Raw genomic sequence first — 144179 nt, forward strand, 5'->3', positions numbered from 1 at the left:
CTATTTGTTGGTGTCCATTCACTGTGTGATCTTCTGTATCTATTTCTGTCTTCTCTTTTTCACTTTTTCTCCTCTAGGATTCACTGGGATTTGGTCCTGGGGACCTCTGATGTGGAGAGAGGTTCCCTGTCAGCTGCGCCACCTCAGTTTCTGGTTTCTACTGCACCTCACCTTGACTCTCCCCTCTTTTGTTTTGTCTCTCTTTTGTTGTCATCATCTTGCTGCATGACTCACTTGCACAGTCACTGGGTCACCACACCGGTACTGGCTCACCATGCAGGCATGCTTTCTCTTCTTCTTTTTCACCAGGAGGCCCCAGGGATTGAAATTGGGTCCTCCCATGTGGTAGGCGGAAGCCCTATCACTTGAGCCACATCCGCTTCCCTCATTCACTCTTTATACCCTCTTCACAAGGTAAGTACAGCTGTCTGTCTTTTACAGGTGAAGAGACTAAATCTCAGAGAAGGAAAGTGATTTACCCAGAGTCACCCAGCTACAAAATGTTAGAGCTGGGATTTGAATACATGAAGTAATGTGCTAGTCCTAGGGTATGTGTTTATATGAATCCTGTAATCAAGATGAATTTCTAAATCAACCATTGCAATCTCATTTCCCTTACCGTTACCTTACTATTTCCCTTAAATCTTGATTTAAGAACAGCATGTGATGCAATTCTGGCCAATGAGATGTGAGGGAAGTCTGTTGGGGGAGAAAGGGGTTATGGAAACATTTTCTTTGTTCTTAAAATACGACATTTTGAAGGGACTTTTCTCTTCTGACCTTTGGGCATTGTTTTAGGAGGATGTGATGCTTGAGCTGGTGCAGTCATCTTGTGACCACGAGGAGACAAGTCTGATGGGGAAATCCAACATACTTAGGAAAGAAAAGCAGAAAGATGGTGGATTAGTCAGCCAAAGGCATGCTGATGTGAAATACCAGAAATTGGTTCATTTTTATAAAGGGTATTTATTTGGGGTAGGTGCTTATAGATACCAGGCCATAAAGCATAAGTTACTTCCCTCACCAAAGTCTATTTTCACATGTTGAGGCAAGATGGCTGCCGACAGCTATGAGCGTTCAGGCTTCCTGGATTCCTCCCTTCCAGGGTCTTGCTTTTCTCTGGGTTCAAGGTTCCTTTTTTCTTGGGGCTTGCCTCTCTTTCCTCTGTGTGCTTACTTCCTGGGGTGCCAACTTAAGACTTCAGCATCAAACTCCAACATTAAGAACCCTCACATTTAAAGCTCCAACTCTGTCCTTTGCCTTGCCTTTTATCTGTGAGTCCCTTGGTAGGTGGGGACTCACTGCTCTAATGACGTGGCTCAATCAAAACCCTAATCATAACTCAATCATGCCCAGTAATAAATCAGATTACAAACATAATCCAATATCTATTTTTGGAATTCATAACTATATCAAACTGCTGCAGATGGAAAGATCCCAGGTCTTGATAATATTGTAGAGTCAATGAATTAATTAACTCTGACCTCCCCCCCCTTAATTCCCTCTTATATGAGATAATAAATCCCCAACTGTTTAGACCAATTTGATTTGGGTGATTTTTGTTTATGCCAAAAGTTTCCTCCTGACTCATAGATCAATCAAAAGCCATTTCCCCTTCTTCCTGTAACCTCCTTACCTCCTCCCCTCTCCCCATTTAAAAAAATAACATTCCCCCCACCGCAACCTCTTCTTGGTCGAGTGTTTTGAGTGAGATTGATCAATCCCTAGCTCCAAGGATGAGCTCTGATTAAGTTAAGCCTTTCCCTTTGGTTGGTGTGATTGGTTCAGAGCCAATGGGATGTGAGAAAATGTGTGCTGGGGCTTTTGGGACAGAGAAATTTTCTCTCTTCTATTGGAACTTACTAGAAAAAATAATCTCTCCTTCCCTGGATGTGAGGCAGAAGGATGTAAGGTCAGGACTGAGGCAGTCATTTACTACTCTGAGGGCATAGTCCAAGTTATCTGAGGGTAAAACCAACATCATAGAAGGCAGAGGGGAGATACAAGAAAAATCAGTAGGGAAGAGGAGGAGAGGGGGAGGGGTTGGGTATATGGGAATCCCCTATATTTTCTATGTGACCTTTCTGTAACCTAATGCTTCTCTGAAGATAAAGCAAAAAAATATATATAAAAAAAAAATAAGACACTGGGGGGACACGTGGAAGAAATTGTCAACATACATAGAAGATAACAGATCTTATGGTGATAAAGAAACACTGAAAAAATTTTTATTTTTAAATATTTACATTTATTTTTTGTATCCTTTTTATTTTTATATTTATTTGCAATTATTATTATTGTTATTATTTGACTTTGGGGAAAGTTTTGGGTCACAGGAGGGTCACAACTGTGATAGGGGAGGATCACTGGTGGTGTGGTGTTGGTGAGGGGGGGATGTGTGGGGAGGGGTGCGCCTGACGCATGCTTCTATGATATATGAATATGTTTAAGTGGTCATGGGGCATTGTCTCAGTGGGTGGAGACCCATACAATAACTAAAGAATGTTTAATTCCCACCCTCAGAAGTCTTCCTACATTCTCTAATAGAGCATCAAGAATCCTCCAAGTACATGAGCAGTGCCTAGCAAAGGAGGAGAGACCATTATGCTAGGCCCTTGATATTGATGGTTGTACTTATGAACCTTTTCTTGAGAAATTGAAACTTAACCTAGTATTATATATTGCCTAAGGGTTACCTCCTGAAAGCCTCCTTGTTGCTCAAATGTTGTTGGAGATTTGGACCCGAAGGGTATCGGGAATGAAGGAAAAAGGGAGAAGGAACGCACAAGAGAGCTGGCATCAGGGAGATTGCGAGTAATAATTCCTCAGACAACTTTATTGTTTACAAGGGGCTCTTTATATACCCCAGTATACGTGCCAAGAAGCAGACATAGGTAGCCTATGTGCCAATAAGCCAAACATAGCGTATGTGACATTAAGGAGCAACACATATTAACTATCAGCATTACCCATAGTCTAAGGATTTAAAAAATCTTATCTCAAGGTACAAAGTCTAAGTGTTCTATTCACTACAAAAGGTATGTGCTCATCTTTTCTTTCAGCCTTTAACAGCTTCATCCCATTTGCCCGGAACTCTTAATTATCGCATTCCTTAGGTTGCAAGCGTAGCCATGGAGACAGCACTAGCAATGGAGACTGCACGCCTCTCCTTGAGAGGCCACTGTGCCTCAGTTTCCAACAAAATGTGGCCTTTTTCTTAGTCTAACTCTGCATATAAATGCACTACCTTCCCCCCTTCCCCCCCAGCATGGGACATGACTCCTGGGGATGAGCCTCCCTGGCCCTGAGGGATTAAAACCAAAAGCCAACTAGTGATGCATTTGGAAATATACCTTGACAAAAAGGGGAAAATATTAAATAGAAATGAATTTTTATGGCTAAGAAATTTCAAAATGAGTTGGGAGGTCACTCCAGAGATTACATTTATGCGGGTCTCAGCGGAATCTCGTTGGCTGTCACAGTAAACAGTGCCTCAAACAGCAGCCCTCCTGAGGGCTCTAGAGACATCTAGACACTGTAGGAAGGGCAGACAATCTCAGGAATTCAGCACCCTGTCAGTGGGCCTTACTTTGGAATATATGCTCCCCCATATAACAGAGTTAGACTCATTTACAATTTCCCTACACATGACTCTTCTGCCCCTTTTATTTGAACCTATAATTAGCACTATACTCATTAAATATATGTCCTGGAGACTTAAATCTTCAGTCTGTTCATATATCAGTTAAGCCCTGAATCTCAGCAAGAGTTGCACCTACTCTCCAGTTCACTGGACTTGCCCAGTACAACTAACAAAAGGGTGATGATGGACAATGTCATCCCAAAAAAACTACAACTGCAAGCAAGACAGTTCTGTCCATCTACCCCATGGGATCTAAGCCCCCTCTCAATCAGAAACAGAATGGGGCATCACCATCCCAAAATCATCAAAATTGATGAATGAACAAACATAAGGGGGAATTGAACTATGGACTTAAGTAGACATACAATTATTCCAGTAATAGAAGAACTTGTATCACTGATACAAAGGCAGTGGCCACCAGAGGTTCTGAAGGGAGGCAGAGGGAAGAATAGGTATAACATGGGGTACTTTGGGAACATTGGAATTGTCCTGCACGACATTGCAATGACAGCTACAGGCCATTATACATTTTGTAAAGACCTATACAATTGTGCAGAGCAAAGTGTAAACTATAATGTAAACTATAGACTACACTTAGTAGCAATGCTTCAACATGTGTTCACCAATTGTAACAAATGTAACACACTAATGAAAGATGTTGGGAAGTGGACTTGGCCCAGTGGATATGGTGTTCATCTACCACATGGGAGGTCCACGGTTCAAACCCCGGGCCTCCTTGACCCGTGTGGAGCTGGCCCATGCGCAATGCTGATGTGCACAAGGAGTGCTGTGCCACACAGGGGTGTCCCCCACGTAGGGGAGCCCCACGCTCAAGGAGTGCGCCCCGTATGGAGAGCCGCCCAGCATGAAAGAAAGTGCAGCCTGCCCAAGAATGGCGCTGCACACATGGAGAGCTGAGCAGCAAGATGATGCAATAACAACAACAAAAAAAGAAACACAGATTCCCATGCCGCTGACAACAACAGAAGCGGACAAAAAAAAAAAAAGAAGAACATGCAGCAAATGGACACAGAGAACGGACAACTGGGGCGGGGGGCTGAAGAGGAGAGAAATATATAAAATAAGTCCTTAAAAAAAAAACAAAAGAAAGATGTTGTTAATGGGGGAAAGTATGGTAGGAGGAGAGAGTGGGGTATATGGGAATCCCTACATTTTCAGGTGACATTTATGTAATCTAAAACTTCTTTAAAAATAAAAAAAAAATTAACTAAAAAAATTCTTTTTAATTAAATATATATTTTTAAAAAGAAAGATCAGAGGACAACCAGCAAGATGGTGGCAGAGTAAGGAGCTCCTAGAGTCAGTTCCTGCTACGGGGCAGTTAGTAAACACCCAGAGCTATCTGGAGCTAGCTGAAGCACCTGTTTGGGGGCTCCAGGAGAACAGAAGAGCATCCTGCAACATGCTTGAAGGAATGGAAGGAGGAGACTGCCCATCTGCCGAGAAGACTTGTAAGTACAGCACTCCATGCCACAGAGGCCGGTGCCCATCCTCCACTGGCGGCACAAGCCACCACCTTGGGAGCTATTCTGTGGCTGGAATTGAAAGCTCCACTTCCCAATAATGGGGGAGGAAGAGAGAGTTGGGCGCAACTTCAGCTACTGATGAGTAAATGCAGCAGGCTAAAGTATAATCCTGAGAACAGCTAAAGTTTGAGCCTGTCCAAGTCAGAAAGGAACTAGTAGCTGCCATCTTAACTCTGTTCCTGACACGAGGGGAAGTGGGGCAGACTGAGAATCATAGTGCTGGTAGGGATCAGTTTCTTTTCATCCAGATCACATGGCAGTTCTAGCCTAGGCTTCAATGCCACATCCGGCAGGGAGGAGGCTGCAGGGATCTGCACCAGGCTTTCTGGGAAATTGCTGGCCAAGCTGCAGAGGTAGGTGATTGTCATACTCTGATGGCACAAGCTGCCCCAGGAGCTGTTCTATGGCTGGAATGGGAAGCTCCATTTCCCAAAAATGGGAGAAGGGGACAGCTGGCTGCCAAATTCAGCTACTGATTGGTAGACTCAGATGGCTAAGGAATAACCCTAGGAACAGCTAGGGTGTGAATCTGTCCAAGTCAGAAAAAGGCCAGTGGCCACCATTTTGACTTCACCCCAGTGTGAGGGGAGGCCAGGCTGACCAAAAATCAGTTATGGTAGGAACCAGTTTCTTTCACCCAGATCAGCCTGCAGCCCTAGCCTAGGCTTCAGCCCCTCCTTTGGCAGGGAGGAGGCTGAAGAGCCCTGCACCAGCCTATCCAGGTAACTTTGGGTACCTTTGGCTGGCACAACCTGAATAATTGGAAGTCTACAGGGCCAAATGAGGTCATCTTGGACCTGCACTGCATAGATTGCTGCCCACACCTACAGTTCCATCCCCACCCCAGGCAAGGGAGAAAGGGGCCTGAAGCTTCATCAGTCTCTCTGGGCAACTACAGTCTAGACCTGTAGCTGTGTGGATTATTCCACACAGCTGTGACTCTGTCCCTAATTCTAGCAAAGAAGAAAGTTGGGAGAAGCTTCATTGGTCCCTGGACAATGAGGGCAGCTTGAGCCTCCACAGCTTACAGCACCAAATACATCTTTGGTTCCTACTATATAACCAGCAAGGGAGAAAGGGCAGGAAGCCCTAAACTAAGGAGAAAACTGCACCCAGAGTAAATACTCTAGTAAGCTGATGCCAAGACACCAACAAAAAATTACAATCCACACCAAGAAACAGGAACCTATGGCTCAGTTAAAGGAACAAGATAAGCCTCCAGATGACATAAAGGAGTTGAAAAACTAATCATAGGTGTTCAAACAAATCTCCTTCATATATCCAATGAGATGGCTAAAGAGATTAAGGATATTAAGAAGACACTGGATGAGCACAGAGAAGAATTTGAAAGCATACATAGAAAAATAGTAGATCTTATGGGAATGAAAGATGCAATAAATGAAATGAAAAATACACTGGAATCATATAACAGATTTGAGGAGGCAGAAGAAAGGATTGATGAGCTTGAAGAAATGGCCTCTGAAAGTGAACATACAAAAGAAGAGATGAAGAAAAGAATGGAAAAAAATTGAACAAGGTCTCAGGGAGCTAAATGACAGCAAAAGGCATGCAAACATACATATCATGGGTGTCCCAGAAGGAGAAGAGAGAGGAAAAGGGGCAGAAGGAATATGTGAAGAAATAATGGTAGAAAATTTCCCAACCCTAGTGAAGGACATTGGTACCCGTGTCCAAGAAGCACAATGTACTCTGATCTGAAAATATCTGAATAGACCAACTCCAAGACACATACTAATCAGAATGTCAAATGCCAAAGACAGAGAGAATTCTGAGAACAGCAAGAGAAAAGCAATACATAACATATAAGGGATATCCAGTAAGATTAAGTGCTGATCTTTCACCAGAAATCATGGAGGCAAGAAGACAGTAGTCTGATATATTTAAGATACTACAAGAGAAAAACTTCCAGCCAAGAATCTTATATCCAGCAAGACTGTCTTTGAAAAATGAGGGCAAGACTAGAATATTCACAGATAAACAGAAACTGAGAGAATTTCTAGCAGGATACCAAAGGGTGTGCTAGATCCTGAAAAGAAAAGACAAGAGAGAGAGGCCTGCAAGAGAGTCTAGAAATGGAGATCATATCAATAAAAGTAACTAAAATTGTCAAAAGTGGTGAAAATAAAATACTACCGATAAAACTCAGATAGTCAGAAATAAACTTAGCGAATGATGTAAAGCACTTGTATTGAGAAAACTGCAACTCAGTGTTAAAAGAAATCAAAAAAGGCCTAAATAACTGGAAGAACATTCCATGCCCATGAATTGGAAGACTAAATATCATTAAGATGTAAATTCTACTCAAATTGATATGTAGTTACAATGCAATCCAGATAAAAATCCCACCAGCATTAAAGAAAAAATTGAAAACCTGATCATCAAATTTATTTGGAAGGGTAAGGGGTCCTGAATAGCCAGAAACATCATAAAAAGGAAAAGCAAACCCTCATCTTTAAATCATATTTAAATCATACTGCCTAGCTATAATTGTAAAAACAGCATGGTGCTGGCATAAAGACAGACACATAGACCAATGGAACCAAACTGATGGTTTAGAAACAGACCCTCACATGTATGGTCAAGCAGTTTTTGACTAGCCTATCAAACCCACACAACTTGGGCAGAACAATCCATTCAGCAAAATGGTGCTGAAAGAACTCAATATCCATAGTCAAAAGAAGGAAAGAGGACCCCTATTTCACAACTTATCCAAAAATTAACTCAAAATGGATCAAAAACCTAAAAATAAAAGCAAGAACCAAAACTTCTAGAAGAAATTTTAGGAAAATATCTTCAATACCTGGTGGATTCTTAAAGGAGATAAGGACTGAGATGGACTACTGATATTTAATGTATGTAGAAGTTTTAATTAGCTTTACTGTAAAAGTTTGGAAATGTATAGAATGGATGGTAACAAATAGTGAATAACAGCTAGTTTATAAATGGAGATGTGGCTGAAAATGGTAGTCTAGGGATGTAAATGCCAGTTAACAGAATACTAGAGAATAATCTAGGAACTGAATAGCACAGTAAACCAAGAGGTGGATGAGAATTGTGGTTGATGGTACAGATACAAGTGTCCTTTGTGAGCTAGACAAATGTACATCACTACTGCAGGGTGTTGGGAATGAATGGGAAACATACAACTGGAGTGTCCTATGGACTGTGGTTAGCAATAAGAATATTCTTGCATCTATGCCAAAGATGTACTATGTTGATAATGGGGCAGTATTGAAAATATGAGCCAAATGTATACTATGGACATGGTAACAATTAGATGATATTATCTTATCTGTAACAAATGTCCCACCAGTGTGGTGCGTTGATAGAGGGGTGTTGTTTGGGAATACTGCACATGTGCATGATTGTTTTATAAGTTTACAACTTCTGTCATAAAAAATATATTTAAAAAATAATAATTGGGTGAGTTGGGGGAAAAGCACACCAAATGTAAGAAAAGGACTATAATTAGTAGTAAGATTTTGACAATATTCTTTTTTTTTTTTAAGATTTATTTTATTTATTTCTCTCCCCTTTTCCCCCAGCCCCCACCCCCAGTTGTCTGTTCTCTGTGTCCATTCGCTGTGTGTTCTTTTTTTGTCCGCTTCTGTTGTTGTCAGTAGCACAGGAATCTGTTTCTTTTTGTTGCATCATCTTGCTGCATCAACTCTCCGTGTGTGCAGCGCCACTCCTGGGCAGGCTGAACTTTCTTTTGCGCTGGGCAACTCTCCTTATGGGATGCACTCCTTGCACGTGGGGCTCCCCTACACGGGGATACCCCTGCGTGGCAGGGCACTCCTTGTGCGCATCAGCACTGCGCGTGGGCCAGCTCCACACGGGTCAAGGAGGCCCGGGGTTTGAACAGCGGACCTCCCACATGGTAGACGGACGCCCTATCCACTGGGCCAAGTCTGCTTCCCGACAATATTCTTTCTTAATTTGTAACAAACGTCTCACGGCAATGGAAGGTGTTGGTGGAGGGTTGATGTTGGGACCCCTGTATGATGTTATGCATGTTTGCTTTGTAAGTTCACAACTTTTACTATATACTTGTTTATGTATGTTCACATATAAATGATATAAAGATAATAATAATAGGGAGACCTGGGGGAAAATACTTTGGTTAGTAGTAATATTTTGACAATGCTCTTTAAATCATTAGTTAAAAATGTTTAACAACAATGTAAGGTGTTGGTGGTAGGTGAGTTATGAGACTCCTATATGATGTTATATATGTTTGTTTTGTAAGTTCAAAACTATTACTATACACTTATTATTTATGTATGTTTCTGTGTGGGTGATACATTTAAATAAATTTATTTTTAAAAAAAGAAATATCAGGAAAGTGTTCTAGTTACAATTTGTGTCAAAAAAAGCTACAATAGTCTGATCAAGCCTTGCTGACTTATATTAAGACCCATCATTTCCATTTTTTAAAAAGTCAGCTTGATCTATATAATGTAAATCAAATGTCTATTGTCCCATTCCCATGCTATGAACTTTAGAAAACTTAAATTATTCTGTCCCTATTGGCCTATTTATGCCCTGCCAATAATGGAAGTAGAGAAACTACACTTCCAGATAGCCAGTTGTTTTGGAAAGAGCACTGGACTGGAGCAGAAGTTGGAAGACTGAGTTGCTTGATCTTGGACAAGTGTGTGGATCTGTTTCCTTATCTGTAAGTCCCTTCCCCCTCTAACTGCAGAGTCTCTATGTCTGTCTGTGAAGGATGTAGAAAGCCCAATGCAGGTCTGCCCACAGGGAATTCACAGTCCAAATATGAGAGACAAGTCTACACACATCACATTCCCCGTCACACAGCAACAAAGAGGCACAACAGGGCAGACGCAATGTGCCTCCCCCCACCCAAAAAAAAAAAAACACTAGAGGGAGGAAAAGGCACCATGGGTCAGAGATGGTCTACTGGAGAAGTGGCTTGAACTGCACTTTGAAGGATTGTGATCATAGACTCACTTTAAGTCCCCTGACCAATTTTTACACTCCTTGGAGGAAATTTTATGTAATTCTACTGTTTTAGTTTGGGTACCTTCAGAAACAGAATTCAAGTGGAAGAAACTTATTTGGGAAGTGACTACAGAAAACACTGGTTGGAAAGTAAGGAAATGAAACAGGGAGGGTAGGAGACAGAAAATGGTGTCTTAAGCAAGTTACCACCGTAGGCCCCTAGAGCTTATTAATCCCACTGGACACTCCAGGAGGCGGCACAGTTATGAGTCTCAGAGTTACCTTGCCTGAGAAGTGAGGGACCTGGGTTACCTATACAGCATTTCCATCAGTCACAGGTTGCAAGCTGCTCCCAGGGCCACTGATGTTTTTGTACTTCTGGCCTGCAGAGTAACAGGCAAAGCCAATTCCAGTGGCCAGAGAGAGTCCTCAGGCAAAAAAGGCAGGTGCTGGCAGTGGCAGAGTGCCCTGAAGTGGGTAAGAGTGAGGGGTTCCTAGTAGGGGACCAAAAGCCTGATTATGCCTTCCCTACCTCTGGGCCTGTCATCCAGAACACATTCCCCACCTCAGCTCACCAAGTTCCCCCATCAATTAAACGGCACCCAGAATTGATTTCCTTAAAGAGGTTTGCTTGCTTCAGTCAAGACTTCTTTCAACCAGATGTGGCTTTTTTGGTACAAAATGTAACTATACTTGTGCCTTCCACACAATGACAAGGCTGCTTTGTGACCTCAGATGGACACCAACTCTCAGTGAAGGGGATGCACAGTGCTTTAGGGGTCCGAGGATGCAGGACGGGTGTCTGTTGAAACATCCCCTCTCCCCCCATGCCCACTCCCACTCCAGGGTTCATTCTCACCTCCCAGCTCCAGCGTCTGTCTCCTTCTAGGGCTGCTCTTTCTCCACTTTCTCAGACAGGAGATAATGGAGCTGATATTCCTTAGCTGCTCTAAGGAATTATCTAATGACAGCAAGCTTCTTAGAAACTTGAACCTCTGATAAGAGTAAATAGCCGATAACACACTATTATCTTACCTAATTAATTTACTGGATAAACTTTCAAGATTTGCATTCTGAAAGAGTTAATTGGAAGCATAAACTTCTCCAAGGAAGGGTCCTGGTTCTTGAGTATCTCCAGTGGTGCCACTGAGAGGCAGTCAGGACATGTTTCCAAGCAGGAGGGCTATACATGCATTTCTAATGAAATTTCTGTCTCTTTGTCTTTTGTTCACCCTATAAAATCACTTATTTTAGAACTATCAGGGTTCTCTTCGATCATCTAGGTGGACCTCTCCTATTTTACAAGGGGGCAACTGCAGCCTGGATGAGCCATGACTGGCCCAAGGTCACACAGGCAGCTAGTGGCAGAGATCAGGCCATAATCAGGGTCTCTCCAGACGTAGTCTGTCTTCCGGTGCCAGGAGATGTGTCTCCAGAAGCTGAAGGAACTTGGGAGACCCAGGACTAGGGTAATACGCAGCAATCAAAATAAATAATATTTTAATGCAATATTTTTTTAAAAATCAGCAAACTTCAGCCTGTGCCCATCACCTGTTTTTATAAATAAAGTTTCATTAGAACCAGGACCAGGATTAGGGTGAGATAGTGAGGCATGGTGTGTAAGTGCAGGACCCAATTTTGTCTTCATTTAAATTTTCATATTTTGGTTATCATGGATTTTGATTTTCAAAAATACTGCTTTAAAATATTATTTACCTTGTACTGGCATAAAGATAGACTGATGGAATCGAATCAATAACTCAGAAATAGACCCTCACATCTATGGTCAAATGATTTTTGACAAGGCTGTCAAAGCCACTCAGCTGAGTCAGAACAGCCTATTCAAGAAATGGTGCTGGGAAAACTGGCTATCCATGCCTAAAAGAAAGAAAGAGGACCCTATCTCACACCTTATACAAAAATTAATCCAAAAATGGATCAAGGTCCTAAGTATAAAAGCTAGAACCATAAAACTTCTAGAAGAAAACATAGGGAAACACCTTCAAGATCTTGTGGTTGGTGGTGGTTTCTTGGACCAAACAGCCAAAGCACGAGCAACAAAAGACAAAATAGATTAATGGGTCTGCCTGAAAACTAAATACTTTTGTTTTTCAAAAGACTTTATCAAGAAAGTAAAAAGGCAGCTTACTCAATGGGAAAAAATCTTCGGAAATCATATATCTGATAAAGGATTGATCTCTATGTTATATAAAGAGATCACACCACTTAATGACAAAATGACAAGCAACCCCATTAAAAAATGGGCAAAAAAAGTGAAAAGACATTCTTCCAAAGTGGAAATACAAGGGAGTGGATGTGGCTCAAGCGGTTGAGCACCTGTTTCCCATGTGGGAGGTCCTGGGTTCAGTTCCCAGTGCCACCTAAAAACAAACAAAAACAAATAACAAACAAATGAAAAAACCAATGCAGGGGAGCTGATGTGGCTCTGTGGTTGAGTGCCAGCTTCCTACGTATGAGGTCCGGGGTTCAAATCCCTGACCCTGGTGCCTAAAAAAAAGCACATGAAAAGATGCTCAGCATCACTAGCTATTAGGGGAATGCAGGTCAAAACTACAATGAGAACATGACAACATGGAGGAACCCTGTGGATATTATGTTGAATGAAATATTGTGTGGTCTCACTGATATGAACTAAATACAAGGCGTAGACTTAGAGTTGGTCTATGAAGTATAGGTTGGTGGAAGATGGAATGTGGGACGAGAAGGGGAAGAAGATGCTGGATGTATGTAGAATGTTTAATAAGATCAAATGTAATTATGTGGTAATGGCTGGACTTGATGGTAACACATTACAATGAATGTAACAAACAGTAGATTTATGGATGTGATTGTGGCTGAGAAGAGTAGTCTAGGAAGAATAATGTTAGTAGGAGGACAGCTGGAGGATAATATCGGGAATGTACAGCAATGATTTTGGAAGTAGATGAAGATTGTGGTTAATAATATAAATATAGGAATGCTGTACTACAGGGTGCTAATAGTAATACATGGGAAAAATATAAATAATGTAATTTATGGACTGCAGTTAACCACAACATTGTAATGTTTTTATAGCAAAAGCAAAGTTGGTATTATATTAATTCTAAAGATAATAAGAAGAATTATGGGGTTTGGTTTTGTGAAGTATGAATATAATTAAGCTTTTTTCCTCTTCATTTTTTTTTCATTAATAAGGAGACCTTGACTATGTCATTTAACTAGTTTCTTTTCACCTGTGTATCCTTCTGAACACTAAAGGAACTGAGTCGGCAGTTGGAATTAGATGAGATAAAAGTGCTTAAAAAACAACTTTTTTTGAGTAATGCTTCCTTAACTTGTTGAGCTGCCTTTTTCTGTTCTTTTATTTTTGCGAATTTGAAATAAAGTTGTTAATAAAGGGAAAAAATATTATTTACCTTGATTATTAACTTTTTCGACGCCCTCCATAAATTTTGAGCCACGGGCCAGTGCCTCACTAGCCTCACCCTAAAATCCACCGTCGCCTCCACCCTCAGACATCCCACGCCTTCTCCAATACTTACCGCCCGGGCTCCTCACAACTGCCTCTAGGCCCTAGGGGGCGCAGTTGCCCGGCCCTCAGCTTGTCACTGCGACCTGCCTTCTCTTTTCCCGAGCGACGCGGTCGGGGGCGGGGCCAACGCGTACGCGCAGCTCCGACCCCGCCCCCTCCCCGGGCCTGACGCCCGCAGCGGGGGGCGGGCTGCGTCTTGTAGTCCGCCCAGGCCCGCGGGCCGCCACGATACGTGGCCAGGGTGCCCTGGCCTGACGTGCTGCGCCGGGACTTAAAATCTCTCGCAGGAGGAGAGCTCAGCCCCAGGCCTCGCCTCTCTCAGCCCACTTGACGTCTCCTTTTCGTGTGCTCATTTTCCCGATTATTTCGTTCCCCGTGGAAAGCCGGGGGAGAGCGGGCGGCGGGGGCAGCTCTGGGAATGTGGGAAGGTAAGAGGGCGGGCCCGGAAATGGAGTTCCTCCGTGGCCGGGGCTGGATAAGGACGCCCGGGCCCTCTGTTCCCGCGGCCCCTTGCAAGGGACTACATTTCCCAGCAGGCTCCGCGGGGGCTGGCGGCTGAGGGGTCTCAGTGGCGTCCCCTCCCTCGGCCTCGGGGCTGTGGCGTCACTCACGTGCCGGCCCGCGGGAGTGGGGACCTCCAAAGCCGCTGATGGCCTTCCCAGACCTGGGGTCTGGCCCCCTCCCGAGAATGGGAGTGACCGGCCCCCACTCAGCTGCACCCTGGGATGTCGTGCAGGAGACGTGCGGGAATGGGCTCTCACTGGGTAAGAACTTGCCAAATGGCAGCAACCCGAGCCTGCTGCCTCCTGCCTGGAGGAGGGGGCGTTTCTGAACACAGCCTCTGCTGAGAACCCCGAACCCCGGGAAGATTTGGTGGAACGCTCCGTGAACACCCGCAAGCAGGTTGGCGTTTTCCGGTGGAAGGAGCGGGACAATATCTCCACCGTCCCTGTCAACTTTCCGCCCCCTCCCCATTCTCTCCTAGAGCTGAGTTATTTCATTAATTAGCTCATCTAGTAACACTTGCTGTGCCGAATTCTGCCCCCTCTCCCCCAGTCCTGGCCTCCTACAACTATTGCCAAGTCCTCATTCGCTTCCACCTGTAACACCCCTACCCGTCCCCCTCACCCTCACGCATAAATGCCCATTTTCCTTCAGGTCCTTCTCAGAACTTTCCATTACACCACTGTGGCTGAAAGTCTGTGTGTCCCCAGTCCATAGGCACTCAATTCGACTTCCACAGGTTGATGAGGCTAAAACGTATCATCACGTAACATGGAGTCCAGGTGCTGAGTGCTGCACACACTTCAGTCCAGGGTCCTGACCTTAGTTTATTAATACTCTGGATCCATTCTTCAGAAGGGAGGCATTGTCATGAGAGAAGGTTTAGCTGTGAATGTTACAGAAGTCCTGAGATAGCCCTTTAATCACAAAGATTCTCAATTGACTGCAGGGCATTACTCCTGGGTGCAGTCTAGGTAATTTTAAAAAGCAGATTTTAAAAATAAAGCTCCTGGGTAATTCTAATGTGTTGCCACTGCTTTAACTTCTGGGGCACGTAGGTGGGCATCTCTAGCTGGAAGCAGCCTTACCATTTACCCAGGAGTGCTGTGCAAATTTTTCTGAACATTTTCCAGGTATGCTATGCTATGAAACCAGCCAGGAAGCACTGCTCCACATCAAGAAGCATGTCTGAGGAAGCGGATGTGGCTCAAGCAGTTGGGCACCTGCAGGAAGTCCCAGGTTTGATTCCTAGTGCCTCCTAAAGAAGACGAGCAAGACAGCAAGCTGATGCAATGAGATGACACAATGAAGAGACACGACAAGGAAACATTGAGAGAGACAACAAGTGGGAGTAGAGGTGGCTCAAGCCATTGGGCACCTCTCTCCAACATAGTAGGTCCCAGGGTGGGTTCCTGGTACCTCCTAAAATAGAAGGTGAATGGGCAGGGAGTGCGCCCCGTAAGGAGAGCCGCCCAGCACGAAAGGAAGTGCAGCCTACCCAGGAATGGCGCCACACACACGGAGAGTTGACGCAGCAAGACTACGCAACAAAAAGAGACACAGGTTCCTGTGCCGCTGACAACAACAGAAGCAGACAAAAAGAACACATAGCAAATGGACACAGAGACCAGACCACTGGAGGGGGGAGGGGAGAGAAATAAAAAAAATAAAAATCTTAAAAAAATAAAATAAAATAGAAGATGAGCACCCAATGAACAGATACAGAGAGCAGACAGCAAACACAAACAATGAGGGGAGGGGGAAATAAAAAACCTTTTTTTTTTAAAGCACATCTGACATCCTTGTGTAAGATCATTGAAAGAGAGGAAACAAACCAAATAAGCCAACTAGGAAGCATACAGCAATCTAGGGATGAGGATAAGGAAAACCTGGACTAGACTAGTAACAAAATGTAGGAGGGGACAGCTCTGATGGCCACAGAAAGGATGATGGATTTTGGTGGCTAACTAGATTGAAGTTTGGGCAGCCTATGGTATTTCTAATTGTTATAAGGGCTAGCTGTGCTGCCAGAACTGAACTGCTGTGGTCTTTGTTGGGCACTCTAGACCAGAAATGGGCCGGGGTCATTGTGACTGGACCAGTTTCAGATGCTATCAAGTTGAACTGCAGCCTGGTCATAGTTATAAGGGCTTCCACTTTATGGAGGCTAAAGGCCCTTTCTCATATGGGGCAGTTAACTGCACACCTGGGAATGATTCCTACACAAGAAATTCAACAGGGAAAAAAAGCTCTATGTATGGCATGAAGTTCTCATTACAACACTGTCTATAATAATGATATATTCCAATAGCAAAGGAAAAGTTGAATGAAATATTTTAACAAAAGAATTACATCTTCACAGTAATTATGTAGGGGATCTATTGATAAAAAGGTGGTCAAGCAGTTCACAGACCAGATTGTTCTTAGAGTTTCCATACAAGTTTTACTTATCATTCATGAGCACCCAGTTATGTTTCTCAAGGTGTGCTATGTAACTATTAAGAAATGAAATGCTGACTAAAAGGGGAAAGACTAGAAGGGTTCTGGGAAAAATGCAAAGCCATATATGATACACTACAGGAAAAAAAATATACTCAATCCATTCCTGTGGGTGTGAATCCATGTTACCATAGGACTTTTTGAGAAGGATATTTTAAGGTGTGATACAACAAAATAAGGTTGGGCCTTAATCTGGATTACTGGAGTCCTTTATAAGCAGAATGAAATTCAGATGTAGAGAGAAAGCCATTGGGAACAGCCTGAAGTTGGAGGTCAATGGAACCCAGAAGAGATAGGAGAAGATGCTACCATAAATATAGCCATGTAATGGAAAAGCCAGGGACCCCAACGATTGCCAGCAGCCAGCCCCCAGAATGCCACAGATTTCAAGGAGAAAGTGTTATCTTGGTGTCATCTCGATTTTAGACTAGGAAGCCTAAAAACCGTGAGCCAATAAATTCCCATTTTTAAGCCATCCCATTTTTGTGGTATTTGTGATTGCAGGTGAGAAACTAAGACAACCATTATGAGAGAACATGCATGAATCAGAAAGTGTTAAGTGAAAATTTTGCTCTTTGAAAAGCAAAATTAGACTTCAGACTTGTTCGTGATTAAACATTTCACTTGGAGTAGCTTCCTCTTGCTCAAAGTACCTAGACTACCATTATATTTACAATATGTGTGTGTGTTGGCAAAGCCTGGTTGCAAACAAGAAAAAAAATTCTTTAAGGAGGTGGGACTGTGAGAGAACATGGATTTCTTTTTCAAAGTTGTTTTAATGAGAGGCAATCTAGAGTAGTAGTTGGGAGGAAGCTCCCTGGAGCTTGACACTTGGGTGCTGGTTCTCCCACCTACCACCTGGATGACCTTTGGCAAATTACTTAACTTCTCTGTGTCTCAGTTTCTTCTTCTGTCGAATGGGCTAATAGTAGGTATCTTAGTGAGCTGTTGTGAAGATTAACCAATACCTGGAAAGCTCTTAGACTAGTACCTGGCACATAGTAAGTACTCTGTAAATGTTAGCTATTTAAATTGTTATATTTTATTTTTCACGTAGAAATGTGGAACATTTTAATTTGCCTAAAGGAAGAATATCCAATAAAACAGAATATACAATAGATGAACAAAAATAATTTTAAAAAACTTAAAAAAGTTAAAAATGATCAGAGAAAATGATAGATATAAAAAACAGGTGGGAAACGGACTTTGGCCCAGTGGTTAGGGCGTCCGTCTACCACATGGGAGGCCCGCGGTTCAAGCCCCGGGCCTCCTTGACCCGTGTGGAGCTGGCCCATGCGCAGTGCTGATGCGCGCAAGGAGTGCCGCGCCACGCAGGGTGTCCCCCGCGTAGGGGAGCCCCACGCGCAAGGAGTGCACCCATAAGGAGAGCCGCCCAGCGCGAAGGAGGGAGCAGCCTGCCCAGGAATGGCGCCGCCCACACTTCCCGTGCCGCTGCCGACAACAGAAGCGGACAAAGAAACAAGAAACAAGACGCAGCAAAAAGACACAGAAAACAGACAACCGGGGGAGGGGAGGGGAAATAAATAAATAAAAATAAATTAAAAAAAAAAAAAAAAAAAAAAAAAAAAAAAAAAAAACAGGGACAGAAGATTCAACATCTGCTTAATTAAATGCCCACCTGCAAGGAAACAAAACTTTCTCTTTTTTTTGAGGTACCAGGGCCAGGGATTGAAACTGGAACCTCAAATGTGAGAAGCTGGCAATCAACCACTGAGCCACATCGGTTCCCTTAAGTTGGTTTTTTCATTTCTTTTGCTTGTTGTTTGTTTTTGTCTGTTTTAGGAGGCACTGGGAACTGAACCTGGGACCTTCCATGTGGGGAGGAGGTGCTCAACTGCCTGAGCCATATCCACTGCCTTAATTTTTTTGCTTATTTGCTAATTTTTTAATTAATTATTTTTTGGTTAAGGAGGCTGTAGGTTTACAGAAACATCATGCATAATATAAAATACAGAGTCCCCACATACCATCCTATTATTAACACCTTGCATTAGTGTGGTACATTTGTTATAATTCATGAAAGAACATTTTTATAATTATACTATTAACTATAGTCCATCATTTATAATAAGGTTTGCTGTGTTGTAAAGTCGTATGGTTTTTCTTTTAATTTTTATTCTAGTAACATATATATGACCAAAAATTACCCCCCTTTAACCACATCCACATATATATAATTCAGTTCTGTTAGTTACAGTCTCAATGCTCTGCTACCATCACCATCATCCATTATCAAAACTTTACAACCAACCCAAATAGAAACTCTGTACCATTTAAGCACTAAATCCCCATTCTCTACCCCCAACCCAGCCCTTGGTAGATTTCTAGATTCTGACTATATGAGTTTGCTTATTTCATATCAGTAAGATCATACAATATCTGTCCTTTAGTATCTGGCTTCTTTCACAAAACAGTGTCTTCAGGTTTCATCCATGTTGTCACTTGAATCAGAACTTCATTTCCTTTAAATTGTTATTATTTATAATTTAATAAAATATTTAAAAAGTAATTGGCTAATCAGTACTAATACCCCTATCTACCTTCTGTATCTCAGGGAAAACTTAGCATTACATGCTCTGAGAACTCTTTTGAGGTATAAGATATATAGAATAGGGAAGCAGATGTGGCTCAACTGATAGAGCATTCACCTGCCATATGGGAGGTCCAGAGTTCAAACCCAAGACCTCCTGACCCGTGTGGTGAACTGGCCCACATGCAGTGCTGCCACACGCAAGGAATACCATACTACGCAGGGGTGTCTGCACATAGGGAAGCCCCACGCACATGGAGTGCATCCCGCAAGAAGAACCACCTCAGGAGAAAAAGCACAGCCTGCCGTACACATGGTGCCATGCACATGGAGAGCTGACACAGCAAGGTGACGCAACAAAAAGAAACACAGATTCCCAGGGCCGCCGAGAATGCAAGTGTACACAGAAGAACACACAGCGAATGGACATAAGAGAGCAGAAAATGGGGGAGAGGGGAGAGAAATAAATCTTTTAAATATATATATATATATATATAAAATAAAATGTACCCATTTTAAGTGTACAATTGACTAATTTTTGATAAACATATCTACTGGTATAACCATTATCAGTCAAGATACAGAACATTTCAATCACCCTCATAGTTCCTTCATGCTCCTTTACAGGCAGCTCCCTCTTCCTCTGCCAAACCTCAAATAACCATTTATAATTATTAACCTGATCATACAGTACATACTCTTTTGTGTTGCTTCTCTGGTTCAACATAATTTTGAGATTCATCTATTTGTTGCATGTACTAATAGTTCTTTTTCACTGCTTGGTAGTATTCCATTATTTGGGTATCCAATATGATGGGTATTGCACAATTTTAAAAAATCTTTTAATTTGCTGAGGGACATTTGGATTGTCTCCAGCTATTGCCTATTGTGAATAAAGCTTTTTATTTTTAAATGAGTTATTTATTTATCCTCCCACCTCATTGTTTTACACTCTTTGTCTGCTTTTTCTGTGTCCATTCACTGTATGTTCTTCTGTGTCTGCTTGTCTTCTCTTTAGGCAGCACTGGGAACTGATCTGGGACTTCTGGAGTAGGAGAGAAGTGCTCAATCCTTTCACCACCTCAGCTCCCTGGTCTGCTGTATCTCTTATTGTCTCTCCTCAGTGTCTCTTTTTGTTGTGTCATCTTGCTGCACCAGCACTCCTGCACAGGCCAGCTCTCCACTAGGGCCAGCTCGCCACACAGGCCAGCTTGCCTACACCAGGAGGCCCCGGGAATCAAAACCTAGATGGGAGCCCAACTGCTTGAGCCACACCTGCTTCCCTGAATAAAGCTTCTGTGCCCATTTGGGGAAAAGTCTGTGTGGATACTTGTTTTCATTTTTCTTGGGTAAATACTTAGGAACAAAATTGCTGATTTGCATGGTACATGTATGTTTAATTTGCTTTTTTTAAAATTTTGCTTTTAATAGACCGTGAAACTTGCCCAAAATGCCTAGAGCATTTTACATTTTACCAGCAATGTATGAGAGTTCCAGTTGCTCCATATCCTTGACAACACGTGGTACTGTCAGTCCACTTAGTTTGAGCTGTTCTACTGAATGTGTAGTGGTACTCATGATTTTAATTTACATTTACCTGGCACATCACTTTTAAATGGTAATTTACTCCTAAGGAAGGAAGGAAAGGGATGAGTCAAAAGGAGCTCCACCATTTCAAGCTTAGATGTCCAAGATATCCAAGAGAGTGAAATCAGGTGCCACCGACAAAACCGAATTGGGAGGGGAGGGAATGTGGCTCAGGCGGTTGGGAGCCCACCTCCCTCATAGGAGGTCCCAGGTTTGGTTACTGGTACCTCCTGAAAAAACAAAGGGAACAAACAACAAGCAGAACAGATGAGAAAGCCAACTCAGGGAAGCCGATGTGGCTTAGTGACTGAGCGCCACCTTCCCACAAGCAAGGTCCCAGGTTCAATCCCCAGCCCCCCGTGCCTCAAAAAAAAAAAAAAAAGAATTGGGGGTTAGCTATTACTTGGCATAGGGACATTAAACTTGAAATGATGACAGGGTTAAGGGGGAACATACCTGGGCAGTAGCATGAATTGTAACACATGCTTGGAACCCAGGTTAGAAAGTCAGGGCCAGGGATAAGGGATGGGGGGTTATCAGTAGAGCTGTGAGTAAATCACAAGTAGGATGAGCCCAGAGAGGAGGGCCAAGGATCAAGTCTTGGGGAGTGATAACAGATAAAATTAGCATACTTCTGTATGAGCCACTGGAATATTCACTAGTCCCATTGGAAACTCTACTCTTGGATAATTGGGTTATTGAGATTTTAAATTACATATTTATCTAGATCCTCTTTTTAAAAGTTAGATTTTCTGATTTTGCATGTAACAAATTTATCTTGGCCTGAATAGCTCCTTTCTAGTAACTATCTTAACCGACAGAGCAGGGGTTCTTAACTTTTTTTGTTCCATGGACCACTTTGCCAGTCAGGTGAAAGCCACGGATCACTTACTCAGCCCACACTGTACTGTGTATTATTTAGTAAATATATCCCACCCATACCAACACGTCCCCACAAGAATTATGGTTTTTTTGAATTTCAATTCAAGCTCACGGACCTCTGGTTAAGAACCTTTGCAATAGAGCAATAATGTCTTTCCTTCTACTGTTGAAGTTGATTCTTTCTTGGTGGTTTGTGTTGTGATTTTCCAGGTTGATGTGAATGATCCGACCTTGATATACTTTCATTCAGGATGAAGATGACAAAGTCCAAGACTATTAAAAAATCTTCTAAGTTCAGATGATATTTTGAAATATATTTTGAAAGAAATCTTATGGTCAAGGGACATTGATTATATGGTTCTAGATGCAAAGTCTCCTTTGCAGTTTTCTAGAAAAACTACATCCTGTAGTTTACTTTCCCCTCTCTGAAGAGAATTATGGTGCAGGACTCTGAAATCTCCATTTTCTTTCACAGGGCCTGAGAATAAGAATGAGGACAAACTTATTCTAGGGAAAGAGCCCAGTGATGGCAAACGTCAAGGGCTATTTCCAAGAGCAGTGCCATCAATTTCTAGACTCAAAGAGCTCCAAGAAACACCTTCAGATGACATTGCCTAGAATCTTAAATTAGAGAAATCCCATGATGACCCTTTTTTTAAAAATTAATTAATTAATTAATTTCTCTCCCCCCACCCCTCCGGTTGTCTGTTCTCTGTGACTATTTGCTGCGTCGTCTTCTTTGTCTGCTTCTGTTATTGTCAGCGGCACGGGAATCTGTGTTTCTTTGTTGCGTCATCTTGTGTCTGCTCTCCATGTGTGCAGTGCCATTCCTGGGCAGGCTGCACTTTCTTTCCCGCTAGGCAGCTCTCCTTACGGGGTGCACTCCTTGCGCGGTAGGGCTCCCTTATGCGGGGGACACCCCTGCGTGGCAGGGCACTCCTTGTGCACATCAGCACTGCGCATGGGCCAGCTCCATATAGGTCAAGGAGGCCCGGGGTTTGAACCGAGGACCTCCCATGTGGTAGGCAGACGCCCTAACCACTGGGCCAAGTCCGCTGCCCCTCATGATGACCCTTTGAGGATTAAGGCCTGGGTACCACTCCCAGACTTCGTGAACTCATTGGCTACAGGAAACCTGCCCCTGGGGAGAGACCCTACAGCTGCACTGGTTGTGGGAAGAGCTTCCAGCACAGTTACTCTCTGACCCGTCATCCTCGACGTCACGTTGGTGAGAAGCCTTACCCTTGTCCTGACTGTGGAAAACGTTTCAGCCAATGTTCCAACCTGCTCCAGCACGAGCAGATTCACCAGGGAGATGAGCCCTACCAGTGCGGAGCTTGGAGGAAGGATTTTGCTCAGAGTGCATCCCTTACCCAGCACCAGCGGGTTCACACTGGCGAGCAGCCCTATTGCTGTCCCCAGTGTGGCAAGACCTTCTGTGGAAGCTCCAACCTCATTAAGCCCCAGCGAATCCACTCTGGGGAGAAGCCGTATACCTGTGGGGAGTGTGGCAAGGGCTTTACAGTCAGCTCTCTGCTCCTGGCTCACCAAAGGGTGCACACAGGGCTGAAGGCCTATGTCTGGCCCCGCTGTGAGAAAGCTTTTAGGGATCAGTCCAAGTTGATATGCCACCGGAAGGTTCACACAGCGGAGCGTCCCTTCTGCTGCTCTAACTGTGATGATAGTTTTAGTCAGAAGACCTCCCTCACCCAGCAGACTACCTGCACACAGGGGAGAAGCCTTATAGGTGTGCCAAGTGTGGGGAGAGCTTCAGCCTCCATACAAGCTCAACCACCATGTTGCTTGGCACAAGCCGCAGACCCAGCCTCAGGGCTCTGGCCACACCAGTCATCCCCTCACTCCTGCTCAGATGAAACCCCAGGTACTTCTTCCTCTTCCATCTCTTCTTGTTCAAACGCCCACTGCAACCTCCTTTCCCTTTTCCTGCCCCTCCAACACGCTGGTTAATTCTGCTTCCTGCCCCACTGTCTCCAACCTTAGATCCTGCCCATCTTTCCCCAGGTTCCTTCCCTCGTCCTGCTGCTCCCCTTGTCCTCTGCATCCATTTTCTCTTGCCCTCAGTATTCATCAGCCCTCCCTCCTTGTTCCTCCATTCACCCCTTCCCCAGTAGTCCCTCTACCTCAAGGATTGCTGCAGAGTCTGAGTTCCAAGTTCCCCTTTGGTGGTGAGCCAGAGGCAGCCAGGACTGCCGCCTTTACCTGCTCCGAGTGTGGGAAGGGTTTTCCAGCCAGTGGCAAGCTCCTCCAGCACCAGCGCACTCACACAGGTGAGTGGCCTTACACCTGCCCCGAGTGTGGGAAGTGTTTTCTCCCTGATCCAGCACAGAAAGATCCACTTGGCTGAAAAGGCATACTGGTGCGTGAAGTGCAGCCGTGACTTCAACCAACGCGTCCATCTGATCAACCACCAGCGGGGCACTGAGGAGGGCAGCAGTTTCGTCTGCCCCGAGTGCCGGGAGGCCTTCCAGGAAGCCTGGAAGCTGGCCAGGCACCGTCAGACCGTCCACCAGACTGCGTGGGCGGCTGGTGGCGACAAGGCCCAGAAGCTCCATACGTGTGGGACCCGTAGGAAGCTGTTGAGGCAGGAGGCTTCTCTGAATCAGCACAGCAGGACTTGTAGCACCTATCGACCCTACCGCTGTGGCTAGTGTGGACACAGCTTTGGAGAAAGCATCAAGCTCCTTCGCCACCACTGAACCCACACTGGAGAGCGGCCCTACCAGTGCCTGCAGTACGGCAAGGCTTTCAGCCAGAGATCCAACCTTGCCAGACGCCAAAGAACCCACGTGGTGCCGACGTAGGTAAGACTGCAGCAGCCTAGCAGGTGCACCTGTGGAACAGAGCTACCCTCCACTGGCACTAGAGGATGAAGGCTTTTCTTCACTAAGAGACTTCCTCGGAAATGCTGGTGGGCTTATTTTTTCCCCTAAATCCTTCTCTTTCCTCCTGTCCCTCAATCCTCAGAGTTTACAGGAAGACTTAGGGAAATCGTCGGCAGATGTTGTGTGTTTTTGAAATACAGGTATATTTTTGGTGTGGACAAGGAACATATTAAGTAATTGTCAATATTAGTAAGTAATATTAAATGATTCCTCTTTTAAAAATATATATTTTAAAAATGATTTGATGGGTCCGAATGTGCTATTAGAGTGAAGAAAAGATGCTGAGATACCCTGAGAATTCAAACTGTAGAGAAATGCTTGAGGGCACCCAGTTTTCAAGCTTGCTGCCCTAGTCCTTCCTGAGTCCCCTTTCTCCCATAATGCTGCACTCCCAGCCCCAAGACCCATCAGGCACTATATCCTAATTGTTCTACTTCAGAAAGATTTCCCAACACATCCTTTCCTCTCTTGCCAGTGCTGCTGCTGTCAGCACAAATCCTTGTCATCATTTGCCTGGATTATTGTAAAAGACCCCTAGGCAGTCTCCCCTGCATCCAGTCTCTGCATTCTGGTTCATCGTCCGTAACACCCGCCAGTTAGATTCCTCCCTCAAACCCCAACATAAATCTGCTGTCTAATCTCCTGCTTGAGAGCATCCTTGCCCGCCCCTCCCTGCCCCCCGATTGCCTACAGGAAGGAGTCAGAGGCTTCAGCCTGGCATATGTGGCTTCTTGGTTTGGCCTTGCTCTACCTCTGCAGTCCTCTTCACCATCCCCGCCCCCAGGAACCCCACGTAATAGCCACACTGAACTTTTCCTGATTCCCTAGAAGGCCATGGCCTTTCATACTTCTGTGCTTTTGCACTTTATTATTTTTTAAAATAGATTTTTAAATTTATTTTTTAAAGATACATAGATCACACAAAATGTACATTAAAAACTATAGGAGGTTCTCATACACCCCACGCCCCATACCCCCTACTTTTCCCACATCAACAACTTCTTTCATTAGTGTGGTACTTTCATTGCATTTGATGAATACATTTTTGAGCACTGCTACACAGCATGGATTATAGTTTACGTTGTAGTTTACTGTACCTTTGCCCTTTAAGAAAAAGTTTCTCCCAACTGCTCAGAATGCCCTTCCTCCCTTTTCTATCTTCCAAATTCGTACTCCTCATCATGTAAGCCCAGGTCCATCGTGAGCTTTCCCAGCCTCTCCTGCAGCACCTGGCATGTATGGTGATGGCGGCAGCGGTACTGTGGACCATTGTGAACGTCTGATCATGTCTGCACCACTCCCCCCATGGCAGACTATGCCCGGGTCACAGTAGGTGCTTAATGAAGGAACCTCCTCCAATCGCTCAAGCTTTTTTATGCTAAGACTCAGGTTTCTTTTATTTTTAATCAATTTTATTGACACATATTCATAAAACATACAATCCATCCAAAGTGAACCATCAGTGGTATTTGGTACAATCACATCGTTGTGCATTCATCACTTCAATCATTATTAGAACATTTTCATTACTCCAGTAATAATAATAAATGAAAACCAAACAACAAAAAAACTCTACCCCTTCATAATCACCTCTTGGTCTCTGTATCTTTCCCCTGCAATACATAGCTGCTATTCTACTTCCATCTAATTTATTTGTATTTATATTTTGTATAGATGGAGTCAAACAATATGTAGTACCTTTTGCCTAGGTTCTTTCACTTAATATTTTTCCTTTTTTAGTCCCTTAATGAGAGATTAATATATTACTATACACTACTGTCCATAATTTGCTTTGTTTGTATTTTCCCCTGATATTAACATCTTGTAACATTAATGTACATTTGTTCAGCTTCAAAGAAAAAGACATATATGCAATATTACCCATTCTCATATTTCACATGAACTCAGGTTTGTTCTTCCTTGTCCTCCGAAGGTACACTTGGACACACTTGGAAAGTTATCCAAGGTGACCACAAACTGGTCATACCCAGTCTGTGTCTTCCTGGTCACTGCCCATCATTTATGCTTCCATGGTTATTTCCACATTGATAATGGAGTAAAGCCTCTAAAAACACTGCTGTTGACTTGGGCCCAGTGTATCTCATCCACACATTTGTAGTGATGAGATTTGCACGGATTGCCAGCATGAGGGTGTCGAATTTTTTGCAGCATCGGTGACGGTACAGAAAGGCTTTCAACTGTATCTTCAATAATCAGCACTTGTGGTGGCAAAATATTGTTTTAGAAAATATGTGAGATTAATAAGTCATCCTTTTATGGCCTCTAAAAGGCCCTAAGTAGCTCATAGCATGTGAAGGTTCAATTCTGTCCTGTAGAGTAACCATAGTGTTGGCTTGAGTTACACCAGTCCCAAGCCCAACTGAGCACAAGTATGCCTGCCTCAGCCAAAACCCTCACAAGGGCATTTCCCCTTAACTGTGGGCCAGTGATGGTCATCTCCCCTGGAGAGAAGGAGGTTGCACTGAAGTCTGTTGTGGCTGTAATATAAAGTTCATTAGTGTAAAGAAAAGCATTATAGATTTGGGAGAAAATACAGTGCAGATCTTTTTATTATTATTATTTGCTTTTGTATTTTAAGTTTTTAAATTTAAAAAATTTCAGACACTAAAATTCACTTCTTTCTAGTGTGCAGTTCTCTGGGTTTTTACACATGCATAGATTGTTGTAATTTCCAACACAGGTACAAAACAATTCCAACATACAAAGAATTCCCTTGGGCTGCCCTTGGTATTCAACTCTTCCCCCAACTCCTGGCAACCACTCACCTGCTTTCTTTTCCTATAGGTTTTGCCTTTTCTAGAATGTCATATAAATGGAATCATACAGTATGTAGCCTTTGGAGACTACTGGGTTCTTTGACTTGGCATTATGCATTTGAGACTCATCTATGTTTGTGGCATGGATCTACATTTTGTTCCTTTTTATTGCTAAGTCCTTGTGTGGATGTACCACAGTTTGTTTATCCATTCATCCATCAGAGGGCATTAGGGTAGTTCCGTTTAGAGGGATTATGAATAAATTACTATAAATATTCGGGTACGGGTTTTGGTGTAAATAAGTTTTCATTTCTCTAGGGGAAATACTTAGAAGTGGTGATCATATGTTAAATGTATCAGATCTCATTTTGTTTTAAATATTTTCTATTAAAGTATATTATACCTATGGATGAATCCTAAGTATACACCGTGATGAATTTTTACACATGTATACACCCATCTAACCATCTAAATCAAGATACAGAACATTTCCTGCACCCCAGAAGGTCCCTCATGCCCCTTCCTACAATACCATACAGTCCCAGGCGGACGCTCTGTCAGTTGAGCCAGATCCGCTTCCCGTATTCTGACTCTACTACCATCAGTTTTCACAGGTCTTTTTAATTTGTGAAGTTAAAAATAGTAGCTATTGAACTGCTTAATAATTGTAAAACTTAAACTTCATCAAAGAAATTATTATAACCACTTTCTGAATATAACCAAACTCAAGTACTTCCAAATTTCTGGATTTCTGCCTCCCCAAGACCCCAACGCACAGCTCCAAAATTCCTAGAAAGTTACAGAGTGTCTTAGTTTCCTGGCTGCTATGACAAATACCACACAGTCAGTTCGGTCAAGCCAACTTATTGTCCCACAGAGTCAGTAGCATTCTGGGCTGGCTTGCTGGCCATCCTTAGGGTTCCTTAGCCTCCCTGTCACATGACAATGTCCTTGGTCTTTTCCCGTGGCCTTTCTCTGACTTTCAGGTTCTTCTCTTTACGAAGGCCTCCAGGAATATGGTTAAGACCCATCCTCATTCAGGTGGCCGCCCATTACTTAAAAATAACATCTTCAGAAGGTCCTATTTACTATGGGCTCACGCCCACAAGAAGGAGATGAAAATTAAGAATTTTCCCCCTGGGGTACATAACTAAATCTACCACATGGGGGCAGTACAGAAGATGAGCATGACAGGGAAGGAGAATATAGAATATATCAGGACTCTGAGTTGAAGTGACAAAGAACCCAACTCAAACTGGCTTTTTTTTTTTTTTTTTGAGATTAGATTCTTTAATTGGTTTTTGTTAAATTTCAACTTGCAATAACAAAATCTCAAAAATTTGATTCCTCAGCCATAAAAACCTGCTGTACACATTATTTCCATGTTGCCAAAATCCACAGCCATACAAAACATCACAAGGATTTAATTGGGAACTATTCAGGTAACATACAACCAAATTTTATTGTAGGTATATATACCATATTTGGCACTGTTCATAAATTTGATAATACTTTCCTTTTAGAGTCAGGCATTCTTAAACCTTAGTCACCATATATAAGAATTTTCAAACTTTCTAACAGTAATCAAATAATTTTAAGAAACTTAAAACAAACAAACCCACAACTAGAATTGGGAATGGAATTCAAGCCCTCCAACTTCCTGTTATGCTCCAAATAGCTGTCGTTGCTGAAGGAGATTTAATTTTGTGCTTTTACCATTGGGGAGTTGTAAAAAAGAAACAATTTAAAGACAATATCATATGATACACATAAAGACTAACAACACTTTTTTATTTTTAATAGCTTTATTGATCTATCAGTTACATACTATAAATTCATTCATTTATAGAGTTCAGTTAAGTGGTATGTAGTTTATTCAGAGAGTTGTGCATATATCATCACAACTTCATTTTAGATTATATTTATCCTTTCCCAAAGAAACACCATACCCAATAGCAGAATTCTCCATCCTGCCACCATTCTTTCAGTCCTAAGCAACACTTTTCTTTAAAACTAATTTTTCTTGAGAGTTGCCAAAAAGACCCTCAAGAATGAGTAACTTGTGATGATTCTGGTAGGAATTATAGAAGGGCAATCATTAATGATCAGTGTCATTGAGGGTGTGGAGACTGCAATTATGATTGAACTAATATACAGAAGATTCTGGAATGTTTATACCTGAATTGAGAACCCTTTAGCAACTTGTTTTAAGGGTCTCTTCCTCAGAATATAACAGATACAAGTCAGAGCTTATGGATTTATTTTTATGTGTAATGGCCCTATTTTGAAACAAAGTGAGAAAATAAAAGTACAAAGACTCTACCATTAAACCTTTAGCAACTTGTACTATATCCCAATGTGTAATTTATTTGAATAATTTCATTTTAACAAATATTAAATCCTTTCACTTCCATAGGGCCCAATATGATTGATTTGTTAGAAGTTAGACATGCTCCAGAATGTTTAGAAAAGACATTTAGATTTAGAAAAGTAATAAAAGCTATAAATCTAGTCTTAACCTAAGGCAAAAGAGCTTTACCAGAACAAAGATCACAGTGCAGGGGAACAGAAATTAGAAATTAGCTTATAAAAATTTAGAGACCTGCTCTAATTTCTAGTGTCACAGAAAACATTTAGCAATAAAATAAGACTTAAAAACCCACTAAAACTGACTCTTACAAATAAGGCTGAAAAGCCTAAGGGTACAGATCTTTGTCAATCTACACCCTGATCCAGGGATTCAAACGATATTAATAAGGACAGATCTCACCCCATCTTTCAGGTCTGCTCTGAAAAATGACTTCACTATTTTTTTTTTTAGATTTATTTTTTACTTATTTCTCTCCCCTTCCCCCCTGCCCCCCCGAGTTGTCTGCTCTCTGTGTCCATTCACTGTGTGTTCTTCTGTGACCACTTCTATCCTTATCAGCAGCACCAGGAATCTGTGTTTCTTTTTGTTGCGTCATCTTGTTGCGTCAGCTCTGTGTGTGTGTGCAGCGCCATTCTTGGGCAGGCTGCATTTTCTTTTGCACTGGTGGCTCTCTTTACGGGGCACACTCCTTGCGCATGGGGCTCCCCTACGCAGGGGACACCCCTGAGTGGCAGAGCACTCCTTGCGCACATCAGTACTGCGCATGGGCCAGCTCCACATGTATCAAGGAGGCCCTGGGTTTGAACTGGGGACCTCCCATGTGGTAGGCAGACGCCCTATCCATTGGGTCAAGTCCACTTCCCAATGACTTTATTATTGACTCCAATCAAAGTCTCCAGCCTAAGGCTCCAGCAGCTCCAAGTTGAAAAACCACTGTGTCTTAGTACTTCAAGAAAGAAGTCCTTAAATTGGGACTTCAGGGCCTGCCGTGCCAAAAAGAACCACCATGGCCTAGAGAATGGAAGGCTCAGATGGGCAAGGCCTGGATCACATGCTTTCTTTTGAAGCCAGAGGAGGGAGTCAGCTCTACCCAAACTATGAACTGAAAATGACAGAGGGATGATTTCATAAAGAAAACCTAGTGTGTTCTCAGAAGAAGGCATGGATATTTGGGCAGATGGCATAACCAAACCAACAACAATGAAAAACCCACTAAATGTTCACTATTAACAAGCTTTTAGCTTCTCTCAAGGGCAGAGGGAGCTAGGAGCCCCTCCTTAGACCCTGGCATCCTATTGCCATTAGACCACTGGTGGCTCCACCCTGACTCTGTCTTATATCCACTTTACCATTCATCCTAGCTAAATCATGTCCTCTTATAGCTGTCCATTATAAATAAACCATATCCATTATAATTGTCTTTCTGGGATAATTCCAATCTCAAATGTCCTCTCCCAGTGCCCCCATAAACAAAATTCATATTTAATAGATCACACATTGTGATTTTTCTTTGCTTTGGAAAACATGGTCATGGTATGCAGCATCCCAAGAGAAAATGACCCTGAGCCATCCTTCTGCATCCTTCACCACCAACAGCTGAAGTGTGTCTAAAAAAGAGCTGGAATGCTGCTCCCTCAGATTTCCTTATCACCTGGTGAAATTTTTTCTTTCCTCTGCCTAAAGCAAAGAAAAAACTAAACCTCTAGAGAATGGAAACGTTGGCAGGAGTCCAATTAATTATGTGTGAGAGAACTTAGAAAAGTAGTGGTGGGCACAAAGACTGCAGGAACTGGCACTGCGCTGCCTCTAGAGTTAAGGCAGAAAACTGTGATCAGCCTGGGAAAGCACGTACTGCCTAAGAAGTCTCTGGGTACTTGGGCAGGCGGGCCACAAGATGGCGACAGCAGCAGAGGATGGTAGCCGCCTTCAGGCACTCATCAGGTCCCAGCTTGAAAAACTCAGAAGGGGATTTCCCATAGGGAATTCTTTGGCAATGACCCAGTAAAACTTTCAGAGGTTATTTAGGGCAGAGAGGGAGCCTTGCACCTCTTTGAAGGGTAAATACCCTTCTCCATTCCTATTTTCTTCAGGAGTCATCGTCATAATTGGGGAGGGTGTTTAAAGGGGCGGTATATGGAGGGAGATGCCAAAACTCTAATGGGGATAAGGTCCCATCTTTTTGGCAACAATTCCAAAGTCCAACTAGAAAAAAGCAACTATAGGAAGAACTTCATTAATAACTCAGTGAGGGCTCAGAAATAATTTAGCAACCCTGCATAATATTTGAATGTTCAACAAGATTATTTAAAAACAAAGTCTAAGAAATAACATAGTAAACCAAGAGGTAGATGAGAATTGTGGTTGATAGTACAGATACAAGTGTCCTTTGTTAGCTAGAGCAAACGTACATCACTATTGCAGGGTGGTGGGAATGTGGAGAAGCATGGGAAAAACACAACTGGAGCGACCTATGGACTGTATTTAGCAGTAATAATATAATATTCTTGCATCTATGCCAAAGATGTACTGTGTTGATAATGGGGCAGTATGGAAAATGTGAGCCAAATGTGCACTATGAGTGTGGTAACAATCAGATGATATTATCTTATCTGTAACAAATGTCCCACCACAGTGTGGTGTGTTGATGGAGGGGTGTTGTTTTGGGAATTCTGCACATGTGCATGGTTGTTTTGTAAGTTTACAACTTCTGTCATAAAAAATATATTTTAAAAATAATAATAGGGTGGGTTGGGGGAAAATACACCAAATGTAAGATAAGGACTATGATTAGCAGTAAGATTTTGACAATATTCTTTCTTAATTTGTAACAAATGTCTCATGACAACGCAAGGTGTTGGTGGAGGGTTGATGTATGAGACCCCAGTGTGATGTTATGCATGTTTGCTTTGTAAGTTCACAAATTTTACTGTACACTTATGTTTATGTATGTTCATATATAAATGACATAAAGATAATAATAAGGTGGGTTGGGGAAAAATACTTTGGTTGGTAGTAATATTTTGACAATGCTCTTAATCATTAATTAAAAATGTTTAACAATGCAAGGTATTGGTGGTAGGGTGAGGTACAAGAGTCCTGTATGATGTTATATATGTTTGTTTTTGTTAAGTTCACAACTATTACCATACACTTATTATGTATGTTTATATATGAGTGATATACTTCAATAACATTTTTTAAAAAGTTAGTGACTTAAAAACAACAACAAAGCCTAAGAAAGTTAACTGGAAGCTAGTGTTCAGTTTAGAACAACAAGAGGAACAGGCCTGGAGCCCCTTCTTGAAAATTTATCTTCTTCATTTTTCTTTTCTAAAATTCAGGTTATATACATATGACCGTATTGGCCCTTGATCAAAGCCGAGGGCATCCTGTTGGACAGCAGTTCTGAAAAGGCATCTTTATAGGGCTAACTAAAGTAATGTGGTTCCAGCATTCATTAAATACATAATTTTGAACACCCACTTCATGTAGGTTCTGTGCTGAGTGCTGAGGATACAAAAGCAAATAAGGCAGACACTGTCCCTGCCCTGTCTCATTGCCTTTTAGTGACCTATTTGGATACAGGGTTCATACGGACCAGCTTAGGCTTGCTTCTTTCTTCTCCAAGTAGCTGGATTTTTCAGACTGAAATGACATCCTTTTCAGTAGACAGTTGTCAGGTTTGGGGCTAGCCAGCATCTTTTGAATAGTCTTCCTATCTTCCTGTACTTCTCCCTTTGATACAATTCTTGGCTCCCTAAAGCAGAAGCCAGAACTCAATTCCCCAGCTATGGCCTGCTGATCTAAGTTTGGCGAAGCGGTGCACCCAGATGATTCTTTCATTCAGAAGAGAGCAACCCGAGGATTAAGTTTCATGAATAATTCATTTTCAAGGAGGGTGGGTGGCTTTTCCAGGGCAGCATGAGGAGTTTTAGGTATCCAGTGTCCAGCAGTGTGAGCTGTTGTGCTATCTCACCACGGTTGGTCCACAGAACGGTTTGTATCTGGCTGCGGCGACTGTAGGGCTCTCTGGCCATACTAAAGATACTGATATCCATGAGCCACCTAAGATTCTTAATTGCTTATCTTAAACTAGAGTGAGTTCTGTTCTTTGCAAAGAACTCTAATACATATACTCAACTTCTTTAACACGCCAGACGCTAAGCTGGCTACTTCATGAAAATCCCTTAGGACTTACTACACATTTTAAGGATGACAGACATAAGATTCAAAAAGACACTTAATTCATTCGACATTTACTGAAGGTCTACTGTGTTCTAGGCATGGAGAATGGATGACTGAGCAAAATAGTTCCTGCAACTAAAAACAAGAATGGCACATTGCACTTAAGTGTCCCCTTGCCAAAATAAGAGCCACTGTCCAGCAGTTGTCTAAAGAAAAGAACTTCATGCCAGGCAGGCCCGGTTTTAAATATAGAAAGCCCCTAAAAATAGCCACCCATGTTCCAGACTTAACAGGTGATTGGCTCAAGAGGAGGGGAGGGGAACTTAGGCCTCGGTGAAGGAGAACGGAAGGACAGAAGTGCTGCTCTGGTCTTCTCCACAGCAATGGCTCTGCCTCTGCGGTCCTTGAGCCGGGGCTTGGCGAGTGCAGCCAAGGGAGAGCACGGAGGGGCAGGAGGTGAGTGGCGCCGGGCGGACCTTGCCCACCCGCCTATCCTTTCCCATCTCCAACCCCCGCTCCCGCCTCTGGGGCCCTCCAGGATCCCGGAAACAGCCCCCACCTGCCTTCTCGGGGTGCCCGCCATCGGTCTCACACCTGCCTTCCCCTCCGCCCAGCCAGCACCTGGCGCTTCCTGACCTTCGTGCTGGCGCTGCCGAGCGTGGCCCTCTGCACCCTCAACTCCTGGCTCCACGCGGGCCACCGCGAGCGCCCCGAGTTCAGACCGTACCACCACCTCCGAATCCGCACCAAGGTAGGGTGGCCCGAGGGCTCGGTGCGGGGGCAGGCGCGGGGAGGCTGGGGAGGCCCCAACCACGTGCTCTCCTTCTCTCCACAGCCCTATTCCTGGGGTGACGGCAACCACACTCTGTTCCACAACCCTCACGTCAACCCTCTGCCCACCGGCTACGAACACCCCTGAAGCCCAGGCGGGAGCTCCCCGGGCGCAATAAAGGCCTGGTGTCTTGGAAGCTTTGAGTCTGGTAGCTCTGCTGGGAGGGTAGCATCGGAAGGCGCGTGCGCCGTCCTTGACCGGCGCTCCCGTGGGGCGCATGCGCACAATGCGATTGGCGCTCCACGTGCTTTTTTTTTTTTTTTTTTAAAGATTTATTTATTTTTATTTAATCCCACGCCCCCTCCCCTGGTTGTCTGTTCTTGGTGTCTATTTGCTGCGTCTTGTTTCTTTGTCCGCTTCTGTTGTCGTCAGCGGCACAGGAAGTGTGGGCAGCGCCATTCCTGGGCAGGCTGCTCTTTCTTTTCACGCTGGGCGGCTTTCCTCTCGGCGCACTCCTTGCGCGTGGGGCTCCCTCACGCGGGGGACACCCTTGCGTGGCACGGCACTCCTTGCGCGCATCAGCGCTGCGCATGGCCAGCTCCACACGGGTCAAGGAGGCCCGGGGTTTGAACCGCGGACCTCCCATATGGTAGGGGGACACCCTAACCACTGGGCCAAAGTCCGTTTCCCTCCACGTGCATCTTAAAGTGGTAGGTTTTTCCCTGTCCTGGGGGATTAGGTGGGAGATCCCGGCTCCCACCCCTTTGCCTGTTCTTAATTAGGCCTCTCGGGTGTAGAGGGCATTCACCTTCACTGAATCCTCACAGTAACTCTGGCAGCAAGGAATAATTTCGATTGCCATTCTCCCAGGGAGGAAATTCAGATTTTCAGCCACTAAGTGACTTTTTTGAAGTTACAGCAATTCATCAGAGCCCTGCCAGAACCCAGGTCTGCAGACCCTGAGTACCACTTCTCCTCTGGCACAGACTGCCTGAGCTGACAGCACGTGCGAGTCCCAGTTATTTGGAGCTATAACTGATTTTAGACACAGGATCTACTGTTATAGGTGTGACGCCTCATGACCAAATTCTGGATTTGGATTGTTTTGCTCATTCTCTCTGACCACCGTTAATGGGTCTTCTGCATTAGTTTGTGAAATTAGATTCTCCCTTCTGGAAGCCTGGCTCTCTTGGCTTCTAGGGACCCCATTCAAGGGGCCATTGGCCCAAATAAGCTGTAGACTTTTCATTCACCTCCTAGGACAGTCTGCTGACTTGCCATTGCCAAGGAGCCTGAAGCTTGTGTTGAAACCCATCATCAATACATACACATTTATGGAGTAGGTGTAGCTCAGTGGTTGAACACCTGCTTCGCATATATGAGGTCCCAGGTTCAATCCCTGGTACCACTTAAAAAAAAAAACAAAACAGAGCTAATACACACACATTTAGAGCTTCCTTTGAACCCCTTCCCTGATACAATTCACAGGTCCATCAAGAAAAGGTGACCTCAGCCCCCAAACGCCTAAGGAAGAAAGCTTTTTCTATCCCCATGAGCAGGTACCCTCAACTATTCCTAGAGCAGCACTCAGGTCCCTGGATCAGAGCTTGTCCATACAAGGAAAATGGGTTCTAAACATCTTGATTTAATGTGATGGTTCTTGTACATAGGAAAAGTCATACTGACTTTGTGCTTGCTTCTGTATTGCTGAAGAAGTTTGACAGATATGTAAAAATATCTTTCTACTCCTTGGGAAGGTGGCTTATCAGGCCAGTTCAGATCTGTGCAAATGTTGTTCCATGGAAGTAGATTTGTGGGCCGTGGGGGTAGAGATCAAGATTATTGTGACAAAGGCAAATTTGGGGCCTCATGGCTGAAATCACCCCCACTGACTGCAGCCGCATCTTCAGCCTAGTCATTTAGCATCTCTTTGTACTGACGTTTGAAGAAGCCAAGCTGTAATGGGAAATCAGAATAACTGGGTAAGAGGGCAGGGAAGAAAATCAGGAGTAAGAAGAAGCTGAGAGAGAAAAGGAGGAGAAGGGGACAAAGCTAACTTGCATTTGTGTGTTAGAACATTTATGTAGGTGAGCACCAGTTTTCCTCTATTGAGTATCTACTGGGAGCCAGTCCAGGCCTAGAAGGACTGCACACGCCATCTGTAGGAGAAATTCAGGGCCTCCAGAGTCAGGCAGGCCTGTGGCCGACCCCCAGCCTCATTTCTGCCTCACTTCACCCCTCAAGGGGGGATGTAGGCACTATTATCATTTCAAACGTGAGCAAACAGCCTCAGAGAGGTTGATCAACTTGCCTAACAGTAAGTAGTGAGTAAGCGAAGGCATCAAAATGTGCATCGAGGCCTGCCTGGATCCAGAAGCTACCTCCTCTCCTGACCTGTCTATGGGAGGGCTCAGGTTGGATAGTGGTTGCTCCCCACCTTAATTCCCCTGCCCGCCAGCCCCTAGTAACCTCTGTACACAACAGCCCTTTCCAGCAGCAGCTTATGCTGCTGCCTCCCTCTACCCCTCCTCCCAGCCACTGTTATCTTCCCCCTCCAGCCGTTGCTGTTCTTCCCGCCAGTCCCGCCCACATTACCAACACAGAATCTACCTCCTTCCTTAGCCACTGCTTACCTCATAGCCACCCGCCCTTACCCACCTATCCACTATCACCCCGCAGCTAGCCCGCCCTAGCTCCAACCCCTCCCCTACCCAGCACTATAAAACCAAGTGTACTTCCTTAATAAAGCAGACTTGCGCATAGACCTCGTCTCCGCGGTGCCTTCTTTCTCACCGTGCGTCCCCGCCAAACCTTGAGCCGCCTGCTGCCGGCCCAACAGGCCCCGGCCTCCCGGCAGCAACCCCTGAGCTGGTTTACGGCAAGTGGTGGTGTCAAGAGTGGGATAAAACACTCACCTTGTACAGCGTGGCTGTGATGAGAGCCAGCAGCAGCAGACCTCCCACTGAGCTGCCCACGATGAGGGGGACGGGGTTGTAGACCTCATACTCCTCCAGCATGGTCTCTGTCTGATTTGGGGTGACTCCATCAGAAAGTATCAGGCCTCTTGCTATCCCAGACTCCTCTCAGGTTCCCTAACCTTTGGCTCCCTCCCCTCCTTCCCCCAGCCCTGTCCCAAGGGGTGAGATGCAGAAGCACTTGTGGGCTTAGGGACAACCACCTGCCCAGAGACCTTAATCCTTCCTCCCTCCGGGCCTGCAACCCCCCACCACGCATCCCAGATTTAGTATCAGGAGCCCCTCTACCAGCCTGGCCGCTGCCCACTCTCCAGTCGCTACCTGGGCTCTCATAAATGCCTCCTGTCCCGGAAGCTGGGAATACACAGATGTGTTGAACGTGATTTCAGCCACACTCACGACCAATACCTTCTTCTGCATTGTCTGCAAAAGAGAGGGGGGAGCTGGGGGGCTGGCTCTGGGGGAGGCTCAGAGTTCAGGAAATGCCTGGCACCAGGGTGGGCACTGACACACCAGGTACCACCTGAGTCTGGGGGAGGGGCTCTGCTGTTGGGCCCTACACACCTGGCTGACCCAGCCAAAGCTAAGGTTGCCCTTCAGGATGAAGTCAAGTTCCTCCTGGACGCCAAAGGAGGGGATGTCACAGCGGAACCTCAGGCAGACGGCAATGGAGCAGTTCTAGGGACAGGAGAAGAAGGACATTGAAAAGGGTCTTGACTTTGAGTGTGGACAGTAAGGGATATGGCCTCCAAAGAGAGGACTGGTCTCTGTCCTAATTCCTGGTGGGTAACACCTAGATCCTTGGAATTGCTAGGAGTGTCTTCATTACACCTGGTAATTTCTGCTAAGGAGATGACTCGGGGTGGGGTGGCCCCACTGGTAGTCTCAGGGTGGGGGTAGGCTATGATTAGAGGGTTGGGGCTTTGAGCTCACCCTCTGAGAAGGAAAGGGGGGCTGGAGATTGAGTCAAACAATCATGCCTACATAATGAAACCCCAGTAAAAATGCGGAACTCCGAAGCTCTAGTGAGCTTCCCTAGGTGGTAAACCACACCTCCTAGGGAGGTGCATCCCGCTTGGCCCAGAGAGGACGCCCAGAGCCTGGTGTTGGAGACCCTCCCAGGTCTCGCCCTGTGCATCTCTTCTTTTGATTTTTAATTTGGTTCCTCTTTGCTACAATAAAACTATAATCATAAATGTCGTGCTTTCCAGAGTTCTATGAGTTGTTCTGGTGAATTATCAAGCCCGAGGCAGTGGTGGCAACCCCCAAATTTGTTGCTGGTTGGTCAGAAGTGAAGGTAGCCCTGGAAACCCCCAAACATGTGGCTGATGTCTGAAGTAGGGGCAGCCTTGTAGGGACTGTATCCCCCAAATGCACAGCTGTTTCTGCAGTAGGGGGCCATGGCCTTTCTCACCAGCTGGGGACTCTTTGCAACCTGGGCCAGGAAGTCAGAAAGCTGGGGGGGTTCCCTCTTGGACACACAGGGGAGACTCTAGTGAGAGAGAAACACTGTTAACCACAGAATGATCAACATTTCACTCATAAAAAGGTCTGGGGCACTGGGGGGTCAGACCCTGGGGGAGTGAGAAAAGGAGAGCAGGCACCTGTGGAGGGGCCACCAAAGCCACATCCCACACAGCCACACCGTTGAGCAGGATGGGAACCCAGAAATCGATGCTGATGGCTGTATCTCGCTGACTCAAGTTGTTCACCTGCAGGAAATTAAGGTCATTGGGGCCCCCCAAATCCCACTTCTTTCCTGATCCCACTGCTTGGCTCCTCTCCAGCTTTCCAATGCCAACTCCAACTTTATCAGCACCAGGGAGGGCAGACATGGGTGCCCCCCAGAATCTCACGCGGTATCGATGCTCCGCCTCTTTCCCGCTCTTTTCACCGGAAGTTGAGAAGTTGAAGTACTTGGTGGATTCTTCCTGCCTGGAGAGAGAGGGTCTGTTGGTGAAAACCAGCCCGAGACCACCCCAGCTGGGGAGCTGCTTCTGAGGGCTCTGTTGGGCCCACGAGATACCCAGGGAAATAACAAGCATCCCCACGTCCCTCTCCAGCCTCAGCTTCCCTCCCAAGGTCATTTGCCCCAGTCACTCAGAATTACTGGCCCCCCCGTGATATCCCTGGCTCTCTCACACCCCCATGACCATGCTCAAGGGTTTTTCTCTTTTCAGCATGTCCTTATCTGCCCCATTTTTGCAAAATTTCACTTAAAGACCCAACTTAAACATCCCCTCCCACCACGCTTCTAAACACTTTCCCATGGGGAAAAGGCTTTCACGTTGCTTTCTCCAGCCGCTACATGGATGGCCTCTGGCAATGCTTGCAGACACTGCTGCCAGAGCAGGTAAGCCTAGGGGGACCCCAGGGGACGCTGGCTGGATCACTCAGGCCAAAGTGGAGGCAGAGCCCTCTGTGGCAGCCATGGGGCATCAACAGGTAACAAGCCCAAGTCCCCGAGTCTGCTATCAGTGGAATCCAGCAGACAAGCAGAGAGACCAGACGCAGAAGCCAGGGCAGCCACACACAGGCTCCATGGGCCCTACCAGCTCTTCCAGCGAGAGGACTGAGGGCTCGCTGGTTCAGAACAGAGCTCTGGAGCCGGACGGCCACAGCCCAGACCTCAGCTCCACCACTCCTTGCCTGAGTCACTTGAGGCAAGTCACTTGGCCTCTCCGAGCCTTGTTGTTTCCTCCTCTTCCAAATAGGGAGGCTACTTACTCACAGTGCCTTCCTCTCACCAACCTGTGCTGCCATCAGTGTCAGAGCCGATTTTACCCTTCATGTGCTAGCCTTCCTCTCTGCTCTCCACCCCAACCCTTCCCTCTCTGCTTCAGTTTTCTCACCTTAAAATCTTCCAGATCTAAAACTTCCATCCAAATCAGAGTAAATCACCCAGCTTTCCCCAGTCCTCCAAGAGTCATGTGTGCGGCTGTGGCCCGGTCTCTGATCCCTGTTCCTGCCACTTACCAGCTGAACGACAGGGGCAAGCCATTTAACCTCTGGGTTTCTTTCTGGGTAGAATGGGGATACCAGTTACCACCCCCATAGAGTTACTGGGAGGATGAAACGAGTGAATACGTGTGAAGTGCAGAAGACATTGCCTGGCACACCAGAACTACAGAGGACTGTGGCTTATTGTAAATGTCAGTATTTGCCTGTGGATAGAAGGGAAACTCACACAGGGGCTGGGAAAGGCGATGACACTGCCAGATCCCCCTCCTCGTTTTCTCTAAACATTCCCATGGGGCAGCAGCAGCAACAGCTGAGACCTCTGCCTGCTTCAAGGCAATATTGCAAACTTCCAACCAACTTGCTAAACCCTTGACCTTTTTTTATTCAGCCCAGTGTGAGGGGACCCCTTGCGCTGCTTGCAGCCCGGTCGGCCCCAGCTCCTCGATCTGAACTCAGTTTCGGGCACCTAGAGACCTCCTCAGCGGTTCTCACACCTCTGCTCTCCTCGGAGTTGTGTAGTGGCCTGACCTTCCTTTTCCTCTATGTGATTGCAAACCACATCCTGTTTCAGCACCAGTTCCCCACTTCAGAGGACTCAGGAGAGCCTTGATCTCAATCTAGCAGCTTCGCTTCAGGCACAAAGGAGAGGACTGGCTGCTGGTTGAAGGAAGCCCACACATTGGAGGGTGAGGAGAGCGTGCACAGTGGTGGCAAAGTGTGTGTCCCCCGCCCCCCATGCCAGCGGCCAATTTCTCAGTACTGGGAAGGAGCAAGAATTACAGTAGACTTTATAGAATTGAAGGAGTTGAGTTGCTAAGCTTGATTGGGTAGCTAAGTGGATACTGAAAACCTAAAAAAGGCTAGAGCAAATCTACAAGGAAAAGAGAGGCACGTGTGTCTGGGAAGGTGACAGCAGATTTGTTTCTCCAATCCCCTAGGAAATCAGTGTGGAAAAACCAACTGCCAGCTCAATATCAGACACAGAGTGGGTCTTTCCCACCTGCCCTCAAAAATATGTGTGCCAAATATCAAAATCCGCTCAGGAGAGAATTGCTTTGCAATGAAATTTTACCAGATTAAAATTTTCACTGTGAAATAAAGATGCTTGTGATATTTTAAAAATAAAAATCTTCACCAGTTAAAAGAAAGAAACAAAAAGAATTACTGTGTAAACATATGGCTGGTCACCCTTGCAGGTATGCCCCCATGTGGCATCAGAGGGGCCAGCTTAGGTGCTCATCCTCAAAAGAAGGGGCCAGGCCCCAGAGGGGGATCCCAGCCTTGGAGAGAGGGTGGAGTCCAAGGTGAGGGCCGGGGATGAAGCACCTGCTGATCACCGTGTAGATGGCGTATTTCACTGGGAGCTCCAGCTGGAAGGAAGTCTTGCTGGTCCCGGGCTTGTTATTCTCACTAGAGAAAGAGTGGGGGAGGACAATTGGGAAGGAATCCAGAAAAGGCATCTCCAGCTGGGGCCTGGGAGCACCATCCCCGGGCCTGACCTGGGCTCACCTGCTTGCCTTAGCCCTCAGAAGAAGCCGGTCTCCCAGGGTGGCCTTGGAGGAGACATCGAATATGACTATGAAGCTGCCCTGTGCAAAGAAGAAAGTAGGGATGGGAGGAGGGAAGGTCAAGGGGGAATGGGGGAAGGGGAATGGGCCAGGACAAGGGAAAACAGCAATGAGGATTTGGGGGGAGACAGACCTCACTGCCCTCTCGGAAGATGGGGTGGTTGATGCTGCAGCTGCTGTACCTTAGGGCCTCATTTCCAGCAAGTGCTGTCTCACATGCCAGGCGCAGTGGGCGCTGAAGGGGTTGGCTCTATGGGAGAATGGAGTTTTAAGTTACCTACATGCATAGACAGGCTTGTGGTGTCACTACAGAGCAGTAGGGGAAGGACAGACTTTTCAATAAATGGTACTAGGAAAATTGGCTCACACAAAACAAAAAAGACATTGAATCATACCTCACTCCATACATTAAAATTAATTCCAGATCAGACAACCGGTAAGATGGTGGCAGAGTAAGACTGCTAGAGTCTGCTGGTGCTACAGGGCAGTTAGTAATCACCCAGAGCTATCTGAATCACCTGTTAGGGGCCTCCAGGAGACCAGAAGAGTACCCTGCAACATCCTTGAAAGAAAAGAAGGAGGCTGCCCATCTGCAGAGAAGACTTGCAAGTGGAGTGCTCCATGCCACAGAGGCCGATGCCCATCCTCCACTGGAGGCACAAACTGCCTCAGAAGAGGTTCCGCAGCTGCAAGTGAAAACTCCACTTCCCAAAAACAGGAGGAAGAGATGGTTAGGCATCATCTTAAGCTACTGATGAGTAAATTCGGTGAGCTAAAGTGTAACCCTAAGAACAGCTAAAGTTTGAAACTGCCCAAGTCAGAAAGAGGCCAGGAGCCGCCATTTTAACTACATGAGAGGAAGCTGGGTGGACTGAAAATCACAATGCTGGTAGAGATGGGTTTCTTTCCATCCAGATGGGATTGTAGCTCTAGCCTAAGCCCCAGCCCTGCCTGCAGCAGGGAGGACCTGCACCAGCCTCTCTGGGAAACTACAGGCCATGCCACAGACGCTGGTAATCATCCTATTTTAGCAGTGCAAACCACCTCAGGAGCTGTTCTGTGGCTGGAGTTAGAAGCTCCATATCCCAAAAACAGGGGAGGAAGAGACAGTTGGTCACCAACTTCAGCTACTAACACTCGGCTGGCTAAAATATAACCCTAAGAACAGCTAAAGTTTGAACCTGTCCAAGTCAGAAAGAGGCTGGTAGCCGCCATTTTTACTCTGCCCCCGGCATGGGGGGAAGCCAGGCTGACTGAAAACCACAGTGGCAGCAGGGAGCAGCTTCTTTCACCCAGATTGGACTGCAGCCCCAGCTAACTAGAGTTTAGGCTTCTGCCCCACCTCTACCAGGGAGAAAGCTGGTGGGCACCAGTCTCTCCAGGTAACTGCAGGTACATTCGACTGGCACATATTGAATCGTCCAAAGTCTACCAGGGTAACTGCGGTTATTTTAGACCCACATGGGATAGACTGCTGCCCACACCTACAGCTCCATCCCCGCCTCAGGAGGGGAGAAAAGGGTGTGAAGCTTCATCAGTCCCTCTGGATAACTAGAGTTTAGGCCTACATGACTTGGATTATTATACACAGCTATGGATCTGTCCCTACCCTTGGCAAAGGAGAAAGCTGGAAGAAGCTTCATCGATCCCTCAGGCAATGCAGGCAGGTTGAGCCTCTATAACTTACAGCATCAGCTACATCCTTGGCTCCTCCTACACAACCAGCAAGGAAGAAAGGTCAAGAAAGCCCTAAACTAAAGAGAGACACTGCACCCAGAATAAATATACCTAGTAAGCCAGATGCCAATATGCCAACAAAAATTACAATTCACACCAAGAAACAGGAAGATATGGCCCAGTTAAAGGAACATGATAAGCCTCCAGATGACATAAAGGAGTTGAGACACCTAATCAAAAATGTTCAAACAAATCTCCGTAATACATTCAGTGAGATGGCTAAAGAGATTAAGGATATTAAGAAGACATTGGATGCACACAAAGAAGAATTTGAAAGCATAAAAAGAAAAACAGCAGATTTTATGGGAATGAAAGGGACAATAAATGAAATTAAAAATACACTGGAATCGTATAATAGCAGATTTGAGGAGGCGGAAGAAAGGATTTGTAAACTTGAAGAAATGGCCTCCGAAAGTGAATATACAAAAGAAATGATGAACAAAAGCATGGGAAGTATTGAACAAGGTCTCAGGGAACTAAATGACAGCAAGAGACACGTACATATACATCTCATGGCTATCCCAGAAGGAGAAGAGAAGGAAAATGGGGCAGAAGGAATATTTGAAGAGGTAATAGTAGAAAATTTCCCAATCCTGTTGAGGGACATAGATGTCCATGTCTAAGAAGCACAACATACTCCCATCCAAATAAATCCCAATAGACCAACTCCAAGACACATACTAATCAGAATATCAAATGCCAAAAACAAACAGAGAATTTTGAAAGCAGCAAGAGGAAAGCAATGCATAGCATACAAGGAATACCCAATAAGACTGTCAATTTCTCATCAGAAACCATGGAGGCAAGAAAACAGTAGTTATGATATATTTAAGATACTGCACGAGATAAACTTCCAGGCAAGAATCTTATATCCAGCAATACTGTCTTTCAAAAATGAGGATGAGGTTAGAATATTCACAGATAACAGTAACTGAGAGAGTTTTTAACCAAGAGACTGGCTTTGCAGGAAATACTAAAGGGTGTACTCCAACCTGAAAAGAAAAGACAGGACAGAGAGGCTTGGAAGAGAGTCTAGAAATGAAGATTATATCAGTAAAAGTAAATAAAAGTCTCAAAAAAGTGGTGAGAATAAAATATGACAGATAAAACCCAAAGTCAAAATGTGTGAAATAAGAACTGCCTTTACAGTAATAACATTGAATGTTAATGGATTAAACTCCCCAATCAAAAGACACCGAATGGTAGAATGGATAAGAAAATGTAAGCCACCTATATACTGTCTGCAAGAGACTCACCTTAGACCCAAGGATGCAAAAAGATTGAAAGTGAAAGGCTGGAATAACATATTCCACACATTCAGTAACAGCAACAACAACAAAAAGCGAGAGTACCTATACTTAGATTAAATAAACTTTAAAAGACACCAGTAATGTACTGAGGAGGAATTCAGGAAAAAAATTCCATTTACAATAGCAACTAAAAGAATCAAATATTTAGAAATTAACTTAACCAATGATGTAAAGCACTTGTATTCAGAAAACTACAACTCATTGCTAAAAGATATATATAAAAAAAAAGACCTTGGGAAACGGACTTTGGCCCAGTGGTTAGGGCGTCCATCTACCACATGGGAGGTCCGCGGTTCAAACCCCGGGCCTCCTTGACCCGTGTGCAGCTGGCCCATGAGCAGTGCTGATGCGCGCAAGGAGTGCCGTGCCACGCAGGGGTGTCCCCCGCGTAGGGGAGCCCCACGCGCAAGGAGTGCACCCCGTAAGGAGAGCCGCCCAGCGCTGGAAGAAGCAGCCTGTCGAGGAATGGCGCCACCCACACTTCCTGTGCCACTGACGACAACAGAAGCAGACAAAGAAACAAGATGCAGCAAAAAGACACAGAAAACAGACAACCGGGGGAGGGGAGGGGAATTAAATAAATAAAAATAAATCTTTAAAAAAAAAAAAAAGACCTAAATAATTGGAAGAACATTCCATGCTCATGAATTGGAAGACTATCATTAAGATGTAAATTCTACCCAAATTGATATACATATTCAAAGCAATCCTGATTTTTTAAAAAATGCCACCAGCATCTTTTAAATAAATGGAAAACATGATTATCAAACTTATTTGGAAGGGTAAGTGGTACTGAATAGCCAGAAACATCTTTAAAAGGAAAAATGAAATTGGAGGACTCTCACTCCCAGACTTTTAAAATCATATTACCTTGCTATAGTGGTAAAAACAGCATGATACTGGCATAAAGACAGACACATAGACCAATGGAACCAAATTGATGGCTAAGAAACAGACCCTCACATCTGTGGTCAAGTATCAAGTGATATTTGACAAGCCTGTTAAACCCACCTAGCTTGGACAGAACAGTCCATTTAACAAATGGTGCTAAGAGAACTGGATATCCATAGCCAAAAGAAGGAAAGAGGACCCCTATCTCACATCTTATACAAAAATTAACTCAAAATGTATCAAAAACCTAAATATAAAAGCAAGAACCATAAAGCTTCTAGAAGAAAATATAGGAAAATATCTTTAAGACATGGTGGTAGGTGGTAGATACTTTGTTTTTGTTTTTGTTTTTTTTTAAGATTTATTTTTCATTTTTCTCCCCTTCCCCCTGCCCAGTTGTCTGCTCTCTGTGTGCATTCGCTGCATGTTCTTCTGTGACCACTTCTATCCTTATCGGCGGCATCGGGAATCTGTGTTTCTTTTTGTTGCGTCATCTTGTTGTGTCAGCTCTCCGTGTGTGTGATGCCATTCTTGGGCAGGCTGCACTTTCTTTCGCTCTGGGCGGCTCTCCTTCTGGGGCACACTCCTTGCACATAGGGCTCCCCTACACGGGGGACACCCCTGCGTGGCAGGGCACTCCTTGCACTCATCAGCACTGAGCATGGGCCAGCTCCACACGGGTCAAGGAGGCCCAGGGTTTAAACCGGGGACCTCCCATATGGTAGGCAGATGCCCTGACTACTGGGCCAAGTCCGCCTCCAGGTGGTAGATTATTAAAGGAGATAAGAGGAGGACTGAGATGGACTACTGATGTTTAATGTATATAGAAGTTTTCATTAACTTATTGTTAAAGTGTGGAAATGTATAGAGTTGATGTAAAACATTATAGTAGGGAAGCGGATTTGGTTCAACTGATAGAGCGTCCACCTACCACATGGGAGGTGCAGGGTTCAAATCCAGGGCCTCCTGACCCATGTGGTGAGCCAGCACAAGCGCAGTGCTGATGCACACAAGGAGTGCCATGCCATGCAGGGGTGTCCCCCAGGTAGGGGAGCCCCCCACACAAGGAGTGCACCCTGTGTGGAGAGTCGCCCCACAAGAAAAAAGCGCAGCCTGTCCAGGAGTGGCGCCGCACACATGGAGAGCTGACACAGCAAGATGATGCAACAAAAAGAGACACAGATTCCTGGTGCCACTGACAGGAATACAAGCAGACACAGAAGAACACACAGTGAGTGGACATAGAGAGCAGATAACTAGAGGCGGGGGAAGGGGAAGAGAAATAAATAAATAATAAATCTTTAAAAAAAAAACATTGTAGTGAATAACAGCTGGTTTATAAATCAGAATGAGGCTTAAAAGAGTAGTCTAGGGATGTAAATGTCAATTGAAAGAAAGCTAGAAAATAATCTAGGGACTGAATAACACAGTAAACCCAGAAGTGGATGAAAATTGTGATTGATGGTAGAGATGCAAGCATGTCCTTTGTGAGCTGGAACAGATGTACATCACTATTGCGGGGTGGTGGGAATGTGGAGAAGCATGAGGAAAATACAACTGGGGTGACCTATGGACGGTGGTTAACAGTAATGTAATATTCATGCATCCAAGCTAAAGATGTACTGTGTTGATAATGGCTGAGTATGGAAAAAGTGTGCCAAATGTATGCTGTGGACCTGGTAAGAGTCTAATGATACTATCTCATAATCTGTAACAAATGTTTCACCATGGTGTAGTATGTTGATAGAAGCATGTTGTATGGAAATCCTGCACATATGCATGATTGTTTTGTAAGCTTACAACTTCTGTCATAAAAATATATTTTAAAAAATAATAATAATAGGATGGGTTAGGGGAAAATAGACCAAATGGAAGATAAGGACTATAGTTAGTAGTAAGATTTTGATGATATTCTTTCATCATTTGTAACAAATGTCTCCCAACAATGCAAAGTGTTGGTAGTGGGTTGATGTATGGGACCCCGTGTGATGTTATGCATGTTTGCTTCTTAAGTTCACAACTTTTACTATACACTTATTGTTTATGTATGTTCATATATAAATTATATAAAATAATAATAGGATGGATTTGGGGAAAAATACACCAAATGTAAGATACTTTGGTTGGTAGTAATATTTTGAAGGTGCTCTTTAATCATTAGTTAAAAATGATTTACAACAATGCAAGGTGTTGTTGGTAGGATGAAGTATGATGTCCCTGTATGATATTATATATGTTTGTTTTGTAAGTTCACAGCTATTACTATACACTTGTTGCTTATGTATGTTTATGTATGTGTGATATACTTCAATAAATTTTTAAAAATTAATTCCAAGTTGATTAAAGACTTAAATGTGAAAAGTAAAGCTATAAAGCTTGGAGGAGATAATACAGGGGAATATTTTCATGAAGTTGGGAAGTATCTCTTAAGTAATACATACACACGAAAAGCACAAAGGAAAGGATTAATAAAATTAACCACTATAAAGTTAAGACATTCTGTTTATGAAAAGAAACAATAAAGAGACAGAAAAGACAAGTGACAGAACTGGAAAATATATTTGAACACATTTAACTGGAAAAAAAATATTAACCAGAATACGTCAAGAGCTTTGCAAATCAAAAAGAAAAAGATGGACAACCCAATAGAAAAAGAGGGAAAAGAATAGGGCAGGCACTTCCCCAGAGAAGAAATCCAAATGGCAAAGAAATATATGAAAACTTTCTCAACCTCTCTGGTAGACTTATATTGGCTCCCAAAGATATCAGATCTTAAGCTTTAGAACCCGTAAATGTTACCTTACAAAGAAAAAGGGTCTTTGCAGATGTGATGAAGTTAAAGATCTTGAAGTAGAGAGATTATTCTGGATTAGCCAGGTGGACCCTAGATGCCATCACATGTATTCTTATATGAGGGAGGCAGAGGAAGATTTGACTACACACAGAGAAGGCAATGTGAAGAGATTTGAAGAGGCTGGCCATTGAGTGAAGCATCCACAAGCAAAGGAATGTCAGCAGCCACCAGAAGCTGAATGGGGCAAGGAATGGACTGTCCCCTAGAGCCCCAAAGGGTGTCAACACCTTAATTTCAGCATAGTAATGCTGATTGCAGACATCTGGCCTCTAGAACTATGAGAGGATGCATTTCTGTTGTTGTTCGAAGCCACTAAATTTGTGGTAATTTGATACACTAAGTTTGTGGTCATTTGTTCTAACGAGGGAAGTAGTATAACCACAGCAGTATTTAATTTAATACAAATTAAAACCACAGGCAAACACTGTTATTCACCCCCAGATTGAAAAAAATTAAGAAGTCTGACAATGCCAAGTGTTGGGGTGAATGGGAAGCAACAGGAGCTCTCATACACTGCTGATGGAATTGTAAACAGTATAAGATACTTTGGAAAGTGCTTTGGCATTACTTAGTAAAGTTGAAGATGCACATATTCAGTGGCCCAGCTAGTACACTTGTGGTGTATACCTTTCAGAAAATTATGCATTAATAATATGCACCAGGATACATGTTCAAGACGGTCATGGCCAAGAGCAACTCAACTCGCCATCAGCCAGAGAATCGATAAAGAATTTGTGGTGTAGTCATATAAAGGGATTCTACATGGCAGTGAAAATGTTCTACAGCTCCGCACAACGACATGGATGAATTTCACAGCCAAACATGGAGGGAAAGAGGGAAGACACGAAAAGTACAGACAACATGTTCCCATGCACCCCATTCATTTAAAGTTCCAATATTGATGAAACCTAACAGTATTCTTTTTTTTTTTTTTTTTTTTGTATCTACTTTATTTTATTTTTTTTTTAATTTTTTTATTTTTTATTGACTTTGTAATAATATTACATTAAAAATATATATGTGAGGTCCCATTCAACCCCACCCCCCCACCCCCCCTCTCCCCCCCCCCAACAACACTCGTTCCCATCATCATGACACATCCATTGGATTTGGTAAGTACATCTTTGGGCACCTCTGCACCTCATATACATTGGTTCACATCATGGCCCATACTCTCCTCTATTCCATCATGTAGGCCCTGTGAGGATTTACAATGTCCGGTGAAGCACCATCCAGGGCAGCTCCATGTCCCGAAGACGCCTCCACCTCTCATCTCTTCCTGCCTTTCCCCATACCCTTTGTCCATTATGTCCACTTTTCCCAATCCAATGCCACCTCTTCTATGTGGACACCCTAACAGTATTCTTTAGGGATGCACTCATGGGTAAATCAGTAAAGAAGCACAATGGAATGATTGTCACAAAGTCAAAATAATGGTTACCTTTGGGGAGCAGGTGGGGTTATGATAGGAAGGGTACATGGGGAGAGGGCTTCTGGAAGTGCTGGCCATGTTCTATTTCATGACCTAGATAGTGACTGTGTGGGCATTTGCTTAAAAATCATTCATTAAACTATACATGGATTTTGTGCACTTTTCTGTACAACATTATGCTTCATCATAGAAGAATAAAAGGGAATCTACTATCACCCAGGACAGGGGAGAGGTCCCAGCCTGTTGGAACCCAGGGCAGCTGTTTACCTGAGTCACACATAGCTGCCGGAAGGACAGTCCTGGGGGGTAGTAGAAGTTGATCATAGTTCCATAGGAGTCCTCGCCCTCATTCCTCAAAGTTACATTCACATTGAGCTCCAGGTTGCTCCCCACCAGCAGGGTCTGCAGGCTGAAGAAGGAAGGACACAGCTGGGAATGTGACGCATGGGAAATAGACTGGAATTGGATCAGGGCAGGGCAGGATTATGGGAATGTATGAGCCAGATCCAAAAGGTTGAGTTCTGGATAAGAAATGAGATAGAGCTCACCCTGCGGAGCTGAGGTTGACACTCAGGTCCCCTTCACAGAGGTGATCTTGTCCACAGTTCTTCTCAAAGGGGAGCTGCAGCAAAACAGTGTATTTTCTTTCCATCCCATGTCTTCATCTTTCTCCAATCTCTTCTTTAGGAGCACTCTGTGCCCTAAATACTTATTACAGGGCATAGAATAATTATTACTGGGCACTTTTTTGTGTGTGTGTGAGGTACTGGGGGGGGGGGGGACCGCATATATGGGAAGCTGGTGCTCAACCACTGAGCCCCATCAGCTCTCCTGAGTTGGTTTTCCATTTGTTTTTGTTTGTTGTTTGTTTTCAGGAGGCACTGGGGTCCAAACCCGGGACCTCCCATGTGGGAAGCAGGCACTCAACCATTTGAGACACATCCATTCCGTAAGGGGCACTTATTCTGTACCCAGCACTGTGCTAAACACTGGCAAGGAGTGAGGGTGGGAAGGGGACAGAATATACAAGAAAGATAAGACAAGATCCTTGGCTTCAAGCAGAATAAAGTCTCATTGAGGAGTCAAGTCCAACTCATACTGAAACAGTTATTCAACAAACATTATTAAGTGCCAAGAATGGGACAGGTACTGGGCTGGGTGGGAGATTGGCTACTTTACTAAGTAATGCCATCTTGTAAGTGGAAACTATAAGAAAATTAGACATAATTCTTGCTCTCAAGGAAAGTACAATCCCAAGAGACCCTGGATGTAGATGCAGAGTACCATGAGGCGATATGACCATGGCAGAATGGGGAGCTGGAGAAGTGGCAGATGCTGGGTGTGATTTTCAAAAGAGAAGTAGACAAGATTGGGCTTTGAGGTCCGAGGAAGATCTTTGAGGTAGAGAAAGAAACGTTTTCCAAATGAAAGCTACAGTACGGACAAAGGCACAGAGGTAAGGATAAGAAAAGTTGAGAAGCTTCTGCAGAACAAGAGCCAGACAGTTTATGTAGGGGTAAAGTGGGTGACCAGCTGGGATGTGTGTGTAGGTTCTTGGAAGCTGGGTGGAGACATCTGGGGTTTTTGTGGTTGATGGTCAATTGGGAGCCACTTAAATTTTTAAGCACACAGGGACACAAAAAAAGCCAGAACATCCTTGGGACTGCATAGGAAGACTCACGGAAGCAATGAAGAGGTTCTGTGAGCCCACAGCCAGTATGGGACGAAGGTTCCTGGATGAGGTGATGGGCTCTCCCACCAGGGAGAAGTTGAGGCGTAGGATAATAGGGCTCACCGAGTCCTCCACACACTCCTGAGTGAGAATGGACTTTCAAGAACCTACTGTCCTTACCCTGCCTTTCTCCTCCCCTGAATCCATTCCCTGCTGTTCAAACAGTCCCCATCCATGCTTATGAGCAGTGTTCTCCCATCCCAATGATCCTCTCTCCAGCCCCAGTTTTCCCACCCTCCCCAGCTCACTCAGAAAAAGGCAGAGATGCCACAGGGTAGACTGGGGGCTCCTCCTCCCTCTCCCCTTCCAAGAATCCAAAGTCCTCACTGGTAAAAGCAGCTTCACAGTTTCACAGTAATCCCCCAGCCCCAGAGTTTTAACTCGAGTCAAAGTCCAGTTCTTGGTCTCATCGAAAACGGCGCGAGAATTCAGGCGGCCTGGGTCCAATGAGAGGTCATAGCTGATGGAACTTTTGACATCACCTGAAGTGGAAGGGAAAAAGGTTGACGATGGGAAGGCAGAGACCACCTAGGATTTTCTATTTTTCATGCATTTGTTCATGCAACAAATATTTGCTGAGCACTTTCTATGGGCTGTGAAATCTACCAGGGGCTGGGGGCACACGTGGGGAAGAAGGAAGATGGTAGATGTGGTCCTGGCCTTTATGAGGCTCACAGTCTAGCCAGGGAGACAAGGACACAGGCCGTGGCTTTCGAGAGTGGTCAGTGTGAGGGCTGGGTCCTCCGGTGGCACGGAGGAGGGCATCCATCCAGCCATGGGCTGTGAGAGATGCCTTGCTAGAGGGGCAAATATCTGAGCTGAGGCGTGGAGGACAAGCAGGAGTCAGGTGAAGAGTGGGGTGGGTGTCCCCAGGGAACAGTAGGGACCAGAGTGACAGGAAGCCTGGCACAAGACGGCAGTACCAGCCAGGCAGGAATCCAGGGGGTCAGGAGGCAGGACAAGGTGAGGCCTGGGGGGGGCCAAATGAGAGAAGGCATCAGAGGAAAGGATTCGGGGCTTTAAAAATGCAAAAAGGGTGGGAGCAATTGAGGGGTGTTAAGTAGGGGAGTGAAGAGACCAGATTTGCCTTTCAGGACCCATCACTCCAGTTCCAATGTGGAGAACGGGTGGGTGGGTGCAAGGATTGATGTGGGGGAACAGCTCAAAACGTTGTTACTTCCTTCTTGGTGGGAAAGAGAGGTGGTGGCCCAAAGGCTGTCGGGGCCGGGGAGAGAAGTGTGCAGACCCCAGATCTATCCTGGAGACAGAACCAACAGGCCTGGATGTAGGGAGAGCGGGAGATGGGGGGTCCCGGTTTCTGGCATGGGCAGCTGCCTGGATGTGGAGGTGACATTTGGATTCCTGAGGCTAGACCTGGGGGTCCCTTGGGGGCATGGGGGGCTGGGTCCATCTGGAGGGGACTCACCCAGCAAGTCCAGGGAGATTTTGCGGATAGTGAGGCAGACTGTGGCGTCCGCAGCTGCCAGGGGCAAGGGCGCGTCTTCCCCGCACTGGTACACAGACTTGGCCACCTCCACGGGGCTGAATCTCATGGCCACGCCCACTCGCAGCACCGGCTGGCTCCTGAGGGCGGAAGTGAGCAGGTGAGCAGGGGCTGAGGACAGGGCCTTGCCTTCTGGAGGGGAACAGCATCTGAGGGGCAAGGGCAGGACAAGAGGGATGGTCACCTGAGCAGGAACACGTGCCCCCGGGCCCCCACCGCCAGGTCCACCAGTCCGTCCTGGGTGAGGTCCTGGCCACCGCTCAGCGACTGCCCAAAATACTGGAGCTTGGGAGAGAGCTGGGAGCCGGAGATCCGCTGGCCAGAGAGGGAAAGGAGAAGAGGGAGTCAAGGGGAGGCGGCTGGAAAGGTTGGAGAAGGGTGATTGGAAAGGAGATGGCGGTGCCAGGTGATCAGATTGGAGAAATGGAAAAGGAGAGATGAAATGGGAATGGGAAACGGAGGAGGGACTCGGGGACCTCCTGGTGGAGAGGACGGGGCTTCTTTGGGTCAACCCACCTTGAGGGTGCAGGTTAACTAGGAAATAGAAGCATAACGAGAGGAACCGATAGTTTTATTTAGTCATCCTTGGTTGCCTTCGTTCATAAGGCTATGCATGGAGCCCTTACCGCTTTCCTTGTGCTAGCTGTCTAGAGGCCTGTGCAGTGGGTTTTATCAGCTCCACTTTTCACAGGCAAAAACTAAGGCTTCCAGATCTTGCAGAGGGCTCCACAGCCAGTGGCGGCCAGCTGAGGGTTGGACTGGGGTCTGACCCCAAAGGTTAAGGCCCATAACAGACTGAAGTCTGTTTGGGGCCAAAAGGGATAAGAGAGCTGACTGATGCTTAGCTGGGCCTGGGAGATTCAGGGACATAAACCACTGGAAGAAGGAAGGGAATGGCAGATGGGAAGCCTGAGTAGGGAACCCGAGACATGGTAACGAAGTGGAGATAGAAGATGCTAAAGACCAGGGACCTCTCACCTGGCCGTGGGAGGGGCTGAGGCCCAGGCCTGAGGTTCCATGAAATAGGTAGACAGCGCCCCGGTTCTCCTGCTCCCCCGGGGCCCCGATGGCCACGTCTGTCAGCTTGTCCCCATTCACGTCCCCCAGCACTGTCAGGGCCGCCCCAAAGCGGCCCCAGGGGTGGCCCTGCTCCCCGCGGAGAACGGCCTCACACTGCCACCTGGCTCGCTGCAGAACAAAACCGGTGCCAGGTGCCCAGGAGGGTGACCCCACCACCCCACCCAGTCCCGGACAACCCCCCAGCCCAGGCCCTGTCAGCCACTCACCCCTCTGGGGAAGGGGCAGATGGACACTTGCCCCCCCCGGGTCTGCTCGTAGTAATGGGGGGCCCCGACGAGGACCAGGTCGGTGCTGCCGTCTCTGTTCACGTCCACGGCACAGAGGGAAGCCCCGAAGTAGGAGCCGATCTGGAGGGCACAGCCTGGAGCCATCCTGCCTGCCCTCCCAGACGCCCCTGCTGGGCCAGGGCCCGGCTCTCCCCAAGACAGGACCCTTCCCACGCGGGCCCCATGTCCCTTCATCCTCTCCCTCTCAGCCCCTGCCACCCTGCCCGCCTCCTGCCCCCCACCCTGGCTTCCATCACACCCCACCTGGGTCCCAGTGACTTCTGCCTTCAGCACCCATTGCCTGAGCTTCTGGGTGAAGATGACAGCCTTGCCCGTGTGCTGATAGCGGGGAGCCCCCAGGATCAGGTTCTGCACCCCCTTCCAAAGGGCCAACTCGGTGGAGTAACCTGGGGGGGGGCAAGGCCTCAGTACATGGGCTCCCCCCACTCCCCCTGGGCTCCTGCCCTCCCCAGGCAGCTGAGCTCCCAGCCTGTCCCCCAAGCCGGCCTTTTCTCACCCAGGTAAGAGTCCTCCATGTCCGTGTTCTCCTGAGACATGTTGATGAAGGTGGAGTTCATATTTAGGGGGTACAGGAAGGCACCTCCAGACCAGCCGAAGCTCCCCACAGCCCCCAGAACTGGTCCATCCTGGGAGGAAAGGATTCCAGGGCTGAGCAGGCTGGAGCCAGCAGACAGCATGTCGCACACAAATGCCTGTCCCCAGTGCTACTCATTATTTGCATCCTCCTTTTCCTTCTTCCCCAGCCCTCACAGGCAGCCTCAATTCTCTCGGACTCTCAGTCCCTCCCTGCAGCCCCCATCGCCTCTCACTGCACTTCCTGCCTTACATCTTGAGCTCCTCTGCCCCATCTTCCCCACCTCAGTGTTAGGTTTCCTCAAACCCAGACGGGCAGCCACTGCCCTGCTGGAAAACCCAGGTGGCTGCCTGGCACCAGGCCCCGAGGAAAGCTTTGAGGGCCTCCTCAATCAAGATGCCTCAACCTTGGCCTGGAACACCTCCTTCCCCTGCTCTGTTTCTAGAACTCAACTCTTCCTTCTGGAAGAGGGGGCCCCTCCTCTGTGAGGTCTTCCTCTGTTCCCCCAGAGAGCAAGAGGTGTTTCCTGATCTGCATCCTTTAGTCTTTTTCTTTTTAAACTTTTTATTTTGGATAATTTAGAACATGTACAATAGTAGAAAGAAGCATGTAACAAACTCCCAAGTACCCATGGCTGGCCCAGCTTCAGTTCATGACCATCCTTATTGCATTTCTACCAGCCCACCTCCATCCCCAGAGTATCTCAAAGTAAATCCCTCCACACTCTTTGAACACACATCGAGGTGTTGTCATTTCTTTGGTCTGCATGGTCTGATCTTTTGTACCTCTCTAGCCCACTCCTTCCATGTTCCCCGTTACTCATGCTGCTCCAGCATCAGGCCAGCCTTTTCATCTCTTCCTGCCTCAGGACCTCTGCACTTGCTTTCTCCTCTGCCTGGAGCAATCTTTCTCCAGATTTTTCCAGGGCTGGTCCTTTCTCATCATTCAGGCTCAGTTGTTACTCCTCAGGCCTCCTCTGACCACCTCCCGTTCTCCGCCTGACACCCTCCTTTATTGCCTTTATGACGCTTACCACAATCTGAAAGTCTTTGGTCCACTGGAATATGTGCTACCTGGGAGCAGGCACTTGCCCATCCTGTTCTCTGCTTGTGCTCTCAGCTCCTAACACGTTACTGTATGTCTCCCCTCACTAGACTCTGAGCTTTCCCCCCCCCACACCCCCAAATGGCTGTTTTTTAATGTATTTGCTTAGACTACCAGCTTGACGTCTGCTTTCTGGTTTACTCCCAGGTCCCAGTTCTGAGTTGGTGCCTGAGACCTGCTTATCCAGCACATGCCCCACGCACCGCTGTAAGGATGGAGCTGAAGCCCTCTTGCGACATCTCGTGCTGGAAGGAGCTGCTTGTCCTCGACTGGGTTCCTGTGGGGGGACAGGTCACTTAGGCTCCTGGAGGCTGAGAGACCACCAGGACTCAGAGTAGAGGGAGGAGGGAGTGGTCTGTGGCTTGGCTTCCAGGGAACAGTTTTGGGTGAGCATGGAAAGGGATGGGCTGTTGGGATTGTGGGGGACCATTGGGTCAGGACTGCCCAGGCTGAGGCCCCATCTACCCTCGATTGCAAAGATCTTCTCCTGCAGCTGTTTCTGGATGCTGCCCAGTGCTGCAAAGTTGTCCACCTTGAACACGTGGTCCTGGGGGGGCGCTGAGCCAATGGTGTTCAGTTCCTGCCTAGCGGTGGGATCCTGGAAAGCATCTCCCACCTGCAGCAGAGAGGCAGCTGAGGAGGAGATGCTTGCAGCCTTTCTGCCTGGGGGAGGCGCAGGCTGAGTTGGGGGGGAGGGAGCAGTGAGGGAGAAGCCACACCCCGATGGCATAGCGGATGACGCCAGCTCTCTCCGCCTTCGGCATGACGTCCTTGTATTCCAGGGGGTCTTCGTATTTCTGCCCATCTGTGATGACAATGAGGATCTTCTGGGCACCTTCGCGGGCCCCATTCTTACTATTGAAGAGTTCTGTCCTGTTAGGGAAGAAAGCCAAATGGCTCTACTGGGATGGGATTGATTCTGGAAAGAAGTCATTTACAGTCCTAGAAGCTCCACTGGAGAGGTTGGGAGTCCTGAGACTCTCAGACTCTGTCAATCATGTTAAGAAGCAATTCAAAAAAGAAGCAATTCACGCAGGAGAAACCAGGAACTGAGGTGGAGCAATTGACAGGGAACCTCTCTCCCCATCAGAGGTTTCTAGGATCCAATCCTAGTGAATCTTAGAGAAGAGAAAATGAGAAGAGAAGACAACACAGACAGAAAAAACGGCAGGGCGGGAGGAGGGGAAGGGGGTGGGAATAAATAAGTAAATAAATCTTTTAAAAAAAATAACAATTCAGCATTTTTTGAAAGCCTCATTGGCAATTATTAGACCAATAATTAGATTACTTATATGCTTATTTAGTTACTTATATTATTTGTTCCTAAAATTCCATACACTACTGAACTTCATTCTTAAGAGGCAGTATGGTTCAGCTTTGGAGTCAGGTCAGCTTTAGGCAAATTAATCTAACCTCCCTGAGCCTCTTCTTCTCTCGATGCAAAATGTGTGCTAGTCTCCAACGATGGCCTGCAATGAACACCTGGTTTCCTCTCCACCTTGAACGTGTCCTGGTCTGTAACTTGTTTGAACCAATAGCATGTGGTGGAAGTGACACTGGGACTAAGAAGCCCAGACCCCACATGGAGATGGAGAGGCCCAGTCTTTCAGCTGACCCCACCAGGGCACCAGATATGCGAATGAAGTTATCTTGGTGTTCCCAGCCTCAGCTGCATGAGAGGCCCTCCAGGAACAAAACAGAAGAACCATCCAGCTGAGCCCAAGCTTGTGAAAATAAAATCATTGTCAGTTTAAGTCACTAAATTCTGGAGTCACTTGTTAGGCAGCAATAAATAACTGAGACAAAGAGTACCAGATTATCCCAAGGATTACATGAGCTTTTTGAACAATGAGTGCTCTATAGATAAGCATTAATCGCAGTGCTGATGCGCGCAAGGAGTGCCGTGCCACGCAAGGGTGTCCCCCGCGTGGGGGAGCCCCACGTGCAAGGAGTGCGCCCGTGAGAAAAGTCGCCCAGCGTGAAAAGAAAGAGCAGCCTGCTCAGGAATGGCACCGCCCACACTTCCCCTGCCGCTGACGACAACGGAAGCGGACAAAGAAACAAGACGCAGCAAACAGACACCAAGAACAGACAACCAGGGGAGGGGGGGAAATTAAATAAATAAATAAATCTTTAAAAAAAAAAAATAGATAAGCATTAATTATGTGATAACTGTTAAAAATGAATGAAAATTTAAGATCTGCTCATGTAACTATATAAACTCAGAATATACACATAACACCAATATATGTGGATAGGTTTAACACAACAATCTCTATAATGCCAAAAATAAAACTGGAAACAACCTAAAATCCAACATTAGAGAAGCAGTTTAGCAAATCCTGACCCACTCTCTTAGCAGAAAAGAACACAACTATTTCAGATGAAAATGAGACTGAAAAGAAATACAGAAAAAGTGTAGATGACTAAATTGCTCAGTGAAGAAAGCAGGGTGAAAATAGTTTCTGTTCTGGACTGTGACCACATAAAATATGCCTGAATGAAACCAAGGATGCCAAGAAAAATTAATACCAGTCCTGATCAAACATTTCCAAAAAATTGAAGAGGAGGGAACACTATTTAACTCATTCTGTGGAGCCAATGTCGCCCTTATACCAAAGCCAGATAAAGATACTACAAGAAAAGAAAATTACAGACTAATTTCTCTAATGAACATAGATGCAAAAGTCCTCAACAAAATACTTGCAAATCGAACCCAACAGCATGTTGATCAAGAGGGTTTTATTCCAGGTATGCAAGGGTGGTTCAACACACAAAAAAATCAATTAATGTAATATATCGCATTAACAATTTGAAGGGGAAAACCACATGATCATCTTGATTGATGCAGAAAAGGCATTTGACAAAATCCAGCATCTTCTGTTTTCTTTTGTTTTTTTTTTCTTTCTTTCTTTCTCTCTCTTTCTCTCTTTTTTTTTTTTAGGAATCAGGGCCAGGGATTGAACCTGGGACCTCATAAGTGGGAAGCCAGTGCTCAACCACTGAGCTTGGTTTTCTCATTTGTTTGTTTGCTTGTTTTTAGGAGGCACCAGGAACTGAAGCCGGGACCTCCCATATGGGAAGCAGGGCTCAACTGATTGAGCTACATCCACCCCCTATCTGTAGAATTTGATATTTTTTATGAATTCCAAATATAGATATTGGATTATATTTGTAAACTGGTCTGTTTCTCTGGGCATATTAGATTGTATTAGATTCAGAGGTTTCACTTTTACTTTATTAAATCAAGATTAGGGCTTTTATTTGACAATGTCATTAGAATGTGGGCTAAAACACTCTCACACGGAAGTAAACACATGGAGAAAGAGAACACAGAGAGTTGAGTTTTGGATGCTAGAGCCCCGGGGACAGAGCCAAGCTGTTCACTTAATAGTTTGCAGCTAAAGAGACCAGAGCCCTGAACAGCTGAGAAAGCCCAGAAAGGAATGAGCCCCAGTGAAAAAGACAAGCCTTATGCTAGCCTACGACTGAGAACGGAAGAAGCTGGAACCACAGAGCTTTAGGAGGAAGAGGAAGGCTGAAACCCTCATAGACATTGCCCGTCCTTTTTGCTTCAACATGTGGCCATTGACTTTGGGTGGTGCGCCCTCAACAGACTAGAGAAGCTTCGGGATCCCACCTCGGCCAGCACGAGGCACCAGCCTTCCCCTTCATTGCACCATGGTGCAAAAGTGTCAGCTCTCCTGAGGGAAACTTCAGAGGGAACGAGCTACTTGATGGTTCGGTTAGTCTTTCGCCCCTATACCCAGATTGGATGACCGATTTGCATGTCAGGACCACTACGGACCTCCACCACAGTTTCCTCTGGCTTCGCCCTACCTAAGCGTAGTTCATCATCTTCAGGTCCTAACACGTGCATCGTGCTCCACCTCTCCCGAATAGAAAGAAACGATAGGAATAAAAAAAAAACTTCCTCAAATGATAAAAGGCATATATGAAAAACCCACAGCTAACATGATACTCACGGGTGAAAGATTGAAAGATTTCCCTCTAAGATCTGGAACAAAATAAGATGCCCACTGTCCCCACTGTTATTCAACATTGTGCTAGAAGTTCTAGCTAGAGCAGTTAGGCAAGAAAAATAAAAGGCATACAAACTGGAAAGGAAGAAGAAAGTTTTTCACTATTTGAAGATGACATGATCCTATATTTAGAAAGTCCTGAAAAAAATCTATAACAAAGCTACTAGAGCTAATAAATGAGTTCAGCAAACTGGCAGGGTAGAAGGTCAACACACAAAAATCAGTAGTGTTTCTCTACACTAGTAATGAGTAATCTGAAGAGGAAATAAAGGGGAAAAAAATCCATTTACAACAGCAACTAAAAGAATCAAATATCTAAGAATAAATTTAATAAAGGATGTAAAGGACCTGTATACAGGAAACTACAAAACATTGCTAAAATAAACTACAGGACACCTAAATAAATGGTAGAACATTCTGTGTTCATGAATTGGAAGACTTAAATATCATTAAGATATCAATTGCACCCAAATTGATTTACAGATTCAACACAATCCCAATCAAAATTCCAACAGCCTGGGAAGCGGCTGTGGCTCAATTAGTTGGGCTGCTGTCTACTATATGGGAGGCCCTGGGTTTGTGTCCCAGGGCCTCCTTGTAAAGGCAAGCTGGCCCGTGCACTGCAGAGAGCTGAAGCGTGTGCCACGGACAGCTGGTGCAGCAAGATGACACAGCGAAGGGAGACAAGCAGATACAGAAAAAACGCAGAGCGAATGGACACAGAGAAGAGACAGCAAAGAATGGAACAAGCTGCAAGGCGGGAGTGGGGGGAGAAAATAAATAAATAAATAAATCTTTTTTAAAAAAATTCCAACAGCCTACTTTGCAGAAATGGAAAAACCAATTATCAAATTTATTTGGAAGGGCAAGGGGCCCCATATATCTAAAAGCATCTGGAGAAAGAAGAAGAATGAAGTTGGAGGAATCACACTTCCTGACTTTAACACATATTACAAAGTCAAAACAGCATGGTATTGGCATAAAGACAGATATATTGATCAGTGGAATTGAATTGAGAGTTCAGAAATAGACCCTCACATCTATGGTCAATTGAGTTTTTATTAAATGGTCAATTGATTTTTGGTAAGGCTAACAAGTTCACTCTACTAGGACAGAACAGTCTCTTCAACAAATGGTGCTGGGAGAACTGGGTATCCATATCTAAAAGATTGAAAGACGATACCTATCTCATACCTTATACAAAAATCAGCTCAAAATGGATCAAAGACGTAAATATAAGAGCCAGAACCATAAAACTCCTTGAAGAAAATTTAGGAAAGCATTTTCAAGATCTTGTGGGAGGCAGGGGTTTCATAGACTACACACAAAGCACAAACAGTGGGGAAAAAATAGGTAAATGGGACCTCCTCAAAATGAAATCCTTTTGTGCTTCAAAGGACTTTGTCAAGAACATGAAAAGGCAGCCAACTCAATGGGAGAAAATACTTGGAAACTACACTTCCAAAAAAAAAAAACCACACTTCCACTGTCCAGACTATATAAAGAAACCCTACAACTCAACATTAAAAAGACAAACAACCCAAGTAAAAATGGGCAAAAGACTTGAATAGACATTTTTCCAAAGAGGAAATACAAATGGCTGAAAAGTACATTAAAAGGGGAGCAGATATGGCTCAGGCAGTTGAGCGCCTGCTTCCCACATGGAGGTCCCAGGTTCAGTCTCCGGTGCCTCCTAAAAACAAAACAACAAGAAAATGAAAAAACCAACTCAGGGGCGCCAATGTGGTTCAGTGGTTGAGTGCCAGTGTCCCACATATGAGGTCCAGGATTCAATCCCAGGCCCCAGTACCTGGGAAAAAAAAAAAAAGAAAGAGAGAAAAGCACATGAAAAGATGCCCAATATCACTTGATCACTTGCTATTAGGGAAATACAAATCAAAACTACAATGAGATATAATTTCACACCTACTAGAATGGTCATTGTGTGTATATATATATATATATAAAGGAGAAAACCAGAAGTGTTGGAGGGGATGTGGAGAAATAGGAACACTTATTCACTGCTGGTGGGAATGTAGAATGGTACAGCTGCTGTGGAAGAGAGTTGAGCGGTTCCTCAGGAAGCTAAGTGTAGAATTGCTGTATGATCTGGTAATCCAGCTACTAAGTATATACTAAGGTGAACTGAAAGCATGGATGCAAACAGACATTTGTACACTGATGTTCATAGCACCATTATTCACAAATGCCAAAAGATGGAAACAACCTAAATGTCTATCAACTGATGAATGGATAAACAAAAATGTGATATATACATATGATGGATAACTCACCTAAAGGAATGAAGTTCTGATGCAAGTGACGACATGGATTAACCTTGAGGACATTATATTGCGTGAAATAAGCCAGACTCAAAAGGACAAAATATTGTATGAGCTCACTAATATGAACTAATTATAATGAGCAAATTGATGGAGTTAAAATCTTGAATATAGGTTGCCAGGAGATAGAATGAGGGTATGGAATGGGGAGTTGATGCTTAATTTGTGCAGAACTTTTTATAAGGGTGATTGTAAATGTTTGGAAATAGATAAAGGTAATGGTAGCATATTATTTAGAGTATAATAGAGAGCACTGAATTGTGTGTGTAATTGTGGTTGAAAGGGGAAGTTTAGGGTCGTGTATGTCACTAGGAGGAAAGCTAGAGGATGAAACATGGGGCTGTAAAACATAGTGAACCCTTTTGTGGGTGGTGGATGTAGTTAATAGTACAAACATAAGAATGTTCTTCCATGAACTAGAACAAATGTATTTCACTATTGCAAGATGTTAATATAGGGTGGTATATGGGAAAAAATACAACTAATGCAAACTATGGACTATAATTAATAGTAATTTTTTTAAGGTGGTACCAGGGATTGAACCAGGGACTTTGTATATGGGAAGCAGGTACTCAACCATGGAGCTACACCCACACCCCAACAGTAATATTTTAATATGCTTTAGCAGTTGTGACAAAGGCACCATACCAATGCTAAATGTCAATAATAGGGAGAATAATATGGGCTTTTTCTTTTTGGAGCAATGAAAATGTTCTAAAATTGGTTGCAGCGATGAATGCACAACTCTGTGATTATACTGAGAACCACTGATTGTATACTTTGGATGGATTGCATGGTGTGTGAATAAAAATGCTTAAAAAACAACAAGGATGGAAATGACCACTGGTGGGACTTATCTACTCATTTGTTACAAAGTTGTGAGGTGGTTGGCTGGTGAGACTGTGGGTATCCTTTTTTCAAAAATGTCCTTAATGTCCTTAGCATTTTGTCTTTTTTGGTAATTTTTTAAAAAAAAGAAACCCAATCAGTTGGGGGCTAAGGATGGAAGCTGAGTCCAGGTCTGAGATGGCTTAGCTCTGGGAATGGGGAGCCCACTGGGAGAAGCAGTGCATTCTGGGGGTGGGAAGCAGGACAGGAGTTGATGAGAACCACACGATCAGCCCTCGGCCCATCTCATTTACCTTTTCCTCCCCAGCCCCACCCCTGGGAGGATCTTGTCCAATGACTTGGGAAAATCTCAAAAGGCATGGAAAGACCCCGTAGTAGGGGACTTGAGAAGGGGGGGAGTGCTCCTGTTTGACTTTAAACTCAAAGGATAGAGGCTTTACTCCTAGGTGTCCAGCACTGGGGGGAGTTAGTGTTCAAGGGAGAAGAGTTTCCCAGAAAAAAAAAAAAAATGCATTTGACAGGAACCTCCCTCTCTCAGTTCTTTTCCAGGATGACCCACAGTGCAGGGCTCATGGGGTAGAGGAAGTTGGGGTACCCAGACATTCAACTCAGTTCCCTCCCACAGGAACAACAACCTCTCTGTCCTAGTCCCGTGACCTAAATCGTTTTCTGCATGGACCACCAGGTGCCCCCACAGTGCCGGCAGCCACTTAGTAAGTGCTCAGTTAATATATAGAGATGGAATCCATGGACAATGAGGGGGAATGGAACCAGAGAATGGGATAAAAGCACAAACAAGAAGACACTTGGGAAGACACAATCCAAGATGGCATTGGAGTAGCTTAGGCAGCATGCAGCTCTCTTGCAAAATAGGGGAGAAGGCTTAGAAGCAGTCTGAGTAAGGCACTCTGGGAATCCCTGCAGGCCAGGAAAATGCTGCACACATCATCCAGAAGGGACTGAGGACACAGAGATGGAGAGAGACCAAAGAGAAAACCGTGAGTTGATACCCCTGTGGCTGGGAACGCTGCCCATCTCCCATGCCTGAGGTGAACAAGGATGTGGTTGACCAGCCAATGGAGAAGGGAGAGAACAGATTCATCCCAGGGAAGAAGGAGAGTGTGGTGGAGGACTGACTGTGGTTTCTCTTTGGTGAATGTAATTACCATAACTTCTGTAACTCACTAGCTAAGAAGAGACAGTGAAAATTGAAGGATTCACCTCTGTGGAAGGGTTTGCGGAGGAGTGCCATTTACTGGCCAGCTGGGACAGTGAAGGAAGGCAGACTGGTCTCTCCTGATTCTTTCCCAGGCATGGCAGTCCTGGTTGGGCCCCATTAGTGGCTCCCTGACACAGTGTTGACTACTTAAACAGGGCAATATTAAAATTTTAGAAAAAAATTAAACTAAAAATCAAAGAAGAGCTGTAAAATAAAACTACTAGGCAAGAGAGAGAAATTGATAAGCAGAGCAAAATCATCAACATAAGCAGATCCTTGGATATCAACAAAAGATAACAACCTGCTGTAAGAAACAAGAAGCTATGGCCCACTTAAAGGAACAAGCCAAGAATCTAGATGAGACTTGGGATTTAAGACAACTAATAAATGATCTTCAAATGAATCTCCTTAATCAACTTAAGGAGATGAAGGAAAATATGACTAAAGAGATAAAGGATATTAAGGTGACACTGTGTGAGCAGAAAGTACAATTTGAAAGCCTGCAAAAAAAGAGTAACAGAGCTTATGGGAATGAAAGGTACAATCGAGATTTAGAATACAATAGAAGCATATAACAGCAGATTTGAAATGTTAGAAGAACGAATAAGTGAATTTGAAGATAGGACATTTGAAATTGAAAAGATAGGAGAAGTGACAGAGAGAAGAATGAAAAAAAAATTGAACAGAATCTCAGAGAACTGAATGACAACATGAAACACACAAACATATGCATTGTAGGTATCCCAAAAGGAGAAAAGAATGGAAAAAGTGTAGAAAGAATATTTGAGGAAATCCTTACTGAAAATATTCCAAATTTTATGAAAGACATGAATACCAATATTCAAGAAGGACAACATACCCAAAACAGAATAAATCCCAATAGACCTACTCTGAGACATCTACTATTCAGTTTGGCAAAGTCCGAAGATAAAGAGAGGATTTTGAGAGCAGCAAGAGAAAAGCAATGTATTACATACAAGGGAGCCTCAATAAGGCCAAGGGCCTTCTCTTTTCAGAAACCATGGAAGCAAGAAGGAAGTGGTATGATATATTTAAGGTACTGAAAAAGAAAAACTGCTAGCCATGAATTCTTTTTCTGGCAAAACTATCCTTCAGAAATGAAGGTGAGTTTTCAGTCTTTACAGACAAACAAAACCTGATAGAGTATGTTACCAAGACACTGAATCTACAGGAGATATTAAAGGGTGCATTACAACGTGATAGGAAAAGACAAGGGCAAAAGCCCTGGAGAAGAGTATAAAAATGAACAACAGGGAAGCAGACTTGGCCCAATGGATAGGGCATCCACCTACCACATGGGAGGTCCGTGGTTCAAACCCTGGGCCTCCTTGACCCATGTGGAGCTGGCCCATGTGCAGTGCTGATGTGCGCAGGGTGTGCCATGCCACGCAGGGGTGTCCCCATGTAGGGGAGCCCCACACGCAAGGAGTGCACCTCATAAGGAGAGCTGTCCAGCGCGAAAGAAAGTGCAGCCTGCCCAAGAATGGTGCCGCACACATGGAGAGCTGACACAACAAGATGACACAACAACAAGAAACACAGATTCCCAGTGCCACTGATAAGGATAGAAGCAGTTACAGAGGAATACACAGCAAATGGACACAGAGAGAAGACAACTGCGAGGCGGGGCGGGGGGAAGGGGAGAGAAATAAATAAAATATAAATCTTTAAAAAAAAAGAACATAAGTAAGAGAAATTGAAAGGGTTAAAAGACAGACAATAGTAAGATATGACAACAGAAAGCCAAGGGATAAAATGAATGAAGTCACATATTTATATTAATTGTAGTAATACTGAATGTTAATGGATTGATCTCCCCAATTAAAAGATATAGATTGATAAAATGGATTAAGAAAACATGATCCATCTATTTGTTGTCTTCAAGAGACTCATCTAAGACTCAAGGATACAATAAGACTGAAAGTGAAAGTTTGTGAAAAGATATTCCATGCTAAAAGCAATAAAAACAAAAAAGAGCAGGTGTAGCAATGTTAATATAAGATAAAATATATATTAAATGCAAAACCATTATAGAGATGAAGGCGGTTACTATATATTAATGAAAAGGACAATTCACCAAGAAGAAATAATAATAATAAATATTTATGCACCAAACATAGGTGCCCAAAAGGCAAAATTGAGGGGAGAAATAAACATCTCTACAATAATAATTGCAGACTTCAGCACTCCACTCTCAGCATTAGATAAAACATCTGGACATTTGCACAGAGGATAAAAAAGGAAACTGAGAGCTTGCATAATATAATAAATGAACTAGATCTAATAGACATTTATAGAGCATTACACCTCCAAACAGCAGAATATACATTCTTCTCAAGTGCTCATGGGTTCTTTTCTATGATAGGCCATATGTTGGAACATAAGTCAGATCTCAGTAAATTTTAAAACCTTGAAATGATACAAAACACTTTCTCTGATCATAATGGAATTATGCTGGAAATAATAACAGGTGGAAAAAGGGAAAATTCACAAATACATGGAGATTAAACAATACACTCTTAAATAATCAATGGGTCAAAGAAGAAATTGTGAGAGAAGTTAGTAATACCTCAATACAAATGGAAACAAGAACAAAAAATATCAAAACTTCTGGGATAGAGCAAAGGCAGTGCTGAAAAGGAAATTTTAAGCCCTTATGCTTATATTAAAAATGAAGAGAGAGCTAAAACCAAAGGCCTAATCACACACATGGGGGAATTAGAAAAAGAATAGCAAATCAATCCCAAAGTAAGCAAAAGGAAAGAAATAATAAAGATTACAGTGAAAATAAATGAAATGAAGGGAAAAAAACAATAGAGAAAATCATCAGAATTTAAAGTTGGTTCTTTGAGATACATGAAAACAATAAACCCTTCACAAGAAAATAGAGAGAAGATGCAAATAAATAGAATCAGAAATGAGAAAGGTGACATTACCACACACCCAGCCAAAATAAAAGAGATCATAAGAGGATACTATGAACAACTGTATGCCAACAAACCAGACAACACTGATAAAATGGACAAATTTCTGGAAACACATGAACAAACCTCCCTGATGCTAGAAGAAATAGACCTCAACAAACTAGTCATAAGTAAAGAAATTGAAATAGTCATCAAAAACCTCCCCAAAATGATAACTCCAGGATCAGATGATTTCACAAGTGAATTCTACCAATCATTTAAAGAAGATCTAATACCAAACTTGCTCAAACTCTTCCAAAAAACTGAAAAGGATGGAACACTGCCAAACTCATTCTATGAAGCTAATATCACCCTAATTCCAAGGCCAAATAAAGATATTATTTTAAAAGACCAATTTCTTTAACTGGCTTTCCCACTGAGCTCGGGAACAAGAGAAGGACGCTTATTCTCCCCACTGTTATTCAATATGTTCTAGCTAGAGCAATTAGGCAAGAAAAATAAATAAAAGGCACCCAAATAGGAAAGGAAGAAGTAAACTTTCATTATTTGCTGACTATATGATCCTATACTTAGAAAATCCTGAAAATCCCCCAAGGAAACTATTAGCACTTACAGATAATTTCATCAATATGGTGGAATACAAGATTAATATGCAAAAATTAATACCATTGAAAAATGCTGTGGAGGATTGTGGGAAGATGATGAAGGACTAACAGGAAGAGCTGATTGCTCTCACAAAAACAATGGAGAAAGAGCCAAAAGCTGTTTGAGGGATCTGCTTTGGAGTCAGCAGACCAGGACAGTGCTACACAACTCCCAGGAGGGTGAGGGACAGAGAAACAAAGGAGCTGAGAGGCAAACATGAGTTACCAAAACCCTGCTGCAGTGAGGAAGGGCCCCCCTCCCCCAACCCCGAGATAGTAAAAACATAACCTGGGATAAACACCTGGCTCACTGTAGCTGAGAGGGGAACAGGCATCTTCCTCCCTGTCAGTTATTTCAAGGGAAAAGGGAGGGGAGGTCAGGGTGCTTTTCTTCAGTGAATTCAGCCAGCAGAGCCCACTTTGAATCTCTGATCTGGAGATTCAACACAGGAAGACAGGAAAGCCAAGACCAAAAGACCTCCATTGAAAGATAAGCTTACTTGCACCATCTGCTGGCCAATCTGGAAATTGCATGGACAAAACTGTTCACACTCTGTATCCAACCACTGGGCAAAAATCTGTGCCCCACTAGTGAGTCCCTGGCCCAATTTTGAAAACTTAAGCTGGGCAATTTTAAAGACTGAGAATTAGCTGAACCAAATATCAAAGAAGAACTGGGGAGAAAAAAAAACAATAGGCAAGAGAGAGAAATTAGCCATCAGAGTAAAATCACCAACATATTCATAGACATCAGCAAAAAATTACAAGCCTTACTAGGAAACAGGAAGAGATGGCCCAGCCAAAAGAACAAACCAAATATCCTGAATAGATACAGAATTTGATAAATTAATCAGTGATAATCACACAACTCTCCTAAATCACTTCAAAGAATTTAAAGAAAATATGACTAAAGAAATAAAGGATATTAAGAAGACACTGGGAGAGCATAAAGAACGATTTGAAAACCTGCAAAGAAAAGTAACAGACCTTGAGAATGAAAGATATGATGGATGAGATTAAAAATACATTAGAGGCACATGGATTTGGATTGCTTAAAGACAGACTTAGTGATTTTGAAGACAGAACATCTAAACTGGAAAAGACAGGAGACCAGAAAGAGAAGAGAATGGAAGAAATGAGTCTCAGGGAATTGAATAACAACACAAAATGCACAAACATTCGCATTATTGGTGTCCCAGAAGGAGAAGAGACTGAAAAAGGGGCAGAAAGGATATTTGAGAAAATAATAACCAAAAACTTTCTAACCCTTATGAAAGACATAAATAGCAATATCCAAGAAGGACAATGCACCCCAAACAGAATAAATCCTAATAGACCTATATTGAGACACCTACTTCAGAATGACAAATATCAGAAGTAGAGGATTCTGAAAATAGCAAGAGAAAAGCAAAGCATCACATACAAGGGAAACTCAGTAAGATTAAGGGCCTACCTCTCATCAGAAACCATGAGGGAGAGAAGAAAGTGGCATTGAAGGTACTGAAAGAGAAAAACTTTCTGCCAAGTATTCTGTATCTTTCAAAACTGTCCTTCAAAAATGAGGGTGAGTTCAAAGTCTTCACAGACAAACAAAACCTGACAGAATATATTACCAAAAGACCAGATTTTCAAGAGACACTAAAAGGGGTGCTGCAGCCTGAAGGGAAAAAACAAGGGTGAGAGATTTGGAGAAGAGTTTAGAAATGAAGATTATTAGGAAGAGTAAACTAAAGGATAAGAAGACAGACAACAGAAAAATATGACAACAGAGAGTCAAAGGACAAAATGGATGAAGGAAGTAATGCCTTTACAGTAATAACACTGGATGTTAATAGATTGAACTCCCCAGTCAAAAGACATAGTCTGATAGAATGGATAAAAAATATGAGCCATGTATATGTTGTCTACAAGAGACCCACCTCATATGTAAGGACACAACCAGGTTAAAAGTGAAAGGTTGGAAAAGAGTATTCCATGCAAATAGTAACCAAAAAAGAGCTGCAGTAGACCAGACCAATGTAAAATAACAACATTATACTATATGAACAATAATTATTCAGTTCAACTGGCAAATAGTCCCTGAGATCAGTATTCTGTAATTTTCTCATGCAAAATAAACACTTGCTTTTAATTGAGGAGGACTGGAGAAGATATATATTTTTGGATATGTTATTTTTATTTCACCCTTTCTTATTCATATTCTTTAATTGAAATAATCTATCTGGATCAGTAATGATTTAGCATGACTACTGTTGAACAAGATTTTGAGTTTTTCTGCTTCATAAAATTATGAGTTGGCAAAAAAAAATCAATAATGCTTCTATACACTGCTAATGAGCAATCTGAGGAGGAAGTCGGAAAAAAAGTCCATTTACAGTAGTGACTAAAAGAATCAAATATTTAGGAATAAATTTAACCAAGGATATAAAAGACTTATGTTCAGAAAACTATAAAACATTGCTAAAAGAAACCAACCATGATCTAAACAAATACAAGGATATTTTGTGTTCACGGATTGAAAGACTAAATATTATTAAGATGTCAATTCTACCCAAACTGATCTACAGATTTAATGGAATCCTAATATAAGTTTCAGTTTCCTTCTTTATAGAACTGGAAAAGCCAATTAGCAACTTTATCTGGAAGGGTAAAGGACCCCAAATAGTCAAAAATAAAATCAAAAAGAATGAAGTTATAGGATTCTCACTTCCAGACTTTAAAGCATATTCTCTTGCTACAGTGGTAGAAACAGCATGGTACTGGCATAAAGATAGACAGATTGACCAATGGAATTGACTCAAGAGTTTGGAAATAGACTCTCACATCTAATGGTCAGGTGATTTTTGACAAGGCTGTCAAACCCACTGAGCTGGGTCAGAACAGCCTATTCCACAAATGGTGCTAGGAAAACTGGCTATCCATATCTAAAAGAAAGAGGACCTTTATCTCACACACTATTCAAAAATTAATTCAAAATGGATGAAGGGGGAACCGGTTGTGGCTCAATCAGTTGGGCTCCTGTCTACTATATGGGAGGCCCTGGGTTTGCATCCTGGGGCCTCCTTGTGAAAGCAGGCTCGCCCGCACGCCACGGAGAGCTGCCGGCCCCAGCGCTGCAGAGTGCCGCCCGGCCCGCAAGTGCCATGGAATGCCGCCTGGCCGGTAAGCGCCACGGAGAGCCGACTCAGCAAGGTGACTCAACAGAAAGGGAAACAAGCAAAAAGGCAAGAAAAGCTTGCAGCGAATGGACACAGAGAGCAGACAGCACACAAAAAAAAGCCACGCGGGGGAGAGGGGGACGACAAAAAAAATGGATCAAGGACCTAAATATAAAAACTAAACCCATAAAACTCTTAGAAGAAAATGTAGGGAAACAGATCTTGTGGTTGGTGGTGGCTTCTTGGATCTTATACCCAAAGCATGAGCAACAAAATACAAAATAGATAATTAATTACTTTTCAAATTTAATTACTCAAAATTACTTTTGTTCTTCTAAAGATTTTGTCAAGAAAGTATAAAAGCAGGGGGAGCAAATGTAGCTCAATGGCTGAGCACCTGCTTTCCATGTATGAGGTCCTGTGTTCCATCCTTGGTACCTTCTAAAAAGAAAAAAAGAAAAGAAAAGAAAAAGAAAGTAAAAAGGCAGCCTACTCAAAAAGGAAAAACTCTTCAGAAACCATATATCTGATAAGGGATTGATTTCCATGTTATGTAAAGAGATCACACAACTTAATGACAAAATGACAAACAACCTCATTTAAAAATGGGCAAAATAATTGAATAGACATTTTTCCAAAGTAAAAATACAAATGGCCAAAAGACACATGAAAAGATGTTCAACATCACTAGCTGTTAGGGAAATGCAAATCAAAACTACAGTAAGAGCAGAGTGAGTGTAGCTCAGTGGTTAAGTGTTTGTCCGAGGTCCCAGGTTCATTCCCAGGTACCTCCTAAGGAAAAAAAGAATACTACAATGAGATATCATCTCACACCATACAGATGGACCAATTTGAAAAGAACATCTCAAGTGCTGGAGAGGATGTGGAGAAATATGAATACTCCTTCACTGCTGGTGGGAAGGTAAAATAGTGCAACGTCTATGAAGACAATCTGAGGGTTCCTCAGGAAATTAAATGCAGAACTGCCATTTGATCCTGCAATCCTGCTACTAAAAATATATTCAGAAGAACTGAAAGCAAGGACACAAACAGATATTTCCACACTGACGTTCATAGTGGCATTACTCACAATTGCTAAAAGATGGAAACAACCTAAGTGTCTGTCAACCAATGAATGGATAAACAAGATGTGGCATAGTCATATGATGGAATATTATTCAGCAGTAAGAAGAAATCAATTGGGGAAGCACATAACAACCTGCAAAGATATTATGTTGAGTGAAATAAACTAGACAAAAAAGGATGAATATTGTATGGTTGCTCTGATATGAATTAAATATAACAAGTAGACTTATAGAGTTAGACTATAATGTGTAGGTTGGTGGAAGATGGAAAGTGGGATGAGAAGGGGGAGAAGATGCTGGATGTAAGTAGAAAGTTTAATAAGGTCAAATGTAAATATGTGGTAATGGTTGAACTTGATAGTAACACATTATAATGAATGTAACAAACACTGTAGATATATGGATGTGATTATGACTGAAAAGACTAGTCTAGGAAGATTAATGTTCATTGGAGGACAGCTGAAGGATAATATTGGGGATAAATAACAATGATTTTAGAAGTAGATGAGGATTGTGCTTAATAATATAAATACAGGAATGTTCTACAGGATGTTAAGAATGCGGTGATACATGGGAAAAATATAATTTGTGGACTATAGTTAACAACAACATTGTAATTTTTCAAGCAAAAGCAAAATTGGTTATATATTAATTCTAAAGGTTAAAAAAAGAATATGGGGTTTGGTTTTGTGAGATATGTGATTAAGCTTTTTTCCTCCTCTTCATTTTTTCATTATAAGGAGACCTTGACTATGTCATCTAACCAATCTCTGTTCATCTGTGTATCTTTCTGAACACTAGAGGAACAACTGAGTTAGCAGTTAAAATTAGATGAGACAAAAATGCCTGGAAAACAACTTTTTATGAGTAATGTTTCCATAGCTTGTTGAGCTGCCTTTTTCTGTTCTTTCATTTTTGTGAATTTGAAATAAAGTTGTTTAAAAAAAGAAAAGACTCTTGGCAAACTTAGCGGGGACAATCCTGAGTACCCATCAGGGAGGAGATAAAATGCCAACCCAGCACCTCCTGGCACCCCACACACATCAACTTGCTTAATCCTACAACCACAATGGAATTTTATCTCATTTTTCAGTTTACTGAGACTTAACAAAGAGTCAGTAACTTTCCCGGGGTTGCCCAGGTAGCAAGCGGGGAGCTGGGATAGGAGCCCCAGGCGGGTCTGAATCAAAACCCGTGCCTCTGGCTGCCCCTACGGGCTCCCAGGCCTCAGGGCAGGCAAAGGGGAAACAAGACTGCAGAGGAGCCCAAAATTGTAACAGGGAGACCTGGCAGCACGCGAGGGGGCAGACACATTCCAGGGAGGAGGCCTCGTGGTCCCCACTGGCCCCCTCCAGGAGCTTCCCTTGCCTGGAGAAGGGATGTGCTGACCTGGCACTGGGAGGGGGTGTGGTGGCCACAGGGGCAGGCAGGAGGGACTTACATCACTTCCAAGATGCCGGTGGCCGTGTACGTCAGGCCTGTCAGCTGGACAATGGGGTCCACCAAGAGCTGAGGGTTCGGGTTGTCCTGGAATTTGGTGAAGCTGAAGTGGATCTTGCAGTAGTTTGAATACTGCATCAGGGAGAACTACAAAGGGCAAGAGGCAGGGCCGCAGGGCCCAGGGACTATTTGTTTCGATAAACTTTTTATTTCAGAATTTCAAACCACTTCCCTTGTGTTTTTAAGATGCTATTAATAATACACTGATAACCGCCCCCCCAAAAAAAAAATAACTCCAAAATACCATAAGGAAACTGGAAAATTGAAACCAGATAATGCTTCTTTCCTAGTCTATAACGCATCCCACTGTCGACCATGCAGTTAAAGTTAGATCATTAACATTTGACATGAATTCAATTGGTCTGTTATATTTCCTCACTTCTCAAGAATTTGTACATGCCCACTATGTGTTGGGAAATGAAATAATGAGATATAAAGACATGATGAATTATGTAGAAAAAAGTAACAGGCATCATCATTTCCTGGACTGAGTTACCCTCTATCAAATTTCCTAAGCAAATTATTTTAAAATCTTTCGTGTTTTCATTCTTTTGCCAGACATTTCACATATATTATTTAAGGTATAACAGTAAAAATGATGATCATAATACTTTCTCACATTCATAGGTAATCTCATACTTTAAAAAAAAAATGATTTCATTTGATTTTCACAGCTGTGACATGAGTAGTGTATGGGTTTTATCCTTCCTTTAACAAAAATAGAGACATAAAAAGACTAAATGATTTGTTCAGGGTTGCATATTGAGTCAAAGAAAAAGTCAGAACAAGAATATCAGCTTTCTGTTTCTTGGTTAGCTTTCTTTCTATCGCATCTTTATGTACTATAAATCCAACAAAAGAGTTTTATAATTTTTTGTGTGCTAGTACCACATATACCACCTAACATTTCCCCTTTACCCACATTCAGATATATAATTCAGTGCTGTTAATTAGTCTCACAATGTTGTGCCGCCACCTCCACCATCCATTACCAAAACTTTTCCATCATCCCAAATAGAGACTCTATACATTTTTGTTGTTGTAGTTTTCGTCTTATTGAAACTCTACACTTTAAGCCTTAGCTCTCTATTCCTATCCTCATCTCATCCCTTGGTAACTTATATTCTAGATTCTCCTCCCAAGGTGTGTGTTTGTTTGTTTGTTTTTTAGGAGGTACCTGGGATTGAACTCAGGACCTTGTACATGGGAAGCAGGAGCTCAACCAGTGAGCTACATCGACTCCCCCCAAGGTTTTCAAACAAGACAAACATTCGATTTCCTGTGCGATGTGGGTGCATGCCAAATGTCACGGGGCTTGTAGTGGTCTCGAATGAACCCTGTGCTGCAACCACACCTTGACCGCGGACACAAGCCTCCTAGAGGTACCTCTCCGCTGAACACCCCCGGCAATGCCAGCCCCACCCCCCCACTGTGCCCTCCCCCGGGCAGACCCTTCCTCGCCCAGGCTTCACCAGGGTGTTGGTGCCTTGGAACTGGCCCATCACGGCTCTGACAAAGTTCTTCATCCGGTCAAAGTCACTTCTCTCGATGCTTCCAGAGCCGTCGATCAGGAAGACGATGTCCGTCTCTCGGTTTGGACACTCTGCAGGGAGGGACCGAGTGGGGAACCTGAGACACACTAGGGGGTCCCCAGTCATGCCCGGAAGCCCAGAAACCCCTCCTGCTCAACAAAGCCAGGGTGCCACTCTCGGCGTGGGGGTCCGTTCCCACCCGTGTGCCCAGTCATCCCCCTCTACAGAGGGATCCCAAATCTTTGCCCCAGTCCCTTCTCCCCTTGGCCAAGTCCCTGTTGCCCCCCTCCTCCCACCCGGCCTGGCAAGGGGGAGGAGCAAGTAGAGGACAGGGGCCAGGTGGCTCCTCATTCATTTACTCCACAAATACTTCTTGAAAGCATCCTCTGGGGAGGCCCGACTTGGCAAAGTGATTCAGAGTGGTCATTCTGGAGTCAGAGTGCCTGGGTTCAAGTCCCAGCTCTGCCACTTATGAGCTGCTGAACTCAGGCAAAGGAACTTAGCTTCTCTGGGCATCAGTTTTCTCATCTGTGAAATGGAGAGGATAACGGTCCCTGCATGACAGGCAGAGGAAGTGCCTCAGCCAGGGCCTGGCCCTCCGCAGGGCTGAGCACCGCCACCGCCATCTCCAGGCCTTCCTGTGGTGGCCACAGCATCCCCCAAGGCAGGAAGGAGCTGCCTAGCCGAGGGTTACACCTCCTGCACCCGGGTCAACTCGTACCCAAGGACCACCTCATAGTCCGAAGGGCCAGCCCAGCCCCAGGCTCCCCGTGGGGTCAGCAGCGGCCTCTGAGTCCGTTTCCAGGGAGATCTGACCTAAGACCACAGCTTTAAAAAACAAGCTCCTCCCTGCCCCCCTGGAGGTCACACATAACGAGAAAGACAGACTCTAAGCCCAGAAATAGATTTCAGGTGCCCCCGAGTGGGGGCTGTGGCTTGCGTGCAGGACCCAGGCAGGGTGCCGGGTGCTGACCTCCCCGGGCACCCACATCCTGTGTTGCTTCCAGGGTGGTGGGTGGCAGGGAGCCCAAACCTCAGAGCTGTGGGGACCTGCCTCCTGCAGCTGAAGACAAAACTGCCTTCCCCTTTCTCAACTCCCACCCCCACGCCTCACCCCCATCGGATCTGCTCCTCGAGCTCGAGCTTCCCTCGTGGTGAGAAGCAATGGCAGATCACTTCCCTTCCCTGCTTCCTCTACACCTCCGTACCAGGCTGAGAATCCCGTTTGGCAGAGCGAGCCTTCCCACGCTTGTGCGCGCAGCCCGAGCTACCCCATTGCCACATTTTGCATCCTGTGCCCAGTTTGTCAGCTGCAGCTGAAACCCCTCCTCCCCCACACCCTCCATTGGGCCTTCTCTCTTGCAAGTTCCTCCAGGATGTCGCCTCTCATTTCACGCCTTGTGTGCATCCCCTGGGCTTCCAGTAGGTTCCAGGATGTGGAAAAAAGGACCACGCCAGCCAGGCAAGACTGACCGAAGCTCTGGGCTCTGCCACCTTCTAGTCGGGGGACTTCACCCCTCTGAGCCTCAGTTTTCTCATCTGTAAAATGGGATCACCCACTCCTTCACCTCCCCGCTGAATCCTCCGATGATTCACTAAGGCGAGGTGTGCAGGCTTCTAGCACGTCTGCCTCCAGCCCATGCTCTGTGCACGCCGATCCCTTCCACTTTGGCTCAAACCTGCCCTTCCCGCCGCAGCTTTACGTGCCTGCTTTCCATTTCCATGGGGAATCCCAGCTTAGGAGAAGACCTGTACCTCCCCATGTTTAAATGCCACATCCCCTGGGTCACTCATCCCCTAACCAGGTTCACAGACACTCCTGGCTGGACACAGCGTGCCCAGGAGTCCTGGACGCCCCCCTCCGGGGCCCTCTCTCCATCCCTTCCACGACTCTGCTCTCACCGTTTGGCCTGGGGTGTAGGCTGGAAAATGCAGACACACACCCTCAATATCCACATCAAATCCCTGGATCCTGGGAATAGTGATCTTATTTGGGAAAAGGGCCTTTGCAGCTATGATTAATTTAAGGATTTGGAGGTGAGATAATCCTGGATAATCTATGACCCTGAGATGCGATCACATGTGTCCTTACCAGAGAGAGGAGGAGGAGGCGCGTGAAGATGGAGCAGACAGGGCCACAGCCAAGGGCCACGGGCAGCCCTGGCACCGAAGGGGGCAAGGAATGGCCTCTGCCTCGAGCCCCCCAGGAGAGGCGGCCCTGCCCACACCTTGATTTCAACCCGGGGAAAATGATTTCTCATTTCCAGCCTCCAGAACCACGAGGGAATAGATCTCTGTTGTCTTAAGCCACCACATTTGTGGGAAATTATTACAGCAGCCTCAGGAAATTAAGACACGGTGTTTCTGCTGCCGCTTCACCAAAAGTCTTGGTGTGGAAAGAGGATTTGGGCCAATGGATAGGGCATCCACCTACCACATGGGAGGTCCACAGTTCAAACCCCGGGCCTCCTTGACCGGTGTGGAGCTGGCCCATGCGCAGTGCTGATGCGTGCAAGGAGTGCCCTGACACGCAGGGGTGTCCCCCGTGTGGGGGAGCCCCACGTGCAAGGAGTGTGCCCTATGAGGAGAGCCGCCCAGCGCGAAAAAAGTACAGCCTGCGCAGGAATGACTCAGCACACACGGAGAACTGACGCAGGAAGATGAGGCAACAAAAAGAGACACAGATTCTGGGTGCCACTGATAAGGATAGAAGCGGGCACAGAACACACAGCGAATGGACACAGAGAGCAAACAATGGGGGGTGGGGAGAAATTTTTTAAAAAAGACTCCTGGTGTCTTGGCTTCTCTGGTCCAAAGCCTTGTTCCTGGGCAGCACCCCGAATTGCCCCTCCCCACCCCCCTCTGTAGGAGCCCCTTATCCCTTCTGATGCCACAGGTGAAGTTGTCCACATTTTCCTCATCCAAACACATGGGCCTCACTTAGTTAAAGCTCTGTGCTGTGTGCCAGGCATGTGGGTCTAAGTGCTTCCCACGACGACATCCTTGACCTCCCATAACCACCCATGGTCAAGAAGCCAAGGGAGAAAAGTCACGTCCAAGGCCCCAAGGGCCACCGCTACTCAAACGGACGCTCAGCGAGATCACCACCACCGTGTCCCCAGGCCCTGCAAAACTGCACAGAGTGCTTTCCACTGCCCTCCGGCTTGCTGTCCTCAGAGGGAGCGGGAATCGTCTGGAACCGCCTCCCTGTCGGATTCGCACCCTCACCCCAAGACTTTGCCATTCAGGACCCTTTTTCCGGAAAGCCTAACAAGCATCCCCCACCTGTTGGCAACTGCAAACCCCTCCCCCCGCCCCAGGGGCTCCCTCTTCCCCACTGGAATCTTCACCCTTCACCAGCGTAGGGCTCCTGCCCCAGCCAGGGTCCCAGTCTGGCCAGAATGGGCTCCCACCCCTCTTGGGCTTGCCGAGGCTCTCTTAGGCCCACTGAGGCCTCCAGGAAGGGACCATGCACCCCAGGCCTGACGCACGGGCCTCGCGCACTGACCGCCCTGGCTGCCTAGCCGTGCTGCACGCAGTCGCTGTTCCTGATGGACCTACCTGGCAGGGCTGCTGGCACTGTCCGGATGAGCTGCAGGTGGGAGTCCAGCAGGAGGCAGGAGCCTTTTGCGTACATGTTCTCCCCACAGGCTTTGTGCACGGTTGGGCCACAGGCCTGGAGGCAGAGGCCTGTGAGGGCAAGGGGGCCCCCCAGAGCACCTGCTCCTCTTCTACCCTCTGGCCCGCCCCCCAGGACCCTCCCGGGATCCAGGGCAACTCACCAGAAGCCAGAAGGAGTTGTTGGCAGCTGCCAAGGACAGGCCCAGGGACATATTCACGACCTCTGGGGGAACTGAGGGAGGCAGACACACACGGTCACCCTCACAAGCACACCTTCATTTGGGGGGAGAGTCTGACCTGGCAACTAAGAAGGGGTGCTTGGTCCGGGAGGGCAAGGGTCCTGCTTCCTGGGATGTGACACACACCGTGCAGCGGGAGGGGCTGGCAGGTTCCCGTGGCAGCCACACAGTCGTACAGCCGTCCCGTCTGGTTGACCGCCACCACCTCCAGAGGGGCTCCCACCACGAGTCTGGGGGTACACCAGGACATATAGTCACAGAGGGGCGCAAAGCAGAGGGCGCTCTGGGGCGAAGAAGTATTGCGAGATGTGCAACTGAGACTTTGTGACCTCTTGACATTTTAATTTTTGGGAAAAGTTTACCACTACTAAAATCTCTTCCGCCCCCATCCCATGAGAAAACTAGTCAAATAAGATTCCTTCTAGAGAGCTCTTCCTTTGAGCCCTATAGAAGACATTCATGGGCTCGCCAAGAGTTTGCTGATCAAAACTGAAACAAATGGTTGAAAACTCTGCGATTTGGGACCTATGGTGCAAATGGGTGAACAGACTCCCGGTCTAAACAATCGGCCCACCTGCTTTTTATTTACCCCAACCCATTCCTGACGTGGAGACTCAATCTCTTCCATTCTGGGGTTACAGTTTTAGTGGGAAAACAACTGTCATCCAACTGTATATCGTTTATCGTAAATACTGGTGACCGGTGGCCAACCAATAGTTTTATAGTCCTTAAAAAAAAAAAAATCGTGGTGGGGCCTGAAAACGAATCAATGGTGATAGAAGGGGAGGGGGGTTAGAACCTTCTAGAGTGTGCGGAGAGTGGGGAATGTTTTATCTCTTGACTGATTTGCACTGATGTAAAAATTCATGGAGTGGCCCTCCAGGTTGATGCACTTCAGTCTGTTAAATTTCTAAACAAGAAAACAAAGAGAAAACAAACCCTGGGGCCTGGCACGGCGTCCGTCTCCCAGCTGGGGAGGGGGACGGCATGAGTGTCCTCTGTGAGAACCAGAGCTCCTGGAGACAGGGCTGGGTACAGAATTTACAGGTCCCAGGGCAAAATGGAAACGCTGGGCTCCTTGTTCAAAAAGCAGAAGAGCTGTTGCCTTTCTTCTGCTCTCTTTCTCAACCTGCCCTCATGTTTGTTATTTGCTACTGAGTGTCACACTCCTGCGGGCACGGGGATGCCCATGGGCGGTGCAGACCCTCCTAAGGCCGCACCTGGCAGCTGCTAGGTGAAGGGTGGGTGGATGCATGCCTGGACTCTGGCTTTCCCCAGTTCATGTTCAGGCCCCGCCAGGGTGGAGGGTGCAGTGGTCACAGAGGAAGGGGAAGAACTATCCTTGGGGAGGTGTGGGGAGGTATGGGGAGGTGGGGGGCCAAGGCTCCAAAACCCTAGTGAGTCTCCATTGTCCCATCACACCTTATAAATTCAAAGATAACATTAAGAATTTCGAGAGGGTAGGGTGGGAAGTCTGCAAGTCGGCTGTTCCTCCCTATGCCCCTCCTTGGCTCTGAAGGGGCTGGATGGGCAAGTTGGGCATGATGGCTGGAGTCCTGGCAGCTGTGGTGGCTGCTGGAGGCAGCCGTGGCTTCTCCTCCTTCTCGCCCTGATGCTGGCAGCCACGGCCTCCAATAAGACTGAAACTGTTCGGGGCTAGCTGTGCCTGAGCCTGAGCCTGTCTTCCACGTGGCTGGCACAGAGGATGTGCACACTGCGGAGCCCTATACTGAATTGGACCAGCAGTCTGGCAGGCAGTGGTGACCGTGGGTTACAGAAAGGAGAAGCACCAGTGGGATGTGTGCAACAGAGAGAAATTAAGGGAATCACTCCAGGCTGTCTTTGTTCAGAGTTATTTGATCAAGTACCACAGCTCTTCTTAAACAACAGCATTGAGAAACCAGGCAGGTTATTTATTCAATTATATCGTGCTTTTGTATCATCTGTTTTTAGCCAGTTTGTATCTGGACATCTATCAATGGGTTGCTAGGAAGAGGCTCAATGTTTGTGTTTTCACCTGATCAACTTCAGAGCCCACTTAAAATTAATCCAGACTGGAAAACCCATAGACTTCTTGATTTCAGTGGAGCAATTACAAAAATCATGAGCCCTCATTTGAAGAAATCTATGCCGCTGAGCTACCTGAAACCGTGATCTGGCAGCTTCAGATATAGAAACCCAGAGTGCTTGGTATAAATGAATGGCAGAAGACAGGGTTCCAGTGTGAAGTTGTCAGCTGCTTGACTTTTCTGGACTGCAGAGATCAGCCCCCGACTTTGTTAAAAGATGGTAGAAGTGCAGGGAGCTAATGTGGCTCAGTGATTGAGTGCTGGCTTCCCACATATGAGGATATGAGGTCCTGGGTTCAATCCCCTGCCCCAGTACCTCAAAAATTTTTAATAAATTTTTTTTTTAAATAAAGCCATCGGAAGTATCTTGGAGCCAACTTGAGACACGGTCATCCTGGCCCCGGCCTTGCCCTTCCATCCCTATGTGGGAAACAGTGGCAAGTGTAAGAAAGCACCAGAAATGTTGGACGTTAAGGGACAGAACCAGAAGAACAAGAGAATCGTCTGCCTGAAGTTTTTGGAAAAGCTGGTTTTTGTTGTGGAGGCTGTCCCCAGACTGCCACCCCCCTTGTGAAGGCGACTACTGCGATCTAGATGACACGGTCTTTGTTCTCGAGCAGGATGAGCACATGGAGCCCACCCCAAGAGTGCGCCCTCCAAAAGAGGATCTGCATTCGCGGCTACATGAAGGGGGGACCTTTGGGGACTGCCATTCTAAATAACACGTAGGAGTTGAAAAAGCCAAAAATACTATTTCTTTGCAGTGTGTAAAAGGACTGTTTTTAAAAAAATGAAAACCCAACTTGGAGGATTTTTATCAACTCTGTACTTGGTAATGCAGGTCATACTCCAATTATGATGGAAATTTTTAAAATATATATATTCAGTTGCAGTAGGAATGCATTCCCAGACAAAGCAGTAATTGTGACTTCACGTGGAACCAATAAATGGTTTTTAATAAAATGAAGACTGGCAATAAAGCTGTCTATTCCGTTCCAAATACTGGGTATAAGGCCCCAAAATTCTTTCATGTTTAGAGCTTCTTTCTCTCTGTCATTATTCAAGAAAATGTTTTTAATCATGCTAATAAACGTTGAGATTAAATTTTTTTTTTCCAAAGGGTGACTGAAGAGACTGGAACTCCAAGTGCATGCCCCTCCTGAGCCTGGCCCCATGGGAGGAGGCCCTGCCTCTCGAGCCAGGGCAGGCTCAGGGCCGCATCCCGCCCAGGGTTTGGTGGCCCTTCCTGGGGTCGTGAATAACTCATGGTCATGTCAGAGGCCTCAGAGGCATCGAGGAAAGGCTTCTTGCCCACCCTGCCCCTCTTCCAGAGCCCCCCCACCCGGAGAGCCGGAGAGCCGCCTGCCTGCAGGCTGTGCACACGGTGAGGGAAGCGGCTGAGGGGGCGAGAGAGCGCAGCTTACCGAGATGGGCCAAACTGGGCCACGCTCTGCCCAAAGCCGGCTCCGTCCTCTTGGAAGACTGTGGGCTCCTCCATGTCCAGGATGGACCCATGACCGCAGGCCAGGACTGAGGGACATGAGGAGCTGGGGGTTAGCGAAGCCCCCGACCTCGGAGGGCCTCCAGCCCTGGTCCCCTGGCTGCCCAGGAGGCCGAGCCATGGCCTTCCAACTTCTCCACCGAAGCCTGCCCCCTGTTTGGCTCTCACCCCTCTTGCCCCTGAAAAAAAACCAAACCCCAATGCCCGGGGGAACAGTCCAAGGAAACGCCCCTCCCCAGTGCCCTTCAGAGGACATCTGCGATCTGAAGCCAGGGCATGCCTGTGGTATGCGACCATACAAGTTATTGTCCAAACTGAGACCTTGCCAGGGACGTTAGGGCTGTCGTGGGCAAGCTGGGGAGATGGTGGCCGACTTGAAGACTGCCCTCTTCCAGCTTCTTCGTGTCGGGACAGGGACCCTGTGGTTCCCACAGGTGAACAGACTCAGGATTCTTTACTCATTCTTTGTAATTATTTGTTTCCCTCGTCTCCCTCCTGCAGTGGCGGGCTCCCAGGCAAGGCCTGTCTGTCTTGTCCTCGGGTGCCTGCTGCAGGGCCGGCACTTGGCGGCTGGCTGGTTAGTACTGACCTACTGGAACAACGTGCTGAGCACGTCCCTGGCCCAGCCAGGACCCAAGCCCAACTTCTGATCACATCCCCTCCCCACTCCATTTCAAGGGTTTTTTCTGACTCTCCCACTCTCAAGCAGGCATCATCCTTCCTCCCCCTTCCCTCTAGGATTTCCAGCTGACTCCAGCCCCAGGCGTGCACGCTGTAATGGGGACAAGTGTCAGTTCAGGCAGCGAGGGTTTGGAGACCTGAACTCTAGGGTTCTGGAAAGAGACACAGTGTCAGGAATTAGTTCAGGGTGCTGGGACCAAACGGGGGCCACGTGCCTTGCATCCTACCGTTTCCTTCCTTCAAGCGAGACCGTTTTCTGAGCCTTGAAGGCAGTTCTGAAGGCAGCTCCTATTAAGTGGCAGCTCCTCAGGGACGGCCTGGTGGGCCATATGTGAGCAAAGCAGGTGGGCCTGAGCACAGAGGATGGTGGGGACTTCGGAATTTGTGCCCCTCCAAAGGGAACAGGACCCAGAGCTGCAAGGCCCTCCCATTGCTCAAGAGATGCTCAAGAGAAGCTCGAAATTGATTTTGTTATGTTTTTGGTGACGAATCTGAATTCTCAAAGACACACAAAGCATGAATGTGGTCCTGATACAGTTTCCAACTTCTGGACTCTTCTTCTGGGAGCAGTGGGTCAGCTCAGCTGCAATAAAGCCTTGGGGGAACCCAGATCCCAAAGAGGTGGTATCCAAACGTACCCCCTCCCTGTTCCTTCTGGTTCCTTCTGGGGCCTTCTGCGCCCTGGCCGATGCTGAGACAAACTCCCCTCACCCCCACAGCGCCATACCCAGGCCCCAGGAGTGGGAGGGAGGGAGGCGCTGGTGAATGTAGCCCTTTCAGTGAGGAGAACCTACAGGCCCATCTCCCCTCACCTTCGCTCCCGTCTCACCCTTCACGATTCCAGACCCTGGCTTCTCTCCACCAGGCCCCGGTCAGAAGGACGCGCCCCCCCCAGCTCCTTCCCAGCCCCTGGCGGCCCACACTTACCTCCCAGGAGCAGCAGTGCTGGAAAAGCCATCGCGGAGGTGGAGGGAAGAGGAGGCTGCTGCACGCTGGGTGAAGGAACCCAGCAGTGCATGGTGTTCTGGGTTAAAACACTGACTCAGGACCTCAAGTGCAGGGGGAGGGGTGCAGTGGGGAAGAGAATTTTGGTTAATTATAGATGAGGGCTGAACGCCAATGACAGCCTTGGGGGAAATCTCTCACGCTTCTCCCCTCCCACCTCCTGGGGCCTCAAGTCCGACCACCCTCCCCAGCTCTCTGGGACCCAGAGAACCAGGCTGCACCCAAGTGGAAGGGGAGGACGTTGCGAGCCTAGAGAGGGGCATTGGCGGGGAGAGGGTTGGTAGCTGGGGTAGAGCTCAGTGGAGAGGAGAATAAGTAGCCAAACTATGATCAGTTCCTACGACAGAGTGCAGACACCACCATGCAGCTCAAGCTCAGCAACTTTATCTTCAGTGAAGGAAGCCTGACGCCAGAGTGAGTGAGGTAGGATTCCTTTTGTATGAAGTTCAAGAACAGGCCAAAATGAGCAACTATCTACGAAGACAGAAATCAGAAAAGTGATTGTTTCTGAGGGGATGGAGAGAAAACATTTAACACTAGGTAGATGGAAACTTTGCCATTTTTATTTTGAAATTAGTCAAGTTGAGGAGGAGGGAGGGTTGATAAATGGGTGGCTGGTCTTTATTCTCTGTAATTGTCTGTGTTTGAAATATTTCGCAATTGAGCATAAATAAATGAATGTTTCTCAAAAATATGACAAAAGTCCAACTGTGAAAACCCAGGAAGAGACTGAGAAGGTAAAAATATATGGCAAAATCCCTAACTATGGTGTAAATCATTTTATGTATATATGTGATAACCACTTAAAAGTAGGTTAAATGTCAAGTATAGGTAATATAAAATAATTTCCTATACAAAGATTTCACGTCGAGTTCTTGTTTTCTCAATCCCCTTGAGCTGATATTGAATGGACAGAAGAAATTCCTTTTGATGCTGGGAAGGGCACTGACATTACCTCTGCAGGTTCTGATTGCTGCCTTTGAAACTGACTCACCTACTTCCTTGTAAAGACTGCCAAGGCCAAGTTCAGCAACAGCCTGATCCCTTTTGTGCTAAGGGGTCTGTAGCAGGCAGTCCCCCAGTCATCAGCTCTGTGGATCCATGAACCACAAAATAATTTGTGTTTGGAACCACAAAATAATTTTTTGATGATTCTCCTTAATCCCAAAATTTACAGACCTCTTTATTTCCTCCATCTTCATTATACTGCATATTTTGGATATGACCTTAAATGGCATCACTTTTCTTACACGGTCTTTAATTTTGAACTTCCCTCCCCAAGTGATACTTGATGCTAACTTTTGCTGATTTCAGCAACTGTAAAGATTTCCAACTTTGCCTCAATTGTATTATCACTTATCTCAGCAAAATTTTTGTTTCCCACTCACTTTTAGAGAATAAGGTCAAAATGCAATAAGATATTAAAATATTTGCAAAAACACATGCTGTCACAAAAGCTGCTGTTTACCAGGCCCAATGCCCAATTGCTGTGACTGACTCCTATGGCAGTTCCACATTTATGAGAAATACCAACTTCCAGTAAAATCTTTAAAAGTATACTTTAAAAATAATAAAACAGGGAGCAGATGTGGCTCAAGCAGTTGAGCTCCCGCCTCCCACATAGGACGTCCTGGGTTTGGTTCTGGGTGCCTCCTGGGAAAAAAAAAAAAACAAACAACAAACAAAGCAAAAGAAAACAGCAACTCAGGGAAGCTGATGTGGCTCAGTGGTTGAGCACCAGCTTCCCACATAGGAGGTCCAGGGTTTAATCCCTGTCCTGGTACCTCAAAAATTAATTAATTAATAATATTTACAAATCAGTTTGAGGGGGAATATTTTTGTACACTTTCACCAGAATAAGCCATGCCTACTCCAGTCATTTGCCAGTTAAGGTCCACATCCAGAGTTTGTTTTGCTTTTTTTCCCTACTCTTTATTTCAATTAAACATGAAAATCCTAATTCACAATTATAGGTTACCAGAAATGGCAGTTGTGTTGATGGCTGTGCTTGATAGTTCTAGATTTTCAGATACAACATGAACAGGTAAGTTATGGAGAAATTGTCTCCGTTTACTTCCATAGTTTTGTGAAGTGCTGAGTCAACTGAGAAATAACAAACTAAGCTTCAAGGGAACAAAGGCATTTATTTGGGGTTTTAGAATTGCAAATTTGGGAGCACAGATTCAGGTAGCAACCCAAATAGTGTCCCTTCTTGACATTTCCAGGCAAGGGCCTTTGAAGAAAAAGATAAGTTGTTTGTGGTTGGTGGATATTTGGGGTACTTCAACTGTCCTTCAGGTTAGATTGTTAACTGAGTTCTTTATATTGTGGCTTGTTTTATGGGGTCCAGATATCCTTGGGGTTTTGAGGAACATTGTTGCTTGAGGCTGTATATTTTGGCCGTTTGTGATATCTGACTTATTTACCCAAGATCCCCCGAACCCATTTTAAATCTCTTAACTATAGTGACTTTTGTTTTATTTATTCTAACATTTCCCCCTTTTGATCATGATCTTCCTCTGAAAGCACTGTTAGTTAACATTTGATATTAAATCCTTGGTGCCAGGAAGACTCATCTCCGGGAGTCCTGTTCCACTCCCAGAAGGTAATGACTTTATTTGTAGAGTTTGGCTTAGAGAAGGGCCACATTTGAGTAAAAGGAGGTTTTCAGGGGGTGACTCTTAGGCGTTAAGAGTTTTGTCCTTACAGAAATAAGTTTCATAAGTGCAAGGAGATTACATAAATGTTACATAAAAATATAGTGGATTCCTATATGCCCTGCTTCCTACACTTCCCACATTTTCCCACATGAACAACATCCTTCATTAGTGTGGTACATTTATTACGAGATGAAAATATTTTGGAGCATTGCCACTAAGCATGAATTATAGTTTACATTGTAGTTTATACTCTCTCCCACACAATTTTGTAGGTTATGGCAAGATATTTAATGGCCTATATCTGTCATTGTAATTTAATTCAGGAGAATTCCCAAGTCCTGAAAATGTCCCCATGTTACACCTGTTTTTCCCTCTCCCTGCCTTCAGAACCTCCAGTGGCCACTGCTTCCACATCAATGATATAAGTTCTTCCCTTGCTAGAATCACAATAAGTCTATAGTAGAATACCACTAAGTCTACTTTAGTCCATAGTTCATTCCCCAATCCTGAGGATTCTGGGATGGTGATGCCTACTCCACCTCTAATTGAGAGGGGACTTCGATCCTGTGGGGCAGATAGATGGGACTCTCTTGCTTGCAGTTGTAGACTTTCTCTGTTCCTTGGGATGGTTGTTGTCCTGGGTGAGTACAGTGAACTGGAGAGTAGGTGTTGCAACTCCATTGACATTCAGGACCCAGCTGGCCTGTGGACAACCCAAAGATTTTAGCCTCTTTGATGTATACCTATCAACCCTAGTACAAATTATAGGTTCAAATAGAAGAGCCACATTTAGGGAAACCACAACTGAGTCTAACTCTATCACACAGGGGAGCATAAATTCCAAAGTAGGGCCCACTGGCAAGGTATCAAACTCCTGAGCTATCTGCCCTGACCATAGTGTCTAGATATGTTTCAAATGGCTTTTTCTAGTTAGGAAATTCCATGGAAACAAGTACAACTTCTTAGAAAATTCCAGCCTATACTAGGTCTTTTGACAAGTGGATTACTGTCTCTTTTAGGTCTGAAATGATTTTTAAGTTGATAAGTAAAAGATTCTAGGTTAGTTATACCCTTTGTTTCTAACAGGTTCTTCTTTTCTAAATCAGGGAGTAAGATTGTCACTATGCAGGTCCCACTCCAGGCTGGTGGTAAGGCTATGTAGGCATTTTTTTCCACATACGAAGAAATAGCTAATGCCAGCCAGACTGAGAGTAAAATATTACCTTTAACCTAGCAGTTTGGTTCATGCCGTGCCACGCAGGGGTGTCCCCTGTGTAGGGGAGCCCCCCGCACAAGGAGTGTGCCTTGCAAGGAGAGCTGCCCTGTGCAAAAAAGAAGCACAGCCTGCCCAGGAGTGGCGCCACACACATGGAGACCTGATGCAGCAAGATGACACAACAAAAAGAGACACGGACTCCCAGTGCTGCTGACAGGAATGCAAGTGGACACAGAAGGACATACAGTGAATGGACACAGAAAGCAGACAATGGGGAGGGGGAGAGGGGAGAGAAATAAATAAAAATATATAAATCTTTGGGAAGCGGCTGTGGCTCCATCCGTTGGGGTTTCCGTCTACCATATGGGAGGCCCTGGGTTCACATCCTGGGGCCTCCTTGTGAAGGCAGACTCACTCGCACGCTGCAGAGCACCACCCAGCCCACAAGCGCCGCAGAACGCCATCCGGCCAGCAGATGCCGCAGGGCACCACCCAGCCTGCAAGTGCCACAGAGAGCTGACTCAGCGAGGTGAGACAACAAAGGAGACAAGCAAGAACACAGAAGAACACGCAGCAAGTGGACACAGAGAACAGACAGCAAGCAAGCCACAAGGGGAGAGGGGAAATAAAAATAAATACAGACAGAGAAGAATGCACAGCAAATGGACACAGAGAGCAGACATCATGCAAAAAAAGCCACAAGGGGGGATATAAAAATAAATAAATATATAAATAAATAAATCTTAAAAAAAAAAAAAAACCCTTACAACTGTCCCAGGCTGGTTGCTGAGGAGGCAGGGGGAGAGGGTGTGGCTGGCCAAGGGTGGAGAACAGCCTCTGAGAAAGTTTGTGAGGTTTGACCAGCCTTGAGGGCATTACTTCTGCACTGCCCGCCGTGGAGTTACACTAAATGCTTTCTGCCCTAGCACATGGGGTCTGAGCTGTGAAGAATGCCAATGATCGCGATCTGCTGGCCATACCAGAAAAGTACATGAAAAAGGAAAAATAACAATCACTAAATAAAAGAAGCAAGCAGGTGCCTTTACTGACACCCTCTCCAAGGCCCTTGGAAACTTACCTATACCCCATTACTGGGTGCTTAGCCCTGGTTTGAGCAGTCAAACAGGGGCAATCCTAAACATCTAGAACAAGTTGAGCCAAGAGCCAAAGAACAGTGGTAGCACAGAGCTACTTAACAGCAAATCCCTAGGCAAGACAGAGAAACTGAACATCAGAGTAAACTCAGCATCAGAATCAGATGCCTAGACATCAGCAAAAAAATTACAAGTCATGCCAAGGAAAAGAAAGGCAAAGGAACAAATCAAACCTCCAGGTGAGTCACAGAACTTGGAACAGCTTATCAATGAGGTTCATACAAATCTCCTAAATAAAATCATGGAGCTCATGGACAACATGGCTAAAGAAATAAATAGACATTAAGAAGACACTCAGTGAGCACAAAGGAAAATTTGAAATATTGGATAGAAAAATAACAGAGATTATGGGAATGAAAGATACAATAAGTGAGATTAAAAATACAACAAAAGCACACAAAAGTAAATTTGAAATCATGGAAGAAAGAAACAGTGATGTAGAGGAAAGAACGATTGAAATTGAAGAGAGAGAAAAACATAGAACATAGAAAAGAATGGGAAAAAATTGGGCAGGAAGCTGAATAATAACATGAAGCACACCAACATACGTGTTATGGGAATTTCAGAAGGAGACAAGAAGGGAAAAGGGGTAGAAAGAATATTTGAGGAAATAATGGCTGAAAATTTCACAACTCTCACGAAAGACATGAATATATGTCCAGGAAACACAGCGTACTCCAATTAGAATAAATCCTAATAGACCTATCCCCAGGACACACAATATCCAGAATGCCAAATGCCAATGATAAAGAGAAAAATTTGAAAGCACCAAGGGAAAAGCAAAACATCACATATAAGGGATGGCCAATAAGACTTGGTGCAGATTTCGCTTCAGAAACCATGGAGGCAAGAAGGCAGTGGTATGATATAATTAAGGTACTGAAAGAGAACAACTGTCAGCCAAGAATTCTTTATCCAGAAAATGTCCTTCAAATATGACAGTGAGTTTAAAATATTCACAGATAAACAGAAACTGAAAGAGCTCATAGACAAGAATCCAGCTCTGCAGGAAACACTGAAGGAGTTTTGCATCCAGAAAAGAAAAGACAAGAGAGAGAGGATTGGAGAAGAGTATAGAAGTGAAGACTATCAGAAAGGGTAACCAAAAGGTAGAAAGATGGACAAAAATAAGATATGACATAGCCAAAGGATAAAATGGCTGAAGTAAGTAATGCCTTTGCAATAATAACATTGAATGTTAATGGATTCAACTCCCCAATCAAAAGACACAGGCTGGAAGCAGACTTGGCCCAATGGATAGGGCGTCCACTTACCACATGGGAGGTCTGCAGTTCAAACCCTGGGCCTCCTTGACCCATGTGGAGCTGGCCCATGTGCAGTACTGATACGTGCAAGGAGTGCCCTGCCACATAGGGGTGTCCCCAATGTAGGGGAGCCCCACGCACAAGGAGTGCATCCCGTAAGGAGAGCCGCCCAGTGCGAAAGAAAGTGCAGCCTGCCCAAGAAATAAGTAAAAAGTAAATCTTTAAAAAAAGACACAAGCTGACAGAATGGATAAGAAAACATGAGCCTTCCATGTGCTGTCTGCAGGAGACTCACCTTAGACCCAAGGATGCAAATAGTCTGAAAGTGAAAAGCATTTCATGAAAGATATTTCATGCAAATAGTAACCAAAAGAGAGCATGGTAGATCTACTGGAGTCAGACAAAACAGACCTTTTTTTTTCCTCTCCCCTTCCCCGCCCTCCTCGCGCCCAGATGTCTGCTCTCTGTGTCCACTCACTGTGTGTTCTTCTGTGTCCACTTATATTTTTGTCAGTGGCACTGGGAATCTTTGTCTCTTTTTGCTGCATCATCTTGCTGCATCAGCTCTCCGTGTGTGTGGCGCGCTACTCATGGGCAGGCTGCACTTTTTTTCTGCACTCGGCAGCTCCCTTTACGGGGCACACACCTTGCGTGTGAGGCTCCCCTAAACAGGGGACACCCCTGCATGGCATGGCACTTCTCATGTGCATCAGCACTGCACATGGGCCAGCTCATCACATGGGTCAGGAGGCCCTGGGTTTGAACCCTGGACCTCCCATGTGGTAGGCGGACACTCTCTCCATTGAACCAAATCCACTTCCCCAAAACAGACTTTAAATGCAACTCAACCTGTTGGGCACCCGCCTACTACATGGGAGGTCCCAGGGTTTGGGTCCCAGTGCCTCCTAAAGAAGACTAGCAGACGCAGTACCGCGGCAACAAGCAGATGCCTAAACGAGTAGATAACACAAGCCAGCAGATGCTGCAGTTCGTGGGGAACAATTGTGGCTCAGGCCTCCCATGCGGGAGGCCCTAGGTTCGGTTCCCAGTGCCACCTGGAAAAAGTGAGCAAACAATGAGCAGACAGACACAAGAACCATCTGGGGGAGGGGAAGGATTAAAAAAAGGTAAATAAATAAACATTTAAACAAAAAAGAAAGAGAGAGAGAGATGCATAAAGCCATTATAGGCGTCAGACTTGGCTCAGTGGTTAGGGCATCCGTCTACCACATGGGAGGTCTGTGGTTCAAACCTCGGGCCTCCTTGACCCGTGTGGAGCTGGCCCATGCGCAGTGCTGATGCACGCAAGGAGTGCCCTGCCACGCAGGGTGTCCCCTGCGTAGGGGAGCCCCACGCGCAAAGAGTGCACCCCGTAAGAAGAGCCGCCCAGCGAGAAAGAAAGTGCAGCCTGCCCAGGAATGGCGCCACACACACGGAGAGCTGACACAACAAGATGACGCAACAAAAAGAAACACAGATTCCCGTGCCGCTGATAACAACAGAAACAGACAAAGAAGATGTAGCAAATAGACACAGAGACCAGACAACCGGGGTGGGGGGGATGGGGAGAGAAATAAATAAATCTTTAAAAAAATAAAATAAAATAAAGCCATTATATATTAATAAAAAGGACAATCTGCCAAGGAGTAACAATCCTAAATATCTATGCACCTAAACAGGGTACCCCATCATGAGGCAAACTCTGGTAAAACTGAAAGGAAAAATAGACATCTCTGCAATAAGAGAGACTGCAACATACCACTCACATCAATAGTTAGAACAACTAGATAGAAGATTAGCAAGGAAACAAAGAACTTGGACAATGTGATAAATTAGCTGGGCCTGACAGAAATATACAGAACATTGCATTCAAAATTGACAGGTTATACATTCTTCTGAAGTGCTCTCTCATGGATCTTTCTCCAGGATAGGCCACATGTTGGGTCACATCACAGCTCGCAATAAATTTTAAGAAGACTGAAATTATACAAAGCACCTTCTCTGACCATAATGGAATGAAGCTGGAAATCAGTAATAGGTGGGAAAGAGGGAAATTCATAAATATATGGAGGCTAAACAACACACTCCTAAACAACCAGTGGGTCAAAGAAGAAACTGCAAGAGAAATTAGTAGATATCTGAGATGAATGAAAACAATAACACAACTTATCAAAACTTACGGGATACAGCAAAGACAGTGCTGAACGGGAAATTTATAGCCCTATAGGCCTATATTAAAAGAAGAAGAAAGAGTTAAAATCAGAGATCTAATTGAATAACTGGAGAACCTAGAAAAAGACTAGCAAATAAATCCCAAAGCAAGCAAAAGAAAAGAAATAACAAAGATTAGAGTAGAAATAAATGAAATAGAGAAAATCAACAAAACCAAAAGCTGGTTCTTTGAGAAAATCAATAAAAGCGACAAACACTTACCAAGACTAACAAAGATGAAAAGAGAAAAGATATAAATAAATAAAATCAGGGATGAAAGTGGGAACATTATGACGGACCCCACAGAAATAAAAAGGTTCATAAGGGGATATTATGAGAAACTGTTTACCGACAAATTAGACAACCTAGATGAAATGCACAAACAGCCTACATTAACTTTACAAGAAATACAAGAACTCAACAAATCAATCACAAGCAAAGAGACTGAATCAGATCTTCCAGCAAAGAAAAGTCCAGGACCAGATGGCTTCATAGGTAAATTCTACTAAACAGTTTGAGAAGAATTAACACCAATCCTGTTTAACCTCTTCCAAAAAAACAAAACAGAGGGGATACTACCCAACACATTTTATGAAGCCAACATCACCATAATACCAAAGTCAGATAAAGATACTCTTAACATAATACATCATATTAACAAATTGAAGGGGGAAATACACTTGAGGATCTCAATTGATACAGAACAAGCGTTTGACAAAATCCAGTATCCTCTCTTGATAAAAATGCCTCAAAAGATAGGTATGTGGGGAAGCGGACATGGCTCAACTGATAGAGTGTCCATCTACCATATGGAGGGTCCAGGGTTCGATCCCCAGGGCCTCCTGGCCTGTATGGTAAACTGGCACATACGCAGTGCTGCAGCATGCAAAGAGTGCGTGCCACACACGGGCATCCTCGTGTAGGGGTGCCTCACACTCAAGGAGTGCATCTCGCTAGGAGAGTCATCCTGTGTGAAAAAAGCATAGCCCACCCAAGAGTGGCACTGCACACACAGAGAGCTGATGCAGCAATGTGATGCAACAAAAGAGACACAATTTTCCAGTACCACCAGATAATGCAAGCAGATGCAGAAGAACACACTACAAATGGACATAGAGAGCAGACAACGGGGGTGGGGGGCGGGGAGTGGAGAGAAAGAAATAAATAAAAATCTTAAAAAAAAAAAAAGATAGGTATGTGGTCAGTGTGCATAGCTCAGTGGTTGCATTCCTGCTTCCCATGTACGAGGTCTCAGGCTCAATTCTGGTAAATATAAAGTAAAAATAAAATAGTATAAAAGGAAATTTCCTCAGCATAATAAATGGCATATACGAAAATTCCACAACCAACATCATACTCAATGGAGAGAGGTTAAAAGATTTCCCTCTAAGACCAGGAACAAGACAAGGATGCCTACTGTCACCACTGTTATGCAACACTGTACTAGAAGTTCTAGTTAGAGTAATTAGGGAAGAAGAAAAAGGGCATCCAAATTGGAAAAGAGGAAGTGAAACTCTCACTATTCGCAGATGATATCTATATCTAGAAAATCCAGAAATATCTACAACACTATTAGAGCTAATAAACAAGTTCAGCAAAAGAGCAGAATACAAGATCAACATGCAAAAGTCTGTAACATTTCTATGCACTAATAATGAACAAGTTGAGGAGGAAACTAAGAAAAAAAGTCCACTTACAATAGCAACAAAAAAACTCAGATGCCTAGGAATCAATTTAACGAGGAATGTAGAGGATCTGTATTCAGAAAACTACAAAACATTGCTAAAAGAAATCAAGAAGACCTAAACAAATGGAAGGACATTCTGTGTCCATGGACTAGAAGACTGAACATTGTAAAGATGTCAATTTACCCAAATTGATTTACAGATTCAATGCAATACCAATCAAAATTCCAACAGCCTACTTTACAGAAATAGAAAAGTCAATTACCAATTTTATTTGGAAGGGAAAGGGGTCCCAAATAGCTAAAAACTTCCTAAAAAAAGGAGCGAATTCTGAGGACTCATGCTTCCTGAACTTGAGGTATATTATATAGCTATAGTGGTCAAAGCAGCATGGTATTGGATAGCAGGTGTAACTTAGTGGTTTGAGTACCTGCTTCCCAAGTTTGAGGTCCTGGGTTTAATCCCCAGTACCTCCCTTAAAAAAAAAAAAATCAGTATGGTATTGGCATAAAGTTAGACACATTAGTCAATGAAATTAAATTGAGAATTCAGAAAAAGACCCTCATCGCTATGGACAACTGATTTTCAATAAGCCTACCAAGTCCACTTTTCTGAGACAGAATAGTCTCTTCAACAAATGGTGCTGGGAGAACTGGATATCCATAACCAAAAGAATGAGAGGACCCCTATCTCAATCCCTATACAAGAATCAACTCAAAATGGATCAAAGACCTCAACATAAAAGCCAGAACCATAAAACCCCTAGAAGATAACATAAAGAAACATCGACAAGAACTTGTAGTATGTAGAGTCTCTTAAATCTTATACCCAAAGAACAAGCAACAAAAAATAGAAAAATGGGACCTCCTCGAAATTAAACACTTCTGCACCTCAAAGGACTTTGTGAAGAGGATAAAAAGGCAGTCTACTCAATGGGAGAAAATAATTTGGACATTACACATCCAACAAGGGTCTAATGTCCATGATATATAAAGAGATCCTACAACTCAACAATAAAAAGACAAATGACCCAATTTTAAAAATGGGCAAAAGACCTGAATAGACATTTTTCTAAAGAAATACAAATGGTGAAAAAACAAATGAAAAAAAATGTTCAACACCACTGGCTATTAGGGAAATGCCAATTAAAGCTAAAATGAGATACTATTTCATATCTGCTAGAGTGGCCACTATTACAAAAACAGAAAACTAAAAGTGTTGGAGAGGATGTGGAGAGATAGGAATGCTTAGTCACTGTTGGGTGGATGTTGAATGGCACAGCCACTGTGGAGGACTGTTTGGCGGTTCCTAAGAAGTTAGATATAGAGCTACCATGGGACCTGGCAATACCACCACCCAGAAGATCTGAGAGCAGTGATACTAACGACATGTTCATAGTGACCTTATTCACAATTGCCAAAAGATGGAAACAACCCAGGTGTCCATCAACTGACAAATGGATAAACAAACTGCGGTGTATACACAATGGAATACTATGCAGCTGTAAGAAGAAATGAAGTTGGGAAGCTATAAGAAGAAATGAAGTTGTGAACATGGATGAACCTGGAGGACATTTGTTGAGCGAAGCAAGCCAGACACAAAAGGACAAATATTGTATGATTTCACTATTATGAACTAAATATAATGAGCAAACTCATGGAGTTATTAGCTAGAATATAAGTCACCAAAGAAAAGAATGTGGTTAGAAAATGGAATGCTGAGGTTTAATCTGTGCAAAATTGATTTTTTTTAAAGTTGCTCATACATATTTGGAAAAGAATAGAAATGGTGAAAGCATATCATAAGGTTTGTAACTGGTAGCACTAACATATGGGTATGATAATGGGTTGTTTTTTGTTGTTTTTCTTTTTTTGGAGTAATGAAAAGCTCTAATATTGATTGATGTGATGAATGCACATCTAGGTGATTATACCAAATGCCAATGCTTATATACTTTAGATAATTATATGGCTTATGAACAAAATAATAATAATAGCATGTGTTTGGGGGAAATATATCCACCCTCCCCACCCCCCACCCCCAGTTAACTGTCTTGTCCCGACCCAGGTGTCAAGGCTGATCCAGGCCCACCCTGGCCAAGTGTGTCCAAGGGGGTCCTTGTCCAGGTCTCACATCCACAAAAGGCCTAAATTTTAGACCTGTGGCATATTTCCCAATAACATTCCTGTCATCTTCATGTGCACGGGTTTTTAGTGCAAACTTTAAAATAATATTTTTAATAATCATGTTCCAATGTTTCTTCATTGATTTACTATATTGGGGGCTTCAAAATTTGGTAGGGACCTGGACCTTTTTGGACCTTTGAGAGACCCTGAAGTTGACTGAGCTCCGGGGGCCTTGGGGAGGGGACAATCCTTCCTGCCAGCCAGCTATGCCAACCACCGCTGGGAGCCAAGTTTGTGGATTCCAACACACAGACATTCCATTCCCAATGTAGTTTAGAAAAACTGGACTGAGATTCTCAAAATGAAGCTAAGAGCTGATACTGGCAGGATTTTACTGGAAATGAGGATGATATGAGGCACAGAGCACCTCATGCTGTGTGCTCTGAGCCCACCTTCTGGAGATGGAATTGCACTTGTAATGCTAGGCTGAAGCGTTCAAATGCTTTCCGGAGAGTAATGGGGAGCCACTGAAGAAGGATGAGGAAGAGTGGCTTGTTCAGTGCTGACTTTTAGAGGGAGCCAGGAACTGGGACTTTTGGTCCGTGTATTTCCAGGTAGAAATTCCAGGTCAAGTCCTTTGTGGGGTATGGCAGAGACCCTGTGCTGGGGTCCTGATGAGACAAATGGCCGATCCCAGGCAAGGCATTTTCTCCCAAAGAGAGAAAGCAGCCTGGTCCCCGCTTTTTCCTGTAGAATGTTTCTTCCTCCTTGGGCCTTGCGTAGGTGAGAGTAAGGGTTTGATAAACCTCCCAGGAGAGAGCAGGATCAAAGGAGAACACAAGGTATTTTCTTATTGGGCAGCTGTGGCATCTGATGCTCCATTTTCTGGAACAGTCCCTTCATTTGCTTCCTCCATCATTTCCTTGTACTGACGTTTAAAGAAGCCAACCTGTGGGGGGCAGGAGAGGAAAAGAAAATGCGAAAGTTCCAGTGGAAGAGAGAAAAAGAGATGAGTGGGAGAAGGAGAGGAACTGCCATTTCTTGAGCCACTACAACGTTCAAAGCACCATGCTAGGAACTTTACATGCATTGTGTCATGTAGACTTTACCATAATTATGAGAGCTGGGTTGAATTTCCTGTGGATTAAGATCAAGTGAGGGAAGTGGACTTGGCCCAATGGACAGGGCATCCACCTACCACATGGGAGGTCTGTGGTTCAAACCCCGGGCCTCCTTGACCCGTGCGGAGCTGGCCCATGCGCAGTGCTGATGTGCGCAAGGAGTGCCCTGCCATGCAGGGGTGTGCCCCACGCATGAGGAGTGCATCCCGTAAGGAGAGCCACCCAGAGCGAAAGGAAGTGCAGCCTGACCAAGAATGGCGCTGCACACATGGAGAGCTGACACAATAAGATGACACAACAAAAAGAAAACACAGATTCAGTGTGCTGCTGACGAGAATAGAAGAGGTCACAGAAGAACACACAGAGAATGGACACAGAGAGCAGACAACTGGGGGGGGGGGGGGGAGTAGGGGAAGGGGAGAGAAATTGAAGAGAAAAAAAAAAGAGCAAGTGAACAAGGAACTTGCCTATGGTCCAGAAAGAATCAAAGGCAGTGTCAACATTCAAACCTGGATCTGTGCTTTTATAGCATAATCTCCTGTCAGAAGTATGTAGAGGTGGAGAAGCGAGGAAAGAGAAGTTAGAGGAGGATATCAGACAGGAAAAGTACAAACACGGAGGAGACTTGAGCACTGGGGGTGCCATAGGTGGGAAGGGGTCTCTCACATTCAGTGGCCTTGTGGGGAAGTGTGCCAGTCTTGCATGCCTCTCAGATGAGCTCTTCCTCACGCTTTGGGTCCCATGTTGGTGGGGTCAAGAGTGGATAAAACACTCACCTTGTACAGCGTGGCTGTGATGAGAGCCAGCAGCAGCAGACCTCCCACCGAGCTGCCCACAATGAGGGGAATGGGGTTGTAGACCTCATACTTCTCCAGGACTGTCTCTGTCTGGAGTGGAGGGGACCCCATCAGCAAGCATTCAGCCTCTTGCTGGCCCAGATGTCACCCAGGTTCCCTAACCTTTAGGAACTTTCCCTCCTTCCCCCAGCCCTGCTCCAAGAAGCAGAAGCACTTGTGAGCTTAGGGACAACCACCTGCCCAGAGACCTTCGTCCTTCCTCCCTCCAGGCCGGCAAGCCCCCACCACACATCCCAGATTTAGTATCAGGAGCCCTCTACCAGCCTGGCCGCTGCCCACTCTCCAGTCGCTACCTGGGCTCTCATAAATGCCTCCTGTCCCGGAAGCTGGGAATACACAGATGTGTTGAACATGATTTCAGCCACACTTGCGACCAGTACCTTCTTCTGCATTGTCTGCAAAAGAGAGGGGGGAGCTGGGGGGCTGGTTCTGGGGGAGGCTCAGAGTTCAGGAAATGCCCTGGCACCAGGGTGGGCACTGACACACCAAGTACCACCTGAGTCTGGGGGAGGGGCTCTGCTGTTGGACCCTACACACCTGGCTGACCCAGCCAAAGCTGAGGTTGCCCTTCAGGATGAAGTCAAGTTCCTCCTGGACGCCAAAGGAGGGTATGTCACAGCTGAACTTCTGGCAGACAGCAATGGAGCAGTTCTAGGAGCAGAACCAAGCCAGAGAGAGGTGAGAGGTTGAAGAAGACAGCAAAAAACTGTCCAATTTGAGGGGAGCCGCCACATCTGAATATGGAGGGCAGTTCAGCAGTACCCATCTGAATGTGGCACGGCTGCCTTGATTAAACCCTCCGATGTGTGGCTTGGTGGGGCCAGCCCAGAACCATCCTCACCAGCACAGGGTTCTTCCGAAGGTGGGTCAGGAAGTCACGCTCCGTGGGCTCTATCCTCTCTGAGGGGCACTTAACAGACGGGTACTAAGGGAAGACAGAGAGAGCCTCTCTTGGGGTGTCAGGGTCTTGTGAGGTCACGGGGAATTCAGGTGAAAGGCACTAGTGGAGGAGCCACCCACAATGCTTGAGTACCTGGGGGAGGACAACCTCCGCCTGCGTCCACACGGCTACCCGGCTCAGCTCCACGGGCACCCAGAAGTGCATGGTGACAGGCAGGTCCCTCTGCCCCAGATTGTTCACCTGCACAGAGGGCAGTGAGGCCAGAGCCAGGCCCAGGTCAGATCCTAGGCCCTCCCTAAGCTACAGTGTGAGCTCCCCAGTCTCCGCCACTTGCCTGGTACCTATGCTTGACCACACTGCTTCCCTCCTCCTCCTCCGAGGCCGAGAAGTTGAGGTACTTGGTGGATTTTTCGTGGCTGGGGAAAGAAGAGGCATGCACGGAACTGAAGCTCCAGGGGGACATCTGAGGGGGCTCGGGCTGGGAGCACGTGGGACAAGTGGTCAGTGGGGGTTTTGGGGTGACCTGGGATGAGGTCTGTGGATGAGCTGGGGTCAGGGGAAGTTGTAGGGGAGCAGGTCTGGGCTTTGAAATGAGTGTTAGGTGCTTGCAGAAACTGCCTAGAGAGGAGACAGCCAAGGGGGTTGGACAGAAGGGACCGTGACAGGAGCGGACAGCTCTGCCACAGACTGGCTGGGGGAGCAGGGGCTGAGGTCTGTCCCTTTCTGCATCCCAGTTTCCCTTTCAGACTTTCATGGGCAAGTAAGACACAGCAAAAGCTTGGGAGGGCCAAATGCCCCCTGGATGCCGCCCCCTCTCTGGACTCCCGCAGCTTTTCCCAGGAGCCATTTGCTCCCATTTTCTTGACTTCTCTGGGCATGGGGCTTGGAGGTGAGGGAGGGCCCCACGGTAGATGCTCTGCCGGGACTTGGTTTAACTACTCCTGAGGCCTTCTTGGGCCCAGGCCTGGAGACCCGGTGGCCGGCCTGGCCCCTCACGTGGGTGGCTCCACCCCCCACCCACCAGCCCTGCTCTGCTCCCCAGGTGCCTCTCCTGTGTCTGCATGGTCCAAATTCTGTCCCACCACATCTCACTTGCAAGAAACTCCCCACAAAATGCCAGACCGCACCCTGGCCCCTCTGTGGCCCCCTGCCCCTCAGCCACGTCTGCCGGGTCTGCCTGGGCTGCAGGACATGGGTGTGTGCCTTGCCCGGGTGTCCCCTGCACGGACATGTGCAAACCCCCGTGCAGACTCCCACACACAAGCCCCGAGCAAGGGCCCAGGTACCAAGGAGCACATGAAACTCTAGGTGGGAGGGGAACGTTCAAGGGGGTCCGTGGAAGGAACTGGCAGGAGAGGGCAGCCAGGCTAAGCCACATGGGCCACCACCTGTCACGCACGTAAGGGCCACAAGGGATTTTGTCTTGTTTTTGATGACACATCACAGGGGCTCAAAATTCTGTACTGCACCTCAAATGGATTCCGGAAGTAATCACAGCACTAGGCCTGGCATGTGGCAAATGCTACGTCGGTATCTCCTGATGTTGCTCCTTGGCTCACAGACTTGACTTGAGATGGCTCCTTAGGGCCAAACCATATAAGTCAGAGACTCCTGGGGCAACACTTGAAGGCCCTTTTACCCAGGGTCTCCCTGACACTCCAATCTCTGGAGGAAGCAAATCATCTCTTTTTGTCCTTCCCAAAAGGGACATGGAAAAGCAGGGCAGGGAGGTGTTCTTAAAAGTCCTGCAGGGGGCAAATCTGTTCCTGGCAACAAAGACTGGTCCTGCTCAAAAGTTAAGGGGTTTGAGAATTCCTGCTGGCCAAGCCCAATGCTGTGGATCCTTCCACACTTAGCTGAGGCCTCGGCCCCCTCCTCTCCTGAAAATCCACGTTGCCCCAGGATACAGAACCACGGAGCGGCCCAGGAAGAGAACCTGGCTTGGGTCAAGGTAACCTTGCTCCCCCAGAAGGATATAAGAGCCCCTGCAGACAGGCACATCTCATATTTATATCTCTTAGGGAACTGAGGTAGTCTGGGGCTTGAGAAAGCCTTCTGAAAACTCTTTCCTATGAAATGACAATGATCACGATACCACAGTGGTCATGACCATAGCTAGCCCACAATAAATACTTGTCCATTAGTTAATAAGCACTGCCAGCAGCATCTACTAATTGAAAGGGGGGTGACCGAAATAACTAAAGATAGCCCGGATTGCTCAGCAGCCGCAGGGGCTGTGAGGACCACCCCTCCCCCCATGGTAGCAGAGAAGAACCCTCTGGAGATGGAGATGTGGCACCTGCTGACCACGGTGTAGACAGAGTACTTCACTGGGAACTCCAGCTGGGAGGTGGCCTTGCTGGTCCTGGGGGTGTTGTTCTCACTGAAAAAAGAGGAGGAGCCCGGTTGGCAGGGGCCCCAGAGAAGGAGGCGTGGGGTGGAGGGTGGGGGTGGAGGGTGGGGCTGGAGGCGGGGGTCTGGCTCACCTGCTCACATTGGCCACCAGAAGCAACTGGAGTCCCAGCATGGCCTTGGGGTCAACATCAAAGGTGATCATGAAGGCCATCTAAGGAGGAGGCGAGAAGGGGAGGGGTCCGTAGAGGGGCGAGGCAGGGTGGGCAAAGGGGATTAGGGGAGGGGGCAGCCAGGCTGACCTTATTGCCCTGGCGGAAGATGAGGTGGCTGAAACTGCAGCTGGTGCTACGAAGATCCTGGGGGCCAACCAGGGTGCTGTCACAGGTCAGGCGCGGGGAGCGCAGGTGTGACTGGTCCTAGGCAGAGGCAGGTGGAAAAGAACAGTTGAGGGAGCAAATGTTGCTCAAGGAGTTGGGTGCCTGCCTCCCACACGGGAGGTCCTGGGTTTGGTTCCCAGTGCTTACTAAAGAAGACAAGCTGATGCAAGGAGCTGATACAATGAGCATACAATGAGCAGGGACAGATGTGGCACCCATCTCCCACATGGGAAGTCCCAGGTTCAGTCTCCCCGGGCCTCCTAAAGGAAGATGAGCAGACTACAAGTGGTCACAATGAGCAGACAACAAGCAGACAGATGAGGAAACCATCTTGGGATGGGGGGTGGAAGAGCATCTGAGCATGTGTCAATGTTCCAAAGCAACCCCACAGAGGGACACAGCTTCCTGGAATCCCTCTTCAGGTTATGTTTAACAAAAGCTCTTAAAAGGAAGCGGATTTGGCCCAATGGATAGGGCATCCACCTACCATATGGGAGGTCCAAGGTTCAAACCCAGGGCCTCCTGACCCATGTGATGAGCTGGCCCATGCGCAGTGCTGATGCGCGCAAGGAGTGCCGTGCCACACAGGGGTGTCCCTCGTGTAGGGGAGCCCCACGTGCAAGGAGTGCACCCCGTAAGGAGAGCCGCCCAGCATGAAAAAAAAAGTTCAGCCTGACCAGGAATGGCACCGCACACACGGAGAGATGATGCAGCAAGATGACACAACAACACGAGGTACAGATTCCGGGAGCCGCTAACAAAAATACAAGTGGACACAGAAGAACACACAGCGAATGAACACAAAGAACAGACAACTGAGGAGGGGGGAAGGGGAGAGAAATAAATAAAAAGTAAATAAATCTTTAAAAATAAAAAAAAAAATCTTAGATACTCTCCGGCCAAACATCCCCCCCCCGCTGCAGAAATCCAAGGTGTGGCTTTATTAGAGAGTTTTCTCCTTTTATTGGCTGCTGTCTTTAAAAAGCTTTTTATTATAGACATTCTCAAACACACTCAAAAGGAGAGAGACTAGATAAATGAAACCCCACATACCCATCACCCGGCTTAAATTACCAACATTCTTCTTGTTGTAGTCAACTGTTCTCCCCCTTTTTTCCCCCTTGGTGAATATTTTAAAGCAGATTCTAGGCATCATGTACTTTCATCCAGAAATACTTCAATGTATATCATTAACAGATAAGGATTTTTTAACATAATTTAACATAACATTCTATAATACCCACCACAACCACACCCAAGAAAATTAACAATAACTCTTTAATGTCAGTACCCAAAATGTCATATCAGAGATCACTTGTGAAAATCAAGATCCAAAAGAGGTCCATACTGTGCATTTGGCTGATACGTCAAAGAGCGCTTTCAATGACAGGATGCTTACCCCTTACAGAGCTGGAGTCTATTTCGTACATTAAGTCAAAACATGCTCTTGCTGGGACGACTAGATAAAAAGAGAGTGACGAGACGTAACCAAAGGCCATGTGTGACTCTAGTTTATCTTATTTTTTTGTTTATTTTCATTTTTTTGTTTGTTTGATTTTCTTTGAATCTAGTTTAGATCCTGGTTCGAGTAAACCAGGTGTAAAAAGGCACTTTTTGAGACATTCAGGGAAATTTGATTACGGTCTGATACCAACGTCTAATTTCTTTGGGTGTGATAATGGCGTAGAGGATCATGTGAGAAGATGGGCCCACTGTTCGGAGCTATAGAGTGAACAACAAGGGGGGAGAGTGACATGATGTCTAGGATTTGCTTTAAAATACTTCAGCAAAAAAAAAAAAAGATAGCTGCAATAAATGTGGCACAATGTTAAACCACTGTTGAATCTAGGTGATTAAGGTTTTGGGGGGTGTGCGGAACGACTCTATTTGTGTGAATGCTTAAAATCTTTCCTAATGAAATTTTCATTAAAAATCTGTCTCTCTTGAGCCTCTGTGATTGATAATGACACCGAGGTGCTGGGAGGCTGAGGCATTCTGACTCTGCATGGAGAGGACCGAGAAGCTTCCATTGGAGACCCTCCCAGACTCTGCCCTATGCATCTCCTTCATTTAGAAACCTTTTACTATAATAAAACTATAATATCAAGTAGAAAAAAGAAACGTTTCTCTTTGACTCCCAGCAGCCCTAGTTTCTGTAAACAAAGTTGTATAGGGCCACAGCCACGCTCATGCATTCACTGGCCAGCCATGGCTGCTTTCACACCCCAACAGCGGGGTCGCACTGCGACGAGACTGCACAGACAGAGTGGAAAATGCTATCTGAACCTTTGTAGATAAAGTTTGCCAACTCCTGATCTAGAGTAACCAATAAATACAACCCTTTCTTCTATACAACATTATTTAACATACTTGGGGGCCAAAATATATTTTTCTTTGAAAGAAGAATATGGACATGGTGTCGGTACAGGGACATTTAAGGCAGGGTCCCATTTCTCTCTCCACATTAATGGCCCTAGGAACTCACTCCTGGGGGCCTGTTTCCTGAAAATACACCCTGAGCTGGACACAGCGTGAACCCGGGTCAGCCCCGGATGGCACAACCATGTGCCCCAACCAAGATCCGTCCAGACCTCTTGGCTGCCCCCCGGGGGACCCCAGCCCAAGCTCTGAGCACAGCCGTAGGAGGCTGTGCTGATCCCTGGCCCTCGGCCGCTTCCATCCCCAGAGCTGGGCTACCTGTACGGCCGCCACACGTCGATAGGACAGCCCCCGCTGGGTAAGAGAAGCTGACTGTGGTTCCGTAGGAGTCCTCGCCATCGTTCCACACTGTCACCTTCGTGTTCAGCTCCAGGTTACTCCCCACCACCAGGGTCTCCAGGCTGGGAGTTGGGGTGCGGGGAGGGGAGGAGATGACGCTGTGGCTAGGGCAGGCCTAGAGAAGGTCTGGGGGTGGGGTGGGAGATGGACGGGGTGGGGGGTGGCGGGACACCTGGGCTCTCAGCACAGGGCAGGAGTGTTAGGGGGAGCCAAGGGCGGGAGCCCCAGGTTTGGGGAGGGAGGCTGGGGTCCAGGGCGATCCGGGTCAGTGGATGCTCACCTTGACGTGAGGGAGATGCCAAGGTCATCCTGACAGATGCGGTCGGCCCCCACAGTTCTTCTCAAAGGGGAGCTGGGAGGGAAAGCAGAGCAGGGTTTCCCTGAGTTCCGGGTCCACGCTCCCCCACCCACTCTGGGAGCCCCTGGCCCAGAACTCACCGAGGCCGTGTAGTATCTCGGAACGTCCACAGACAGCATGGGCCGGAGGCTCCTGGAGGAGGGGATGGGCTTGCCCTCCAGGGAGAAGTTGAGGCGCAAAGTGATGGGTGTCACCGAGTCCTCCACGCAGGCCTAGAGAGGGGACGGTGGCGAGAGCTGAGGTTAAGGAAGAGGCTGTGCCCCAGCCTCCTTGCCTGTAAAACGGGCTAGCAACAACGCCTCCCTGTGCCTGACAAACGTTTGCTCGTTTTATTACCTCGGAACCTTTGCTTTTGCTGTCCTCTGACCGGAACGCTCTCCTCTCAGACAGGCACACGGCTCCCTCCCTTTACTCAATGTCTATTCAAACCTCGCCCCTTCCCAGAGGCCTCCCTGCCCCTGCTCTGTTGGGCCCTGGCTTGATCTTTCTTCCCAGCATTTATCGCTACCTGACGCCTGTCATCTAGGCCCGTGTGCACCGCGGTCTGGGAGATCCTTGAGGGCAAGGACTGTTTTGTCCACTGGAATGTCCTCAGAGGGCCTGCCCCACACGAGCGGCCCAATAGTTCTCCAAAGCAGCTGTCCTCCTGTCCCCGCAACCCAGCTGTGTATTCTGCCAGTTGCATCTGACCTCATTCATTCACTCCCTCCCTCACTCGGTTAGCATGTATTAGGCACTTCCTGCATGCAAGGTCCCGTACTGGAGCTGGGGCCACAGAGAAGACCAGAATGCACCAGGTTTTGCCCTGCCCACTCTGCTGCCAACCTCAGAATCGCCTTCACCCGTCTCTCTCTTTTCCCAGGTCCCCGAGGCCCTCTCACCGGGAGGAGCAGCTCCACAGTCTCACAGAACTGGCTCAGCCCAAGGACCTGGACTCGAGTCAGGTTCCGGGTCATTGTCTCACTGAATATGGCACGAGGCTTCAGGCGGCCAGGGTCGAGGGTCAGGTCATAGGTCACGGAGCTTTGGAGGCCCCCTGGAGGGGAGAGAAGTTGGTGGCTTAGAGGTATGTACTCCAAAAATACACATTCTTACTCTTATTCCAATACTGTGGATGTGGACCCATTGGAAATAGGACCTTCTGATGAGATTATGCCATTTGAGGTGTGGCCCGACTGAATCAGGCTGGGTCTTAATCCTATTCCTGGAGTCGCTTACAAGCAGTGTGAAAATCAGACACACAGAAAGCAAGGCACAGGGAGCAGCAGATGCGGGAAATCAACGGAACCCAGAGGAGAAGCCAGGAGAGGCCGCCATGTGTCTTGCCACGTGACGTTAAGCCAAGGACCGAGGATCACCGGCAGCCAGCCCCAGAACGCCAGTCTCCTGGGAGAAAGCATTGCGTGGATGACGCCCTGATTTTTTTACTTCTCCTAGCTTCAAAGCTGAGCACCAATAAATTCCAGTTGTTTAAGCCAACCCACTGCTTGATATTCGTTTTAGCAGGCAAGAAACGAAAACAGCAGGGGATGGGGAGGACCAAGAGAGCCAGAAACTCCTCAGGTGGGCAAGGGCCAAGGCAGGAGAGACAGGAGTGCTGGTGGGGGACTTCAGCTGGGGAGGGGGGACTCACTCAGCCTGGTCTTGGGATTTTCATAAATATGAAGGCAGACCATGGCGGTACCCAGAGCCTGGACACCAGCCACCGGCTCGTGACACTCAAACACGGACCTCGCGATCTCTGCAGGTGTGAAGTGCACTCTTCCCTGCACCCAGAGCACGGGTCTGGTTCTGTGGATGGAAGGTGGAGCTGAGGACAGGTGCTTGGCTCCTGGTACAGAATCCTGGGATTGGGGGGTGGGGTAGGGAAGGAGAGGGTGCTGGGTGGGCTGGTGGACCCAGGGCCCCATGCGGGATGTCTGAAGAAGGCTGTTCTCACCTGAGCAGCAGGGCCTGCCCCCGGGCCCCCACCGCCAGGTCCACCAGTCCGTCCTGGGTGAGGTCCTGGCCCCCGCTCAGCGACTGCCCAAAATACTGGAGCTTGGGAGAAAACTCAGAGCCGGAGATCCGCTGCCCAGAGAGGGAAAGGAGAGGCAAGTTGGGGGTGAGGGGGACAAGTTGGAAAGAAGTAAATAAGAGGAAGAGCAAGGCAGGCATGTGGGAGACAGAAAGAAGGGGTGGGTGGTAAAAAGTTATCCTCAGGAAGTGGCCAGGAGGGGTGAGGAGAGGGAATGATGACTGGTGAAAGAAAAGATTCCTAAGAAATGAAGGGATGGAGACTAAAAATTCACTCATTCATTAAGTCTCAGGTTCAAAATCCAGCTCCTCCACTTATGAGCCATGAGGCTTTGGGCAAGGAGTCAATCTCCCTTGCCTCAGTTTATCCATCTTTCACATGTGGATAACAGTGCCTCAGGGCTTAGCTATGAGCATTAAAAGAGGTCATTGGTATAGTTCTTAGAACAGTGCCTGGCATTTGGCCAGCAGGGAATAAATTTTGATGAGTTTTCAGGCGGAAGGGACTTCCAACCTCACTTGTGGGTACAGGAGAAGGTTGGAGGGCTGCTCCAAGTTCACACAGCTTCTCAGAGGTCTATTCCAGACCTGAAGCCAGATCCTCAGACCCCAGATCCCAAGGGCCCTTCTTGCTCCCTACTGCCACCCTGTCTCTTCAGAAGACAAGGAGGGACGAAGTTGGGGAGGGGTGTGGCTGTGCCTTCACCCACTTCCGCCCTTCTGGACGTCACCTCCCCACTGATTACCATTGCCCAGGTAATGCCCAGCTCCTCTGAGAATGTGCCCCTTAAACCTCTGGGCTCCCCTGGGACTCATGGACGTTAAGAGTAATAATGGGGAAGTGGACTTGGCCCAGTGGTTAGGGCGTCCGTCTACCACATGGGAGGTCCACAGTTCAAACCCCAAGCCTCCTTGACCCATGTGGAGCTGGCCCACGTGCAGTGCTGATGTGCACAAGGAGTGCCATGCAGGGGTGTCCCCCCGTGTAGGGGAGCCCCATGCACAAGGAGTGCACCCCATAAGGAGAGCCGCCCAGCGTGAAAGAAAGTGCAACCTGCCCAGGAATGGCGCCGCATACACAGAGAGCTGATTCAACAAGATGACGCAACAAAAAGAAACATAGATTCCTGTGCCTCTGATAGCAACAGAGGCGAACAAAGACGACGCAGCAAATAGACACAGAACAGACAACCGGCGTTGGGGGCGGGGAGGGGGTGAAGGGGAGAGAAATAAATAAATAAATCTTTAAAAAAAAAAAAAGATGACACAACAAAAAGAGACACAAATTTCAGGTGCCGCTGACAAGAATAGAAGCGGACAAAAAAGAACACATGGCAAATGGAAACAAAGAGCAGACAACTGGGGTGGGGTGGGGGGTTTGGGGGGAAGGGGTGAAATAAATAAAAAAATAAATCTTTAAAAAAAAAAAAGAGTAATAATGATGAAATAAAAAGAGAAAACTCCCCAACACAAAGGGAGTCTAGAAAGAAAAAGGCCAGCAGATGGGAAAAGCACAAACACAGCCACGGGGTCAATATCGGTGTCTCCACACCCAGGAGAATGGATATGGCTATGAGATCCTCACATGTGGTATGGGACCAAGTGGAGAGCAAGCCCTTTGCGATCAGGTAAGAGATGGGATTTGGGACGGGGGAGTGGGGGGGTCGGGAGAGGGAAAATCGTGGAATCCGAAAAGGCCTCATCTTTGAGTCAGGCCTGTGGCTCTAATGCCAGCAATACTTGCCATCGAGGGGCACAGCTGACTGCAGCAAAGGGAACAGACAGGGCTGGGTGGGCAGCCTGGGGGTCTTGGGGGAGGCCTCTTTCTCCTCACAGGGGAAAGTGCTTTAGTGCAACTCCAAAGCAAATTCTGCTTGCTGAGGTTTGGAGAGCTTCTTCTGTTCCTTTGCCCAGAGGGGCTAGGAACTCCACAGGTAGCAGGGGCCCAGAAAGAACAGACAAAAGGTGGGGGGGGGGCTCAGTTGACCCAGAGCTACAGCAACCCCCTCCCCCCCAAGACCTGGCAACTTCAGAGGCAGAGTGGTGGGGACCAGTGAGGGCGAGTCAGAGGAGGGCCCCCGTCTGAACCCCAGCTGCTGGCTCAGCCACCAGCTTCTGCAGCTTTTGTACCAATTCCTGAGAGATGACGAATCGGGGCGCTCAATGGACGGGACCCCGCTGTGACTGAATATGCCTCAAACACATTGGTGAGGATTGAACAGACTTCACAATCAACTGAAGGTTCTCACTGAAGAATGAGAAGTAAGCAAGGCCTTAGAACCCCTGCAGTTGTAAAAGTGTATTAATGATAACGATGATGACAGCAAGAAGAGGTTACGTTAATAAAGCCCCTAGTACGGCCAGACACTGTTCTACACACTAGCACTAACTCGTTCACTCCTCACAGCAGCAACCCAACGAGGTTGGTCTATTAGCATCCCCATTTTACAGAGCAGGAAACTGAGGCACAGAGAGGTGAGGGACCTGACCAGGATCACACAGCTAGAAAGTGGCAGACTTGCAGGGACCTTCCTTGATGTTTTTTCCCATAACTTTATTGAACTACAAGTCATAGATCATTCAATTCACCCTTTAAAAATATACAACTAGTGTGTCCACAGAGCTTGGGCAACCATCATCGCAATCAATTTTAGAACATTTTTATCATCCCCGGAAGAAACCCTGCACCCTAAAAAAGTCGCACACACCCATGCCTCTAACTTCTCCCTACCCCAGTCCCTAGAAACTGCCAAGTCTACTTTCCATTTCTCTGGATTTGCCTGTTCTGTACATTTCATATGAACAGACTCATACAAAACTTGGACTGTAGTGTCAGGCTTCCTTCTCTGAACATGTTTTCAAGGTTCATCCATGTTGTAGCATGTATCAGAACTTCATTCCTTTTTATGTGTAGCAGTTTGATATGGTTTATGGATTCCAAAAAAAGATATTGGATTGTGCTTGTAATCTGGTCTGTACCTGGACATGATTAAGTTATGATTAGGGCTTTGATTGGGCCATGTCTGTAGGATGTCAAGTCCTCACCCACCAAGGTGGGTCACAGATAAAACTGCATGGCAGAGCAGCAGAGAAATTAGTTGGAGTTTTGGTTGGAGTTTTGAGCTGGAGCCCGGGAAGTAAGCACACAGAGGAGCAAAGTGGATGAGCCCAGAGAGAATTGAGCTCCCAGGGGGAGAGAGACAGAGCCAGTCGCCTGAGAATCTACTGCTGGCCTTGTGGAGAAAATAGAGGAGCTGAGCCCAGAGAGAAATAAGCCCTGGGAAGAGAGAAACCCAGGAAGCCTGAACCCTGGCAGACATCGGCAGCCATCTTGCTCCAACATGTGGCAACAGACTTTGGTGAGGGAAATAACTTATGCTTTATGGTCTGGTATCTGTAAACTTCTACCCCAAATTATTTATTTATAAAAGCCCTTTATAAAAACCAACAGACTTCTGGTATTTTGTATCAGCACCCCTTTGGCTGACTAATACATTATGACTGAACTGGATATTATTCAGTCATAATGTGAGGACTATATCACATTTTATTTATCCATTTGGATTGTTCCTACTTTTTTGCTATTGTGAATAACGCTGCTGTGAATATGCACATTTTGTATGTGGACATATGTCTTCATTTTGTACGTATATACCTATGAGTGGAATTTCTAGCTCATATGGTAACTCTATGGTTAACCTTTTGAGAAACTGCCAGTCGAATGGGTGTGAAGTGGTATCTCGTGGTGGTTTTGAAATGCATTTCCCTAATGTCCAGTGATGCTGAGCACCTTTTCATGTGCTTCTTGGCCATTTGTACGTCCCCTTAGGAGCGATCTCCATTCAGACCCTTTGCCAATGTTTAAATTCGGGTTTCCTTGACTTGTGTCTAGGGAAACAGCCCTCCCTTCTTAGGCAACCTGCCCTATTAGGTGGAAGGCTCCTGCCTGGATGGATATATGGCAAGACTGCTGATGGCAGGAAGGAATCAAGTCATAGATCCTCCAGGGTGATGAAGGGAGAGTGGCCAAGCGTACTGAGGCAGCAAAGCCTAAGTGATGGGCGACAGAGCCACTGAGAGCCCGAGCACTGGGTTAGGCGGGGTACAGGCCCATCAACGTTTTCATTTCTCAGATTGCACAGATTTGTCTCACTGCCCAGAAGGTGCCCAGTGCTGGGCCAGGACGGTGAGTTGAAGTAAAAGGGAAGGATTTTCTAAGTGGCATGTGAAAGAGGGGGAGGAGCTAGGAGGGGGTTGTCATAGCAACAGAGACAGTGACTGGCCTCACCTGGCTGTGGGAGGGGCCGAGGCCCAGCCCTGAGGTTCCATGAAATAGGTAGACAGCGCCCCGGTTCTCCTGCTCCCCTGGGGCCCCAACGGCCACGTCCGTCAGCTTGTCCCCATTCACGTCCCCCAGCACTGTCAGGGCCGCCCCAAAGCGGCCCCAGGGGTGGCCCTGCTCCCCGCGGAGAACAGCCTCACACTGCCACCTGGCTCGCTGCAGAACAAAACCGGTGCCAGGTGCCCAGGAGGGTGACCCCACCACCCCACCCCAGCCCCGGACAACCCCCCAGCCCAGGCCCCGTCAGCCACTCACCCCTCTGGGGAAGGGGCAGATGGACACTTGCCCCCCCCGGGTCTGCTCGTAGTAATGGGGGGCCCCGACGAGGACCAGGTCGGTGCTGCCGTCTCTGTTCACGTCCACGGCACAGAGGGAAGCCCCGAAGTAGGAGCCGATCTGGAGGGCACAGCCTGGAGCCATCCTGCCTGCCCTCCCAGACGCCCCTGCTGGGCCAGGGCCCGGCTCTCCCCAAGACAGGACCCTTCCCACGCGGGCCCCATGGCCCTTCATCCTCTCCCTCTCAGCCCCTGCCACCCTGCCCGCCTCCTGCCCCCCACTCTGGCTTCCACCACACCCCACCTGGGTCCCAGTGACTTCTGCCTTCAGCACCCATTGCCTGAGCTTCTGGGTGAAGATCACAGCTTTGCCCGTGTGCTGATAGCGGGGAGCCCCCAGGATCAGGTTCTGCACCCCCTTCCAAAGGGCCAACTCGGTGGAGTAACCTGGGGGGGGCAAGGCCTCAGCACATGGGCTCCCCCCACTTCCCCTGGGCTCCTGCCCTCCCCAGGCAGCTGAGCTCCCAGCCTGTCCCCCAAGCCGGCCTTTTCTCACCCAGGTAAGAGTCCTCCATGTCCGTGTTCTCCTGAGACATGTTGATGAAGGTGGGGTTCATATTTGGAGGGTACAGGAAGGCACCTCCAGACCAGCCGAAGCTCCCCACAGCCCCCAGAACTGGTCCGTCCTGGGAGGAAAGGATTCCAGGATTGAGCAGGCTGGAGCCAGCAGACAGCGTGTTCCATCCTGAAATGCCAGGTATCAACTCCTCACACCCTCCCCCACCTCCCCTGCTCCCTCCTCGCCCTTGCCCCCCACCCCAATCAGTGAAACAGGCCCCACTCACGCACAGGCAGGAGCGCAGCGCTGAAGCCCTCCTGGGACATCTCCAGCTCGAATGAGCTACTGCTCACGGACTGTGTGCCTGGGGAGAGGGCAGGACGCCTGGTTTCCAGAGGGCAAGGCAGGCTTCGGTTCTGCTTTGGGAAGGTCTAAAGTCGGAGACCAACACCCACGGGTGCTGCGACATTGGGTTCATGGAAGAAAAGCATTTATGGGTCAGGGTTTCCAAAGCCAGAAGCTCCATCTCTGACTTACCTTCAATGGCAAAGATCTTCTCCTTCAGCTGGTTTTGAATGTCCCTCAAAGCATCAAAGTTGTCCACTTGAAATACATGTTTGTGAGGCGGTGCCGATGCGATGCTGTTTAATTCTTGCATGGAATCTCTGTTTTGAAAAGCCGACCCCACCTGTCCCCAGCAAAGACCACCTCAGTGAAAATCCTGATAACTCTGCTATGCCTGCTACTTGCCAGGCACCGACACCCTTCAGTAGCAGCCTTCATCTGATCACACCCAGTGTACAGGCGGGAAAGCTGAGACCCAGAAAGCACGGAGGAGTGGCGGGAGAAGGACTGTGGGTTCCCCGGGCAGGACAGGGTTTTCATCCTGAAGGCAGCAGGAACCTCAAGAGCCAGGGTTTCTGTCCTTGAAAGGGAAGTTGCTTCGAGAAGATGCAGTGGGAGGAAGTACCGGGAAGCCCGCTTCTTACCCCGATGGCATAGCGGACGATGCCTGCAGCCTCAGCCTCGGGGATGACATCCCCGTAGCCCAGCCAGTCTTTTTGTTTCTTCCCATCGGTGATGACGATGAGGATCTTGGTGGCATCCCTGCGAGACCCCCCTTGGGCACTGAACAGTTGCCTTCTGTGGGGAAGAAGAGGGGCCGAGGCCGGTGGGTTACCAGAGCCCGACGCCGTGGGAGCGAGAGGCGCCTGCATCTGGACACCCTCCCAGCTGGATGTCAGTCCCCGCCGGTCCCCTCCTCAGGGAGATGGATGAGGCCCAAAGGGATACTTTGGGGAAAGCCCCAAGTGAAGTCAGGACTCACATGACCATTTGGATGGCAGTGGCCGTGAACGTCCACCCGCCCAGCTGGGAGACGTCATTCAACAGGCTTAGTGGGTCTGATCTGGATGTGAACTTATTGAAAGTGAAATGTGTCTTGAATTTGTCCGAGAACTGCATCAGGGCGAACTGGGCGAACCATGGGACGGTGGAGGTTGAGCCGGCTTTCCCAGAGGCCCTAGTGCCCCTCCGGGCACCCACTCCCGGGCACTGCCCCTGCCAGCACCCCCCACCCTCATCCTCCCCGGCCCCGCCCCTCCCGGCGCCCCCTTGACAAACCACCACCCCAGCACTGCCCCGCAGACCCGCCTCCCCGCCCGCCCCCCACCCCCGCCCCGTGCCGAGGGCACACCTGGGTGGTGGGCCTCTGGAACTGGCTCATCTCGGCCTTCACGAAGTTTATCATCTTGGCAAAGTCCGGGCGGCTGATGCTGCCCGAGCCGTCAATCAGGAACGCAATGTCCTGCTCCTGCCTCGGGCACTCTGGGGAAGATGACGCGGGTCTTCCAACGACCCTCCTCAGCCAGGACCTCAGCCTCCTGGCCCGCCCCGTCCCACCCCCCAGCCTGCGACCCGAGCCCCGCCCCGGGGTGGGGCCTAGTCTCGCACAGCTGGGCGTTAGCTGCTCCCACCCGCGCCCCCGGGACTCACTGGAAGTTCCTTCCGTCCAGAGGTGGAGAGCTGAGCACGTCCTCCTGCCCCCTGGGCTGTCCTTGCCCTCCCCCACCTCCGCCCCCAGTGTCCCCTCAGGCCAGCAAGCAAAGAGTCCTGCTCCAGCTCAGGGGCGCCAGGGTCGGCCTTCTCTGGTGCTGAGAAGGGTTCTTGTTCAATCGTTTTTTGATGTGGCCCCAGGCGACAGCCACACACTGGCCCTCCAGTTCTCAGTTTAATTATGGGCCCCCCTCCTGAGTGAAAGCAAAATCTTTTCAAAGGAGAAGTCCTCCCAACTCACGGAGGGGAGCAGCCCTTCTTAGCTCCTAGCTTCCCCATTCTGCCTCAAGGCCTCCCACCCTAGAGAATGGGTGCTCTGGGGGAGAAAAGCTTACGGCTCCACCCCTTTGTCCCCCTCCCCATCAGCCAGGGAAGCCAGACCGTGTGCCCCTACCTGCACCCATACCCGTACACACACACACCACTTAGGCTCTCCACCCTTTTCCAGCCCACTGCACAAGTCAGTCAGCACCCAGGGTGCAGCAAGTCAAAATAAATCCCCTTCTCTTGAAAAACATCAGTAGCTGGCATCTAGTAAGCCCTTGTCACACGCCAGACACTCAGCTGAGCCCTGGCCATGGTCATCCATGTCACTCTCCCAGGCTTGGTGTGTTATTATCCTTATTGGATACACAAAGTAACTGAGCCCAGAGAGGGTATGGTCTTGGGAAAGTTCGCACAGCTCGACAGTGATGGGGCAGGGTGGAAAAGTAGGCAGAGGAAAACATTTTCCCCAGGTCCCCTCGCTCTTGTCCATTCTGGTCAGTTTCCCTGGTCCCATGCCACCCCCGTCTGAGGTATGAGGGCTCTATGAGGGCTCCTTGCAGGACCCAGAGGCTGCCAACACTCACCCTGCAGGGCGGCGGGGAACCTCCGGGGGTAAGAGGATGGGTAGGTCAGCAAGAAGCAGAGCCCGGTCAAGTGCATGCTCTCCCTACAGGCCTGGTGCAAGGTGGGGCCACAGGCCTGGGCGCAGAGGGTGCCAGTGAGAGGGGCTGCCCTTGCTCCTTCCCACCCTCCCAACTCCCCCTTCCCTGAGACCCCCAGCCCCAGCACCCCGGGGCCCCTCAAGTCCCTCCCATGACCCAGGCCAACTTACCAGCAGCCGGGAGGGGTTGGTGGCGGCTGCCAGGGACAGGCCCAGGGACATGTTCACAGCCTCTGGGGGCACTGAGGGGACAGATGTGTATGTGGGGTCACATTAGGGGACCAAAGAGGTGGGCTGGGGTCACCCTGGACCTGGGAGACAAGGAAGTCTGACAGAAGGAGGCTTCCAGGTATTGGCAGAGCAGCAGGGAGTAGGGGAGGCAGGGGTGCGATGAGACTAGAGACCTGGAGGGGTCAGGAATCCTGTCTGAGAACGAGGGGACTGCGGACAGCACAGAGGCTGGGAAGTGGGGCTCTAGCCTCCCCCCAGAAGCATCCCCCCTCCTCCCCGCCAGCAAACAGGGAATGGACAGCAAGTCTAGGTGTGTGCACAGGTGGGCCTCTCGATGGGGTCCTGGAGGGGGCCGGGACTCACCCTGCAGGGAGAAGGGCTCGCAGGCGCTTGTGCTGTAGTCGCACTGGTAGAGGCCGCCTGATTGGTTGGCAGCCCTGATCTCCTGGGGGGCTCCCACCATTACCCTGCAGGGAGATGGGGAATATAGCAATTAAGGGCTGGATGCTGGGGCAGCCTGCCACTCCAGCAAGCTTCCTTTACCTCTCTGAGCCTCCATGTCCTCATCTGTAAAATGGAGATAAATACCAATTTAAGTTCCACACGGGGAGGGATTTTGTCTGTCTTGGTGGCTGTATGCCCAACTCCTGAGACAGTACCTAGCATATAGGAGACCCTCAAAAAACACTTGTTGAATGACTGGTTCAAACCTCATCAGGTGTGTGAGGCCTGGATGAGTGTCTGCACAGAACATGCTTGGCCCAGCGCATCCTTGTAAGTGCTCGATAAATGTTAGCCATGGTCGTCATCATGGCAACACAACTCCTACTTTCTGTCCAAATATCTGTAAGCTTAGGGAAGCTGCCACCCCCAGAGAGAAAAAGGGAAGTTGGTGAATAAAGGGAGGGGGCTGGAACAGGACCCTTGGGCAGGGAGAGAGGTGCATGAGAGCCAAGGCAGTCAGCCAACGGTCCTCACCAGGAGTTGGCATACTGGACCACGCTGTGTCCAAACCCAGCGCTGTCACTGTGGAAGGTGGTTGGCTGGTCCGTGTCCAAGTTGAAGCAGAAAGCAGCAGCTAAGGCTGGGACGGAAGAAGAAGGAGAGGCTTTGGAGAAGCCTCTTTCTCCTGCTCCAGCGGCCCTGGCTACATCTCCCAGGCCTCCAGTATGCCCTCTCTTCTCTGTATCCAAAACCCCAAAGTCTCCTGTCTTCTGAACAGGGGTGCAGCCTCCTTCAGAGCTGCTGCTTTCCTTGAGATGGTTTGAAGACAGCTTCTCACCCACCGGTCTGCTACCAAGTTTCTGTTCCTCCATTTCTGCAGAACGTCACCCAAGCTCTTAAGAAATCCTTCCCCACCACTACCCTCGGGGCTCCTACAAGGGAGAGAGTCCAAGCAGACTTTGGATGGAGCACGGGCTTGACTTGTTCTGCCCTGCCTTAGAAATCTTAGGATTGGACAGGCAGCTGCCCCTCTTCTGGCATCTCTTGAACTACCTCCCAAACTGATTCCTCAACACCCTCTCCCTCCATAGACTCTGCTTCCCCTAATGGCTGAGTCCAAGATACATGTCTTCTAGTGTCTCCCTAGCTGCACCCTGATCCTCCAGCTAGGCCCCCAATTTTGGGACCCTGACTCGCCTGGATCCCACCCCCCAGCATCCCTTCTTCCGGGCTCCAACTCACCCATCAGCAGGAGGAAGGCTGTCCTGGTCATGACTGGAAGGCCAGGCCAGGGGCTCTGAGCTCTGAGGTCACCCAAGAGACAGCTGGACCGAGATACTGACAAAGCAAGAGAGCAGAGGGTTGGTCAGGAGGCAAAGGGTAGGGAGGGAAGTGGTCAGTATGACTCAGAGAGGGAGGGCGGGAAATACAGCTCAAGTGAGTAGAGAAGGGGGCCTGGCTGGCCCACACTCTCCCAGTGTGGGAGTCTTCTTCATCAGAGATGACTTGGCTTGCTTCTCTTAACTCGCTTATCTAGGCTGGGGTGAATGCAAATCCCCTGGCCTGCCCCACCCTCTCAAGTTCCCTCTTAGAACAGGCAAAAGGCTCCCCTTGACCTTGAAACTTCTGTCAGCCGGGGGTGAGGTCAGAGCTCTGTCCTCTTCCGGTAAGTCATCTGAGGTATTCTTGACTTGACAGGATTGTGCTGTGTTGCCTTCCAGGTCATCTCTGAAAATGGTTCACTATTCCCTTGATCCAGAAAATCCCACAAAATCACGCAAATCAAGAGGTTCAAATCTTCATGTTCACTTTAAGAGCACCTGAGAAACTGCCCAGGCCATCAAGGGTATGCATATTCGTAAAGCCACCAAGTATCTGAAAGATGTCACTTTACAGAAGCAATGTGTGCCATTCCATCGTTATAATGGTGGTGTTGGTAGGTGTGCCCAGGCCAAACAGTGGGACTGGACACAGGGTCGGTGGCCCAAAAAGAGCGCTGAATTTTTGTTGCACATGCTTAAAAACACAGAGAGTAATGCTGAACTTAAAGGTTTAGATGTAGATTCTCTGGTCACTGAGCACATCCAGGTGAACAAAGACCCCAAGATCCATCGGCGTACTTACCAGAGCTCGTGGTCGGATTAACCCACACATGAGCTCCCCCTGCCACGTGGAGATGATCCTTACTGAAAAAGAACAAATTGTTCCTAAACCAGAAGAGGAGGTTGCACAGAAGAAAAAGATATCCCAGAAAAAACTGAAGAAACAAAAATTTATGACTCGGGAATAACTTCAGCACACAATAAATGCAAATAAAAGTTAAAAAAAAAAGAAAGGGGGGTCTCTAATGGAGACCCAGACAGGAACCCTTTACTTCTGACCTTGAAACCTTGGACCAAGAAATCAGACATTTGGTCCCTAGGAGGAGCCCAGAGTGGTATTATTCGTTCATCATTTATTCAACAAACCTAATCTGAAACTGATAATGCAAGACCTCTGCTAGGTAGGTGTGAAAACATTAACCACAAGGCGGGGTCACTGGAAAAAACTAATGTGTAAGCCACAATATCGTTGCTGGAGACAAAAAAAAATCCACAGGGTACCTAATCCCAGCTGGGAGTATGGGTTTCTAGGGAAGTTTTCCTGGAAGAAGTGGCACTTGAGGTGAGTATTGAAGGCAACTGAAGTCTGGAGTTTGCAGGGGAGCATGTTTCAGAAGGAAACATGGAAGAGACATGAGGTAGAAGGGCCAATTTGTGTGACTCTGGGGTCAGTGATGAGAATTAGAGAGGAATTGAAAAGTGGTAAGAGATTAGCGGAAGACATTGGAGAAGCGTGAAGGGGAAGCACAGACCAGGTCCTTTGGAAGCCCCCGAGGCATGCTTATTTTATCACAAGGGCAAAGAGAAGCATTCAAGGGAATTAGCAAGGGACTAAATTGAATTTACATTTTTGAAAAGCCAGGCTGTGTAGACATGGTTTAGTTGGGAACAAGCTGAAAACAGATCAGTCAGGAGGGAGATGACAGGGGCCTGTGCGGAGGGCGACTTGCCATGGGGATTGGAAGGATACTTGGGAAATAGAATCAAAAGGACCGATGACTGATGGTTCCTGGGCTAGAAAGCCCTGGAGGTGGAAGGGGGTAGTAGGTTAGGCCAACTTCTGGTTTTGGAAAGAACCAGAATGTAGTATTTAAGAGAATGGATTCTTTTACCTGCTCTAGGTCTCAGCTTCCTCATCTGTAAATTAAATAACAAAAATATCTACCTCCTGCTGTGGCTGAAGAAATTGAGCTAGTAAATACAAAATGCTTAGAAGAATGTGGTGCAAACAGTAAGAGCTTTAATTATTGACTGTTATCATTATTATGCTATGATGATTTTTGTGTTGCATATGAGGGGCCTCCCAGTGGTGATGTCCGGTTGGCAGTTGGATGTGCAAGTTTGGAGCTCAGGAGAAGAGTCTGGGCAGGAGCCAAGAGGTGGAACCATTAGCAGAAGTGCTGGATGATATTGGGGCTGGAACTGATCTCAGGGAAACACCAATGCTGGTGGCAAAGCAGGAGAAAAGGACCCCATGAAGACTGAGGAGCCCATCAAGAGGGAGAAGGAAGCCCAGGAGAGAGAAGGACAGGCAGAAGAAAAGGAATGTTAAGCAGTGTCATGGGCTAGTCAGATGTCAAGTGAGGTAAGAAGTGGGGAAGTGTCCAGATATAGCAACAGTGCTCATACAGAAGAGGACTGTGCCAGGGTCCTGGGAGGTCATGCTGGAGTAGGCTGAGGAGGGGCTGGGGGTGAGGAGTGTGAGGAGCAGCATCACCTGGGGGTGAACAACCACAGAGATGCCAGCAAAACATGGCTGGAAAAAGGGTCCTGGAATACTGAGGAAAATCTGAGGGAGAAAGGGTAAAGAGATGACGCTGAAGAAGAAAATGATGACAGAAAAACCCAGGAAGTAGGAAAGAGAAGTGGTCTCTCATAGCTCAGACTCTGGAGAGGATGAAAGATGAGCAGGATGACTCGGACAAGGAGACTGAGACACTCAAGGTTGGTCTTATGGCCAAGGGTAAGCACCAGAGAGGCCTGCACTCTTCCAAGGTATCATGAATCCTGGCCTTTCCACCAATCCCTTTTCCTAGGCTTGGGTTCTTCCCTTGGTAGATGAGAGAGGAGACAAAAACACTGGTGAAGACCACCTTGCCCCAATCAAGATGGTGGAATGAGATGCTTCAGGGCTCTGTCATCCCGTAGAAGCTTTGAGCAACTAGCAAGAAATGACAGAAGACGTCTTTCTAAAAGCTCCAGTAAACAGTAAAAGGATTGCAGTAACAGGGTGAGCAACAAATCAAGAAAAAGGCCACTGAGAAGTGGTAGGTAGTAATGCTTCAATTTTTGTTCATCAGTTGTAACAAACATACCACCCTAATTAAAGGTGTTATTAATAGGTGAAAATGTGAGAGGAGGAGGGGTGGGGTAATGGGAATCCCCTTATTCTAACCCAATTCCTCAAGGGAACATGTTGGTGAGGCTGCGAGACCAAAGAATGCACCAGGCAGAGTGAGACATCGGCTTTATTAGGACTTGCGGATAGGAGAAAATTCCTTGATGGTGGCTGGTCCAAGGATGAATGCAGTTAGTGCCCTGCAAAGAAGCAGGAAAAGGAGGGGGAATATAAGGGTTCTCAGGACAAAGACATTCCATAGGACATGAGAGTAGAGTTCTGCAAATGTCACATGAGGTGTACAAACCGGGTGTTTGGTGATGGTATCTCTGAGGAAGGAAGTTTTACCCCTCAGAGGAGATAAGATTTAACCCCGGCAGGGTTGATAACCTTTAACTTAGGCCTAGGTCATGTAGTCAGCCACGTGTCCAGGACGTGGTGGGAACATGGACCCTAGGTCCCTACACCCCTATATTTTTTTTTTATTTTTTTTTTTTTTTTTACACCCCTATATTTTTTATGTAACTTTCCTGTAACTGAAAACTGCTTCAAATGCAGTTAGAAGGGGAAACTTTAGGTCGTATACATTATGAGAATAAGAATTAAAAGATAAGACAGGACTGTACAAGACAGTGAACACTATTGTAGATGATGGACTATAATTAATGGCACAAATATGCTCTTTTATGAATTATAACAAATGTATGATACTAACATAAGGTATTAATAATAGGGGTGTAAGGGTAAGGCCACTTTGGGAAAATAGGAATAGAACTACATTAAGAAATAGGAATTGCAAGTGCCTTCAGATAAATAAATACCTTAGGGCTGCCGTCAAGGAAAGTGCCAATAAATAACTTAGGACGGCCTGTAAGGAAAGTGCCAATAAATAACTTAGGACGGCCTGTAAGGAGAGTGCCAATAAATAACATGGGACTGCTCACAAGAAGAGGCTTTTCGAAAAAATAGATGCGCTATCGTCAGCTAACCGCAGTGTTCCGATTCTGTGCCTGCTTGCTTGCTCGCTTATTAGTAGAAGCCCCCCCTTACTAAAAAGTTATAAAACCGCCCCTTCGCTGAGACTCAGGGCTGCTCTCTCCCCTCTGCGTAGGATAAGGCAGTCGCCGCGCGGCTAATAAAGCTCTCAATTGGAACTTTATTCAAAGTCTGAGTCTGGTCAATATCGCTAGTCTATAACATTTAGAGGCCCCAGCGAGATTGATCCACGAGGTCCCCTACCTAACGGGGTCTGACCTCCTCGGAAGCAGGGGGAACAGTGACGCTCTGGGGACGGGCCAGCAGACTAGGGGAAGGCCTCGGAGAGATGTTCCTCCGCCCCGGACGCTGCCCGGCACCGGAGATCATCCCCACCCAAAAGTATCTAGAGAACGTCAGGAAATCCTGGGCCCAGGGTCAGCAACCGGGAAGTCCAGCGGTAAGTCTGTTTTCTGAAAAACCTCTGCAGAGTCTGTGGATTGTGGGGAAGTGGATCTGCTGGACGCAAGGAATAGATCCTACCCACAGGTCAGAGCGAGACGTCGCTCTCGACCCTCAGGTTATTCGGATAAAGGAAGATTCCTTTGTTTGTCCGATCTGTGTCTTTCTGCTCAGTGCGAAGGACGTGTGGTGCTCTCTGTGTTGTCGGGACTGTGTGATACATTACTCTGTTTTGCATTTTGTTTTTGCATTGCTACAACGGGCCAGACGCCGTCAGGTCCTCAGACCCTGCTAAATTCCCTCCTTGCTAACTTTTCTGATTGCCGAAAACGCGCTTCAGGTTATGGGCTGTCGGTCGACCCTGACTTCCTGCGTTCTCTGTGTGAACTCGAGTGGACAACCTTCCAGGTCAACTGGCCTTCTACCAGAACCTCTGACCTAGGTCATCTATTCGCAGTATGGGCGATTGTCTACGGCACTCCCGGTCACCTCCATCAGGGGCCCTATGTTGATGTCTGGGTAGATATTGCATCCAACAGGCCGAGTTACATTAAACGATGTGCCAACAAGTGTTCCTCCCACAGTAAGAGAAGAATTCTGGTCACCCAGCCTGCACAAAAGGTCCGGAGGCCAACAACCTAGAGTCCATGTCCAAAATCGGGCCCTGTCCTTTCCAACTCAACTGAAGATCCCCTTACTGAACCTGCTCTACCCCCCCTTACAGGCCGCCACCCGTCGTGCCGCACCCCCCCAGCCGGAGAAGACCAAACCAGGCCTTTCATGGTCTATATCCCCTTCTCCACCAGTGACCTGTGCAATGGGAAGCAACAGAATCCTTCCTTTTCTGAAAAACCCCAGGAGCTAATCTCTTACTTGAAACTGTCTTTCACACCCACCAATCTGGCTCAGTTAGACGCTCGGTTTCCTTCCAGGAGGCCAGACTGGGACCCAAACACTGATCAAGGTAAGGAAGCTTTAACCCAATATCGCCAGACTCTGCTACAGGGCCTCCGGGGTGCAGCCAAAAAGCCTATCAATCTGTCTAAGGTAAGCAAGACGGTTCAGAAATCAGGAGAGTCCCCTACCACTTTTCTTGAGCGTCTCATGGAGGCATACCGTCTTTTGACCCCCATAGACCCGGAAGCCCCAGAGAACAGGAGAGCAATAAACATTGCTTTCACCTCCCAGTCGGCCCCATATATTAGAAAAAAGTTACAGAAATTAGAAGGTTTTGAGGGGAAAAATCTTAGCGAACTAATAGAGGTAGCCCAGAGAGTTTTTAATAACCGAGATAACCCTGAAATGACTACTACCAAAAAAATTAACAAAGGTGGTTGTCGCAGCCCTGCAGGAAGAAAGAAAGAATCCAGACAAGTACTGCCCGTGAGGTCAACAGAGGGGGAGACAGGGACCACTCGGACAAAAACCCAAGCCACCTCTAAGCCTGAACCAGTGCGCCTATTGCAGGAAGCAAGGACATTGGAAAAGTGAGTGCCCCAAAAAGAGACTAAATAAAAGAGAAAGAGCCTCCATCCTGGTGGAGGATACTGACTGAGGGGGCTGGGGCCCCTACTCACTAGGCCCCCAGGAGCCCAAGGTTACTTTACAAGTAGGGGACCGCCCCATAGAGTTTCTAGTCGATACTGGCACCACCTTTTCCGTTTTGAAGGAAACCACCAGACCCCTCTCGCAGAAAAAAACACAGATAGTAGGGGAAACGGATACTATCCGTAGTAGGTCCAAATCCTATCCGTGGACCACCACAAGAATAACAGATTTAGGAAGAGGAACTATAACCCAGTCCTTCCTAGTTATGCCAGACTGCCCCTACCCTCTTCTGGGGAGAGATCTCTGAAAATTGCAAGCAGCTATCTCATTCACGCAAGAAAAACCCACACTAACTTTTGGGGAGCAAACGGTTGCACTTTTAATCAGCGTGCCTCTGTCTGAAGAATACTTATTATTAGAACAGCAGCCTACCCTTAAAGTCCCCAACTCACTACTGGAAAAATGGAAGAGGGACATCCCAAGAGTTTGGGCTGAAACTAACTCACCGGGTCTAGCCAAACACCAGGCCCCAGTCATTGTGCAATTAAAAAGTAATGCAACGCCCATCCGAGTCCGCCAGTACCCAATCCCGATAAAGGCAAAGGTGGGAATAACCAAACATATCAACGGGCTTAAAGAAGCTGGCATCCTAACACCATGCCAATCAGCCTGGAACACACCCCTCTTACCAGTCAGGAAACCGGGGACTGACGACTTCAGGCTGGTCCAGGATCTGAGGGAAGTGAACTCCCGAGTAGAAGCCATCCACCCCACAGTCCCAAACCCTTACACACTCCTAAGCCTGATCCCTCCTGACCACACCTGTTACACTGTTCTGGATCTAAAGGACGCTTTCTTTGCAATTCCTTTGTCTCCCCTCCGCCAGCCCCTTTTTGCGTTTGAATGGATAGACCCAGAGGGAGGATTTTCAGGACAATTAACCTGGACCCGCTTGCCCCAGGGGTTTCAGAACTCTCCTACCGTATTCGTTGAGGCTCTGCACAAAGACCTCCAACCGTTCCAAGAAAGGTTTCAACACATTACTATGCCGCAATATGTGGATGACTTGCTTTTAGCGGCTGCTTCCTCCGCGGAGTGCGAGGAAGCTACAAAAGTGCTACTACGGGAGTTAGAATTACTGGGGTACCGGGTCTCGGCCAAAAAGGCCCAGCTGTGCACTGCCACTGCAACGTACCTGGGCTACGAGCTGAAAGAGGGTAAGCGGTCGCTCTCAAACAGCAGAATAGAAGCAATCCTAAGAATCCCCACGCTGTCATCCAAGAAACAGGTGAGAGAATTCCTCGGGGCTGTGGGGTACTGTCTCCTGTGGATTCCAAACTTTGCTGAAATAGCCAAGCCCCTGTACCAAAGTACGGGAGGAAAAAACAACCTCCTAACCTGGACTGTAACAGAACAGAGTGCTTTCGAAACTCTAAAAACAGCCCTAGTGTCTGCTCCAGCTTTAGCACTACCTGATGTCACCAAGCCCTTCCTGCTCTTCGTTTCGGAAGCCAGAGGGATCGCTAAAGGGGCCCTAACCCAATCGCTGGGGCCTTGGAGGAGGCGGGTTGCCTACTTATCAAAAAGACTAGACACAGTAGCCTCTGGGTGGCCCAGCTGCTTACAAGCCATAGCAGCTACTGCCGTCCTCGTTAAAGAAGCATCTAAACTAACTTTGGGGCAGCGGACTTGGCCCAGTGGTTAGGGCGTCCGTCTACCACATGGGAGGTCCGCAGTTCAAACTCCGGGCCTCCTTGACCCGTGTGCAGCTGACCCATGCTCAGTACTGATGCGCGCAAGGAGTGCCCTGCCACACAGGGGTGTACCCCGCATAGGGGAACCCCACGCGCAAAGAGTGCGCCCCGTAAGGAGAGCCGCCCAGCGTGAAAGAAAGTGCAGCCTGCCCAGGAATGGCACCGCACACATGGAGAGCTGACACAACAAGATGACGCAACGAAAAGAAACACAGATTCCTGTGCCACTGACAACAACAGAAGTGGACAAAGAAGGCACAGCAAATAGACACAGAGAACAGACAACCAGGGTGGAAGGGGGAGGGGAAAGAAAATAAATAAATAAATAAATCTTTTTAAAAATAAGTAAATAAATAAACTAACTTTGGGACAGGACCTCCAGGTTGTTGGGGCCCCCTCGGTCTAAACTCTCTTAAGGAACCCCCCCAGATCAGTGGATGTCTAACGCACGCATCACCCAGTACCAGGTGCTCCTCTTAGACTCTTCCTGGATCCAGTTCCTGAAAACGTCCGTTCTGAACCCGGCTACTCTACTGCCTGATGACGACCCCCAAGCACCCCTCCACGAGTGCGCGGACATCCTTGAAAACCTGACCAACCTGAGGCCAGACTTAATGGATACCCCCCTCCCAGCTCCAGAACACACCCTCTCCACGGACGGGAGCAGCTCCATCCGAGAGGGAGCTCGATGCGCAGGAGCAGCAGTGGTCTCCAGAGGCACGGTAATTTGGGTCCAGGCATTAAAACATGGATCTTCTGCCCCAAAAGCTGAATTGATTGCCTTAACTCAGGCCTTAAAGTGGGCAAAGGACAAGTCTGTTAACATCTATACAGACAGCCGGTACGCCTTCGCTACCGCCCACGTCCATGGGGCTCTATATCAGGAGAGGGGGCTCCTCACTTCCAGAGGAAAGCAAGTCAAGAATAGGGAGGGAATCCTCGCCCTCCTGGAAGCCATTTGGCTGCCAGCCAAGGCGGCCATTATCCACTGTCCGGGCCACCAGAAATCCGATACCCCCAAAGCAAAAGGAAACGCCTTCGAGGACCAGACCGCCAGGAAGGCAGCCCTACAGCCAGTAAAACCACTGGAGATTCTCCCCATTCTCCCTGCGAAGAATCTCCCTGAAAAACCCTCCTATTCTCAAGAGGAAAATGAACTAGGGAAAAGGCTCAACTGCAGCCAGGGACCACGCAGCTGGAACATCCTCCCTGACGGGAGAATTCTTCTGCCGGCAACCTTAGCCAGAGATCTGGTCTCTCAGCTTCACCAGGGCACCCACCTCGGAAAAACTGAGCTGGTGGCTTGATAAGCCGAGCTTTCTATGTCCAAAATCTTAATAAATGAGTAGAGTCTGAAATAAGGCCGTGCCCTGCTTGCGCCTGGGTTAACTCTCACCCTCAGGAAAGAGCATACCTAGGAGTCCGAGAGCCCGGTGCAGCTCCCGGAGACCATTGGGAGACCATTGGGAGGTCGACTTCACTGAAATTGCTCCAGGTCAGTATGGTTATAAATACCTGCCTGTTTTCATCGGCACCTACTCCGGTTGAACTGAAGCCTTCTCCACCAAAACTGAAACTGCAACCACGGTAGCTCGCCTCTTACTCTCTGAGATAGTTCCCCGATTTGGCCTCCTTTTAGCCATGGGGTCCAACAATGGTCCGGCATTTATTGCCCAAATTATAAACCTGTTGTCTAAGGCATTAGGGATTACTTGGAAATTACATTGCGCCTACAGCCCCAGAGTTCAGGACAGGTAGAAAGAATGAACAGGACCTTAAAGGAAACCTTAACCAAACTCCACCTAGAGACCGGCAAAAATTGGGTAAGTCTCTTCCCCTTTGCTTTGCTCCAGGTACACTGCACTCCCTACTGAAAGGGTCTCACCCCATTTGAAATTATGTTGGGTCAGCCACCTCCGATTCTACCCAAAATCGGAGATGAAATCCTAGCCGACCTAAATAAGTATAACCTCCTTAGTTCGTTAAAGGCAATCCAGAAACGGAGAGAGCAAACCCGGCAGCTGATAAAAGACCCCAGGTCCCAGCCCGGAGCATCTCCGATACCTCTGCACAACTTTGCCCCCAGTGACTGGGTCTGGACAAAAAAAACATCAACCAGCAACTCTCGAACCTCGCTGGACTGGCCCCTTTCCTGTAATTTTAACCACACTCACCGCACTTAAGGTAGCTGGGTGGAAATTCTGGATTCATTACACCCAGGTAAAACGGGCACACCCTGAACACATTCCAGAACAATGGGCCTTGCAGCGGACCGGCGGTCCTCTCAGACTAAAGTTCTCCAGGGTGCACTCTTAGCCCTCCTCCTGGCCCTAACCAGAGTGGGCCAGCCCACCCATCACGGATGGATCTCTAGTGGCTAGCAACCTCACGTATGAAACAGCCCCTACCCTCCATTTCAACCTCTGTACCCTCCTAAAACCTGCCCTTCCTGCTCCCCAAGGCCACGATCCCACCTATGGGGCCAGTGACCTCATCCTCCCTTCATACCCAGGATGCGGTAGTGCGGACCTAGAAAAAACCTCTGGCATACCCAACATTCTATATGCCCAGCCAGAGAAGGATCCACCTGTGGGTCCATTTCAGACTACTACTGTTCCAGCTGGAGTTGTGAAACCCTGCCCTTAGGCTGGAGTATTACTACTACATCTCCTTCCATAGATCTATTACCCAAGTCCTCAGGCTTGTACCTCCAGCACCACAGGCAACTGTAACCCTGTCCGGTTGAAAGTACTCAGTGGTGCAGACACAACCTAGCTTACCGGGAGAACCTGGGGCATCCTCTACCAGAGCGGGCGAGATTCTGGAACAGTCTTTACTATTCAGAAATCTCCAGTAAAATCGACCCCCTTACCTATAGGTCCCAATTCCATTCTCTCCCCCAGATCAAATACCCTGGAAACTGTAGCTCGCCTACCCCAGAAAACACTCCCTAAATCTCCCTCTCATAACATAACGAAAATTAGAAAATTAACTAACCATACCCTCTTATCTGTTCTGGATGCTGTCTTCTCCTTCGCTAACTCCATGAACCCTAACCAGACTTGTGACTGTTGGTTATGTCTTAACCCCTCCCCACCCTACTATATAGGACTCGGAGTAAGTGGAACATTGAGTGACATCAGAAATGCAACTCTCCAAGATTCACTCAACAACGGCAGTTGCCACGACCACCCCACCCCTGAGCAACCCTAGGAGATCTGCAAGGGCAAAGATTGTGCCTCTTAATTAGAAATTATTCCTTGACCTCTTCCCCGTATGCATTAAAAGGATAAAAAGATTTAATGGATTGTTAATAGCAGGAATTATTGGACTCATAGGTATTATTACAGCAGCTAGTGTTGCTGGTGTTGCTTTGCATACTGGGATAAAAACAGCAACATATGTACAAGATTGGCATAGAAATGCCTCAGGTATGTGGCAAAGTCAAACGAAAATTGACTTGGAATTATCCAACTGTTAATGATCTGGAAAACGCTGTAATACGTATTGGGGATACAGTACATAATACGCAAATGCAATTAGCTTTATTTTTATTATTTTTTTTAAAGATTTATTTATTTTATTTAATTTCCCCCCCTCCCCTGGTTGTCTGTTCTTGGTGTCTATTTGCTGCGTCTTGTTTCTTTGTCCGCTTCTGTTGTCGTCAGCAGCACGGGAAGTGTGGGCGGCACCATTCCTGGGCAGGCTGCTCTTTCTTTTCACGCTGGGCGGCTTTCCTCACGGGCGCACTCCTTGCGCGTGGGGCTCCCCCACGCGGGGGACACCCTTGCGTGGCACGGCACTCCTTGTGCGCATCAGCGCTGCGCATGGCCAGCTCCACACGGGTCAAGGAGGCCCGGGGTTTGAACCGCGGACCTCCCATATGGTAGACGGACGCCCTAACCACTGGGCCAAAGTCCGTTTCCCGCAATTAGCTTTAAAATGTGATTATAATAAAGTTCTTTTTGTGTTACTCCTTTAAAGTGGAATGATTCGGAGGAATGGAATAGTATTAGAAAATGATTGTTAGGCTATCAACATTCCAATATAACTCAGCAAATTCAGGCATTGCATCAGAAAGCTATATTAATGTCTTAATCAAATTTAGAGATAGAAACATCAGATATGTGGAATGAAATGATTAAAGAATTAAAATAATTAAATCCTGTCTCTTGGTGGAAACAATGGATTCCTACATTTCATGACCGTATCATGTACTGTTTACTAATCCTAGTGATACTAATAGTGTGGAAATCCTGGTTGGTGGCAAAACATCATATGGAATAACATTCTGCATCTCAAGCCATATTAAGACAATAACAAATCCCCATAGCAGGACCTTAACTAGTAGTCAATGACAGGTAAGATCTTCAGAGGAAGACAACCTACGACAGGCAGTTACCTTGATATAAAATAAAAGGGGGACATGTTGGAGTATTAGCCAGCATAAAGCATGCTGGGATACTTGACATGACTGCTTTAAATAGAAATGTGTGCAGTTTGGCACGGAAATAAATGGCTCCGAAAGAAGTCAGTGAAAGCAGACGGTGGCTTCTTCGGTGGCTTCTTGTTCCTCATTGTATGGGTACATGTTAAGGTCAATGTGTGTAGTGTTTGCCAAGTTTTTAATTATAGCTTTGCAAGGACCTTTTTAGTTTAAAGAGCATTGTTTGGAATTGTACAAATACTATGACTTTGCACAATAAACTTGTCAGTAGCATTTGCTCTGATCTCCTTAATCCCATCTGCATGATTTTTTCATTTCTTCATGAGCCGCCATTGACAAGTGGGGTCATTAGTATCTGTGTAAGTGGGGGAATTCCTAGATTGCCACGTTCAGGCCTAAGACAAGCTGCTTGCCCAAAAAGGACCAGGGAGATCCTTAGCATTGGCCTGGAGTTATTCTCCAAACTCATTGTATGGATAAACCCTAAAGGAATTCACAGGTTAATTTGCAAAGACTGGGAAAGGTCTTTTCTTTTTTTTTCCTCCTTCATTTTTTGTTGTTGTTGTTGTTGTCGTAGCTCCTAACTTTCAAGGAAAGCACTATCATAACACTAGCTGGATACAAACTTAAGTAACAGATGCCCCAGAGTCTAAATTTCAGCAATTGCCTACTAAAATACCAAAAATGTCCAAGTTTCAACAAAAGATTACAAAGCATACAACAAAACAGGAATTGATGGCCCAGGAAAAGATTAAATTATTAGAAACTATCAGTGAGTACAGTCCAGAAAAACACTTTTTAAAAATGGTCCCAAATATGCTTAAAGAGCTAAATGAAAACATGGGAAAGGACTAAAGAAAAGAACTAAAGGGAAGTAAGAAAACAATGGATGAATACAAAGAGAATATCAATATAGAGAGAGAAAATAATAAAAAGAAACCAAACAGAGCTGAAGACCACAGTAACAGAAATTTAAAATCCCCTAGAGGGATTCAACAGCAGATGGAAGCTGGCAGAAGAAAGAATCAGTGAAGTTGAAAATAAGACAATTGAAATCATCCAATCTGAGAAGCAGTAAAAGGAGAGAATGGAGAAAAGTGAACAGAACCTGAGGAACCAAGATATGTATTGTGGGAGTTCCAGAAGAAGAAAAAGAAAAAGGGGGAGAGAGAATATTCAAAGAAATAAAGGCTGAAAATAAATTTAATGAAACACATGAATATACACATCCAATGAACTCCAAACAGAATAAACCCAAATAGACCCATGCTGCAACATATTATAATCAAACTGTTGAATGTCAAAGAGAATTCTGAAAGTGACAAGAAAGAAGCAATGTATCACATACAAGGTAGCCTCAAAAAGATTAAGTGCCAGTTTATCATCAGAAACCATGGAGGGAAGCAGACATGGCTCAACTGATAGAGCATCCACCTACCATATGGAGGGTCCAGGGTTCAATCCCCAGGGCCTCCTGACCCATGTAGTAAGCTGGCCCATGTGCAGTGCTGCCACACACAAGGAGTGGAATGCCACACAGGGGCACCTCCATGCAAGGAGTGCGCCCCTCAACAAGAGCCATCCTGCATGACAAAAAAGCACAGCCCACCCAGGAGAGCACTGCACACACAGACAGCTGATGCAGTAAGATGATGCAACAAAAGAAAAAGAGACTCAGTTTCCCAGTGCCACCGGATAATGCAAGCAAATGCAGAAGAACAAACAGCGAATGGACACAGACAGCAGACAATGGGCAGGGGGGGAAGGGGAGAGAAATAAATAAAATAAATCTTAAAAAAAAAAAAAAAGAAACCATGGAGGCCAGAAGGCAGAGAGATAACATATTTAAACTGCTGAAAGAAAAATTTGAACTCTATATCTGGCAAAAGTGTTTTCAAAAATGAGGGAGGGTACTGCTACAGGGTCTGGAGATGATGGTACAGGGCCAGGACTGGTACCAATAGCTGCTGCAGCACATACAGAAATGGCAGCACTGTCTGGGTGGGAGCAGAGCCAACTTGGGAGCTGAGGGGAGCCCCCACCCACTGGCATGGCCACTGCCCAAAGTACAGGAAGTGGCCTGGTGCCTGGGGGAGCTGCTGGCTCAGCAGCGCCCCATCCCTGCCCTCCACAAGACCCCTCATGCTTTACTCTGACCCTCACCTCACCCTCTGCAGCACAAACCATCTTCATGCTGAAAGAGCAGAACCAGCTTCTCACCAAGGAGGTGATGGACAAGAGTGGGCACATCACCCAGCAAGAGAAGTCAGTCCTTATCAAGCAGCTCTTTGAGGTATGGGCCTACAGCCAGCAGGATGTGGGGTCATTGGACTCCACCTTCATCTAGCCAGCCAGCCACGTGCATGGACATAGGGTCCACCTCTCGCCACCTGGACACACACCTGAGAGGTGTCCTGCTCTTTCCTCCTTCTCCAGGCTTCCCTGAGGCAGCCCTCAGGGCCTTCATGGAACCCAAGGCAGAGGCAGCCAGTGGGGTGCCCCCCAACTGGCTGGAACCCCCAGACATTGACTAGGTCCTGGCCTCCAACACAAGGCTGCCCCAGGATGGGGCTGCTGTCTGCCCAGCCAGCCTGAAGCTGCTCCTGCCTGTCAGTGGAGAGAGGGGGACCCCACCTTGTGTTTACCAGACCTCGAGTAGCCCCTGAGCAGGAAGGGGGTTGGGTCCCACCTCCCATTCACAGCAGGCCTGCAGCCTCCGGGCCCCTGAGGACCCTGGTCTCTTGTAAAAGGTCCTCTTCACTAGAGGGAAATTGAATTACTTAAGATAGAATGCAGAACAAAATTTTTAAAAAAGAAAAAGAAGAAAACATTAGCATTCTCCCAATGTCAAAATTATACAAAAATGTATATTCACACAACTATTACTATACACTTATTGTTTATGTACATTCGTGTATGAATTGTATACTTCAGTAAAATTTTTAAAGTAAAAAAAAACCATGTCCAAAGAAGTGTCACTACAGGTTATATACCATCTACTCTGTTCTCCTTTACCCCTTAAGCATAACCAGCTTCATTGTTTTCTAGTTTATTCTTCCTACTTTTGTTTTATAAAGACAATAAGATGCATGTATTTTTACTTCTCCTTCTTTCTTCTACAAACTACATATGCTTTATTGTACATTGCTTTTATTAACTTAACAGTAGTGCCTGGAAGTCAATTCATATTAGTTCATAGAGATCTTCCTTGTTCTTATAAATAGCTGCATAGTACAAAATTGTGTCTACATACAGTAGTTTATTCAACTAGTCTTTGAAGTCTGGATATTAAGGTAGCTTTAACATTTTGTAATTTCAAATAAGGATGCAATAAATAAACTTGAACACACTTTTTACAATATGAGGGAGAGATTAAAACATTCCCAGATAAACAAAAGTTGAGGGAGTTCAACACCACACAACTAGCCTTAAAGAAATGCTAAAGAGAGTTCTGCAGATTAAAAGTAAAGGACAATAAGCAATAGATCAAAGCCACAAGAAGATAAAGATCTCTGGTGAGGGTAACAGCATGGGTAAACAGAAATACAGTTTTGTTTTGTATTCCACTTTTTACTTCCTACAGGAACTAAAAGACAAATGTATTAATAAATTAGTGGTTTTGGACTCATAATGTGTAAACATGCAATTTGTGACAAGAACTACATAAAGGTGGGAGACAGTATAGGAATATTGTTTATATATGCTATTGAAATGAAGCTGGTATCAAAGCAAATGAGATTGTTAGTTTTAGGATGTTAAATTTAAGCCCCATGGTAACCACAAAGAAAATATAGCCATAGAATATACAAACTCATACATATAGAAAGTCAGTACAGGTTATCAGGGGTAGGGGGCAGGGGCAATATAATGCAAAAGGAGTATAGGGTTTCTGCTCTCCAATACTCAGAACATTATAGAAAGATGGATAGATGAGAGAGAGACGAAGGAAAGAAGGAAGGAAGGGATGGAAGGGAAAGAAGGGAAGGAAAGAAGGAAGGGAGGGAGGGGAGGAGGGTGGGCAAAGGTGGCAAAATGTCACATTGGTGGATCTGGGTATCTGGGTCAGAGGGAGTACATTAGTCAGCCAAAAGGGTACTGATGCAAAATATCAGAAATTGGTTGGTTTTTATAAAGGGTATTTATTGGGGTAGGAGCTTACAGACACCAGGCCGTAAAGCATAAGTTAATTCCCTCATCAATGTCTATTTGGAGCAAGATGGCTGCCGACATCTGTGAGGGTTCAGGCTTCCTGGGTTCCTACAATGCTGGGGCTTGCTTTTCTCTGGGTTCAAGGTTCCTTTCTTCCTGGAGCTGGCTTCTCTTTCCCCTGTGTGCTTACTTCCCAGGGCTCCAGCTTAAGTCTTCAGCATCAAACTCCAACATCAAAACCCCAGCATCAGAAACCCTCAACTCTGTTCTTTGCCATGCATTTTATCTGTGAGTCCCCACCCCTTGGTGGGTGGGGACTCAAGGCCCTAATCATAATTCAATCATGCCCAGGTACAGATCAGATTACAAGCATGATCCAATATCTATTTCTGGAATTCATAACCATATCAAACTGGTACAGGGGGTATGCTGGAGTTCACTGTATGAGGTTTGTATCATTTTTGCAATTGTCCTGTAATTTTGAATTTTTTTCCAAATAAAATTTTTTTTTAAGTTTTAAAAACTCATAATGAGATATCACTTCATACCCTAAGGTAACTTTTTTTTAATGTAAAATAACTAGCTGTTAAGGATGTAGAAAGTGGGACACTTGGGCATTGCTAGTGGGATTGTATAAAGGATGCCTCAAAAGTCAAACACAGGACTTCCGGCAAGATGGTGGCTGAGTGAGCTTGCCTTGCCGTCTCTCCTGGGAAGAGGCAGCTGGGCACCGCTGGAGGTTCTCCGGGACCAGGCTTTTTCAGGATTTTTTCAGGGCAGGAAGTGTCTGGACATCGATTTGGTGGGAAGGTAACGGAAAGGACTGGTCTATAAGATATAAATTGGGACTTTTCAGGAGGGGGAGGCAAGATGGCGGCTGAGTGAACTTCCCAGTTACTAGCTCCTGGGGGGAATTGGCTGGGAGGCGTCGGAGACTCTTTGGGACCGGCTGTTTCGGGATTTTTCCTGGTCCGGAGGTGTCTGGACATCGATTTGGAGGGAAGGTAACAGAGAGGATCCATCTGTGAAATATACACGGAGATCCCAGCTACGTGTGGAGGATTCCCTCCTTGGGTAGGTGGAGCCGAGGCAGCTAGCACCGCGCGGAGCCCCGGCGGGCGGCGGCCAGGGTAGCCGAGTCCGGCCGAGCCCGGCTGAGCCGCAGCGGGCAGAGGGGCGGAGCCCGGCTGAGCTCGGCCGAGCCCAGCCACGCCACGCCGGGCGGCGAGCGGGAGAGCCGAGCCGCGCTGCGCCACACCGGGCGGCGGGCGGGAAAGCCGGGCCCGGCCGAGCCCAGCCGAGCCCAGCCGAGCCGCGGCGGGCGGCGGGCGGCGGGCGGCGGGCGGGGGACCGGAGCCCAGCTGAGCCCAGCCGAGCCTGGCGGCGGGGTTTCTGTTCTTTGGTGTTTTTTTTTGTTTTTTTATTTTTTATTTTTTAATTTTTTTTTGTTGTTGTTGTTCTTGTTGTTCTTTTTTTTTTTTTTAATCCTCTCTTTCTTGTCCCCAATATTCTTCTTATACTATTTTACCTTAACAATACAATAGGTCCTACAGGAAATACCTCACATTTGCTGGGTTTCCTAACCCTCCACTGCCTCATTTCTCTGTGAATAGATTTAGCCTATCTACACTATCCCCTTTCCCCTACAACTTGATATCCTCCACTATCTGCTATCTCTCCTATATTCCATCTCCCTTCCTTTGATCCACAAAGTGTCTAACTCTTAATTTCTAATACCTTTGTTTAGTTTTCCATCTGGTATTCGTCCCTGAAACTATTACCTTTCTTTTCTCTTTCCCTCTCTCACGAAAACAATAACCTCTTAGTACGTACCACATTCCTCCCATATTCAGTCGTCTACCTCATTATAGGTACTTTCCTACTACTATAACTCTACACAATTTACATGATCTAACCTCCATCCTCCCAGAACTCATATTGTTGCTTTGTAAACATATATCACCAATACTACTTCACACTTTCTCCTTCCTTACACAATTGACTTTCCCCAGCACTAATACTTTCCTTTAAAGTGAGCTTAACTAGCAATAAGAAATTGGAATAAGAAGAACAAAGTGACAAAGAGAAGATATAACACTTACGCAAAAACAACAGCTAATTAATCTCCAAGACTAGACAAAGAAGCTAAGGAACTGATTAAACCCGTCAAAGAAAAAATGTTGACAAGACAGCAACAAAAATCTACAAACCAAACCAGTAATCAGGAAAACATGGCTGAATCCAATCAACAAACTGAAAATCAGGAAGGGGGGCAGGACTTCGCACAAGCAATGAAAGATCTCAGAACATTTATCACTGACAAATTTGATGAAGTAATGAAAGAGGTTAACAGCGTGAAGACAACACTTGGAGGGGAAATTGCAGACATGCGCAAAAAAATAACAGATATGATGGAAATGAACACCACAATTCAAGAAATCAAAAATACACTTGCAGCAAATATCAGCAGACTAGAAGAGGCAGAGCAGAGAATTAGTGATGTGGAAGACAGTGCATTGGAAATCAAACAGATAGTAGAAGTGGTCAATAAAAAGGTAGAAAAAATCCAGATAGGACTTAGGGACCTGAATGATAATGCAAAACGCTCAAACATACGTATTATAGGCATTCCAGAAGGAGAAGAGAAGGGAAAGGGGTCAGAAGGAGTGTTGCAGGAAATAATGAATGAAAACTTCCCAAATCTACTGAAAGAGACAGATGTACATATCCAAGAAGCACAGCGCACTCCACTGGTCATAAACCCCAACAGGCCCACCCCAAGACATATACTTGTCAAATTATCCAATGCTCAAGACAAAGAAAAAATTCTAAAAGCAGCAAGAGAAAAGAAAACCATCACATACAAGGGAAACTCCATAAGATTAAGTGCTGATTTCTCATCTGAAACGATGGAGGCAAGAAGGCAGTGGTATGATATAGTCAAGGTACTAAAGGAAAAAAATCTCCAACCAAGAATACTCTATCCAGCTAAACTAGCATTCAAAAATGATGGAGAGTTCAAAATATTCACAGATAAACAGAAACTGAAAGAGTATATCAACAAGAAACCTCCCCTTCAAGAAATTCTTAAGGGAATTCTGCAGGAAGAAAGGAAAAAACAGGACAGTCAGAGATGGAGGAGAGTGTAAAAGCAACAAGAAAGACAAAAATAGAGGGGGAAAATAAAATAATACAAACAAAATATAACAAACACAAATCCAACCAAAATATGGCTACCATAAATAACTCTCTAAACATAATAACACTGAATGTCAACGGATTAAACTCACCTATCAAAAGATTCAGACTGGGACACTGGATAAGGAAATACGACCCATCTATATGCTGCCTACAAGAGACACATCTTAGACCCAGAGACTCATGGAGGTTGAAAGTGAATGGCTGGAAAACAATCATACAAGCAAACAACAACCAAAAAAAGGCAGGAGTAGCTATATTAATATCAGACAAAATAGACTTTAAATGCGAAACAATTGTGAGAGACAAAGAAGGATACTATATTTTAGTGAAAGGGACAATTTGTCAAGAAGATCGAACAATCATAAATATTTATGCTCCTAACAAGGGCGCCTCTAAATATGTGAGGCAAACGCTGGAAAAACTAAGTGAAAGAATAGATGCATCTACAATTATAGTGGGGGATTTTAATACACCACTATCAACTCTGGACAGAACATCTCAAAAGAGAATCACTAAAGAAACAAAACATTTGAACAGTATATTAGAAGAGCTGGATCTAATAGACATATATAGATCATTACACCCAAACACAGCAGGATATACATTTTTCTCAAGCACACATGGAACATTCTCCAAGATTGACCATATGCTAGGCCACAAAGAAAGGCTTAATGAATTCAGAAAGATCGAAATCATACAAAACAATATCTCTGACCACAGTGGAGTCAAGCTGGAAATTTGCAAGGGACAGAGACCCAGACTTCACAGGACAATTTGGAAATTAAACAGCACACTCTTAGAAAAACAGTGGGTCAAAGAGGAAATCTCAAAAGAAATCAATGACTACCTTGAAACAAATGATAATGATAACACAACATACCAAAATTTATGGGATGCAGCAAAAGCGGTACTGAGAGGGAAATTTATAGCCATAAATTCCTATATCAAAAAAGAAGAAAGAGCAGAAATTGAAGAATTAACTGCACATTTGAAGGAATTAGAAAAACAACAACAAAGTAACCCAACAGGAAGAAGAAGGAAGGAAATAACAAAGATCAGAGCAGAACTAAATGAAATAGAAAATAAGAAAGCACTTGAAAAAATAAACAAGACCAAGAGCTGGTTTTTTGAGAAGATCAACAAAATTGACAAACCTTTAGCGAGACTAACAAAGAAAAAAAGAGAAAAGATGCAAATACACAAAATAAGAAATGAGAAAGGTGATATCACCACTGACCCCACAGAAATAAAGACTATCATAAGAGGATACTTTGAAAAACTATATTCCAACAAAAATGACAATTTAGAGGAAATGGACAAATTCCTAGAAATACATAAGCAGCCCATACTGACGAAAGAAGAAATTGATGATCTTAACAAACCAATCACAAGCAAAGAGATAGAATCAGTCATTAAAAATCTCCCAACTAAGAAGAGCCCAGGGCCAGACGGCTTCACAGGGGAATTCTACAAAACATTCCGGAAAGAACTAACACCAATCCTGTTGAAACTATTCCAAAAAATCGAAACAGAAGGAACACTGCCTAATTCCTTCTATGATGCCAACATTACCCTAGTACCAAAGCCAAACAAAGACACCACAAGAAAGGAAAATTACAGACCAATTTCTCTAATGAACCTAGACGCAAAAATACTTAACAAAATACTTGCTAATCGTATTCAACAACACATTAAACGAATTATACACCATGACCAAGTGGGATTTATTCCAGGTATGCAAGGATGGTTCAACATAAGAAAATCAATCAATGTAATACACCATATAAACAGATTGAGAGAAAAAAACCACATGATTATATCTATAGATGCAGAAAAGGCATTTGACAAAATACAGCACCCCTTCCTGATAAAAACACTCCAAAAGATCGGAATACAAGGAAACTTTTTGAACATGATAAAGAGTATATATGAAAAACCTAAAGCCAACATTGTTTACAATGGCGAAATCCTGAAATCCTTCCCTCTAAAATCAGGAACAAGACAAGGATGCCCATTGTCTCCGCTCCTATTTAACATTGTCTTAGAAGTACTGGCTCGAGCACTGAGACAAGAACCAGATATAAAAGGCATTCAAATTGGAAGGGAAGAAGTCAAAATTTCATTATTTGCAGATGACATGATCCTATATATAGAAAACCCTGAGAGATCTACAACAAAGCTCCTAGAACTCATAAATGAGTTTAGCAAAGTTGCAGGTTATAAGATCAATGCGCAAAAATCAGTAGCATTTCTATACACCAATAATGAGCAAGATCAGGAGGAAATCAAGAAACAAATACCATTCACAATAGTAAATAAAAAAATCAAATACTTAGGAATAAATTTAACTAAAGAGGTAAAAAACTTATACATCGAGAACTATACAAGATTGTTCAAGGAAATCAAAGAAGACCTAAATAAATGGAAGAATATTCCCTGTTCATGGATAGGAAGACTGAATATTATTAAGATGTCTATCCTACCAAAACTGATCTACACATTCAATGCAATCCCAATAAAAATCAACACAGCCTTCTTTAAGGAACTAGAAAAACTAACTATGAAATTTATTTGGAATAAAAAGAGGCCCCGAATAGCCAAAGACATATTGAAAAAGAAAAACGAAATAGGAGGAATCACACTTCCTGACTTCAAAACATACTACAAAGCTACAGTAGTGAAAACAGCATGGTACTGGCATAAGGAGAGACACACAGACCAATGGAATCGAATTGAAAGTTCAGATATAGAACCTCATGTATATAGCCATATAATATTCGATAAAGCCACCAAACCCTCACAACTGGGAGAGAATGGCCTATTCAACAAATGGTGCCTGGAGAACTGGATAGCTATATGTAGAAGAATGAAAGAGGATTACCATCTCACACCTTATACAAAGATCAACTCAAGATGGATCAAAGACCTAAATATAAGAGCCAAGACCATAAAGACCTTAGAAAGCAGTGTAGGGAAACATCTACAGGACCTTGTAATAGGAAATGGCTTCATGAATATCACACCAAAAGCACGAGCAGCAAAAGAACAAATAGATAAATGGGACTACCTCAAAATTAAAGCCTTCTGCACCTCAAAGGAGTTTGTCAAGAAAGTAAAAAGGGAACCCACACAATGGGAGAAAATATTTGGCAACCATATATCTGATAAGAGACTTATAACTTGCATATATAAAGAACTCATAGATCTCGAAAACAAAAAGATAAACAACCCATTTAAAAAATGGGAAAAAGATTTAAACAGACACTTCTCCAAAGAAGAAATACAAATGGCTAAAAAGCACATGAAAAAATGCTCCAAATCTCTAGCTATCAGGGAAATGCAAATCAAAACTACAATGAGATACCATCTTACTCCCATAAGATTGGCAGCCATGAAAAAAACAGTAGAATACAAATGCTGGAGAGGATGTGAAGAAAGGGGAACACTCATCCATTGCTGGTGGGAATGCAGAAGGATCCAACCATTCTGGAGGACAGTTTGGCAGTTTCTCAAAAAATTATCCATAGATTTGCCATATGACCCAGCAATACCACTGTTGGGTATATACCCATCAGATCTGAAAACAAGGACACAAACCGATATATGTACACCAATGTTCATAGCAGCATTGTTCACCATCGCCAAAAGTTGGAATCAATCCAAAAGTCCATCAACAGATGAGTGGATCAATAAAATGTGGTATATACACACAATGGAATACTACTCAGCTGTAAGAACCAATACACTACAATCGCACGTGATAACATGGATGAACCTTGAGAATCTTATGTCGAGTGAAGCAACCCAGGCATTGAAGGACAAATACTATATGACCTCAATGATATGAAATAAGTTAACTGCCTCAGAGAGTTAGAGTCTGGAAAAGTGGCTTACTGGAAATCGGGGGGTGGAGGAAGGCTGTGAGTTAATGTTTGTAGGGGTGGAATCTGTGATGAGCTGGGGGTAAGTATGAGCACAAAGAAGGGACAAAATTGGGCAAGGGGTTACCTTCGGGTGGGGTTTTCTGGGTTTGAGGGGGGCTGGGGATGGGAAGAGGGGTAATATGGTCCAAGAAATAGGTGGGAGGGAGGGGCAACATACAAACATGGGAGAGTGCCAAAGTTCATTGAGAACTAAATGTTGAGTAAAACGTATCAAAGTATAAGTAGGAGGGTTACCTGGTTAGGACGCTCAGGGGGTATGGTCTGATGCGGGACGGACTCCGGAGGGAATAGCTGAAGGCTCATTTTGCCAAGGTGGGTTCTACCATTGGGTGGGGTGGACCCATATCCTGGGGAAGACTAATGCCGTTGAATAGAGAGAACTGTATCTCTCGTGAGAAAGGACGGCTCCCAGGGCATTAGATTGGAAGGCGTTGTGGGCCCTAAGGGGAGGGGAAAATGGACGTGCAGTGGATGGAACAAAGGTAAATAAGGGGGCAAAAGAGGAGTTATGTGAGAGTACACGAGGATGAATATAAAACAGCTAATATTACACCAAAAACATATAGGGGACGACAGACTAATAATGAAAACCATAAGACAAAACATAGGATAACTAAAAAATTTAGAAAACTGTACAACCTAAAGTATGGACCACATAGTAAGCACAAATGTTACCTTGTTTGAAAACTATAGTTTCGGAATCTGTACATCAGTTTCAGGAAATATGATATGAATAAGTTAAAAGATTATTGCTGTGGAAGGGAAAAGGTTTTATGGTGGATCTGGGGAAATACTGTATATTGTATATATGAATTTTGGTGATCTAAGACTCTTCTGAAGCTGGCATTATGTTGGGATTCACTTTACGGGAAGTTTTGGATCACAGAGTGGTTCAACAATGGCAGCGGAGGAATACTGATATGGGATGTTATTGACAGGATATATATGGTTGACAGGTAGTTATACAGGGCATATGCCCAGGGTATATGGTAATGTCTATATATACTCATAGTGGAAAGAATTAAAAACAACAGCTGGGGGGGTACTGGGCTCCTGGCCGGGGGGTCACTGTTGTGGGCCCTGGGAGAGCAGCGGCAATCCTCCAGGTGCAACAGCAAGAACCAGGAAGGAAGGAGGGCCCAACAGTGGGCTCTTGATACTAATGGCTACACTTTTGAGCCTATGCACCTGCAATAAGAACAAGGCCTAGAGTAGCATTGTGCCTGGGGGTTTCCTCCTGACAGCCTTCATGTTACTCAAATGTGGCCACTCTCACAGCCAAACTCAGCGTGTAGATGTGATGCATTCCCCCCAGCGTGGGACACGACACCCGGGGATGAGCCTCCCTGGCACCGAGGGATCACTACCACATACCAGCTGAAGAAGCAACTAGAAAATGACCTTGAATCAAAGATTCAATGCGGAACAGCAGAATATACCTGTCTACATATAATAACATGACTTCGGGAAGCGGTTTGACCTAATGTAAGGGGGAAATGGAAAGGAGAAATGAGATTATAAGGCTGTGAGTCTCTAAAAAAAGAGTCTGGAGGTTGTCAGAAGGAATACCCCTATGTACAACTGAACAGAGTCTAAGAGACAGATAAGGTAGATACAACCCCAGGTATTGGTTCTTTTGAGGGATAAAGAGACCCACGGGTTCTATGGTCATGGCAGAAGGGGTTCACTGCCATGACAGATGGCCCTTCTTTGGAGCTGGTGTTTCTGCGTGATGGAAATGGACTCAGAGGGGATCTCTTTTCACAAGACTTGCATGCTACTTTATTGGAATTGTAGTTGGTGCTGGGTTTAAGATATATGTAGGGGATTTGAATCTCTGGACTGATAATATGACACCCAGGCCCAGAGCCTCAACAGACTTCAGCTCCTACACTTTGACTTATTGGACTTACTCCACTCAGCTAACATGGAGTTGAAGAAGGTCAACCACCACAACATGGAGCCTAGAGTGTCTACAACTAGAAGCGGGAAGAGTGCATCCAGTACCCATGTGCAATCTAAGCCCTCACTTGACATAGGTGTGCAATGGACACAACCAATCCAATGTCCACAGAGAAAATGTGGAATGGGTGTGGGAACGGTAGCCATGGGGGCTGCTGGGTGTGGGGAACGGGAGGAAGAGATGAGATGTGGAGGCGTTTTC

The 144179-nt window shown here is 46.2% G+C and overlaps 4 protein-coding genes, 1 long non-coding RNA gene and 1 pseudogene across 5 annotated transcripts; 4 read left to right on the forward strand and 2 right to left on the reverse strand.

Moving 5' to 3' along the window:
• The first annotated feature begins 14164 nt into the window (after window positions 1-14164).
• Window positions 14165-19781, forward strand: LOC131275495 (uncharacterized). Its single transcript, XR_009182961.2, has 3 exons — window positions 14165-14472; window positions 15346-17903; window positions 18313-19781. It is a non-coding gene; the product is annotated as an uncharacterized lncRNA (long non-coding RNA).
• Window positions 19782-22257: 2476 nt separating this feature from the next.
• ZNF843 (zinc finger protein 843) lies at window positions 22258-24819 on the forward strand. Its single transcript, XM_058286191.2, is given in 7 exon segments — window positions 22258-22289; window positions 22965-23035; window positions 23038-23121; window positions 23124-23221; window positions 24074-24289; window positions 24373-24486; window positions 24488-24819. Coding segments are annotated over 7 exon segments (681 nt in total). The 3' UTR covers window positions 24554-24819.
• Window positions 24820-34275: 9456 nt separating this feature from the next.
• COX6A2 (cytochrome c oxidase subunit 6A2) lies at window positions 34276-34935 on the forward strand. Its single transcript, XM_004479435.5, has 3 exons — window positions 34276-34423; window positions 34582-34718; window positions 34803-34935. The coding sequence occupies exons 1-3, from the start codon at window positions 34351-34353 to the stop codon at window positions 34884-34886; spliced, it is 294 nt and encodes a 97-aa protein (XP_004479492.1). The 5' UTR covers window positions 34276-34350; the 3' UTR covers window positions 34887-34935.
• Window positions 34936-36364: 1429 nt separating this feature from the next.
• Window positions 36365-85226, reverse strand: ITGAD (integrin subunit alpha D). Its single transcript, XM_004479433.5, has 30 exons — window positions 85104-85226; window positions 83419-83524; window positions 80052-80155; window positions 79848-79918; window positions 79627-79741; window positions 76006-76136; window positions 74475-74620; window positions 57468-57621; window positions 57214-57364; window positions 56952-57025; window positions 55567-55696; window positions 55314-55456; window positions 54990-55130; window positions 54682-54891; window positions 53888-54018; window positions 53626-53783; window positions 52527-52681; window positions 52149-52280; window positions 51016-51089; window positions 50735-50876; window positions 42377-42493; window positions 42185-42264; window positions 42002-42085; window positions 39571-39649; window positions 39319-39426; window positions 39129-39206; window positions 38279-38392; window positions 38036-38137; window positions 37655-37765; window positions 36365-36695 (listed from the first exon to the last, which is right to left on the reverse strand). Exons 1-30 carry the CDS (start codon window positions 85192-85194, stop codon window positions 36651-36653), a joined length of 3477 nt encoding a protein of 1158 aa, XP_004479490.3. The 5' UTR covers window positions 85195-85226; the 3' UTR covers window positions 36365-36650.
• On the forward strand, window positions 80913-82716 carry LOC139437468 (protein-L-histidine N-pros-methyltransferase pseudogene; annotated as a pseudogene).
• Window positions 85227-98217: 12991 nt separating the features above from the next.
• On the reverse strand, window positions 98218-118454 carry LOC101415568 (integrin alpha-X). The gene is given in 32 exon segments (XM_004479430.5): window positions 98218-98447; window positions 99396-99506; window positions 99770-99871; window positions 100014-100127; window positions 100318-100401; window positions 100510-100617; window positions 100712-100793; window positions 102677-102760; window positions 102864-102943; window positions 103032-103148; window positions 105807-105839; window positions 105841-105949; window positions 106168-106217; window positions 106219-106239; window positions 106326-106457; window positions 107127-107281; window positions 107879-108036; window positions 108185-108315; window positions 112550-112759; window positions 112859-112999; window positions 113183-113325; window positions 113435-113564; window positions 113728-113801; window positions 113975-114125; window positions 114427-114580; window positions 114765-114910; window positions 115134-115264; window positions 116344-116458; window positions 116592-116662; window positions 117015-117118; window positions 117630-117735; window positions 118338-118454. Coding segments are annotated over 32 exon segments (3477 nt in total). The 5' UTR covers window positions 118369-118454; the 3' UTR covers window positions 98218-98348.
• Window positions 118455-144179: the final 25725 nt, after the last annotated feature.

The sequence above is a fragment of the Dasypus novemcinctus genome, chromosome 23, assembly GCF_030445035.2.
Source record: "Dasypus novemcinctus isolate mDasNov1 chromosome 23, mDasNov1.1.hap2, whole genome shotgun sequence".
Classification (NCBI taxonomy): Eukaryota; Metazoa; Chordata; class Mammalia; order Cingulata; family Dasypodidae; genus Dasypus; species Dasypus novemcinctus.

Coding starts and splice junctions, on each gene's coding strand:
- COX6A2 (XM_004479435.5), top strand. CDS start 34,351: ATGGCTCTGCCTCTGCGGTCCTTGAGCCGGGGCTTGGCGAGTGCAGCC. Junction 34,424..34,581: donor AGAGCACGGAGGGGCAGGAG/GTGAGTGGCGCC, acceptor CCCTCCGCCCAG/CCAGCACCTGGCGCTTCCTG. Junction 34,719..34,802: donor ACCTCCGAATCCGCACCAAG/GTAGGGTGGCCC, acceptor TTCTCTCCACAG/CCCTATTCCTGGGGTGACGG.
- ITGAD (XM_004479433.5), bottom strand. CDS start 85,194: ATGCACTGCTGGGTTCCTTCACCCAGCGTGCAGCAGCCTCCTCTTCCC. Junction 42,494..50,734: donor GGCAGCTATGTGTGACTCAG/GTAAACAGCTGC, acceptor ATTCTCCCATAG/AGCCAACCCCTTCAGCGCCC. Junction 39,207..39,318: donor CTTTGGTGGCCCCTCCACAG/GTGCCTGCTCTC, acceptor CTCTCTCACTAG/AGTCTCCCCTGTGTGTCCAA.